Genomic DNA, 137037 nt, shown 5'->3' with positions numbered 1-137037 from the left:
TCCCCCGTGGGGTGGATCGGGATCGGTACCGGGATCGGTACCGGGATCGCCGCGGGAGGGCGGTTCCGGCTGCGGGAGCGCTGCGGGTCCCGGTGCGGACGCGGCGCCCCGGCCTGGGCAGGGCCGGTCCCGCAGCCCCGGAGCGCTCCCGGCCCGTCCCCCCCCGCTCCGCCAGCCCCGAGGCCGCGGCGGGGCCCGAGCCGCGCTGGGCGCCCTCGTCTCTGTCCTTCCCTGCCCCGGCCCAGCAGCTCCGTGGGGCTCCGGCCCGCCGCACCCCAGGGGAATGAGGGGGACCGGCGGGGCGGCGCAAGAAGGGACACCCCGATCACAGCGGGTGATTTTAGCTTTACTCTCTTCCGGAGGACAGGAAGAGGAACCCGGCTGCTCCTCGGCTGGCTCAGAGCTCCCACATGCCAGCGGTGGGAGCTGGCTTCCCCACCCTGCCCACTTAAGCCCGGGAGAGCTGGAGCAGCACGGAGGGAGGGCAGCGGTGCAGCCGCTAAGACGGGAGCAGGGGGAATTGACAGCTGCCCCTCCTCACCAGACTAAAAAAAATACCCAGGTGGCTTTTCAGTTTTGGATTATCTTTATTTTACAGTTTATAAAAAGCTTTTCCCAATGCGTGTGCTCCATGAAACTTCCGTGCCGTCGTGCAAATTGCCGTGGACTTTGACTTCCATGTGCACCTGCTTCACTTTCCTGCCCTGGCCCTGGCAGAGGCCGCCGCGTCCCTCGGTGGATGAAGGTTCCTGACGGTGCAGCAGCGGCCGCCCGCCGCCTTCGGGGCGCCCCGGGGCAGCTCCACCTCGGGTGTTCAAGGGGAGCTCCTCGGGAGCACGGACCACCCCGTGAGGTATCCTGCCTTTGCGATGGCATTAATTCCTTCAGGAACACGAATAATGTGTTTTTAAAGAGCTTTCTCATGAGTGCCTCAGGGAAAAAAAAAAATGAAATTACGGGACTAACATCCTAATCTTCATTTCTTGTATCAGAGGTGAATTCTGAAGGCCCAGAGTCTACAATTCACCAAGTGTTTGGGAGGTCCTGGACAGAGAAGTCCATTTTGGGCTACCAAAAGCACTGGGTACTACATACCTTGTAGAGAGCGTCCACCTTGAGAGTAAATCCATCAACTCCGGGCATGCTGCTCACCGAGTGGAACTCGGACAGCTGGGAAGCAAAGTGGGCGTCAAAAGGCACATCGTGGAAATACTTATCCCTCACTTCTGGCTGGTTTTGGTCCTGGAAAGTCAGAGAAGTGGCGTGAGGGATGCTGTCTGCTTTCCCAAGGGAGGCTGGAAGCCAGAGCCCCACCAAACACCTGTGTCAGGGATCTAGTCCGAATGCCCCATCTCCACACCTACACGTGGGCACCGATTCAGGAACACACTCCAAGGGTGGGGAAAAACTGATCTGGTGTTCACAGCTTGCAGCAGCAGCAGCAGCAGCAGCACAAAACATCCCCCACGGGCTCCCTTATCCCTTTGCAGCCACCACCTGCGGGTTGCCAGAGCAAATCCCAAACGGGAAGAAGCAGGAGCAGAGCACTCACCAGGAGGAGGAATCGGTGTTTCAGGTACTTGTTGGGCTGGATGCAGCCGTACCGGGGCCCCTCGTTGTAGACGGTACCCGTGGGGTCGAGGAAGGGCACGTAGCCATCCCTGCCTGTGCACAGGTTGACCTTCTCCAGCTGCAGCTTGTAAGCAGCGTTGAGGTTTTGTTCCGGGTGCCAGAGCACGTGCCCGTACAGGATCTGCCCTGGGGAGGTCGGGACAAAGAGGGGCAGGTGAAATTTCCCAAGCAGGAAAACGCTGCTAGAGCCAAGTGTCCGTGTTCAGAAGGGTTTGGGTTGTTTGGGAAGGGCTCGGTGGGTGGGAGTGACAAAACGCGGTGCCAGAGCACGCTGCTCTTTCACAGGGCTGTAAGATATCAATGATTGCTGTAGAAGAGGCAAAGCTACCTGTGGGTTTTGCCCTTTCCTCTCCAGGGAATGGAAGCTGTGAAAGCAGAAACGCTGGGCACAAGCAGAAGAGGAGAGGTAAATCCTACCCTTGGAAAAAGCCCCCCTTGTAATCCATTTCTGCCAGAGACCTTTCCGATTTGGTGGGGTCCATTAGAAAAACCTTCTCGTCGTTACAGATCTGAAACTCTTGCGTTCTGGGAGTAAACAACTGGAACTGGGCGGCTTGTCTGCTGGAAGGTGATCAGGATCAAAAACCTGCAATTGGGACAAGGAAGGAAACAAAGGGGAGATGAGGTCTGGACAGGTGTGCACCCCAAAGGGGCCGAGCCTGCCCTCCTGCCCTCTTACCGCTCGGGAGCGTGAGCCATGCAGGGCAGGGGCTTGGCTCCAGGCTCTGCCCACGGCTGCGTGGGCTGCACCGTGCAGGGGATCGGGAACATGGTGTATTCTCCAGAGTAATCCTTCCTGGGAACAGACAGGAGACCCTGCAGCCACCAAGCAGAGCTCAAAGCTCTTCACCCAGGGCAGCACCTCTCCCTTGCCCCAGCAATGTCATCCGGCAGTCCCCGAGGGCCAAGTGTGACTCTGGGATCAGTCTATCCACAGGCTTCACCGCTGGAAAAATTCCTTTCCAAGAGGCTGAGCTGATTTTTCTCTCAGTACAGCAGTGCTCCAGCTCTAACCAAGCTCCTGAGCATTCCGTGCTATTGCTGGCGTGGCTGCTGGAGGGGTGCCAGGGAGAACGTGGTGCTGTGGGGGAAGCTGCTGGAGGGGACTGCACCCCCAGCCCTCACCTGTTGTAGGAGCTGGTTGCTCTCCAGAGCTGGTAGGGAGAATCAAAAGTCTGAGCACTCCACAGCAGCTGCAGGTCAAATTCGATGCCTCCCAGGTGCTCTGGAGTTCTCAAAGAGGACCTGACCTCTGGCAGGCTGTGGTGCTCCGTGACAAACAGCGCTGGGGGAGGACAAGGAGGTGACGGGAGGCAGAGCGCGGAGAGGCCCCACCTCGCAGGGCCAGAGGGGCTCCCGGCAGGGACAGGGACTCGTTCCGCTGCCTGTGCCGTCAGAGCAGAGCTCTGTGTGACCCTGCTCTGTGTCCCTGCCAGGATCACTGCCCTCACCTCTGAACTTGGCCTGCGTCCTGAACTCGCTGACCAGCCGTCCGTCCTCGCGGATGTAGATGGGGATTATCTGCAGGCGGGCCGAGAGCACGCTGTCCGTCTGGATCCCTGCAAGGACAGCGCCACTGGGAGCCCACACAGCACCTTCGCTCTCCTCTGCTGGGCTCTGCCAGCCCCAGAAGCGTTTGGGACACCTCCACAAGGCAGGGTTCAGTTGGGATCACCCTCCAGTGAGCCAGCTGCACGCTCCCTCTGCCAGCCATCGGCTGCCTAAGCCCCCCGCAAGCACAGAGGAAGGCAATATTCCGAGTTCCCCGCTCCCTCAGGACTCTGGGGGCAGTGCAGGAACTAAGGGGAAAACATGAAGGAAGCACTTCTTCCATAGCCCTTGGAGTGCCTCAGGCTCACCTGTCCTCCAGAGAACGGTGTCGTAGAAGAAGGAGAACTCCATCTCGGTGCGGTGCTCCAGGGAAGCCCAGCCCCTCGGTGCCGTCACACAGATGTAGGACACGGAGAGAGGGACGTGGACTGTCAGGAAGGACTGGGCAGAGTCCCTTACCTGGCAATAAAACCCCAAAAAGGGGGTTATGCACCTTCCAGTGAAGTCAGAGGTGACTCTGGACGTTCTTTACGTGCAGGCACCTCAGACAAACCTGCATTGTAATCCAGGGGCAGCGCTAAGGCTCCCTGGGACCACCGGACAAAGGAACTCTGGGCACAATTTCACCTCAAAACCCCCCTGATTTCCAAGGCTGTGAATTAAAAATGAGCAATTCTGCTTGCTCAGGCCTCCCAGAGCTCTCCATTCATTATCTGCAGAGTGCAGCTGTACTTTGTACGCCCTGGAGAATTCGGGGAGATGTTCCAGCCTGGCTGGGGCCAGGCTCCACATGCTCCACTGGGCAGTTTCTCCGGCCAAGCGGCTCCTCTGGGTTTGTGCAAACAATTGGAGCTATAAAAGGAAACTTCATGAACAAGTTCCAGGCTGGCAGGAATTAAGAGAGATGATGCTGGTCCAAGCAATGTGGGCTGGGAATTTAATGGAAGAGCCTGGGGGAGACGGAGTGGTCTGCAGATGGATAATGCAGCCAGGAGAGGACAGTGAGATACCCCAAACAGGGAAAGCCATTCGTTTCTAGAGGAACATTTTTGGCTTTTGGTCTCTTAATTACGGAATGAGCTAAAATATCCCATGTTGTGGAGCATGGACTGAGCTGCCTCTGCTCTGTCCTCTGCTCATTTCTATTGGCCGAGAACACAGCCAAAATTATAAAAGAGAGCCCAGCTGAGAACGTTTTGTATTTCCAGTATGGCCCTACATTAAAAAAACCCGGTATTTTCCTGGCACTCTGAAGATTTAGAGAATAAAATAAATGGAAAACGAATGAAATGGAAAATAAATGAAAGAAATGCACACAGCGCTGTTTTCTTCCAGGTTAGAGGGGGGGAAAAGCCACGCTCCACCTGTGCAGGGCAGAGCAGCAGCTCCACGCAACGCAGAGCTGTGCCTGAGAACTGAGAGAGATCTGGGATACCTGGAGAGCTCTGGATGGGCCTCTCACCTGGAAGTCAGCGGTGACAGAGCCCCCACAGACATCAATTAACTCGGTCATGTCGTAATAAGCGTCGAAGGTCCAGATGCAGCTCTTGAGGCTGAGGTGCTGGTACAGCTGGATGCTCTTGGGCTCCCTCACCGCGGGCTCCAGCTGCTAGGGGCGGTCGTAGCCCGGGCCCAGCACGAAGCTGTCCTGGGTCACCTCGTCCAGGAACCCTGCCTCTGAGAGAGAGAAGTCAGGACACTGATCCCTCCCCATTTGAAACAGCCCCAGGCCAAGAATGGGGGCCTTGCTTCACTCTTGAATCAACGGGAGCTCCTCTCCCTTCATTATCCTGGAGGTCAAACTGGACATACTCAGGTCTTCACAGGGGAAAATCTAACAGGAATGGCATCCTAAAAAACCAAACCTAGGGACCTGCTGATTCAAGGCTGAAGTGAACCTTTAAGAGATGAGGAACAGGTTGAGTATGGAATTATCAGAGCGCAGCACAACTTGCTGCCTGTTGGGGAGGGTGAAACAGGGAAACCTTATGAATGTGATGGTTTGGCAGAAGATTCTGAAAAAAGAAGGCTAGAATCGAAGTAGAAACGAAAGCCTGCTTTGAGTCATAAGATACAGAGTACTGGTTACTGTATGACCAAAGAACAATAGCCTAGCCAGCTAAAGGAGAATCCTGCTGATAAAACAATGTCCTTCTGCTGACAGAAAGCCCAAAGGTCAAGAAGCAAGGGAAGAACTCGTAAAGCTTGTAGAACCTCAAATGCAACACTGTATGTAAAATCTTTAGTGGGTGTATCTCGTAGTGATTGGTTACTGGGAATTAGAATATTCACTATAGAAAAAGATAGATTGGATTGTAACAAGAACTTCGCTCTCTTAGCTTTTCTATCTTAAACCTCTCTTAACCTCTCTCTTAGCTTTTCTCTCTTACCTCTTAACCTCTCTCGTACCTCTCGGCTCTTCTCTCGTACCCCTTTACTCCTCTCTCAGCTCCCCTCTCCCCCTCTCCTACCTCTTCCACTCTTTCCCTCTCTTACTCTTACCTTCTTGGGTTTTCCCCTCTTACCCCTCTCTTGTCTCCCCCCTCTTATCCCTCCCTGGTTTCCCCCGCTCTCCCTCTGTTGCTCTTACTCCCTCCTTCCCCTTTTCCATCCTCTCCTCTCCTGCTCTCCCCGTTCTCTCCCTCCTCCCCCGGACCACGCGGACGCCGAGGCTGGTGGCGGACACAGCTCTCCCCTCTCTTTACCCATATAATAAACTGCACATACCTGAACAGCTTGACCCTGGAGAATTCTCCCACCGCGAGCGAGCGTTTTACACAGCAATATCAAAGCAATGATTTCTAAACATTTATCCAAGCTTAAACAGCTTATTCCTAATTATCACCACCTTTATAACCAGCACTCGACTGCCCCTGCAATACACAGGCACAGGGAGGACACTGCAGTTATTGACACAACAGAACAAGTAACACACCAAATGAAACACCCAGCGCTACACCTCACTTCTGGAAACAAAACCTGGGCGCACACTTTAGTGTGCAAAACCCCTGTAAGAATAAAACCTGCTTTAAATATCTTAGGCATCGAGCCACACACACGCCTATGAAATTCAGCGCAGCAGTGACAAAAAAGGGAATTATTTCCTTAACCTGCGAATAATCACCTCTAAGATTCTGTGATGCAGTTGCCACTGCACACAGCCACAAGCGGCCTTTTTATGAACAGGCAAAAGAACAAAGGCAATCCCAATTTCTCCCTTCTTGTCTGCAAAGAAACAGAGAAGGGAGAGATGCTTCTCAGAGGAGCATGGTAAAAAGACACGTGGTGTAGAATATGGAACAGCTGATGGTTCAGCATCTCCTCCACTGCAAGATCTAGGGGATATCTGATGATACCCTGGAGGCAGGAGTAGGAATATAAAGGAGCTCAAGGCTATCTGCTCTTAGGTTTTAGCACTGTGACCTTTACCTTAACTTACATTTAAGTGTTTCTTACAGTGTAAATCCCTTTTGTTTTGATTTTAACAGAGTACAAGAATTCAGTGAAGTAACAGTGGCATACAGCCTTTAATTTCCCCTGGTCTTCTCACCCAGCAATGAGGTCTCACAACAACAATACAACCATAAATAGTTATAGAAGGTAACTCACTGTGCTGAAGAGTTCTTCAGAAGGATGGGAGCCACAATTGAGGCAGATCCTTGGACAGACAAGCCAGAGGTGTTTAGGCCTTGTGTTTCCTTGTTACCCCAGAACCAGCCCCTAAAAGGGAACACAAAGTTCACACGCTTGTATTTGAAATGAACACCATATAAAGAACAAAACATCCTAAAAAAGCTACATATCATACAAATAATCCAGCTAGCTTCTTTATGCTGCTTTTCTGTGGAGCAACAACTTTACAGAAGTAGATCTTGCTCTATCAATACAATGTTTTATTATTGATGGGCTTGTTAAAATCAGAGTGAACTCCAAGCACCCAGATATTCACAGCAGGCAAACATCTCTCTGAATACAACTGAAAAGGCCAGAAGGGCTGCTCCATGTTACCTGTAATAGCCATGTTTGTCTCTGGAGTACATCAGGTGATCAATGCATGGCCTTTCATCTATTTTTTTTTCCCCCTGTGTTCCTCCTTTCCATCCTTCTGCGTAGCCTTGTAGCAGATAAATCTGTTCAATAAAGGGCCCACCTGACTCTGAGCAGAAGGCAAAGCAGAGGATTTGTCAGCATGAAAACCCACACTGCAAAGATGAACGGGCATCAGTGGCAGTTAAAAATCTGCTAGAAATGCTAATATACTAATATACACTACCCTCTTCCCTGATTTCCATATAAAAAAGGAAAGGAAGTTGTGTGTGAGCCAGAAAAGCTAAAAGGCTCGGGCAATGTGCTCACCTGCCATCCCACACAGCTGGGTGTGACTTAATGCACCAAACACCAGGGAATCGTTGCCAGCTGGGCGATGGACACCACGAAGCACACAGGTTTTCAGTGCTGGCAGCAGCTGCAACGGGAGGATTGCCTCTGAGAAACTTACCAAAACAATGAAAATAATAAAAAAGAAAAAATTAACATCTATTTCCACAACATGTGTTTAAATTTATATACTATATTCATTTATATATAACACACAATATATAAAGTATCAAAATATATTATTTTAACATGTATACATATATTATTATATATTAAATATATTATATACATTTTAATTATATATATATTTATTATATATATAATACATCTATTAAATAAATATAATGTAGATATATAGATTAAACATAAACCTGTTTGTATATATTTGCATTACTTCTATTTCTTTACTTTTCTGGTTGCACATATCTCTATATCTTGATATATTTAATATACATTTCTATGTTTTTATTTTTGTAGTATTTATTTAAAAGCCCCGAAGCAAACCTAATAAAAACCAAACAGTCCCTTTATCTTAAACGGTATTTAAAAATCTTTTAATATATATTTTTTATCATATTTATATACCTTGTTGATATACATAACACATAACATATCCTAAAATATATCATATTACCATCTATACGTACAGAAATCATATTATAGATTATAAATCAATATATATGCATATATTTCTATTACTTATTTTTACTTATTTTTATGCCTACATATATATATATATATATATATATTTCTCTATACCTTTACATATTCATTCTTGAAATATTTTATTTATTTTTTTCTTATTTATTTAAAAACCCTGCCTCTAACTAAATAAAAACCAAGCAGCCCGTTTATCTTCAATATTTTTTAGTATCTATTTTGATCATCATTATACTTCCAGGTATATACTCGGTGGATAAACTCCCCCCGACCCGCCCGCACCTCTCACTGTTCCGGCACACAGAGCATCCCCTCCTCGGGCCGCTCTGGACCCAGCGCCGGGGAGCGACCGTTGGGAGCCGAAGCCATCGGGGGACACGGTGGGAACATGGCAGTGACACTGTGGGGACACAGCAGTGACACAGTGGTGACACGGCGGGGACACAGCGGTGAAACGGCGGGAACACGGGGGGAACATGGCGGTGACACTGTGGGGACACACTGGGAACATGGCAGTGACACTGTGGGGACACGGGGGGAACATGGCGGTGACACTGTGGGGACACGGGGGGAACACGAGGGGAACACAGTGAGAACATGGCAGTGACACGGCGGTGACACGGTGGGAACATGGCGGTGACACTGTGGGGACACACTGGGAACATGGCGGTGACACTGTGGGGACACACTGGGAACATGGCAGTGACACCGCGGGGACACACGTCAGGCACTGACCAGCATCATGCGGTGCCGATCCGACAGCTCGGGCACGGCTCCCTTGCAGAGGATGATGACGGTGCCGGTGGTGTCCAGCCCGCGGCGGCCGGCGCGCCCTGACATCTGCGTGTACTCGCCTGTGGGGACGCAGAGCCGCCGGCGTCTTCTCCTCACGGATCCTCCCGCTCTTCCCCTCACGGCTCCTGCCCTTCCTCCCCTCACCTTTCCCGTCGCTTTTCCCGCTGCTTTCCCCTCGTGTTTGCTGCTCTTTCTCCCTCAGATTTTCCACCTTTTTGCTCTCTCATTTCCCACCATTTTTCCCCTCACGTTTTCCCGCTCTTTTCTCCCCTCAGGATTCCCGCTCTTTTCTCCCCTCACGTTTTCCCGCTCTTTTCTCCCCTCACGTTTTCCCTCTCTTTTCTCCCCTCATGTTTTCCCGCTCTTTTCTCCCCTCAGGATTCCCGCTCTTTTCTCCCCTCAGGATTCCCGCTCTTTTCTCCCCTCACGTTTTCCCGCTCTTTTCTCCCCTCACGTTTTCCCGCTCTTTTCTCCCCTCACGTTTTCCCACTCTTTTCTCCCCTCACGTTTTCCCTCTCTTTTCTCCCCTCACGTTTTCCCGCTCTTTTCTCCCCTCAGGATTCCCGCTCTTTTCTCCCCTCAGGATTCCCGCTCTTTTCTCCCCTCACGTTTTCCCCCATTTTCTCCCCGTTTCCCCATTTTCTCTCCTCGCATTTTCCCCCATTTTCCCCTCATGTTTCCCACTGTTTCCACCCTCACATTTCCTGCCCTTTTCCTCTCACGTTTCTGCCCTTTTTCCCTCATGTTTCCGCTCTTTTTTCCCCTCACGATTCCCGTCGCTTTTCCCGATGCTTTCCCCTCATGTTTGCTGCTCTTTCTCCCTCAGATTTTCTGCCTTTTTGCTCTCTCATTTCCCACCATTTTTCCCCTCACGTTTTCCCGCTCTTTTCTCCCCTCACATTTTCCCCCATTTTCTCCCCGTTTCCCCATTTTCTCCCCTCACGTTTTCCCCCATTTTCCCCTCACGTTTCCCACTCTTTCCACCCTCACATTTCCTGCCCTCTCCTGCTCGTGTTTCTTTTTCCCTCACGTTTCTGCTCTTTTTTCCCCACACCTTTCCCGTCGCTTTTCCCGATGCTTTCCCCTCATGTTTGCTGCTCTTTCTCCCTCAGATTTTCTGCCTTTTTACCCTCTCGTTTTCCCTCTCTTTTCCTCTCACGTTTCTCACTCTTTTCTCCCCTCACGTTTTCCCGCTCTTTTCTCCCCTCACGTTTTCCCTCACGATTGCAACTCTCCTCCCTCCATTTCTCCTCTTTCCTCCCATTTCTCCTCACTCTTTCCTCCCCTATTTCTACATTTTCCCAATTGCCTTTTCCCCCATTTTCCCTCTCAGCTTTCTCCCATTTTCCCTCTCCACTTTCTCCCATTTTCCCTCTCAGCTTTCTCCCATTTTCCCTCTCCGCTTTCTCCCATTTTCCCCTCAGCTTTCTCCCATTTTCCCCTCAGCTTTCCCCCATTTCCCCTCAGCTTTCTCCCATTTTCCCCTCTCAGCTTTCTCCCATTTTCCCTCTCCACTTTCTCCCATTTTCCCTCTCAGCTTTCTCCCATTTTCCCCTCAGCTTTCTCCCACTTTCCCCTCAGCTTTCTCCCATTTTCCCTCAGCTTTCCCCCATTTTCCCCTCAGCTTTCTCCCATTTTCCCTCTCCGCTTTCTCCCATTTTCCCCTCAGCTTTCTCCCATTTTCTCCCTCCGCTTTCTCCCATTTTCCCCTCAGCTTTCTCCCATTTTCCCTCAGCTTTCTCCCATTTTCCCTCTCCGCTTTCTCCCATTTTCCCTCTCCGCTTTCTCCCATTTCCCCTCTCAGCTTTCTCCCATTTTCCCCTCAGCTTTCTCCCATTTCCCCTCTCAGCTTTCTCCCATTTTCCCTCTCCGCTTTCTCCCATTTTCCCCTCAGCTTTCTCCCATTTCCCCTCAGCTTTCTCCCATTTTCCCTCTCAGCTTTCTCCCGTTTTCCCCTCAGCTTTCTCCCATTTTCCCCTCAGCTTTCTCCCATTTCCCCTCTCAGCTTTCCCCCATTTTCCCCTCAGCTTTCCCCCATTTTCCCCTCAGCTTTCTCCCATTTTCCCCTCAGCTTTCCCCCATTTTCCCCTCAGCTTTCTCCCATTTCCCCTCTCAGCTTTCCCCCATTTTCCCCTCAGCTTTCTCCCATTTTCCCCTCAGCTTTCCCCCATTTCCCCTCTCAGCTTTCCCCCATTTTCCCCTCAGCTTTCTCCCATTTTCCCCTCAGCTTTCTCCCATTTTCCCTCTCCGCTTCCTGCCCGTTTCCCCTCACGTTTCTGCTCTTTTCTCCCCTCAGGATTCCCGCTCTGTTCTCCCCTCACATTTTCCCCCCATTTTCTCCCCGTTTCCCCCTTTTCTCCCCTCACATTTTCCCCCATTTTCCCCTCACATTTTCCCGCTCTTTTTCTCCCCTCACGTTTTCCCGCTCTTTTCTCCCCTCACGTTTTCCCGCCCATTTTCTCCCCTCACGTTTCCCCTCACGACTGCACCTCTCCTCCCTCCATTTCTCCCCATCTTTTCTCCCATTTCTCCTCACTCTTTCCTTCCCTATTTCTACATTTTCTCAACCCGCTTTCTCCCATTTTCCCTCTCCGCTTTCTCCCATTTTCCCCTCACATTTCCCCTCAGCTTTCTCCCATTTTCCCCTCAGCTTTCTCCCATTTTCCCTCTCCGCTTTCTCCCATTTTCCCCTCACATTTCCCCTCAGCTTTCTCCCATTTTCCCCTCAGCTTTCTCCCATTTTCCCCTCAGCTTTCTCCCATTTTCCCTCTCCGCTTTCTCCCATTTTCCCCTCACATTTCCCCTCAGCTTTCTCCCATTTTTCCTCTCAGCTTTCTCCCATTTCCCCTCTCAGCTTTCTCCCATTTTCGCCTCAGCTTTCTCCCATTTTCCCTCTCCGCTTTCCCCCATTTCCCCCTCACGTTCCCACCCGCTCTCCCCCCAGCCCCACATCCAGCCCCTCACCGGGCAGGAGATCCCGGAAGCCATTCCCGTCGTGTTTGCGGATGGAGTCGAAGACGACGGTCCTCGCCGGCATGTTCACCCCCATGGCGAAGGTCTCGGTGGCAAACAGCACCTGGGCCAGGCGTGGGGCAGCCATGGGGTGGGATCCCCGTGCCCCACAGCCGGCTGTGCCGTTTTTCCCCGCTCACCTTCACCAGCCCCTGGCTGAAGAGCATCTCCACCACCTCCTTGAGCAGCGGCAGGACCCCGCCGTGGTGGACGCCGATGCCGCGCTGCAGCAGCTCCGACAGCTGCAGCACCTGCGGGGAGGAACGCGCTGGATCCCCTCCTCGAGGTACAAACCCTTCCCTCTTTACACCTCACACCCCAAAATCGCCCTCCCCGTCCCTGTGGGACCCCAAAATCACCCAAAATCGCCCTCCCCATCCCCTCACACCCCAAAATCCCCGTCCCTCACGCCCCAAAATCCCCGTCCCTCACACCCCAAAATCCCCGTCCCTCACACCCCAAAATCCCCGTCCCTCACGCCCCAAAATCCCCGTCCCTCACACCCCAAAATTGCCCTCCCCATCCCCTCACACCCCAAAATCCCCGTCCCTCACGCCCCAAAATCCCCGTCCCTCACAACCCAAAATCACCCTCCCCGTCCCCTCACACCCCAAAATTGCCCTCTCACACCTCAAAATCGCCCTCCCACACCCCAAAATCGCCCTCCCACACCCCAAAATCACCTTCCCACACCTCAAAATCGCCCTCCTTGTTCCCCTCACACCCCAAAATCACTGTCCCACACCCCAAAATCACCGTTCCCACACCCCAAAATCGCCGTTCCCACACCCCAAAATCGCCGTTCCCACACCCCAAAATCACCCTCCCACGCCCCAGAATCTCCCTCCTCATCCTCATGGGGACCCCACCTGTGGCAGGCGCCGGTCGGAGCCGCGCAGCCGGGCCAGGCAGCGCGTCAGGAAGTGCCGGACCTGGGCGCGCTCGGCGCCGCTCAGCAGCTCCAGGGAGCCCAGGGCGGCCGCCTGCTCCTCGCAGCGGCCACGGGAGAAGGTGAAGGTGACGGCCAGGAGCAGCTCCCGCTCACGGAGGGTCTGCAGCAGGGACGGCCAGACACCACGCTCCTGGGGGGAGAGAAGGGTCAGGGGGACCCCCAAACTGACCCATGGGACCCCCAAACTGCCCCATGGGACCCACAAACAGCCCCCAGCCCCATGGAGGGTCTGCAGGAGGGACAGCCACACCCCACACTCCTGGGGGGAGAGAACAGGGTCAGTGGGACCCCCAAACTGCCCCTTGGGACCCCCAAACTGCCCCCAGCCCCATGGGACCCCCAGTACCCATCCAGGGTTGGGGGTTTGGGGTCACTGGGACCCCCTGGGACCCCCAGTACCTGCCCAGGGTTGGGGGCTCCCATGGTGGGCTGCCGTGCCCCGAAGCTCTGCGCGTGTTTGCTCCTCTGCTCCTTCTTGGCCTCCACCGCCGCGTAGTACCTGGGACAGGGGAGGGGCAGAGTTGGGGCAGGTTTGGGGCAGAATTGGGGCAGAATTGGGGCAGAATTGGGGCAGAATTGGGGCAGAATTGGGTCAGGTTTGGGTCAGATTTGGGTCAGATTTGGGTCAGGTTTTGGGTCAGGTTTGGGTCAGGTTTGGGTCAGGTTTGGGTCAGGTTTTGGGTCAGGTTTGGGTCAGGTTTGGGTCAGGTTTTGGGTCTGATTTGGGTCAGGTTTGGGTCAGGTTTGGGTCAGGTTTGGGTCAGGTTTGGGTCAGGTTTTGGGTCTGATTTGGGTCAGGTTTGGGTCTGATTTGGGTCAGGTTTGGGTCAGGTTTGGGTCAGGTTTTGGGTCAGGTTTGGGTCAGGTTTGGGTCAGGTTTTGGGTCAGGTTTGGGTCAGGTTTTGGGTCTGATTTGGGTCAGGTTTGGGGTCAGGTTTGGGTCAGAGTTTGGAGCAGGTTTTGGGGCAGGTTTTTGGGGCAGGTTTTGGGGCAGGTTCAGGGCAGGTTTTGGGTCAGATTTTGAGTTAGATTTGGGTCAGGTTTTGGGTCAGGTTTGGATCAGATTTGGGTCAGAATTGGGCAGGTTTTGGGTCAGGTTTGGGTCAGGTTTGGGTCAGAATTGGGCAGGTTTTGGGTCAGGTTTTGGGTCTGATTTGGGTCAGGTTTGGGGTCAGGTTTGGGGTCAGGTTTGTGTCAGGTTTGGGTCAGATTTAGGCAGAGATTTTGGGGCAGATTTGGGTCAGGTTTTGGGGCAGGATTTGGGGTCAGTTCAGGGTCAGGTTTGGGTCAGATTTGGGTCAGAATTGGGCAGGTTTTGGGTCAGATTTTGGGTCAGATTTAGGGTCAGATTTAGGCAGTTTCAGGTCAGGTTTGTGTCAGGTTTCAGGTCAGATTTTGGGTCAGATTTAGGCAGTTTCAGGTCAGGTTTGTGTCAGGTTTCAGGTCAGATTTTGGGTCAGATTTAGGCAGTTTCAGCTCAGATTTGGGTCAGGTTTTGGGGTCAGGTTTTGGGGTCAGATTTTGGGTCAGTTTCAGGTCAGGTTTGTGTCAGGTTTCAGGTCAGATTTTGGGTCAGTTTCAGGTCAGGTTTGTGTCAGGTTTTGGGTCACATTTAGGCAGGATTTGGGTCAGATTCAGGCAGTTTCAGGTCAGATTTGGGTCAGGTTTTGGGGGTCTCACCCCTGGGTGCTGAAGGCCCCCCCTGGGCCCAGCAGCTGGAACAGCTGGTGCCGGTTCCGGGCGCTGTTCCCGGTGAACAGGAAATGCTCCAGCGGCACCGGGCGGCGCGGGGTGCTCAGAACACGGACACAGCGACGCTTGGTGCGACTGACGGGGTGAGAGACACCCTGAGAGACCCCCAGGGACCCCCAAACCACCCCTGGGACCCCCCAAAACCTCCCCAGGGACCCCCAGAGACCCCAGGGACCCCCAAAACCCCCCAGGACCCCCCAAACCCCCCTGAGAACCCCCATAAACCCCTCAGAGATCACTAAAGCCCCTCCAAGATCCCCCAAAGCCCCCAGATCCCCCCCATGTCCCTCTCAGAGACCCCCGAAGATCCTCAGGACCCCCCCCAAACCCCCCCAGGATCCCCAAACCCCCCTGAGAAGCCCCCAAACCCCCTGAGGACCCCCCAAAATCCCCCGAGAACCCCCCAAAGCCCTCTCAGGACACCCCAAACTCCTCCAAGACCCCCTCAAACCCCCTGAGGACCCCCCAAACCCCCCAGGGATTCCCCAAAGCCCCCCCAGGACCCCTCAGGACCCCCCAAAGCCCCCCCAGGACCCCCCAAAAGCCCCCCCAGGCCGTACCTGACCCACTGGGCGAACTCGAGGGCGTTGGGGACGGTGGCGCTGAGCAGCACCAGCTTCACGTGCTCGGGCAGCAGGATCAGCACCTCCTCCCACACCACACCCCTCTGGGGGGCACGGGGGGGTCAGGGGGACCCCAAAACACCCCAAAACCCCCAAAACACCCCAAAACACCCCCAGGAACCCCCAAAACCCCCAAAAACCCACCCAGGAACCCCTCAGGAACCCCCCAGCACCTCCTCCCACACCGCACCTCCTCCCACACCACACCCCTCTGGGGGGCACGGGGGGGTGAGGGGGACCCCAAAACACCCCAAAACACCCCCAGGAACCCCCAGAGATCCCCTAAACCACTCCAGAACCCCCCAAAACCCCCCAGACCACCCCAAAACCCCCCCAGGACCCTCCAGAACTCCCCAAAACCCCCCCAGGACCCCCCAGAACTCCCCTAAACCCCCCCAGGACCCCCCAAACCCCCCCAGGACCCCCCCAGAGCCCCTCAGGACCCCTCAAAACCCCCCAGAGCCCCCCAGGACCCCCCAGACCACCCCTAAACCCTCCCAGGACCCCTCAGATCTCCCCTAAACCACCCCAGACCCCTCCTAAATTACTTCAGGACCCCCCCAGAGCCCCCCAAAGCCCCCCCAGAGCCCCCCCAGAGCCCCCCAGAGCCCCCCAGAGCCCCCCCCAGAGCCCCCCAGAGCCCCCAGCCCCACCTCATCGTCGTTGACGCAGTGAACCTCGTCGAAGATCACCCACTCCAGGTCCCGGATGGCGTCGGAGCCGTTGGACAGCATCGACCTGGGGGGGAGGAAATGGGGCTGGGGGGGGTCCTGGGGGTCCTGAACCCCTCCCCAGGACCCCCCAGGACACCCCAAAGCCCCCCCAGGACCCCCCAGGACCCCTCCCCAGCTGAGGATCTCGGTGCTCATCACCAGCCACGCGGCCTCGGGGCGCAGCCGCACGTCCCCGAAGGTGTCGTGGAAATCCCCAAACTTCTGCTTGGACAAAGCCTTGATGGGGGAGGTGTAGATGGACCTGGAGGGACACGGGGGGGTCACCCCAAAAAAACTGCGGGGGTTTTGGGGTCCCCTCAACGGTTTTGGGGTCCCTGGGGCAGTTTTAGGGACCCCCAGCTCCATTTTGGGACCCCCAGCCCCATTTTGGGGTCCCCAGCCCCATTTTGGGGTCCCCCAGCCCCATTTTGGGGTCTCACCGTGTCATGTGGCGCCGGGCCAGCCCCATGGCGTACTCGGCCACCGCGGTTTTGCCGGCCGAGGTGTGAGCGGCCACCAGCAGCAGTGACCGCGCTCCAGGCACAGCCGCGCGCTGCTGGAACGGATCCGGCTTCAACGGCCACTGGGGAGGGGGAAACAGGTCTGGGGGTCACTCTGAGCACCCCAAAAACCCCAAAAACCACCCCAAAAACCCCCAAACCAACCCCAAGAACCCCCGAAATCCCCCCCAAGACCCCCGAAATCCCCCCCAAGACCCCCCAGGACCCCCCAAATCCCCCCCAGGACCCCCCAGATTCCCCCCAAATCCCACCCTGTGGGCGGGGTCCAGCAGCAGCTCCTCAAACCCCTCCACGGGGGTGGCGGCGTCGATGAGCTCGGCCCAAACCCCCAGACCCAAAAGACACCCCCAAAAGACCCCCAGACCCCAAATCTCCCCTAAAAGCCCCCCCAAACCCCCCCAAAACTCCCCCAGACCCCAAATCCCCCCCAAACTCCCCCCAAAGACCCCCAAGACCCCAAAGACCCCTCCCCAAAACCCCCCAGATCCCAAAGACCCCTCCCCAAAACCCCCCAGATCCCAAAGACCCCTCCCCAAAACCCCCCAGATCCCAAAACCCCCCCAAAACCCACTCAAAGCCCCCCAAGACCCCTCCCCAAAACCCCCCAGACCCCCTCAAAGTCCCCCCAGACCCCAAAACCCCCCCAAAAAAACCCCCAGACCCCAAAGCCCCCTCAAAAAGACCCCCAAAACCCCCTCAAAGCCCCCCCAGACCCCAAAGCCCCCTCCCCAAAACTCCCCAGACCCCAAATCTCCCCCCCAACCCCCCCAGACCCCGAAGCCCCCAAAAAAATCCCCCCAAAGCCCCCCCAGACCCCAAAGCCCCCTCCCCAAAACCCCCCAAACTTGAAAACCCCCCCAAATCCCAAAAGCCCCCCAAAAACCCCCCCAAATCACCCTCAAAGCCCCCCCAAAACCCCCTCAGGCCCCAAAGCCCCCCCAAAACTCCCTCAAAGACCCCCCAGACCCCTCCAGACCCCAAATCCTCCTCCCCAAAGCCCCCCCAGACCCCAAAACCCACCCAAAAAAACCCCCAGACCCCAAAGCCCCCTCCCAAAAAGCCCCCCCAAAAATCCCCCAAACCCCAACCAAAACCCCCCAAAACTCCCCCAGACCCCAAAAGCCCCTCAAAGCCCCCCCAGAGCCCAAAGCCCCCTCCCCAAATCCCCCCAGACCCCTCCCCTACCTCGGGGCTGGAACTGCACCCCCCGTTTCATCCCGGGGGGGGTCGTCAGCAGCTCTGGGGGGGGGAGGGGAGCGGGTGAGACCCCCCCCAGAACCCCAAAAATGAGGGGGAGGGGCTCCCCAGGTTGGGGGAGGGGCTCCCCGGAATTTGGGGAGGGGTCTCTGGAATTTGGGGAGGGGCTCCCCGGAATTTGGGGAGGGGTCTCAGGAATTTGGGGAGGGTCTCAGGAATTTGGGGAGAGTCTCAGGAATTTGGGGAGGGGTCTCTGGAATTTGGGGAGGGGTCTCAGGAATTTGGGGAGGGGTCTCTGGAATTTGGGGAGGGGTCTCAAGAATTTGGGGGGTCTCAGGAATTTGGGGAGGGGTCGGTGGAATTTGGGGAGGGGTCTCAAGAATTTGGGGGGGTCTCAGGAATTTGGGGAGGGGTCTCTAGAATTTGGGGAGGGGTCTCAGGAATTTGGGGAGGGGTCTCAGGAATTTGGGGAGGGGTCTCAGGAATTTGGGAGGTTCAGAAATTTGGGGAGGGGTCTGTGGAATTTGGGGAGGGGTCACAGAAATATGGGGAGGGGTCTCAGGAATTTGGGGAGGGGTCTCTTGAATTTGGGGAGGGGTCACAGGAATTTGGGAAGGGGTCTCAGGAATTTGAAGGGTCTCAGGAATTTGGGGAGGGGTCTCAGGAATTTGGGGAGGGGTCTTTGGAATTTGGGGAGGGGTCTCAGGAATTTGGGGAGGGGTCTCTGGAATTTGGGGAGGGGTCTCTGGAGTTTGGGGAGGGGTCTCAGGAATTTGGGGAGGGGTCTGTGGAAGTTGGGGAGAGGTCTCAAAAATTTGGGGAGGGGTCTCAGGAATTTGGGGAGGGGTCTCTGGAATTTGGGGAGGGGTCTCAGGAATTTGGGGGGGTCTCAGGAATTTGGGGAGGGGTCTCTGGAATTTGGGGAGGGGCCTCAGGAATTTGGGGAGGGGTCTCTGGAATTTGGGGAGGGGTCTATGGAATTTGGGGAGGGGTCTGTGGAATTTGGGGAGGGTCTCAGGAATTTGGGGAGGGGTCTGTGGAATTTGGGGAGGGGTCTCTGGAATTTGGGGAGGGGTCTTTGGAAATTGGGGAGAGGACTCTGGAATTTGGGGAGGGGTCTGTAAAATTCGGGGAGGGGTCTCAGGAATTTGGGGGGTCTCAGGAATTTGGGGAGGGGTCTCAAGAATTTGGGGAGGGGTCTGTGGAATTTGGGGGTGTTTCAGGAATTTGGGGAGGGGTCTCTGGAATTTGGGGAGGGGTCTCTGGAATTTGGGGAGGATCTCAGGAATTTGGGGAGGGGTCTCAGGAATTTGGGGAGGGGTCTCTGGAATTTGGGGAGGGGTCTCTGGAATTTGGGGAGGGGTCTCAGGAATTTGGGGAGGGGTCTCTGGAATTTGGGGAGGGGTCTGTGGAATTTGGGGAGGGGTCTCTGGAATTTGAGGGTCTCTGGAATTTGGGGAGGGGTCTCAAGAATTTGGGGAGGGGTCTCTGGAGTTTGGGGAAGGGTCCCCAGGAATTTGGGGAGGGGTCTCAGGAATTTGGGGAGGGGTCTCTGGAATATGGGGAGGGGTCTCTGGAATTTGGGGAGGGGCCTCAGGAATTTGGGGAGAGGTCTCTGGAATTTGGGGAGGGGTCTCAGGAATTTGGGGAGGGGTCTGTAAAATTTGGGGAGGGGTCTCAGGAATTTGGGGAGGGGTCTCTGGAATTTGGGGAGAAGCCTCAGGAATTTGGGGAGGGGTCTGTAAAATTTGGGGAGGGGTCGCAGGAATTTGGGGAGGGGTCTCCAGGAATTTGAGGGATTTTAGGAATTTGGGGAGGGGTCTCCAGGAATTTGGGGAGGGGTCTCTGGAATTTGGGGAGGGGTCTCTGGAATTTGGGGAGGGGTCTCAGGAATTTGAGGAGGGGTCTCTGGAATTTGGGGAGGGGACTCTGGAATTTGGGGAGGGGTCTCAAGAATTTGGGGAGGGGTCTCTGGAATTTGGGGAGGGGTCTCTGGAATTTGGGGAGGGGTCTCAGGAATTTGGGGAGGGGTCTCGGGAATTTGGGGAGGGGTCTCTGGAATTTGGGGAGGGCTCTGTAGAATTTGGGGAGGGATCTCTGGAATTTGGGGAAGGGTCCCCAGGAATTTGGGGAGGGGTCTCTGGAATATGGGGAGGGGTCTCTGGAATTTGGGGAGGGGTCTCTGGAATTTGGGGAGGGGTCTCAGGAATTTGGGGAGGGGTCTCAGGAATTTGGGGAGGGGTCTCCAGGAATTTGGGGAGGGTCTCAAGAATTTGGGGAGGGGTCTCAGGAATTTGGGGAGGGGTCTGTGGAATTTGGGGAGGGGTCTCAGGAATTTGGGGAGGGGTCTCAGGAATTTGGGGAGGGGTCTCCAAGAATTTGGGGAGGGGTCTGTGGAATTTGGGGAGGTGTCTCTGGAATTTGGGGAGGGGTCTCCAGGAATTTGGGGGGGTCTCAGGGATTTGGGGAGGGGTCTCAGGAATTTGGGGAGGGGTCTCCAGGAATTTGGGGAGGGGTCTCAGAAATTTGGGGAGGGGTCCCAGGAATTTGGGGGGGTCTCAGGAATTTGGGGAGGGGTCTCTGGAATTTGGGGAGGGGTCTCTGGAATTTGGGGAGGGGACTCAGGAATTTGGGGAGGGGTCTGTGGAATTTGGGGAGGGGTCTCTGGAATTTGGGGAGGGTCTTAGGAATTTGGGGAGGGGTCTCTGGAATTTGGGGAGGGGTCTGTGGAATTTGTGGAGGGGTCTCCAGGCATTTGGGGAGGGTCTCAGGAATTTGGGGAGGGTCTCAAAAATTTGGGGAGGGGTCTCAGGAATTTGGGGAGGGGTCTGTTGAATTTGGGGAGGGGTCTCTGGAATTTGGGGAGGGGTCTGTGGAAGTTGGGGAGGGATCTCAGGAATTTGGGGAGGGGTCTCCAAGAATTTGGGGAGGGGTCTGTGGAATTTGGGGAGGGTCTCAGGAATTTGGGGAGGGGTCTGTTGAATTTGGGGAGGGGTCTCTGGAATTTGGGGAGGGGTCTGTGGAATTTGGGGAGGGGTCTCTGGAATTTGGCGAGGGGTCTCTGGAATTTGGGGAGGGGTCTCCAAGAATTTGGGGAGGGGTCTCCAAGAATTTGGGGAGGGGTCTGTGGAAGTTGGGGAGGGATCTCAGGAATTTGGGGAGGGGTCTCAGAAATTTGGGGAGGGGTCTGTGGAGTTTGGGGAGGGGTCTCCGGAATTTGGGGAGGGGTCTCTGGAATTTGGGGAGGGGTCTCAGGAATTTGGGGAGGGGTCTCAGGAATTTGGGGAGGGGTCTCCAGGAATTTGGGGAGGGGTCTCCAAGAATTTAAGGAGGGGTCTCAGGAATTTGGGGAGGGTCTCAGGAATTTGGGGAGGGGTCTGTGGAATTTGGGGGGGTCTCAGGAATTTGGGGAGGGGTCTCAGGAGTTTGGGGAGGGGTCTCCGGAATTTGGGGGGGTCTCAGGAATTTGGGGAGGGGTCTCAGGAATTTGGGGAGGGGTCTCCAGGAATTTGGGGAGGGGTGTGTGGAATTTGGGGAGTGTCTCAGGAATTTGGGGAGGGGTCTGTGGAATTTGGGGAGGGGTCTGTGGAATTTGGGGAAGGGTCTCTGGAATTTGGGGAGGGGTCTCTGGAATTTGGGGAGGGGTCTCAGGAATTTGGGGAGGGGTCTGTGGAATTTGGGGAGGGGTCTCTGGAATTTGGGGAGGGGTTTGGGGAATTTGGGGAGGGGTCTCCAAGAATTTGGGGAGGGGTCTGTGGAATTTGGGGAGGGGTCTCTGGAATTTGGGGAGGGGTCTCTGGAATTTGGGGAGGGGTCTCAGGAATTTGGGGAGGGGTCTCTGGAATTTGGGGAGGGGTATCTGGAATTTGGGGAGGGGTCTGTGGAAGTTGGGGAGGGATCTCAGGAATTTGGGGAGGGGTCTCAGGAATTTGGGGAGGGGTCTCAGGAATTTGGGGGGGGCTCAGAAATTTGGGGGGGGTCTCAGGAATTTGGGGAGGGGTCTCTGGAATTTGGGGGGGTCTCAGGAATTTGGGGAGGGGTCTCAGGAATTTGGGGAGGGGTCTCCGGAATTTGGGGGGGTCTCAGGAATTTGGGGAGGGGTCTCAGGAATTTGGGGAGGGGTCTGTGGAGTTTGGGGAGGGGTCTCCAAAATTTTGGGAGGGGTCTCCGGAATTTGGGGGGTCTCAGGAATTTGGGGAGGGGTCTCTGGAATTTGGGGAGGGGTCTGTGGAATTTGGGGAGGGGTCTCAGGAATTTGGGGAGGGTCTCAGGAATTTGGGGAGGGGTCTCTGCAATTTGGGGAGGGGTCTCAGGAATTTGGGGAGGGGTCTGTGGAATTTGGGGAGGGGTCTCAGGAATTTGGGGAGGGGTCTCTGGAATTTGGGGAAGGGTCTGTGGAATTTGGGGAGGGGTCTCAGGAATTTGGGGAGGGGTCTCAGGAATTTGGGGAGGGGTCTGTGGAATTTGGGGAAACTCTGGAATTTGTGGAGGGGTCTCTGGAATTTGGGGAGGGGACTCTGGAATTTGGGGAGGGGTCTGTGGAATTTGGGGAGGGGTCTCAGGAATTTGGGGAGGGGTCTCTGGAATTTGGGGAGGGGTCTCCAGGAATTTGGGGAGGGGTCTGTGGAATTTGGGGAGGGGTCTCCAAGCATTTGGGGAGGGTCTCAGGAATTTGGGGAGGGGTCTGTGGAATTTGGGGAGGGGTCTCAGGAATTTGGGGAGGGGTCTCAGGAATTTGGGGACAGGTCTCCAGAAATTTGGGGAGGGGTCTGTGGAATTTGGGGAGGGGTCTCCAAGCATTTGGGGAGGGTCTCAGGAATTTGGGGAGGGTCTCAGGAATTTGGGGGGGTCTCAGGAATTTGGGGAGGGGTCTCAGGAATTTGGGGAGGGGTCTCCGGAATTTGGGGGGGTCTCAGGAATTTGGGGAGGGGTCTCAGGAATTTGGGGAGGGGTCTCCAGGAATTTGGGGAGGGGTCTGTGGAATTTGGGGAAGGGTCTCTGGAATTTGGGGAAGGGTCTCTGGAATTTGGGGAGGGGTCTCTGGAATTTGGGGAGGAGTCTCAGGAATTTGGGGGAATCTCTGGAATTTGGGGAGGGGCCTGTGGAAGTTGGGGAGGGTCTCAGGAATTTGGGGAGGATCTCAAGAATTTGGGGAGGGGTCTCAGGAATTTGGGGAGGGGTCTCCAGGAATTTGGGGAGGGGTCTCAGGAATTTGGGGAGGGGCTCCCCGGAATTTGGGGAGGGGTCTCAGGAATTTGGGGAGGGTCTCAGGAATTTGGGGAGGGTCTCAGGAATTTGGGGAGAGTCTCAGGAATTTGGGGAGGGGTCTCTGGAATTTGGGGAGGGGTCTCAGGAATTTGGGGAGGGGTCTCTGGAATTTGGGGAGGGGTCTCAAGAATTTGGGGGGGTCTCAGGAATTTGGGGAGGGGTCTCAGGAATTTGGGGAGGGGTCTCAGGAATTTGGGGAGGGGTCTCAGGAATTTGGGAGGTTCAGAAATTTGGGGAGGGGTCTGTGGAATTTGGGGAGGGGTCACAGAAATATGGGGAGGGGTCTCAGGAATTTGGGGAGGGGTCTCTGGAATTTGGGGAGGGGTCACAGGAATTTGGGAAGGGGTCTCAGGAATTTGAAGGGTCTCACGAATTTGGGGAGGGGTCTCAGGAATTTGGGGAGGGGTCTCTGGAATTTGGGGAGGGGTCTCAGGAATTTGGGGAGGGGTCTCTGGAATTTGGGGAGGGGTCTCTGGAGTTTGGGGAGGGGTCTCAGGAATTTGGGGAGGGGTCTGTGGAAGTTGGGGAGAGGTCTCAAAAATTTGGGGAGGGGTCTCAGGAATTTGGGGAGGGGTCTCTGGAATTTGGGGAGGGGTCTCAGGAATTTGGGGGGGTCTCAGGAATTTGGGGAGGGGTCTCTGGAATTTGGGGAGGGGCCTCAGGAATTTGGGGAGGGGTCTCTGGAATTTGGGGAGGGGTCTCTGGAATCTGGGGGGGTCTCAGGAATTTGGGGAGGGGTCTCTGGAATTTGGGGAGGGGTCTGTGGAATTTGGGGAGGGTCTCAGGAATTTGGGGAGGGGTCTCAGGAATTTGGGGAGGGGTCTTTGGAAATTGGGGAGAGGACTCTGGAATTTGGGGAGGGGTCTGTAAAATTCGGGGAGGGGTCTCAGGAATTTGGGGGGTCTCAGGAATTTGGGGAGGGGTCTCAAGAATTTGGGGAGGGGTCTCTGGAATTTGGGGAGGATCTCAGGAATTTGGGGAGGGGTCTCAGGAATTCGGGGAGGGGTCTCTGGAATTTGGGGAGGGGTCTGTGGAATTTGGGAAGGGGTCTTTGGAATTCGGGGAGGGGTCTGTGGAATTTGGGGAGGGGTCTCCAGGAATTTGGGGAGGGGTCTGTGGAATTTGGGGAGGGGTCTCCAGGAATTTGGGGAGGGGTCTGTGGAATTTGGGGAGGGGTCTCAGGAATTTGGGGAGGGGTCTATGGAATTTGGGGAGGGGTCTCTGGAATTTGGGGAGGGGTCTGTGGAATTTGAGGGTCTCTGGAATTTGAGGGTCTCTGGAATTTGGGGAGGGGTCTCAAGAATTTGGGGAGGGGACTCTGGAGTTTGGGGAAGGGTCCCCAGGAATTTGGGGAGGGGTCTCAGGAATTTGGGGAGGGGTCTCTGGAATATGGGGAGGGGTCTCTGGAATTTGGGGAGGGGCCTCAGGAATTTGGGGAGGGGTCTCTGGAATTTGGGGAGGGGTCTCAGGAATTTGGGGAGGGGTCTGTAAAATTTGGGGAGGGGTCTCAGGAATTTGGGGAGGGGTCTCTGGAATTTGGGGAGAAGCCTCAGGAATTTGGGGAGGGGTCTGTAAAATTTGGGGAGGGGTCGCAGGAATTTGGGGAGGGGTCTCCAGGAATTTGAGGGATTTTAGGAATTTGGGGAGGGGTCTCAGGAATTTGGGGAGGGGTCTGTGGAATTTGGGGAGGGGTCTCTGGAATTTGGGGAGGGGTCTCAAGAATTTGGGGAGGGGTCTCTGGAATTTGGGGAGGGGTCTCTGGAATTTGGGGAGGGGTCTCAGGAATTTGGGGAGGGGTCTCGGGAATTTGGGGAGGGGTCTCTGGAATTTGGGGAGGGCTCTGTAGAATTTGGGGAGGGATCTCTGGAATTTGGGGAAGGGTCCCCAGGAATTTGGGGAGGGGTCTCAGGAATTTGGGGAGGGGTCTCTGGAATATGGGGAGGGGTCTCTGGAATTTGGGGAGGGGTCTCTGGAATTTGGGGAGGGGTCTCAGGAATTCGGGAAGGGGTCTGTGGAATTTGGGGAGGGGTCTCAGGAATTTGGGGAGGGGTCTCTGGAATTTGGGGAGGGGTCTCTGGAATTTGGGGAGGGGTCTCAGGAATTTGGGGAAACTCTGGAATTTGGGGAGGGGTCTCAGGAATTTGGGGAGGGGTCTCAGGAATTTGGGGAGGGGTCTCCAAGAATTTGGGGAGGGGTCTGTGGAATTTGGGGAGGTGTCTCTGGAATTTGGGGAGGGGTCTCCAGGAATTTGGGGGGGTCTCAGGGATTTGGGGAGGGGTCTCAGGAATTTGGGGAGGGGTCTCCAGGAATTTGGGGAGGGGTCTCAGAAATTTGGGGAGGGGTCCCAGGAATTTGGGGGGGTCTCAGGAATTTGGGGAGGGGTCTCTGGAATTTGGGGAGGGGTCTCTGGAATTTGGGGAGGGTCTCAGGAATTTGGGGAGGGGTCTCTGGAATTTGGGGAGGGGTCTGTGGAATTTGGGGAGGGGTCTCCAGGCATTTGGGGAGGGTCTCAGGAATTTGGGGAGGGGTCTGTGGAATTTGGGGAGGGGTCTGTGGAATTTGGGGAGGGTCTCAGGAATTTGGGGAGGGGTCTCCAAGAATTTGGGGAGGGGTCTGTGGAATTTGGGGAGGGTCTCAGGAATTTGGGGAGGGGTCTGTTGAATTTGGGGAGGGGTCTCTGGAATTTGGGGAGGGGTCTGTGGAATTTGGGGAGGGGTCTCTGGAATTTGGCGAGGGGTCTCTGGAATTTGGGGAGGGGTCTCCAAGAATTTGGGGAGGGGTCTCCAAGAATTTGGGGAGGGGTCTGTGGAAGTTGGGGAGGGATCTCAGGAATTTGGGGAGGGGTCTCAGAAATTTGGGGAGGGGTCTGTGGAGTTTGGGGAGGGGTCTCCGGAATTTGGGGAGGGGTCTCTGGAATTTGGGGAGGGGTCTGTGGAGTTTGGGGAGGGTCTCAGGAATTTGGGGAGGGGTCTCAGGAATTTGGGGAGGGGTCTCCAGGAATTTGGGGAGGGGTCTCCAAGAATTTAAGGAGGGGTCTCAGGAATTTGGGGAGGGTCTCAGGAATTTGGGGAGGGGTCTGTGGAATTTGGGGAGGGGTCTCTGGAATTTGGGGGGGTCTCAGGAATTTGGGGAGGGGTCTCAGGAATTTGGGGAGGGGTCTCCGGAATTTGGGGGGGTCTCAGGAATTTGGGGAGGGGTCTCAGGAATTTGGGGAGGGGTCCCAGGAATTTGGGGAGGGGTCTCTGGAATTTGGGGGGGTCTCAGGAATTTGGGGAGGGGTCTCAGGAGTTTGGGGAGGGGTCTCCGGAATTTGGGGAGGGGTCTCAGGAATTTGGGGAGGGGTGTCAGGAATTTGGGGAGGGGTCTCAGGAATTTGGGGAGGGGTCTCCAGGAATTTGGGGAGGGGTGTGTGGAATTTGGGGAGTGTCTCAGGAATTTGGGGAGGGGTCTGTGGAATTTGGGGAGGGTCTCAGGAATTTGGGGAGGGGTCTCTGGAATTTGGGGAGGGGTCTCTGGAATTTGGGGAGGGGTCTCTGGAATTTGGGGAGGGGTCTCAGGAATTTGGGGAGGGGTCTCTGGAATTTCGGAAGGGGTCTCAGGAATTTGGGGAGGGGTCTCCAGGAATTTGGGGAGGGTCTCAAGAATTTGGGGGGGGTCTCTGGAATTTGGGGAGGGTCTCAGGAATTTGGGGAGGGGTCTCAGGAATTTGGGGAGGGTCTCTGGAATTTGGGGAGGGGTCTGGGGAATTTGGGGAGGGGTCTCCAAGAATTTGGGGAGGGGTCTGTGGAATTTGGGGAGGGTCTCAGGAATTTGGGGAGGGGTCTCTGGAATTTGGGGAGGGGTTTGGGGAATTTGGGGAGGGGTCTCCAAGAATTTGGGGAGGGGTCTGTGGAATTTGGGGAGGGGTCTCTGGAATTTGGGGAGGGGTCTCAGGAATTTGGGGAGGGGTCTCAGGAATTTGGGGGGGGCTCAGAAATTTGGGGGGGGTCTCAGGAATTTGGGGAGGGGTCTCTGGAATTTGGGGGGGTCTCAGGAATTTGGGGAGGGGTCTCAGGAATTTGGGGAGGGGTCTCCGGAATTTGGGGGGGTCTCAGGAATTTGGGGAGGGGTCTCAGGAATTTGGGGAGGGGTCTGTGGAATTTGGGGAGGGGTCTCAGGAATTTGGGGAGGGTCTCAGGAATTTGGGGAGGGGTCTCTGCAATTTGGGGAGGGGTCTCAGGAATTTGGGGAGGGGTCTGTTGAATTTGGGGAGGGGTCTCAGGAATTTGGGGAGGGGTCTCAGGAATTTGGGGAAGGGTCTGTGGAATTTGGGGAGGGGTCTCAGGAATTTGGGGAGGGGTCTCAGGAATTTGGGGAGGGGTCTGTGGAATTTGGCGAGGGGTCTCGAAGAATTTGGGGAGGGGTCTGTGGAATTTGGGGAGGGTCTCAGGAATTTGGGGAGGGGTCTGTGGAATTTGGGGAGGGGTCTGTGGAATTTGGGGAGGGGTCTCAGGAATTTGGGGAGGGGTCTCAGGAATTTGGGGAGGGGTCTCCAGGAATTTGGGGAGGGGTCTGTGGAATTTGGGGAGGGGTCTCCAAGCATTTGGGGAGGGTCTCAGGAATTTGGGGAGGGGTCTCCAGGAATTTGGGGAGGGGTCTGTGGAATTTGGGGAGGGTCTCAGGAATTTGGGGAGGGTCTCAGGAATTTGGGGGGGTCTCAGGAATTTGGGGAGGGGTCTCCGGAATTTGGGGGGGTCTCAGGAATTTGGGGAGGGGTCTCAGGAATTTGGGGAGGGGTCTCCAGGAATTTGGGGAGGGGTCTGTGGAATTTGGGGAGTGTCTCAGGAATTTGGGGAGGGGTCTGTGGAATTTGGGGAAGGGTCTCTGGAATTTGGGGAAGGGTCTCTGGAATTTGGGGAGTGTCTCAGGAATTTGGGGAGGAGTCTCAGGAATTTGGGGGAATCTCTGGAATTTGGGGAGGGGTCTGTGGAATTTGGGGAGGGTCTCAGGAATTTGGGGAGGGGTCTCAGGAATTTGGGGAGGATCTCAAGAATTTGGGGAGGGGTCTCAGGAATTTGGGGAGGGGTCTCCAGGAATTTGGGGGAGGGTCTCAGGAATTTGGGGAGGGGTCTCAGGAATTTGGGGAAGGGTCTCAGGAATTTGGGGAGGGGTCTGTGGAAGTCGGGGAGGGATCTCAGGAATTTGGGGAGGGGTCTCAGGAATTTGGGGAGGGGTCTCCAAGAATTTGGGGAGGGGTCTGTGGAATTTGGGGAGGGTCTCAGGAATTTGGGGAGGGGTCTGTGGAATTTGGGGAGGGTCTCAGGAATTTGGGGAGGGGTCTCTGGAATTTGGGGAGGGGTCTCTGGAATTTGGGGAGGGGTCTGTAAAGTTTGGGGAGGGGTCTCAGGAATTTGGGGAGGGGTCTGTGGAATTTGGGGAGGGGTCTCTGGAATTTGGGGAGGGGTCTGTAAAATTTGGGGAGGGGTCTCAGGAATTCGGGGAGGGGTCTCAGGAATTTGAGGAGGGGTCTCTGGAATTTGGGGAGGGGTCTCAGGAATTTGGGGAGGGGTCTCTGGAGTTTGGGGAGGGGTCTCAGGAATTCGGGGAGGGGTCTCAGGAATTTGAGGAGGGGTCTCTGGAATTTGGGGAGGGGTCTGTGGAGTTTGGGGAGGGGTCTCAGGAATTTGGGGAGGGGTCTCAGGAATTTGGGGAGGGGTCTCAGGAATTTGGGGAGGGTCTCAAGAATTTGGGGAGGGGTCTCTGGAATTTGGGGAGGGTCTCAGGAATTTGGGGAGGGGTCTCTGGAATTTGGGGAGGGGTCTCTGGAATTTGGGGAGGGGTCTCTGGAACTTGGGGAGGGTCTCAGAAATTTAGGGAGGGGTCTCAGGAATTTGGGGAGGGGTCTCTGGAATTTGGGGAGGGGTCTCTGGAGTTTGGGGAGGGGTCTCAGGAATTTGGGGAGGGGTCTTTGGAAATTGGGGAGAGGACTCTGGAATTTGGGGAGGGGTCTTTGGAATTTGGGGAGGGGTCTCTGGAATTTGGGGAGGGGTCTCAGGAATTTGGGGAGGGGTCTTTGGACTTTGGGGAGGGGTCTCTGGAGTTTGGGGAGGGGTCTTTGGAATTTGGGGAGGGGTCTGTGGAATTTGGGGAGGGGTCTTTGGAATTTGGGGAGGGGTCTCAGGAATTTGGGGAGGGGTCTGTAAAATTAGGGGAGGGGCCTCAGGAATTTGGGGAGGGGTCTGTGGAATTTGGGGAGGGGTCTGTGGAGTTTGGGGAGGGGTCTTTGGAATTTGGGGGGTCTCAGGAATTTGGGGAGGGGTCTGTGGAATTTGGGGAGGGGTCTTTGGAATTTGGGGAGGGGTCTCAGGAATTTGGGGAGGGGTCTTTGGAAATTTGGGAGAGGACTCTGGAATTTGGGGAGGGGTCTTTGGAATTTGGGGAGGGGTCTGTAAAATTTGGGGAGGGGTCTCAGGAATTTGGGGGGTCTCAGGAATTTGGGGAGGGGTCTCAAGAATTTGGGGAGGGGTCTGTGGAATTTGGGGAGGGGTCTCAGGAATTTGGGGAGGGGTCTATGGAATTTGGGGAGGGGTCTCAGGAATTTGGGGAGGGGTCTGTGGAATTTGGGGAGGGGTCTCAGGAATTTGGGGAGGGGTCTGTGGAATTTGGGGAGGGGTCTGTGGAATTTGGGGAGGGGTCTCTGGAATTTGTGGAGGGGTCTCAAGAATTTGAGGAGGGGTCTCTGGAACTTGGGGAGGGGTCTCTGGAATTTGGGGAGGGGTCTCAAGAATTTGGGGAGGGGTCTCTGGAATTTGGGGAGGGGTCTGTGGAATTTGGGGAGGGGTCTCAGGAATTTGGGGAGGGGTCTCCAGGAATTTGGGGAGGTGTCTCTGGAATTTGGGGAGGGGTCTCCGGAATTTGGGGGGGGTCTCAGGAATTTGGGGAGGGGTCTCAGGAATTTGGGGAGGGGTCTCGAAGGAATTTGGGGAGGGGTCTCAGGAATTTGGGGAGGGGTCTCAGGAATTTGGGGAGGGGTCTCCAAGAATTTGGGGAGGGGTCTCCAAGAATTTGGGGAGGGGTCTGTGGAATTTGGGGAAGGGTCTCTGGAATTTGGGGAGGGGTCTCTGGAATTTGGGGGGGTCTCTGGAATTTGGGGAGGGGTCTCTGGAATTTGGGGAGGGGTCTCAGGAATTTGGGGAAGGGTCTCCAGGAATTTGGGGAGGGGTCTCAGGAATTTGGGGAGGGGTCTCTGGAATTTGGGGAGGGGTCTCAGGAATTTGGGGAGGGGTCTCGAAGGAATTTGGGGAGGGGTCTCAGGAATTTGGGGGGGTCTCAGGAATTTGGGGAGGGGTCTCAGGAATTTGGGGAGGGGTCTGTGGAATTTGGGGAGGGGTCTGTGGAATTTGGGGAGGGTCTCAGGAATTTGGGGAGGGTCTGTGGAATTTGGGGAGGGGTCCCAGGAATTTGGGGGGGTGTCAGGAATTTGGGGAGGGGTCTCAGGAATTTGGGGAGGGGTCTCAGGAATTTGGGGAGGGGTCTCTGGAATTTGGGGAGGGGTCTCAGGAATTTGGGGGGGTCTGTGGAATTTGGGGGGGGTCTCTGGAAATTGGGGAGGGGTCTCAGGAATTTGGGGAGGGGTCTCCAGGAATTTGGGGAGGGGTCTCAGGAATTTGGGGAGGGGTCTCTGGAATTTGGGGAGGGGTCTCAGGAATTTGGGGGGGTCTGTGGAATTTGGGGAGGGGTCTGTGGAATTTGGGGAGGGTCTCAGGAATTTGGGGAGGGATCCCAGGAATTTGGGGAGGGGTCTCTGGAATTTGGGGAGGGGTCTCTGGAATTTGGGGAGGGGTCTCAGGAAATTGGGGAGGAGTCCCAGGAATTTGGGGAGGGGTCTCAGGAATTTGGGGAGGGTCTCAGGAATTTGGGGAGGGGTCTCAGGAATTTGGGGAGGGGTCTCTGGAATTTGGGGAGGGGTCTCTGGAATTTGGGGAGGGGTCTCAGGAATTTGGGGAGGGGTTTCAGGAATTTGTGGAGGGGTCTCAGGAATTTGGGGAGGGGTCTCAGGGATTTGGGGAGGGGTCCCAGGAATTTGGGGAGGGGTCTCCAGGAATTTGGGGAGGGGTCTGTGGAATTTGGGGAGGGGTCTGTGGAATTTGGGGAGGGGTCTCAGGAATTTGGGGAGGGGTCTCTGGAATTTGGGGGGGGGTCTCTGGAATTTGGGGAGGGGTCTCTGGAATTTGGGGGGGGAATCTGGAATTTGGGGAGGGGTCTCAGGAATTTGTGGAGGGGTTTCAGGAATTTGGGGAGGGGTCTCTGGAATTTGGGGAGGGGTCTCAGGAATTTGGGGAGGGGTCTCTGGAATTTGGGGAGGGGTCTCAGGAATTTGGGGAGGGGTCTCAGGAATTTGGGGAGGGGTCTGAGGAATTTGGGGAGGGGTCTCAGGGATTTGGGGAGGGGTCTCTGGAATTTGGGGAGGGGTCTCAGGAATTTGGGGGGGTCTCAGGAATTTGGGGAGGGGTCTCAGGAATTTGGGGAGGGGTCTGTGGAATTTGGGGAGGGGTCTGGGGAATTTGGGGAGAGGTCTCCAAGAATTTGGGGAGGGGTCTGTGGAATTTGGGGAGGGGTCTCTGGAATTTGGGGAGGGTCTCTGGAATTTGGGGAGGGGTCTCCGGAATTTGGGGAGGGGTCTCAGGAATTTGGGGAGGGGTCTCTGCAATTTTGGGAGGGGTCTCAGGAATTTGGGGAGGGGTCTCTGGAATTTGGGGGGGTCTCAGGAATTTGGGGAGGGGTCTGTGGAATTTGGGGAGGGGTCTCTGGAATTTGGGGAGGAATCTCTGGAATTTGGGGGGGGTCTCTGGAAATTGGGGAGGGGTCTCAGGAATTTGGGGAGGGGTCTCCAGGAATTTGGGGAGGGGTCTCTGGAATTTGGGGAGGGGTCTCAGGAATTTGGGGAGGGGTCTGTGGAATTTGGGGGGGTCTGTGGAATTTGGGGAGGGGTCTGTGGAATTTGGGGAGGGGTCTCAGCAATTTGGGGAGGGTCTCAGGAATTTGGGGAGGGATCCCAGGAATTTGGGGAGGGGTCTCTGGAATTTGGGGAGGGGTCTCTGGAATTTGGGGAGGGGTCTCAGGAAATTGGGGAGGAGTCCCAGGAATTTGGGGAGGGGTCTCAGGAATTTGGGGAGGGGTCTCAGGAATTTGGGGAGGGGTCTGTGGAATTTGGGGAGGGGTCTGTGGAATTTGGGGAGGAATCTCTGGAATTTGGGGGGGTCTCTGGAAATTGGGGAGGGGTCTCAGGAATTTGGGGAGGGGTCTCCAGGAATTTGGGGAGGGGTCTCAGGAATTTGGGGAGGGGTCTGTGGAATTTGGGGAGGGGTCTGTGGAATTTGGGGAGGGGTCTCAGGAATTTGGGGAGGGGTCTCTGGAATTTGGGGAGGGGTCTCTGGAATTTGGGGGGGGTCTCTGGAATTTGGGGAGGGGTCTCTGGAATTTGGGGGGGGAATCTGGAATTTGGGGAGGGGTCTCTGGAATTTGGGGAGGGGTCTCAGGAATTTGGGGAGGGGTCTCTGGAATTTGGGGAGGGGTCTCGAAGGAATTTGGGGAGGGGTCTCAGGAATTTGGGGGGGTCTCAGGAATTTGGGGAGGGGTCTCAGGAATTTGGGGAGGGGTCTGTGGAATTTGGGGAGGGGTCTGGGGAATTTGGGGAGAGGTCTCCAAGAATTTGGGGAGGGGTCTGTGGAATTTGGGGAGGGGTCTCCGGAATTTGGGGAGGGGTCTCAGGAATTTGGGGAGGGGTCTGTGGAATTTGGGGAGGGGTCCCAGGAATTTGGGGAGGGGTCTCAGGAATTTGGGGAGGAATCTCTGGAATTTGGGGGGGGTCTCTGGAAATTGGGGAGGGGTCTCAGGAATTTGGGGAGGGGTCTCCAGGAATTTGGGGAGGGGTCTCAGGAATTTGGGGAGGGGTCTCCAGGAATTTCGGGAGGGGTCTCCAGGAATTTGGGGAGGGGTCTCTGGAATTTGGGGAGGGGTCTCAGGAATTTGGGGAGGGGTCTGTGGAATTTGGGGGGGTCTGTGGAATTTGGGGAGGGGTCTGTGGAATTTGGGGAGGGGTCTCAGCAATTTGGGGAGGGTCTCAGGAATTTGGGGAGGGATCCCAGGAATTTGGGGAGGGGTCTCTGGAATTTGGGGAGGGTCTCAGGAATTTGGGGAGGGGTCTCAGGAATTTGGGGAGGGTCTCAGGAATTTGGGGAGGGGTCTGTGGAATTTGGGGAGGGGTCTCTGGAAATTGGGGAGGGGTCTCAGGAATTTGGGGAGGGGTCTCCAGGAATTTGGGGAGGGGTCTCAGGAATTTGGGGAGGGGTCTCTGGAATTTGGGGAGGGGTCTCAGGAATTTGGGGAGGGGTTTCAGGAATTTGGGGAGGGGTCTCTGGAATTTGGGGAGGGGACTCAGGAATTTGGGGAGGGGTCTCTGGAATTTGGGGAGGGGTCTCAGGAATTTGGGGAGGGGTCTCAGGAATTTGGGGAGGGGTCTGAGGAATTTGGGGAGGGGTCTCAGGAATTTGGGGAGGGGTCTCAGGAACTTGGGGAGGGGTCTCTGGAATTTGGGGAGGGGTCTCAGGAATTTGGGGAGGGGTCTCAGGAATTTGGGGAGGGGTCTCTGGAATTTGGGGAGGGGTCTCAGGAATTTGGAGAGGGGTCTGTGGAATTTGGGGAGGGGTCTCTGGAATTTGGGGGGGTCTCTGGAATTTGGGGGGGTGTCAGGAATTTGGGGAGGGGTCTCCAGGAATTTGGGGAGGGGTCTCAGGGATTTGGGGAGATGTCTCAGGAATTTGGGGAGGGGTCTCAGGAATTTGGGGAGGGGTCTCTGGAATTTGGGGAGGTCTCAGGAATTTGGGGAGGGGTCTCAGGAATTTGGGGAGGGGTCCCAGGAATTTGGGGGGGTGTCAGGAAATTGGGGAAGGGTCTCAGGAATTTGGGGAGAAGTCTGTGGAATTTGGGGAGGGGTCTCTGGAATTTGGGGAGGGGTCTCAGGGATTTGGGGAGGGGTCCCAGGAATTTGGGGAGGGGTCTCCAGGAATTTGGGGAGGGGTCTCAGGAATTTGGGGAGGGGTCTGAGGAATTTGGGGAGGGGTCTCAGGGATTTGGGGAGGGGTCTCAGGAACTTGGGGAGGGGTCTCTGGAATTTGGGGAGGGGTCTCTGGAATTTGGGGAGGGGTCTCAGGAATTTGGGGAGGGGTCTGTGGAATTTGGGGAGGGGTCTCTGGAATTTGGGGAGGGGTCTCAGGAATTTGGGGAGGGGTCTCTGGAATTTGGGGAGGGGTCTCGAAGGAATTTGGGGAGGGGTCTCAGGAATTTGGGGAGGGGTCTCTGGAATTTGGGGAGGGGTCTCAGGAAATTGGGGAGGAGTCCCAGGAATTTGGGGAGGGGTCTCAGGAATTTGGGGAGGGGTCTGTGGAATTTGGGGAGGGGTCTGTGGAATTTGGGGAGGGGTCTCAGGAATTTGGGGAGAGGTCTCTGGAATTTGGGGGGGGTCTCTGGAATTTGGGGAGGGGTCTCTGGAATTTGGGGGGGGAATCTGAAATTTGGGGAGGGGTCTCAGGAATTTGTGGAGGGGTTTCAGGAATTTGGGGAGGGGTCTCTGGAATTTGGGGAGGGGTCTCAGGAATTTGGGGAGGGGTCTCAGGAATTTGGGGAGGGGTCTGTGGAATTTGGGGAGGGGTCTCAAGAATTTGGGGAGGGGTCTCTGGAATTTGGGGAGGGGTCTCTGGAATTTGGGGAGGGGTCTCAGGAATTCGGGAAGGTGTCTGTGGAATTTGGGGAGGGGTCTCAGGAATTTGGGGAGGGGTCTGTGGAATTTGGGGAGGGGTCTCTGGAATTTGGGGAGGGGTCTCAGGAATTTGGGGAGGGGTTTCAGGGATTTGGGGAGGGGTCCCAGGAATTTGGGGAGGGGTCTCCAGGAATTTGGGGAGGGGTCTCAGGAATTTGGGGAGGGGTCTGTGGAATTTGGGGAGGGGTCTGTGGAATTTGGGGAGGGGTCTCAGGAATTTGGGGAGAGGTCTCTGGAATTTGGGGGGGGTCTCTGGAATTTGGGGAGGGGTCTCTGGAATTTGGGGGGGGAATCTGAAATTTGGGGAGGGGTCTCAGGAATTTGTGGAGGGGTTTCAGGAATTTGGGGAGGGGTCTCTGGAATTTGGGGAGGGGTCTCAGGAATTTGGGGAGGGGTCTCAGGAATTTGGGGAGGGGTCTGTGGAATTTGGGGAGGGGTCTCAAGAATTTGGGGAGGGGTCTCTGGAATTTGGGGAGGGGTCTCTGGAATTTGGGGAGGGGTCTCAGGAATTCGGGAAGGTGTCTGTGGAATTTGGGGAGGGGTCTCAGGAATTTGGGGAGGGGTCTCTGGAATTTGGGGAGGGGTCTCTGGAATTTGGGGAGGGGTCTCAGGAATTTGGGGAAACTCTGGAATTTGGGGAGGGGTCTCAGGAATTTGGGGAGGGGTCTCAGGAATTTGGGGAGGGGTCTCCAAGAATTTGGGGAGGGGTCTGTGGAATTTGGGGAGGTGTCTCTGGAATTTGGGGAGGGGTCTCCAGGAATTTGGGGGGGTCTCAGGGATTTGGGGAGGGGTCTCAGGAATTTGGGGAGGGGTCTCCAGGAATTTGGGGAGGGGTCTCAGAAATTTGGGGAGGGGTCCCAGGAATTTGGGGGGGTCTCAGGAATTTGGGGAGGGGTCTCTGGAATTTGGGGAGGGGTCTCTGGAATTTGGGGAGGGGACTCAGGAATTTGGGGAGGGGTCTGTGGAATTTGGGGAGGGGTCTCTGGAATTTGGGGAGGGTCTCAGGAATTTGGGGAGGGGTCTCTGGAATTTGGGGAGGGGTCTGTGGAATTTGGGGAGGGGTCTCCAGGCATTTGGGGAGGGTCTCAGGAATTTGGGGAGGGGTCTGTGGAATTTGGGGAGGGGTCTGTGGAATTTGGGGAGGGTCTCAGGAATTTGGGGAGGGGTCTCCAAGAATTTGGGGAGGGGTCTGTGGAATTTGGGGAGGGTCTCAGGAATTTGGGGAGGGGTCTGTTGAATTTGGGGAGGGGTCTCTGGAATTTGGGGAGGGGTCTGTGGAATTTGGGGAGGGGTCTCTGGAATTTGGCGAGGGGTCTCTGGAATTTGGGGAGGGGTCTCCAAGAATTTGGGGAGGGGTCTCCAAGAATTTGGGGAGGGGTCTGTGGAAGTTGGGGAGGGATCTCAGGAATTTGGGGAGGGGTCTCAGAAATTTGGGGAGGGGTCTGTGGAGTTTGGGGAGGGGTCTCCGGAATTTGGGGAGGGGTCTCTGGAATTTGGGGAGGGGTCTGTGGAGTTTGGGGAGGGTCTCAGGAATTTGGGGAGGGGTCTCAGGAATTTGGGGAGGGGTCTCCAGGAATTTGGGGAGGGGTCTCCAAGAATTTAAGGAGGGGTCTCAGGAATTTGGGGAGGGTCTCAGGAATTTGGGGAGGGGTCTGTGGAATTTGGGGAGGGGTCTCTGGAATTTGGGGGGGTCTCAGGAATTTGGGGAGGGGTCTCCGGAATTTGGGGGGGTCTCAGGAATTTGGGGAGGGGTCTCAGGAATTTGGGGAGGGGTCCCAGGAATTTGGGGAGGGGTCTCTGGAATTTGGGGGGGTCTCAGGAATTTGGGGAGGGGTCTCAGGAGTTTGGGGAGGGGTCTCCGGAATTTGGGGGGGTCTCAGGAATTTGGGGAGGGGTGTCAGGAATTTGGGGAGGGGTCTCAGGAATTTGGGGAGGGGTCTCCAGGAATTTGGGGAGGGGTCTGTGGAATTTGGGGAGTGTCTCAGGAATTTGGGGAGGGGTCTGTGGAATTTGGGGAGGGTCTCAGGAATTTGGGGAGGGGTCTCTGGAATTTGGGGAGGGGTCTCTGGAATTTGGGGAGGGGTCTCAGGAATTTGGGGAGGGGTCTCTGGAATTTCGGAAGGGGTCTCAGGAATTTGGGGAGGGGTCTCCAGGAATTTGGGGAGGGTCTCAAGAATTTGGGGGGGGTCTCTGGAATTTGGGGAGGGTCTCAGGAATTTGGGGAGGGGTCTCAGGAATTTGGGGAGGGGTCTGGGGAATTTGGGGAGGGGTCTCCAAGAATTTGGGGAGGGGTCTGTGGAATTTGGGGAGGGTCTCAGGAATTTGGGGAGGGGTCTCTGGAATTTGGGGAGGGGTTTGGGGAATTTGGGGAGGGGTCTCCAAGAATTTGGGGAGGGGTCTGTGGAATTTGGGGAGGGGTCTCTGGAATTTGGGGAGGGGTCTCAGGAATTTGGGGAGGGGTCTCAGGAATTTGGGGGGGGCTCAGAAATTTGGGGGGGTCTCAGGAATTTGGGGAGGGGTCTCTGGAATTTGGGGGGGTCTCAGGAATTTGGGGAGGGGTCTCAGGAATTTGGGGAGGGGTCTGTGGAATTTGGGGAGGGGTCTCAGGAATTTGGGGAGGGTCTCAGGAATTTGGGGAGGGGTCTCTGCAATTTGGGGAGGGGTCTCAGGAATTTGGGGAGGGGTCTGTGGAATTTGGGGAGGGGTCTCAGGAATTTGGGGAGGGGTCTCAGGAATTTGGGGAGGGGTCTCGAAGAATTTGGGGAGGGGTCTGTGGAATTTGGGGAGGGTCTCAGGAATTTGGGGAGGGGTCTCAAGAATTTGGGGAGGGGTCTCTGGAATTTGGGGAGGGGACTCTGGAATTTGGGGAGGGGTCTGTGGAATTTGGGGAGGGGTCTCAGGAATTTGGGGAGGGGTCTCAGGAATTTGGGGAGGGGTCTCCAGGAATTTGGGGAGGGGTCTGTGGAATTTGGGGAGGGGTCTCCAAGCATTTGGGGAGGGTCTCAGGAATTTGGGGAGGGGTCTCCAGGAATTTGGGGAGGGGTCTGTGGAATTTGGGGAGGGTCTCAGGAATTTGGGGGGGTCTCAGGAAATTGGGGAGGGGTCTCAGGAATTTGGGGAGGGGTCTCCGGAATTTGGGGGGGTCTCAGGAATTTGGGGAGGGGTCTCAGGAATTTGGGGAGGGGTCTCCAGGAATTTGGGGAGGGGTCTGTGGAATTTGGGGGAATCTCTGGAATTTGGGGAGGGGTCTGTGGAATTTGGGGAGGGTCTCAGGAATTTGGGGAGGGTCTCAGGAATTTGGGGAGGATCTCAAGAATTTGGGGAGGGGTCTCAGGAATTTGGGGAGGGGTCTCCAGGAATTTGGGGGAGGGTCTCAGGAATTTGGGGAGGGGTCTCAGGAATTTGGGGAAGGGTCTCAGGAATTTGGGGAGGGGTCTGTGGAAGTCGGGGAGGGATCTCAGGAATTTGGGGAGGGGTCTCAGGAATTTGGGGAGGGGTCTCCAAGAATTTGGGGAGGGGTCTGTGGAATTTGGGGAGGGTCTCAGGAATTTGGGGAGGGGTCTGTGGAATTTGGGGAGGGTCTCAGGAATTTGGGGAGGGGTCTGTGGAATTTGGGGAGGGGTCTCTGGAATTTGGGGAGGGGTCTGTAAAGTTTGGGGAGGGGTCTCAGGAATTTGGGGAGGGGTCTGTGGAATTTGGGGAGGGGTCTCTGGAATTTGGGGAGGGGTCTGTAAAATTTGGGGAGGGGTCTCAGGAATTCGGGGAGGGGTCTCAGGAATTTGAGGAGGGGTCTCTGGAATTTGGGGAGGGGTCTCAGGAATTTGGGGAGGGGTCTCTGGAGTTTGGGGAGGGGTCTCAGGAATTCGGGGAGGGGTCTCAGGAATTTGAGGAGGGGTCTCTGGAATTTGGGGAGGGGTCTGTGGAGTTTGGGGAGGGGTCTCAGGAATTTGGGGAGGGGTCTCAGGAATTTGGGGAGGGGTCTCAGGAATTTGGGGAGGGGCCTCAGGAATTTGGGGAGGGGTCTCTGGAATTTGGGGAGGGTCTCAAGAATTTGGGGAGGGGTCTCTGGAATTTGGGGAGGGTCTCAGGAATTTGGGGAGGGGTCTCTGGAATTTGGGGAGGGGTCTCTGGAGTTTGGGGAGGGGTCTCTGGAACTTGGGGAGGGTCTCAGAAATTTAGGGAGGGGTCTCAGGAATTTGGGGAGGGGTCTCTGGAATTTGGGGAGGGGTCTCTGGAGTTTGGGGAGGGGTCTCAGGAATTTGGGGAGGGGTCTTTGGAATTTGGGGAGGGGTCTCTGGAATTTGGGGAGGGGTCTCAGGAATTTGGGGAGGGGTCTTTGGACTTTGGGGAGGGGTCTCTGGAGTTTGGGGAGGGGTCTTTGGAATTTGGGGAGGGGTCTGTGGAATTTGGGGAGGGGTCTTTGGAATTTGGGGAGGGGTCTCAGGAATTTGGGGAGGGGTCTGTAAAATTAGGGGAGGGGCCTCAGGAATTTGGGGAGGGGTCTCAGGAATTTGGGGAGGGGTCTTTGGAAATTTGGGAGAGGACTCTGGAATTTGGGGAGGGGTCTTTGGAATTTGGGGAGGGGTCTGTAAAATTTGGGGGGGGGTCTCAGGAATTTGGGGGGTCTCAGGAATTTGGGGAGGGGTCTCAAGAATTTGGGGAGGGGTCTTTGGAATTTGGGGAGGGGTCTCTGGAATTTGGGGAGGGTCTCAGGAATTTGGGGAGGGGTCTCAGGAATTTGGGGAGGGGTCTCTGGAATTTGGGGAGGGGTCTGTGGAATTTGGGGAGGGGTCTCAGGAATTTGGGGAGGGGTCTGTGGAATTTGGGGAGGGGTCTCAGGAATTTGGGGAGGGGTCTATGGAATTTGGGGAGGGGTCTCAGGAATTTGGGGAGGGGTCTGTGGAATTTGGGGAGGGGTCTCAGGAATTTGGGGAGGGGTCTGTGGAATTTGGGGAGGGGTCTGTGGAATTTGGGGAGGGGTCTCTGGAATTTGTGGAGGGGTCTCAGGAATTTGAGGAGGGGTCTCTGGAACTTGGGGAGGGGTCTCTGGAATTTGGGGAGGGGTCTCAAGAATTTGGGGAGGGGTCTCTGGAATTTGGGGAGGGGTCTGTGGAATTTGGGGAGGGGTCTCAGGAATTTGGGGAGGGGTCTCAGGAATTTGGGGAGGGGTCTCAGTAATTTGGGGAGGGGTCTCCAAGAATTTGGGGAGGGGTCTCCAAGAATTTGGGGAGGGGTCTGTGGAATTTGGGGAAGGGTCTCTGGAATTTGGGGAGGGGTCTCTGGAATTTGGGGGGGTCTCTGGAATTTGGGGAGGGGTCTCTGGAATTTGGGGAGGGGTCTCAGGAATTTGGGGAAGGGTCTCCAGGAATTTGGGGAGGGGTCTCAGGAATTTGGGGAGGGGTCTCTGGAATTTGGGGAGGGGTCTCAGGAATTTGGGGAGGGGTCTCGAAGGAATTTGGGGAGGGGTCTCAGGAATTTGGGGGGGTCTCAGGAATTTGGGGAGGGGTCTCAGGAATTTGGGGAGGGGTCTGTGGAATTTGGGGAGGGGTCTGTGGAATTTGGGGAGGGTCTCAGGAATTTGGGGAGGGTCTGTGGAATTTGGGGAGGGGTCCCAGGAATTTGGGGGGGTGTCAGGAATTTGGGGAGGGGTCTCAGGAATTTGGGGAGGGGTTTCAGGAATTTGTGGAGGGGTCTCAGGAATTTGGGGAGGGGTCTCAGGGATTTGGGGAGGGGTCCCAGGAATTTGGGGAGGGGTCTCCAGGAATTTGGGGAGGGGTCTGTGGAATTTGGGGAGGGGTCTGTGGAATTTGGGGAGGGGTCTCAGGAATTTGGGGAGGGGTCTCTGGAATTTGGGGGGGGGTCTCTGGAATTTGGGGAGGGGTCTCTGGAATTTGGGGGGGGAATCTGGAATTTGGGGAGGGGTCTCAGGAATTTGTGGAGGGGTTTCAGGAATTTGGGGAGGGGTCTCTGGAATTTGGGGAGGGGTCTCAGGAATTTGGGGAGGGGTCTCTGGAATTTGGGGAGGGGTCTCAGGAATTTGGGGAGGGGTCTCAGGAATTTGGGGAGGGGTCTGAGGAATTTGGGGAGGGGTCTCAGGGATTTGGGGAGGGGTCTCTGGAATTTGGGGAGGGGTCTCAGGAATTTGGGGAGGGGTCTGTGGAATTTAGGGAGGGGTCTCTGGAATTTGGGGAGGGGTCTCAGGAATTTGGGGAGGGGTCTCTGGAATTTGGGGAGGGGTCTCGAAGGAATTTGGGGAGGGGTCTCAGGAATTTGGGGGGGTCTCAGGAATTTGGGGAGGGGTCTCAGGAATTTGGGGAGGGGTCTGTGGAATTTGGGGAGGGGTCTGGGGAATTTGGGGAGAGGTCTCCAAGAATTTGGGGAGGGGTCTGTGGAATTTGGGGAGGGGTCTCTGGAATTTGGGGAGGGTCTCTGGAATTTGGGGAGGGGTCTCCGGAATTTGGGGAGGGGTCTCAGGAATTTGGGGAGGGGTCTCTGCAATTTTGGGAGGGGTCTCAGGAATTTGGGGAGGGGTCTCTGGAATTTGGGGGGGTCTCAGGAATTTGGGGAGGGGTCTCCAGGAATTTGGGGAGGGGTCTCAGGAATTTGGGGAGGGGTCTCCAGGAATTTGGGGAGGGGTCTCAGGAATTTGGGGAGGGGTCTGTGGAATTTGGGGGGGTCTGTGGAATTTGGGGAGGGGTCTGTGGAATTTGGGGAGGGGTCTCAGCAATTTGGGGAGGGTCTCAGGAATTTGGGGAGGGATCCCAGGAATTTGGGGAGGGGTCTCTGGAATTTGGGGAGGGGTCTCTGGAATTTGGGGAGGGGTCTCAGGAAATTGGGGAGGAGTCCCAGGAATTTGGGGAGGGGTCTCAGGAATTTGGGGAGGGGTCTCAGGAATTTGGGGAGGGGTCTGTGAAATTTGGGGAGGGGTCTGTGGAATTTGGGGAGGGGTCTCAGGAATTTGGGGAGGGGTCTCAGGAATTTGGGGAGGGGTCTGTGGAATTTGGGGAGGAATCTCTGGAATTTGGGGGGGTCTCTGGAAATTGGGGAGGGGTCTCAGGAATTTGGGGAGGGGTCTCCAGGAATTTGGGGAGGGGTCTCAGGAATTTGGGGAGGGGTCTGTGGAATTTGGGGAGGGGTCTGTGGAATTTGGGGAGGGGTCTCAGGAATTTGGGGAGGGGTCTCTGGAATTTGGGGAGGGGTCTCTGGAATTTGGGGGGGGTCTCTGGAATTTGGGGAGGGGTCTCTGGAATTTGGGGGGGGAATCTGGAATTTGGGGAGGGGTCTCAGGAATTTGTGGAGGGGTCTCTGGAATTTGGGGAGGGGTCTCAGGAATTTGGGGAGGGGTCTCTGGAATTTGGGGAGGGGTCTCGAAGGAATTTGGGGAGGGGTCTCAGGAATTTGGGGGGGTCTCAGGAATTTGGGGAGGGGTCTCAGGAATTTGGGGAGGGGTCTGTGGAATTTGGGGAGGGGTCTGGGGAATTTGGGGAGAGGTCTCCAAGAATTTGGGGAGGGGTCTGTGGAATTTGGGGAGGGGTCTCTGGAATTTGGGGAGGGTCTCTGGAATTTGGGGAGGGGTCTCCGGAATTTGGGGAGGGGTCTCAGGAATTTGGGGAGGGGTCTGTGGAATTTGGGGAGGGGTCCCAGGAATTTGGGGGGGTGTCAGGAATTTGGGGAGGGGTCTCAGGAATTTGGGGAGGAATCTCTGGAATTTGGGGGGGGTCTCTGGAAATTGGGGAGGGGTCTCAGGAATTTGGGGAGGGGTCTCCAGGAATTTGGGGAGGGGTCTCAGGAATTTGGGGAGGGGTCTCCAGGAATTTCGGGAGGGGTCTCCAGGAATTTGGGGAGGGGTCTCTGGAATTTGGGGAGGGGTCTCAGGAATTTGGGGAGGGGTCTGTGGAATTTGGGGAGGGGTCTCAGCAATTTGGGGAGGGTCTCAGGAATTTGGGGAGGGATCCCAGGAATTTGGGGAGGGGTCTCTGGAATTTGGGGAGGGGTCTCTGGAATTTGGGGAGGGGTCTCAGGAATTTGGAGAGGGGTCTGTGGAATTTGGGGAGGGGTCTCTGGAATTTGGGGGGGTCTCTGGAATTTGGGGGGGTGTCAGGAATTTGGGGAGGGGTCTCCAGGAATTTGGGGAGGGGTCTCAGGAATTTGGGAAGGGGTCTCCAGGAATTTGGGGAGGGGTCTCAGGGATTTGGGGAGATGTCTCAGGAATTTGGGGAGGGGTCTCAGGAATTTGGGGAGGGGTCTCTGGAATTTGGGGAGGTCTCAGGAATTTGGGGAGGGGTCTCAGGAATTTGGGGAAGGGTCTCAGGAATTTTGGGAGGGGTCTCAGGAATTTGGGGAGAAGTCTGTGGAATTTGGGGAGGGGTCTCTGGAATTTGGGGAGGGGTCTCAGGGATTTGGGGAGGGGTCCCAGGAATTTGGGGAGGGGTCTCCAGGAATTTGGGGAGGGGTCTCAGGAATTTGGGGAGGGGTCTGAGGAATTTGGGGAGGGGTCTCAGGGATTTGGGGAGGGGTCTCAGGAACTTGGGGAGGGGTCTCTGGAATTTGGGGAGGGGTCTCTGGAATTTGGGGAGGGGTCTCAGGAATTTGGGGAGGGGTCTCTGGAATTTGGGGAGGGGTCTCGAAGGAATTTGGGGAGGGGTCTCAGGAATTTGGGGAGGGTCTCAGGAATTTGGGGAGGGGTCTCAGGAATTTGGGGAGGGGTCTGTGGAATTTGGGGAGGGGTCTGTGGAATTTGGGGAGGGGTCTCAGCAATTTGGGGAGGGTCTCAGGAATTTGGGGAGGGATCCCAGGAATTTGGGGAGGGGTCTCTGGAATTTGGGGAGGGGTCTCAGGAAATTGGGGAGGAGTCCCAGGAATTTGGGGAGGGGTCTCAGGAATTTGGGGAGGGGTCTCAGGAATTTGGGGAGGGGTCTCTGGAATTTGGGGAGGGGTCTCAGGAATTTGGGGAGGGGTCTGTGGAATTTGGGGAGGGGTCTCTGGAATTTGGGGAGGGGTCTCAGGAATTTGGGGAGGGGTCTCAGGAATTTGGGGAGGGGTCTCGAAGGAATTTGGGGAGGGGTCTCAGGAATTTGGGGGGGTCTCAGGAATTTGGGGAGGGGTCTCAGGAATTTGGGGAGGGGTCTGTGGAATTTGGGGAGGGGTCTGGGGAATTTGGGGAGAGGTCTCCAAGAATTTGGGGAGGGGTCTGTGGAATTTGGGGAGGGGTCTCTGGAATTTGGGGAGGGTCTCTGGAATTTGGGGAGGGGTCTCCGGAATTTGGGGAGGGGTCTCAGGAATTTGGGGAGGGGTCTCTGCAATTTTGGGAGGGGTCTCAGGAATTTGGGGAGGGGTCTCTGGAATTTGGGGGGGGTCTCTGGAAATTGGGGAGGGGTCTCAGGAATTTGGGGAGGGGTCTCCAGGAATTTGGGGAGGGGTCTCAGGAATTTGGGGAGGGGTCTGTGGAATTTGGGGAGGGGTCTGTGGAATTTGGGGAGGGGTCTCTGGAATTTGGGGAGGGGTCTCAGGAATTTGGGGAGGGGTCTCAGGAATTTGGGGAGGGGTCTGTGGAATTTGGGGAGGAATCTCTGGAATTTGGGGGGGTCTCTGGAAATTGGGGAGGGGTCTCAGGAATTTGGGGAGGGGTCTCCAGGAATTTGGGGAGGGGTCTCAGGAATTTGGGGAGGGGTCTCTGGAATTTGGGGAGGGGTCTCAGGAATTTGGGGAGGGGTTTCAGGAATTTGTGGAGGGGTCTCAGGAATTTGGGGAGGGGTCTCAGGGATTTGGGGAGGGGTCCCAGGAATTTGGGGAGGGGTCTCCAGGAATTTGGGGAGGGGTCTCAGGAATTTGGGGAGGGGTCTGTGGAATTTGGGGAGGGGTCTCAGGAATTTGGGGAGGGGTCTCTGGAATTTGGGGAGGGGTCTCTGGAATTTGGGGGGGGAATCTGGAATTTGGGGAGGGGTCTCAGGAATTTGTGGAGGGGTTTCAGGAATTAGGGGAGGGGTCTCTGGAATTTGGGGAGGGGTCTCAGGAATTTGGGGAGGGGTCTCTGGAATTTGGGGAGGGGTCTCAGGAATTTGGGGAGGGGTCTCAGGAATTTGGGGAGGGGTCTGAGGAATTTGGGGAGGGGTCTCAGGGATTTGGGGAGGGGTCTCAGGAACTTGGGGAGGGGTCTCTGGAATTTGGGGAGGGGTCTCAGGAATTTGGGGAGGTGTCTCTGGAATTTGGGGAGGGGTCTCTGGAATTTGGGGGGGTCTCTGGAATTTGGGGGGGTGTCAGGAATTTGGGGAGGGGTCTCCAGGAATTTGGGGAGGGGTCTCAGGGATTTGGGGAGGGGTCTCAGGAATTTGGGGAGGGGTCTCTGGAATTTGGGGAGGTCTCAGGAATTTGGGGAGGGGTCTCAGGAATTTGGGGAGGGGTCCCAGGAATTTGGTGGGGTGTCAGGAATTTGGGGAGGGGTCTCAGGAATTTGGGGAGGGGTCTGTGGAATTTGGGGAGGGGTCTCTGAAATTTGGGGAGGGGTCTCAGGAATTTGGGGAGGGGTCTCAGGGATTTGGGGAGGGGTCTCAGGAATTTGGGGAGGAATCTCTGGAATTTGGGGAGGGGTCTCAGGAATTTGGGGAGGGGTCTCAGGGATTTGGGGAGGGGTCTCAGGAATTTGGGGAGGGGTCTGTGGAATTTGGGGAGGGGTCTCAGGAATTTGGGGAGGGGTCTGTGGAATTTGGGGAGGGGTCTCAGGAATTTGGGGAGGGGTCTCCAGGAATTTGGGGAGGGGTCTCTGGAATTTGGGGAGGGGTTACCAGGAATTTGGGGAGGGGTCTCTGGAATTTGGGGAGGGGTCTCAGGAATTTAAGGAGGGGTCTCAGGAATTTGGGGAGGGGTCTCAGGAATTTGGGGGGGTGTCAGGAATTTGGGGAGGGGTCTCTGGAATTTGGGGAGGGGTCTGTGGAATTTGGGGAGGGGTCTCCAGGAATTTGGGGAGGGTCTCAAGAATTTGGGGAGGGGTCTCAGGAATTTGGGGAGGGGTCTGTGGAATTTGGGGAGGGGTCTCAGGAATTTAGGGAGGGGTCTCCAGGAATTTGGGGAGGGTCTCAAGAATTTGGGGAGGGGTCTCCAGGAATTTAGGGAGGGTCTCAAGAATTTGGGGAGGGGTCTCTAAAATTTGGGGAGGGGTCTGTGGAATTTGGGGAAGGGTCTCTGGAATTTGGGGAGGGGTCTCTGGAATTTGGGGAGGGGTCTGTGGAATTTGGGGAGGGGTCTCAGGGATTTGGGGAGGGGTCTCAGGAATTTGGGGAGGGGTCTCTGGAATTTGGGGAGGGGTCTGTGGAATTTGAGGAGGGGTCTCTGGAATTTGGGGAGGGGTCTCAGGAATTTGGGGAGGGTCTCAGGAATTTGGGGAGGGATCCCAGGAATTTGGGGAGGGATCCCAGGAATTTGGGGAGGGGTCTCTGGAATTTGGGGAGGGGTCTCAGGAATTTGGGGAGGGTCTCAGGAATTTGGGGAGGGGTCTCAGGAATTTGGGGGGGTGTCAGGAATTTGGGGAGGGGTCTGTGGAATTTGGGGAGGGGTCTCTGGAATTTGGGGAGGGGTCTCAGGGATTTGGGGAGGGGTCTCAGGAATTTGGGGAGGGGTCTCAGGAATTTGGGGAGGGGTCTGTGGAATTTGGGGAGGGGTCTCAGGAATTTGGGGAGGGGTCTCTGGAATTTGGGGGGGGTCTCTGGAATTTGGGGGGGTCTCTGGAATTTGGGGAGGGGTCCCAGGAATTTGGGGAGGGGTCTCAGGAATTTGGGGAGGGGTCCCAGGAATTTGGGGAGGGGTCTCTGGAATTTGGGGAGGGGTCTATGGAATTTGGGGAGGGGTCTCAGGAATTTGGGGAGGGGTCTCAGGAATTTGGGAAGGGGTCTCTGGAATTTGGGGAGGGGTCTCTGGAATTTGGGGAGGGGTCTGGGGAATTTGGGGAGGGGTCTCAGGAACTTGGGGAGGGGTCTCTGGAATTTGGGGAGGGGTCTCTGGAATTTGGGGACGGGTCTGTGGAATTTGGGGAAGGGTCTCAGGAATTTGGGGAGGGGTCTCAGGGATTTGGGGATGGGTCCCAGGAATTTGGGGGGGTCTCAGGAATTTGGGGAGGGGTCTCAGGAATTTGGGGAGGGGTCTCTGGAATTTGGGGAGGGGTCTCTGGAATTTGGGGAGGGGTCTCAGGAATTTGGGGAGGGGTCTCAGGAATTAGGGGGGGTCTCAGGAATTTGGGGAGGGGTCTCTGGAATTTGGGGAGGGGTCTCTGGAATTTGGGGAGGGGTCTCAGGAATTTGGGGAGGGGTCTGTGGAAGTTGGGGAGGGATCTCAGGAATTTGGGGAAAGGTCTCAGGAATTTGGGGAGGGGTCTCTGGAATTTGGGGAGGGGTCTGTGGAATTTGGGGAAGGGTCTCTGGAATTTGGGGAGGGGTCTCTGGAATTTGGGGAGGGGTCTCAGGAATTTGGGGAGGGGTCTGTGGAATTTGGGGAGGGGTCTCAGGAATTTGGGGAGGGGTCTGTGGAATTTGGGGAGGGGTCTCTGGAATTTGGGGAGGGGTCTCTGGAATTTGGGGAGGGGTCTCAGGAATTTGGGGAGGGTCTCAGGAATTTGGGGAGGGGTCTGTGGAATTTGGGGAGGGGTCTGTGGAATTTGGGGAGGGGTCTCTGGAATTTGGGGAGGGGTCTCTGCAATTTGGGGAGGGATCCCAGGAATTTGGGGAAGGGTCTCAGGAATTTGGGGTGGGGTCTCCGGAATTTGGGGGGGTCTCAGGAATTTGGGGAGGGGTCTCCGGAATTTGGGGAGGGGTCTCAGGAATTTGGGGAGGGGTCTGTGGAAGGTGGGGAGGGGTCTCTGGAATTTGGGGAGGGGTCTCAGGAATTTGGGGAGGGGTCTGTGGAATTTGGGGGGGGTCTCAGGAATTTGGGGAGGGGTCCCAGGAATTTGGGGAAAGTCTCAGGAATTTGGGGAGGGTCTCAGGAATTTGGGGAGGGGTCCCAGGAATTTGGGGAGGGGTCTGTGGAAATTGGGGAGGGTCTCAGGAATTTGGGGAGGGGTCTGTGGAATTTGGGGAGGGGTCTCTGGAATTTGGGGAGGGGTCTCAGGAATTTGGGGGGGGTTTGTGGAATTTGGGGAGGGTCTCAGGAATTTGGGGAGGGGTCGCTGGAATTTGGGGAGGGGTCTCTGGAATTTGGCGTCTGTGGAATTTGGGGAGGGGTCTCAGGAATTTGGGGAGGGGTCTCAGGAATTTGGGGGTCTCAGGAATTTGGGGAGGGGTCTCAGGAATTTGGGGAGGGGTCTCACAAATTTGGGGAGGGGTCTCCAGGAATCTGGGGGCGTCTCAGGAATTTGGGGAGGGGTCTCTGCAATTTGCGGAGGGGTCTTAGGAATTTGGGGAGGGTCTCAGAAATTTGGGGAGGGGTCTCAGGAATTTGGGGAGGGGTCTCAGGAATTTGGGAATCTCAGGAATTTGGGGAGGGTCTCAAGAATTTGGGGAGGGGTCTCTGGAATTTGGGGAGGGGTCTCAGGAATTTGGGGAGGGGTCTCTGGAATTTGGGGGGCCTCAGGAATTTGGGGAGGGGCCTCTGGAATTTTGGGGGTCTGTGGAATTTGGGGAGGGTCTCAGGAATTTGGGGAGGGGGTCTCGGGAATTTGGGGGGGTCTCACAAATTTGGGGAGGGTCTCAGGAATTTGGGGAGGGGTCTCAGGAATTTGGGGAGGGGTCTCAAAAATTTGGGAATCTCAGGAATTTGGGGACGGGTCTCAGGAATTTGGGGAGGGTCTCACGAATTTGGGGAGGGGTCTCAGGAATTTGGGGAGGGGTCTCAGGAATTTGGGGAGGGGTCTCTGGAATTTGGGGAGGGTCTCAGGAATTTGGGGTGGGGTCTGTGGAATTTGGGGAGGGGTCTGTACCTGTCTCAAAATCCACGTCCTCCTCCTCTTCCTCCCCCTCCCTGGGCTGGGGGGTCCGGAGCTGCTCCAGGGTGGGCTCGTCCTCACCCCCTGGGGGGATTTGGGGGGTCTCAGGGGGATTTGGGGGGATTTGGGGGGTCCCAGGGGGGTTTGGGGGGGTTTTGGGGGGTCCCAGGGGGGTTTGGGGGGGATTTTGGGGGGTCCCAGAGGGGTTTGGGGGTGATTTGGGGGGGTTTTGGGGGGTCCCCAGGAGGTTTTGGGGGGTCTCAGGGGTCCCATACCTGGCCAGAAGGGGACACTGCAGCCCCCTCCCCTCAGCCCCTCGCCGGGGGGGCCAGGGGGGCGCAGCAGGGAGGGGGAGGAGGAGGCCGAGAGCCCCACGGAGGGGAGCAGCTCCTGGGGGGGAGGGGAGAGCTGAGACCCCCCCAAAACCCCCTGAGACCCCCAGAGACCCCCAGAGACCCCCCAAAACCCCTGAGACCCCCAGAGACCCCCCAAAACCCCCTGAGACCCCCAGAGACCCCCAGAGACCCCCAGAGACCCCCCAAAACCCCCAGAGACCCCCTGAGACCCCCAGAGACCCCCAGAGACCCCCCAAAACCCCCAGAGACCCCCCAAAACCCCCTGAGACTTCCAGACGCCCCCAAAACCCCCAGACCCCCCCAGACGCCCCCAGCTCCCCCCGGTGTCACCGCTGGCCGGGGGAGGGTCCCACGGGGCGCTCCAGCTCCAGCAGGGCCACGGCGAAGTCGTAGAACTCGGGGACCCCCCGGTGACGCCGAGAGCCGGGGCTGAACTCGGGGTGCAGGAACAGCCCCGAGACCCCCCGGTGGTCACGGGGACCTGGGGAGGGGACAGGGGGTGACACCGGGGACAGGGGGTGACACTGGAGACAGGGAGTGACACCAAGGTCAGGGGAGGTGACACCGAGGTCAGGGGGTGACACTGGGGACAGGGAGTGACACTGGGGATGGGGTGACCCTGGGTGCTCCCCCGGGTGTCCCCCAGGTGTCCCCAGCTGCTCCCCAGGTGTCCCTCAATGTCCCCAGCTGTCCCCAGATGTCCCCAAATGCCCCCCAGCTGTCCCCAGCTCCCCCCAGGTGTCCCCAGGGATCCCCCAGGTGTCCCCAGGTGTCCCTCAGTGTCCCCAGCTGCCTCCCAGGTGTGTCCCCATGTCCCCAGCTGTCCCCAGGTGTCCCCAGCTGCCCCCCAGGTGTGTCCCCATGTCCCCAGCTGTCCCCAGGTGTCCCCCCAGGTGTCCCCAGGTGTGTCCCCAGGTGTGTCCCCAGGTGTGTCCCCAGGTGTCCCCAGGTGTGTCCCCAGGTGTGTCCCCAGGTGTGTCCCCAGGTGTCCCCAGCTGTCCCCAGTGTCCCCAGGTGTGTCCCCAGCTGTCCCCAGTGTCCCCAGGTGTGTCCCCAGCTGTCCCCAGGTGTCCCCAGCTGTCCCCAGGTGTGTCGCCAGCTCACCTGCAGCCAGCCCCCCCCCCGGGGGACACAAGGTGCCATCGTCCCCGATGACGCAGGGCAGGGGCAGCCGATGGACCCGGGCCAGAGCCAGGTCCTGGGGGCTGTGCCCGGGGGTCACCTTCACCGCACCTGGGGACAGGGACACACCTGAGACACCTGGACTGTGTCACCTGAGACACACCTGAGACACCTGGACTGTGTCACCTGTGTCACCTGAGACATCTCTGAGACACCTGGACTGTGTCACCTGTGTCACCTGAGACACACCTGAGACACACCTGAGACACCTGGACTGTGTCACCTGTGTCACCTGCTGTCACTCCTTGCTCCCTTTTCTGTCCCAGACTGGTCCCAGTGCCCATCCCAGTCCCTCCCAGTCCCTGTTTAACCCCTCCCAGTCCCTCCCAGTCCATCCCAGTCCCTCCCAGTTCCATCCCAGTTCATCCCAGTCCATCCCAGTCCCCGTTTAGTCCCTCCCAGTCCCTCCCAGTTTCCCCAGTACCGGCTCCGCGCTGGGGCTCCACGCTGGGGTCGCTCACCACGGGCAGCAGGGCCCCGCTGAACGGGTGCCTCACCTGCCGGCCCTGCAGGTGCTGAGGGGGCGTGGTCAGCCCTGGCCCCGCCCCCTTTCCAGCTCTGGACCAATCCCAGCCAGGCCAGGCCCCCCCCAGCCCTTGGCCACACCCCCAGAGCCATTTCAGGCAGCAAAGCTCCACCCCTTTAACACAAGCCCCGCCCCTTTACCCTTATATGGTCAAAGGGGAGGGGCCAAACCTGGACAGCCAATGGCTGCCCTGCAGGGAAAGCCACGCCCACACCAATTAAAGGGTCCCAAAGCCCCGCCCCCAGGTCAGGCCCCGCCCATTCAGGCCCCACCCCAGGTGAGGCCCCACCCATTCAGGCCCCACCCAAATTCAAGCCCTGCCCCCTTTGAGGCCCCGCCCCCAGGCGAGGTCCCACCCATTCAAGCCCTGCCCCATTCAAGCCTCACCCCCAGGTGAGGCCCCGCCCCCCTTGAGGCCCCACCCATTCAAGCCCTGCCCCCAGGGGAGACCCCACCCCTTTGAGGGCCCACCCCCTTGAGTCCCCACCCACTCAGGCCACACCCATTGAGGCCCCACCCTTTTTGAGGCCCCACCCCCTTTGAGGCCTTGCCCCCTTTGAGGCCCCACCCCTTCAGGCCCTGGCCCCTGAGGCCCCACCCACTGAGGCCTTGATCCATTTGAGGCCCCGCCCCCTGAGGCCCCACCCATTGAGGCCCCACCCATTGAGGCCCCACCCATCGAGGCCCCACCCATCGAGGCCCCGCCCCTCACCAGGTAGCGCGGGTCCCGCGGGTGCACGGCCACGGCCACGTCACCAAAAATGGTCTCGGGACGAGTGGTGGCCACCGGCAACTCCAGCCCTGGGGACATCAGGGGACAGCTCGGGGACACTCGGGGACAGCTTGGGGACACCAGGGGACATCAGGGGACACTCGGGGACAGCTTGGGGACACTCGGGGACACCAAGGGACAGCTCAGGGACATCAGGGGACAGCTTGGGGACACCGGGGGACAGCTCAGGGACACTCGGGGACAGCTTGGGGACACTTGGGGACACCAGGGGACAGCTTGGGGACACTCGAGGGACATCAGGGACACTCAGGGGACACACCACAAAACCCAGGATCCCATCCCCAGAGCCACCCCAATGTCCCCAGAGCCACCCCCAATGTCCCCAGTGCCACCCCAGGTGTCCCCAGTGCCACCCCAAGTTCCATCTAGGAACACCCGCTAGACTCCAACTACACCCTACATGACAAATTTCAAATTACAGGGGCCTGGGACTCGGCCTTTTACACCTACACCCAGGCTGGGCAGCAGGACAGAGCAGCTCTGGGACAACTACACCCAGACACCCGTGACACACAAGACAACAGGCGAGGGGACACAATGGGGAGACAAAACTCTGGGCCACAAGAATGGCCACAAGGACCGAGAGAACGCAGAACGAGATGAGCCGGGTGAGAATGAAGGCGAGCTGATGAAGCTCGCAGAACCCGGGAGGAAGAAGATGCTGACGGAATGACAAACTCCAGCAGCTGCCAAGACGGATGCCCGAGAATTTTAGGGCCACAGTCCTCTACCTATCTCTGCGTTTCTTCAAGTCCTAAGCCGCAACAATGGATCCTCGCGGCGCACGGCTGTTGACACAGCTCGGAACAAGACCTCTAAAAGACATCCGATCGGATGCTTTTAAAAGAGAGACGCGATTCCAAGGCCTCTGAGAGCTCCTGAGGCAAAGCTTCGATGGTGTCGGGCTGAGGAGCCCAGAGATCAGAGATGCGAGGAGTGACACCGGGGTTTCTGGTAAGCCCCCAGAAGAGATAAGGCGAGGCACGTACAACACAAGAAGCACAAAAGACACAGAAGGCACGATGGACAAGTGATGGGACACGCCCCAGGACTGCTCTGTCCTGCGCACCTCAGCACTGTGAACAAATGTCAGGCTCTCCCTTCACGTGGCCTAAGGGGCCACAGCCTGGACCTCCCCGTCCCCAAAGCTGACTCCATAATCCCAGGTCCAGAGTCCCGACCCGGCACCCCGATTTCAGCCCCTCTGCAATTTGTAGCCTTCGACTCAGCTCTCGGATGCCCGGCGGGGAGGATCCACACGAGGACGCCCTGGAAGGCCGCTGCGCTATCCGGGAAGTTCCTGCCATCGCCAGGATGTCGTCTCCTGGTCAGCTACAATCTAGAAGACCAAATATCAATGCAGGATCTTAGCGGCACATCTGTGAAAACCCAGCACTTACCTTCTCTAGAGAACGCCCAGGTTCATGGGCTGCACACTTCACCCCACAGGGAGGCAGAGGCTTGCTTCACAGCAGTATTGGCTGACAGAGCCAAATTACCACCACCTCAAGGAGGGGAGGAAGACTCTCCAGTCAGTGAGGGACAGGGAGCCCAGGGTACCCCAAGGATGGAAACCCCAGCTTATATGACAGCAGTAGGCCCTAGCACCCACTATCTCTTCCTGGCTGGCCCTAGCACCAGGGGTGCTGCCTGCAGCTCTCGGGGGTTCTGGCACTCTGCTGCTTTAGGGTTCCTGCCTGCAGCTGTCTCAGGGAAACGGGAGCGCTGTTAGGGCTGCTGTTTAGGGTTTGAATAGTCCTGTACTCTACCTTATATCCCAACCTGTACCCCTTTTATTTTCACTGTTTGTCTCCAGCCCTCGACCTCTGAAGCCCTCCCTCAGCCTCTCTGTGTCACTGCCAAGCTCCCGCACTGAACCCTACAAACTTAGTTAGAACCCTACGCTTGCAACCGGGGATGCTCCTTATCCATAGGCCCCAAGAGATGTCCATTAGCCCGGACCAGGCAATCCACAGTTGCTCCCTACCCTACCTAAGTTTGGCCCTGAGACAGGGCAGAGGCTGACAGAGCCGAACTCTTTGCGGAGGCCAGGCACGAAGCCCTGCCAACCGCCGCCTCGAGGAGGGGTGGGAGCAATCCCCGGCTGCGGAGGGACCGAGAGCCCAGGGTGGGGCGGGGCGGGAAACCCCCTGTTTCCCCAACCCTACGGATCGTCCCCCCACTATCTCCTGGCTGGCCCTAGCACCAGGGAACTGCCTGCAGCTCTCGAGGGTTCTGGAACTCTGCTGCTTTAGGGTTCCTGCCTGCAGCTGTCTCAGGGAAATGGTGGCACTGTTAGGGCTGCTGTTTAGGGTTTGGTGTGGGGTACACCTGAACTCCACCTTACCTATACCCCTTCTTTTCACTGTTTCCTCAGCCTTTTTTTTTTTTGGAATTCTTGTGACAGATTGAGGGCACCGGGGAGGGACTGCCAAGATGAAATCAAAAGGGAAAAGGAGAAAGATCACCCCTGCAAATCCACAGTGGCTCAGCTGTTCAGGTGCTGCTTCCTGGCAAAAAGCTTTGTCCCTCACCATCTCCTTTAAGCGGTGCTCCACATCCAAGTGCATCCAGGTGCTCCCCCAGACCCTATGAGATGCTCTCACCATCACTCCATCAGATGCCACTGGGAGCCCACCAGAAACTCCTCTCCTCCGGCAGATCCCTGCCAACGTTGATTTGCCACTCGTATTTGACCCTGTAATAACGGCAAAATTGTTGCCCTCCGTCAGGTACGTGTTGTTAGACACAGGTTTTTCCATAGCCATGTTTTCAAGAACGGGGTGCCATCCCTGCTTGATTGCTAAATTATCCATAAATTCTGGAAAACCTAAATGAGAAAAAGAATCTAAAAGACTGAGGAGTTAATATGGGAACCTTTACATCATTAAAGTAGTATGTTTTGAAATAAAGTGAATTCTTTCAGTCCAACTGCAAAAATCCAATTCCTAAAAATAAAATAACCAAAAAACAAACAGCATCAAATTCCCACCAATATCATCAATAAAATCACAATACTGCCACCAGCCAAGGGAAAAAAATCTTAACCTAGAAAAAAATCCAAACCGCCTCAAAAAGTTTCAACACTGAAACAGAACTCATCTTAACACTTCAACTAACAATACTAAAATAAATTTTCAAAACAAATATTCCCTCTATGCACACCACCAATACCACATAAAACAAATAAAGTATTCTCATCACAGCACCCCCGAATCAAAAACCTAAATTGCCCTAAAATCTTTAAAATAATCACAAATTAACCCCAAAATAAAAACTTTAATCTAACAAAAAAAAGAAAACAACCCAAAACAGGTAACACCAACAAAACAAACACCATACAACCAACTACCAGCAAAAACAGATGCTATGCTCTTTCACTAACAGTTCTTATCACATCAGCAAAGTTAAACGTAAATAAAAAACAACCCTATTGAACTCCACAAAACAAATCACATCAACTATTAAAAAAAAATTAAACCAATGCACTGAACTCAAAACCATTCAATTAACCCTAAACATTAGTAAAAAAAACCCCAAAGCTCTACATTTATAGTAATACATAAATACTCACCAATACTCTATAAAAAAATTTAATAGCTAATTGAAAACATAAAAAAACAAACTACTAAAAAATTAAAAAGCATCACCCCCAAAAATACACCTATAAATATCCACCATATAAATGCCTGTGTCCCCAGAAATGAAACTAAGAAACACAGCCGAAAGAAATCCAAACTTATCATCAACACCTAAACTAAAAAGCACAACGTTAAATAAATAGAACATATACATTATTACACACCAACTACAGACAAAATAAAATTCTACCATCAACTACTAAAAATCACCTTAAAACCACTCAATAAAAAACTTTCAAAAATTGAAAACTGCATCTAACAAAAGCCACCTAATTAACACCCAAAACTCAGCTAACCAAACAAACCCTACCCAATCTGAACCCCTACATACAATAAACAAAACCCGCTAATCGATATCAAAATCTACTTTAATTGATTCTATCTAAAATATAAACAAACCCATTCATAAAAATCATCTTTATTCAAAAACCAAATTTCACTTAGTATACAACACAAAAAAATCAAACAACACACTGTGTACCACCCAAAAAGTCTAATATTGAATAAAAACCACATATAAATGCCTCTACTTACTAAACATTACTACCACTATTTATATTTACCTGTATCTGTATAAAAGCATCTCTAAAATTAAAAAACATTAATTTGACCATTAAGCCAAAGATATACACTAAAAAATAAAATGTTCTAAAATTAATTATATCCCCATCATCTGTTTTATGCCCAAACAAATTCTATAATTTCAAAATTAAAAAAGAAAAAAAATTCTTTGAACATACAATCTGTATACAGTACTAATACAGCCTCACCCAAATTCTCTCTCAACTCTATTTTTTAACACAACAAAAAATCCATTTTTTACTTTGTTAAAGTAACTTTGCATTGATTAGTGAATACAAAATGATTGCCAAAACCGTAACAAGTTCCTCTAAAACTATTCAACTTTACTCTGATCCAAAAACCCAGGCTACCACCAAAACACCCCACGGCTCAAAAAGATCCACGCCACAGCCCAACTCCAAAAACATCCAAACCGCACGTGCAGAAAAACCCTTCTAAATCTCCTGCTCTTTTCTCCACAACAAAAGAAAAAAATATCTAACGTTATTCATCCTTTTTTTCCTCTTACCTACGCCCTACTTATTAAAATAAACTTTTTTTTTCACTTTTCCTCAAAAAAAATTTCCTTTAAAATCAATTAAAAAACTGAGTGAAACCTCCCCTCTATTAAGAAACACATTCATTTTAAAACATTTCCTCCCAGTTTGTCTCAAACCTTTCCAAGGTTTGGATCCCGTTCCAGTGCACCAGAACCAAATCAACCTGCTCTGGCTCTGGAAACATCAGCGACACCAAACCCAGAGCACGAAGCACCTCGCCGCTCCTACCCCGCTGTCCCTCGGCCCTGCTCTCTCGCGTCCTACGCTGCAGAGCGCTGGGAGCCAGGTTCAGCCCCGAGAATTGTCGCATCCATTTCCTCGGACATTCCAGCTTCCACGGGGATATTGCGGGGACCCCCTGCATTCCATTCCCTAGTACAGCAGCAAGACAAAGTTCTCCCCCAGCCCGCGTCTCCAGAAAATCGTGTACAAGCCTTAAACAAGCTCCGAGGTTTGAGAAATACGGTCTGCCCAACAAGCCCAACTCTGCATCCAGGGGAAATGAACATCACAAACAGATTCATGCACACCAGATGTACGGGACGCTGTCAGCTTGGACCTGCAATTAACTCGGCAATGGAAAAACCTGAGCTCGAAGCCCTCACGTGAGGGTGCAAAAGGTATTGGACGCAGTTTCTAGAAGGCGCCACATCGTTATTTAAAGGCGCGGCTCGGCTAAAGAGCAATACCGACAAAGCCCCGAGACAAAAAGGCCGGAAGGTCGGGCTTTTCCCCCTCCCCGCCTCCCAGCGGCTTTGGCCAGGGCACTCTGCAGCTGACGAGCCACAGGTGTTCCCCCAGCGGCCCTCGCCGGGACTCGCTCCCGGGCTGGCGCCGCTCCAGGTGCGGGGGGACCGGGGGAGCCACGCGAGCCCCGGCAGCGGCGGCACTCGGCACCCGGGGGCGGCCCCGCGCTCCCGGCCCCCGGACGGAGCGCGGCTCCCGGCAGGAAAGCGGCTCCTCCGGCGGGCGGGGGCGGCCCCGGCCCCGGGAGAGCCCGGCCCGAAGGGACCCCCGCGGTGCCCAAGCCCCGCGCCCGGAGCGGGCGGGATGGACACAGCTCCGCGCCGCGGCTCCCGCCTGCCGGCCCGGCAGAGCTCGCCTCGCCTCCGCACGGCTCTGTCACTCCCCGGCAAGAGGAAATCAAAAAGGAAAAGGAGAAAAGTCCCCCCTGCGAACCCACGCTGGCTCACCTGCTCAGATGCTGCTTCCAGACACAAAGGTTTGTCCCTCGGCACCTCCTTGAAGCAATGCTCCGTGTCCAGTTGCCGCAGCGACGGAAAGCCCGGAGCACCGCGACTTCTCTAGAGGCAGCCCTGAAAAGGACTGGGCCGAAGCGCGTGTGAGCAGCTTCAGGCGGTCTCGAGTGATTTCAGCTCAGCGGTGGCGGGCAGGCGACACGGGAAGCACGGACGAGAAAGCTGGTCCAGCGTTTCGCTAAGTACAAACCTTTATTCAGGCAGAGCTTTGGTGAAGGGTGCCAGCAACAGCTAAACTACCAAAAAGGGGAAAACCCGGGATACTTATAGGAGAGGAGAGGGGCGGGGGGAAGCCCGAGATACCTGTATCGGCGTGGGACAGCAGGGGGGAACACCAATGGGGCACTGCAGTTTAACATATCTAACGCAAAGATCCCTGGCAGCGATACATTGTGTCTCTCTTACAGAGAAGTATCTTGTCTCTAGGGGAGAGCCGGGATCTCGGGCTCGCCAGGCTCCTCCGCACCCACAGCCAAGTGCATCCAGCTGCTCTCCCAGACCCTACAAGATGCTCCCGGTATCGTTCCATGAGACACCCCCGGGGAGCCCACCATAAACCCCTCTTCTCCAGCTGCTCCGTGCCCAAGCGAACTGAGGGAAACCCTCCCCCTAAAACAGCCCCGGGCAGGACCCACCCGCTCCTCATCAACCTCACACCTGGGGCTGCCTCAAAACAAATCCAGCACCTTCTGGAATGAGCTCAGCACCTTCGGGAAGGCACTCAGCACCCTCGGGACGGATCCAGCACCTTCTGGAAAAGCCTCAGAACCCTCAAAACGAATCCAGCACCTTCTAAATGGCGCTCAGCACCCTCGGAACGGATCCAGCACCTTCTGGAAGGCGCTCAGCACCCTCGGGACGGATCCAGCACCTTCTGGAAGAGCCTCAGGACCCACCGGGCGATCACGAACCTCAGCACTGCTCAGCACCTGGTGGGCGGGGCCGCATGAGGAGCGGGGCCACGGGGCACAGCCCGGGAACTGCCGGGGGTCCCGGGCGGTGCCGCCTGTCCCCCATCGGGCGGATCGAGGCGGTCTCGGGTCCGGGATCGGTCTCGGGATCGGTTCCGGGCCCGGGATGGCGGCGGCGGTTCCCGTTGCGGACTCGGCCCCCCCCCGCCCGGCCCCGGGACCGCGGCACGAAGGGGGCGAGGCCAGGGAGAGGGGGGGCCCGGCACAGGTGTGAGGGGCGGGGGCACGGAGCGCGTGCGCAGCTCGGGACAGCAGAGCGCGTGCGCGGCGCGGGGCCGCCTCAGGTGTGCGGGACGGGGCCGACACAGGTGTGAGGGGCTCCAGAGCGGCTGCGCGGGGCGGGACCGAGGGCATTTAAACCCCGGAAGGGCGGCGGCCGCCATTTGCTCCAGTACCGGGTGGAGGCGGCTGCGGCCGCTCCGGTGCGGCGCTTCTCTCTCTTCTCCGCTTTTATCTCTCTTTTCTGCTTTTATCTCTCCTATCTCTGCTTTTCTCTCCTGTTTCTCTCTCCCGTCTCCTTCTCTCCCCTCTCTGCTCTTGTCCCCCGTCTCCCCCTCACACCGCCCGCTCCCTCTCTCCCCTCACCTCCCCGCCCGCCCCCTCCTCCCCAACCTGACCCCCGCCTCTGTTCCTCCTCTGTCTCTTCCTCCCGCTCCCTCCTCACCCGGCCCAACCTGGCTCTGCCCTCCGTTCTCCTTCTGTCACCGCTTCCTTCCCCTGCTCCTTCTTTCTCCCCTCCGCCGTCCCTGCCCCGGCCGCCCCGGCCTCTCCCTGTGTGCCGTACGCCCCTGTTTGTCCGTGTCCCCCTTCTCCTCTCCTTGGCGGCGCTGTCGCCCCTCTGTCTCTGCCGCCCCTTCCTTCTCTGTCCCTTGTCCCTTTCTGTCTTCCCCCGCAGCCGCGGGGCTCGGGGCGCCGGATAATAAAGCCCAGAGGGCCGGAGCCGGCGCCCCCGGCGGGAATCCCCTCACGGGGCCGGAGCCCGCGGTGCGGGTCCCCCCACGCACAACACCGCCCCACACTGCCGGGTGTCCCCACATCACACTGGGGGCTGAGGGGGGCCGGGGCTGGGAGGGGGGCTTAGGGTGGGCCCCCTCCTCCGGAGGGGTCCTGGGGTGGGTTAGCGAGGGTTGGGGGGCCGGGGGATTTGGGATGGGGGGGTTTGGGAAGGGCCCCCTCGTTAAGAGGGGGTCCCGGGTGGGGGGGTGGGTTAGGGAGGGCCCCCTCCGGAGGGGGGGGCCCGGGGTGGGAGGGGCTGGGGGGGTCTGTCCCCCCTAAGCCCCTCCCACTCTGGGCCCTCCCCTCCGGGCGGGGCCCGGCCCGGCCCCTCCCCAGGACCCCTCCTCCGGACAGGGGCCCGCGGCGGGGGGGAAGGGGGGCGGGGTGGGTGGGGGGGAATAGGAGGGGGAGTGTGGTCGTTTGACACAAAAGTGTGATTACAGTGCAGAGTGACATCACCCCACCTGCTGCTGATTATAAACATATCCATGTGTATAAATACAGAATATCCGTATGATAGAAGTAAATATTAAAAATATTTTAAGGAAGGGACTTTTTCTTTATTATTTGGCTAGAGGCATGACATTTAAATGAATAATGTAGAAATGAAAATATACACATCTATATAAAAGAAATAAATAGAGGGAGATATATATATGTATATATATTAATATATATAGCCATAAAAAAGAAATAAATACATGTAATCAATATCTAGACAAGTAGATTAATATTCAGTATGAAAACTATATGGATAAATGGTAATATATTTTATATCTGTTATGCATTACATCTGTGTGTAGAAATATAAAAGATCAATATTATAGTAATAGATATTAAAAATATTTAAATGAGGGACTTTTTGTTTTTGTTTGGTTAAAGGCATGGCATTTAAATGAATAATATAGAAATGAAAATATACACATCTATACTAAAGAAATAAATAGAGGGAGATATATATATGTATATATATACATATACATATATAAATATAGCCATAAAAAAGAAATAAATACATGTAATCCAAATCTAGACAAGTATATTAATATTCAGTATGCAAACTATATGGATAGATGCTAATATAATATGTTTTAATATCTGTTATGTATTATATCTATGTGTATAAATATAGAAGATCAATATGATAGAAATAGATTTTAAAACTATTTAAATCAAGGGTCTTTTTATTTTTTATTTTGTTACAAGCAGGGCTTTTGAATAAATAATATAGAAAGGAAAGTATACACATCTATCCTCCAAAAATGAATATAGGGTGGTACATATATATATATTAATATATATAGCCATAAAAAAGAAATAAATACAAGTAATTTAATCTAGACAAGTAGATTAATATTCAGTATGAAAACTATATGGATAGATGTTTATATAATAAATTTTAATATCTATTATCTATTATGCTAATAGAATATATTTTAATATCTGTTATGTATTATATCTATTTGTATAAATAAAGAAGTTCAATATGACAGAAATAGATATTAAAAATATTTAAATGAAGGGCCTTTTTGCTTTTTATTTGGTTAGAGGCAGGGCTTGCTAAGTTCCGATGGGGGTTTTTTTGGGGCGTTCCTTGGAGAAGGGTTTTTGGAAGGGGGTTGCACACGTTCTTTCTTGCCGGGCTTCTTTGCACGTGGGGGGGCGATCCCCGCCCAGCCCCGGGCTGAGCTCTGCGGCAGTGCTGCCACCTTGTGGCCACAGAGCGGTACTGCAGCTGTGCCCCGGCGCGGGCGGGGCCGAGCCGAGCCGAGCCGAGCCGAGCCGAACCGAACCGAGGCGTGCCGTGTCGAGCCGGGACCCCCCCCGCAGGAGCCGGGTCGGGCTGATTGCCACACTGAAGTTTGCGGCCGGCCGGTAGGACCCCGGCAGAGGCGTCGACTCCAATGCCTGCCGCCGCAGGCGCAGCCGCCGCCCAGCTCCGGAGCCGCTGAGCCCCGCCGCCACCGTCCTCGCCCCGGGAAAGGCGGCGGAAAATCAGCCGGAGTGCTCGGAGTCGGCAGGCTTCGTCGGGTTTTTCGTTCAGGCAAGTAAGCTAGACAGACGCGCTGAGAGCAGCGGGGGCCTCGATCGTGCCACAACAAAGATGGCCGCTCGGCCGGAAGTGGCTTCAGCCACAACAAAGATGGCGGCGAGGAAGGGCGGAAGTGACGTCACACCCATCACAAGATGGCTGCCGAGTCGCGGCTGGCTTTGACCTTCCAAGCATGGCGGCCGAAAAGGCGGGAAAATGCAAGGACCCCGGGCGGTGGGTGTTTTACTCGACTGCCTGACAAACACCCCGACGCCGACGCCGCTCCGGCGCAATTTTCCGCGGCTTTTCCGGCCGTGCCGACACGGGCTGTACGCTCAGCGGCGCCGGGGCCGGACGCGAGCCAGCCGGGCGCCGACAGGCAGCGGTGAGGACGCCTCTCTCTGACGGGGTCCTTGCCGCGGCCGCATTTTTGGGTTTGGCCCTCGCGGCGACCCGTACCTTCCCGCTGCTCCTCTCGCTCCGTGCTCTCCCGCCGGCCCGGGGAAATGGAGGAACCCCCCGATGGCTTCGGCTCCCAACGGTCGCTCCCCGGCGCTGGGTCCAGAGCGGCCCGAGGAGGGGATGCTCTGTGTGCCGGAACGGTGAGAGGTGCGGGCGGGTCGGGGGGACTTTATCCACCGAGTATATACCTGGAAGTATAATGATGATCAAAATAGATATTAAAAAATATTGAAGATAAACGGGCTGCTTGGTTTTTATTTAGTTAGAGGCAGGGTTTTTAAATAAATAAGAAAAAAATAAATAAAATATTTCAAGAATGAATATGTAAAGGTATAGAAAAAAAAATATATATATATGTAGGCATAAAAATAAGTAAAAATAAGTAATAGAAATATATACATATATATTGATTTATAATCTATAATATGATTTCTGTACGTATAGATGGTAATATGATATATTTTAGGATATGTTATGTGTTATGTATATCAACAAGGTATATAAATATGATAAAAAATATATATTAAAAGATTTTTAAATACCGTTTAAGATAAAGGGACTGTTTGGTTTTTATTAGGTTTGCTTCGGGGCTTTTAAATAAATACTACAAAAATAAAAACATAGAAATGTATATTAAATATATCAAGATATAGAGATATGTGCAACCAGAAAAGTAAAGAAATAGAAGTAATGCAAATATATACAAACAGGTTTTTGTTTAATCTATATATCTACATTATATTTATTTAATAGATGTATTATATATAATATATATATATAATTAAAATGTATATAATATATTTAATATATAATAATATATGTATACATGTTAAAATAATATATTTTGATACTTTATATATTGTGTGTTATATATAAATGAATATAGTATATAAATTTAAACACATGTTGTGAAAATAGATGTTAATTTTTTTTTTTTATTATTTTCATTGTTTTGGTAAGTTTCTCAGAGGCAATCCTCCCGTTGCAGCTGCTGCCAGCACTGAAAACCTGTGTGCTTCGTGGTGTCCATCGCCCAGCTGGCAACGATTCCCTGGTGTTTGGTGCATTAAGTCACACCCAGCTGTGTGGGATGGCAGGTGAGCACATTGCCCGAGCCTTTTAGCTTTTCTGGCTCACACACAACTTCCTTTCCTTTTTTATATGGAAATCAGGGAAGAGGGTAGTGTATATTAGTATATTAGCATTTCTAGCAGATTTTTAACTGCCACTGATGCCCGTTCATCTTTGCAGTGTGGGTTTTCATGCTGACAAATCCTCTGCTTTGCCTTCTGCTCAGAGTCAGGTGGGCCCTTTATTGAACAGATTTATCTGCTACAAGGCTACGCAGAAGGATGGAAAGGAGGAACACAGGGGGGAAAAAAAATAGATGAAAGGCCATGCATTGATCACCTGATGTACTCCAGAGACAAACATGGCTATTACAGGTAACATGGAGCAGCCCTTCTGGCCTTTTCAGTTGTATTCAGAGAGATGTTTGCCTGCTGTGAATATCTGGGTGCTTGGAGTTCGCTCTGATTTTAACAAGCCCATCAATAATAAAACATTGTATTGATAGAGCAAGATCTACTTCTGTAAAGTTGTTGCTCCACAGAAAAGCAGCATAAAGAAGCTAGCTGGATTATTTGTATGATATGTAGCTTTTTTAGGATGTTTTGTTCTTTATATGGTGTTCATTTCAAATACAAGCGTGTGAACTTTGTGTTCCCTTTTAGGGGCTGGTTCTGGGGTAACAAGGAAGAACAAGGCCTAAACACCTCTGGCTTGTCTGTCCAAGGATCTGCCTCGATTGTGGCTCCCATCCTTCTGAAGAACTCTTCAGTACAGTGAGTTACCTTCTATAACTATTTATTGTTGTATTGTTGTTGTGAGACCTCATTGCTGGGTGAGAAGACCAGGGGAAATTAAAGGCTGTATGCCACTGTTACTTCACTGAATTCTTGTACTCTGTTACAATCAAAACAAAAGGGATTTACACTGTAAGAAACACTTAAATGTAAGTTAAGGTAAAGGTCACAGTGCTAAAACCTAAGAGCAGATAGCCTTGAGCTCCTTTATATTCCTACTCCTGCCTCCAGGGTATCATCAGATATCCCCTAGATCTTGCAGTGGAAGAGATGCTGAACCATCAGCTGTTCCATATTCTACACCACGTGTCTTTTTACCATGCTCCTCTGAGAAGCATCTCTCCCTTCTCTGTTTCTTTGCAGACAAGAAGGGAGAAATTGGGATTGCCTTTGTTCTTTTGCCTGTTAATAAAAAGGCCGCTTGTGGCTGTGTGCAGTGGCAACTGCATCACAGAATCTTAGAGGTGATTATTCGCAGGTTAAGGAAATAATTCCCTTTTTTGTCACTGCTGCACTGAATTTCATAGGCGTGTGTGTGGCTCGATGCCTAAGATATTTAAAGCAGGTTTTATTCTTACAGGGGTTTTGCACACTAAAGTGTGCGCCCAGGTTTTGTTTCCAGAAGTGAGGTGTAGCGCTGGGTGTTTCATTTGGTGTGTTACTTGTTCTGTTGTGTCAATAACTGCAGTGTCCTCCCTGTGCCTGTGTATTGCAGGGGCAGTCGAGTGCTGGTTATAAAGGTGGTGATAATTAGGAATAAGCTGTTTAAGCTTGGATAAATGTTTAGAAATCATTGCTTTGATATTGCTGTGTAAAACGCTCGCTCACGGTGGGAGAATTCTCCAGGGTCAAGCTGTTCAGGTATGTGCAGTTTATTATATGGGTAAAGAGAGGGGAGAGCTGTGTCCGCCACCAGCCTCGGCGTCCGCGTGGTCCGGGGGAGGAGGGAGAGAACGGGGAGAGCAGGAGAGGAGAGGATGGAAAAGGGGAAGGAGGGAGTAAGAGCAACAGAGGGAGAGCGGGGGAAACCAGGGAGGGATAAGAGGGGGGAGACAAGAGAGGGGTAAGAGGGGAAAACCCAAGAGGGTAAGAGTAAGAGAGGGAAAGAGTGGAAGAGGTAAGAGAGGGGGAGAGGGGAGCTGAGAGAGGAGTAAAGGGGTACGAGAGAAGAGCCGAGAGGTACGAGAGAGGTTAAGAGGTAAGAGAGAAAAGCTAAGAGAGAGGTTAAGAGAGGTTTAAGATAGAAAAGCTAAGAGAGCGAAGTTCTTGTTACAATCCAATCTATCTTTTTCTATAGTGAATATTCTAATTCCCAGTAACCAATCACCACGAGATACACCCACTAAAGATTTTACATACAGTGTTGCATTTGAGGTTCTACAAGCTTTACGAGTTCTTCCCTTGCTTCTTGACCTTTGGGCTTTCTGTCAGCAGAAGGACATTGTTTTATCAGCAGGATTCTCCTTTAGCTGGCTAGGCTATTGTTCTTTGGTCATACAGTAACCAGTACTCTGTATCTTATGACTCAAAGCAGGCTTTCGTTTCTACTTCGATTCTAGCCTTCTTTTTTCAGAATCTTCTGCCAAACCATCACATTCATAAGGTTTCCCTGTTTCACCCTCCCCAACAGGCAGCAAGTTGTGCTGCGCTCTGATAATTCCATACTCAACCTGTTCCTCATTTCTTAAAGGTTCACTTCAGCCTTGAATCAGCAGGTCCCTAGGTTTGGTTTTTTAGGATGCCATTCCCGTTAGATTTTCCCCTGTGAAGACCTGAGTATGTCCAGTTTGACCTCCAGGATAATGAAGGGAGAGGAGCTCCCGTTGATTCAAGAGTGAAGCAAGGCCCCCATTCTTGGCCTGGGGCTGTTTCAAATGGGGAGGGATCAGTGTCCTGACTTCTCTCTCTCAGAGGCAGGGTTCCTGGACGAGGTGACCCAGGACAGCTTCGTGCTGGGCCCGGGCTACGACCGCCCCTAGCAGCTGGAGCCCGCGGTGAGGGAGCCCAAGAGCATCCAGCTGTACCAGCACCTCAGCCTCAAGAGCTGCATCTGGACCTTCGACGCTTATTACGACATGACCGAGTTAATTGATGTCTGTGGGGGCTCTGTCACCGCTGACTTCCAGGTGAGAGGCCCATCCAGAGCTCTCCAGGTATCCCAGATCTCTCTCAGTTCTCAGGCACAGCTCTGCGTTGCGTGGAGCTGCTGCTCTGCCCTGCACAGGTGGAGCGTGGCTTTTCCCCCCCTCTAACCTGGAAGAAAACAGCGCTGTGTGCATTTATTTCATTTATTTTCCATTTCATTCGTTTTCCATTTATTTTATTCTCTAAATCTTCAGAGTGCCAGGAAAATACCGGGTTTTTTTAATGTAGGGCCATACTGGAAATACAAAACGTTCTCAGCTGGGCTCTCTTTTATAATTTTGGCTGTGTTCTCGGCCAATAGAAATGAGCAGAGGACAGAGCAGAGGCAGCTCAGTCCATGCTCCACAACATGGGATATTTTAGCTCATTCCGTAATTAAGAGACCAAAAGCCAAAAATGTTCCTCTAGAAACGAATGGCTTTCCCTGTTTGGGGTATCTCACTGTCCTCTCCTGGCTGCATTATCCATCTGCAGACCACTCCGTCTCCCCCAAGCTCTTCCATTAAATTCCCAGCCCACATTGCTTGGACCAGCATCATCTCTCTTAATTCCTGCCAGCCTGGAATTTGTTCATGAAGTTTCCTTTTATAGCTCCAATTGTTTGCACAAACCCAGAGGAGCCGCTTGGCTGGAGAAACTGCCCAGTGGAGCATGTGGAGCCTGGCCCCAGCCAGGCTGGAACATCTCCCCGAATTCTCCAGGGCGTACAAAGTACAGCTGCACTCTGCAGATAATAAATGGAGAGCTCTGGGAGGCCTGAGCAAGCAGAATTGCTCATTTTTAATTCACAGCCTTGGAAATCAGGGGGGTTTTGAGGTGAAATTGTGCCCAGAGTTCCTTTGTCCGGTGGTCCCAGGGAGCCTTAGCGCTGCCCCTGGATTACAATGCAGGTTTGTCTGAGGTGCCTGCACGTAAAGAACGTCCAGAGTCACCTCTGACTTCACTGGAAGGTGCATAACCCCCTTTTTGGGGTTTTATTGCCAGGTAAGGGACTCTGCCCAGTCCTTCCTGACAGTCCACGTCCCTCTCTCCGTGTCCTACATCTGTGTGACGGCACCGAGGGGCTGGGCTTCCCTGGAGCACCGCACCGAGATGGAGTTCTCCTTCTTCTACGACACCGTTCTCTGGAGGACAGGTGAGCCTGAGGCACTCCAAGGGCTATGGAAGAAGTGCTTCCTTCATGTTTTCCCCTTAGTTCCTGCACTGCCCCCAGAGTCCTGAGGGAGCGGGGAACTCGGAATATTGCCTTCCTCTGTGCTTGTGGGGGGCTTAGGCAGCCGATGGCTGGCAGAGGGAGCGTGCAGCTGGCTCACTGGAGGGTGATCCCAACTGAACCCTGCCTTGTGGAGGTGTCCCAAACGCTTCTGGGGCTGGCAGAGCCCAGCAGAGGAGAGCGAAGGTGCTGTGTGGGCTCCCAGTGGCGCTGTCCTTGCAGGGATCCAGACGGACAGCGTGCTCTCGGCCCGCCTGCAGATAATCCCCATCTACATCCGCGAGGACGGACGGCTGGTCAGCGAGTTCAGGACGCAGGCCAAGTTCAGAGGTGAGGGCAGTGATCCTGGCAGGGACACAGAGCAGGGTCACACAGAGCTCTGCTCTGACGGCACAGGCAGCGGAACGAGTCCCTGTCCCTGCCGGGAGCCCCTCTGCCCCTGCGAGGTGGGGCCTCTCCGCGCTCTGCCTCCCGTCACCTCCTTGTCCTCCCCCAGCGCTGTTTGTCACGGAGCACCACAGCCTGCCAGATGTCAGGTCCTCTTGGAGAACTCCAGAGCACCTGGGAGGCATCGAATTTGACCTGCAGCTGCTGTGGAGTGCTCAGACTTTTGATTCTCCCTACCAGCTCTGGAGAGCAACCAGCTCCTACAACAGGTGAGGGCTGGGGGTGCAGTCCCCTCCAGCAGCTTCCCCCACAGCACCACGTTCTCCCTGGCACCCCTCCAGCAGCCACGCCAGCAATAGCACGGAATGCTCAGGAGCTTGGTTAGAGCTGGAGCACTGCTGTACTGAGAGAAAAATCAGCTCAGCCTCTTGGAAAGGAATTTTTCCAGCGGTGAAGCCTGTGGATAGACTGATCCCAGAGTCACACTTGGCCCTCGGGGACTGCCGGATGACATTGCTGGGGCAAGGGAGAGGTGCTGCCCTGGGTGAAGAGCTTTGAGCTCTGCTTGGTGGCTGCAGGGTCTCCTGTCTGTTCCCAGGAAGGATTACTCTGGAGAATACACCATGTTCCTGATCCCCTGCACGGTGCAGCCCACGCAGCCGTGGGCAGAGCCTGGAGCCAAGCCCCTGCCCTGCACGGCTCACGCTCCCGAGCGGTAAGAGGGCAGGAGGGCAGGCTCGGCCCCTTTGGGGTGCACACCTGTCCAGACCTCATCTCCCCTTTGTTTCCTTCCTTGTCCCAATTGCAGGTTTTTGATCCTGATCACCTTCCAGCAGACAAGCCGCCCAGTTCCAGTTGTTTACTCCCAGAACGCAAGAGTTTCAGATCTGTAACGACGAGAAGGTTTTTCTAATGGACCCCACCAAATCGGAAAGGTCTCTGGCAGAAATGGATTACAAGGGGGGCTTTTTCCAAGGGTAGGATTTACCTCTCCTCTTCTGCTTGTGCCCAGCGTTTCTGCTTTCACAGCTTCCATTCCCTGGAGAGGAAAGGGCAAAACCCACAGGTAGCTTTGCCTCTTCTACAGCAATCATTGACATCTTACAGGCCTGTGAAAGAGCAGCGTGCTCTGGCACCGCGTTTTGTCACTCCCACCCACCGAGCCCTTCCCAAACAACCCAAACCCTTCTGAACACGGACACTTGGCTCTAGCAGCGTTTTCCTGCTTGGGAAATTTCACCTGCCCCTCTTTGTCCCGACCTCCCCAGGGCAGATCCTGTACGGGCACGTGCTCTGGCACCCGGAACAAAACCTCAACGCTGCTTACAAGCTGCAGCTGGAGAAGGTCAACCTGTGCACAGGCAGGGATGGCTACGTGCCCTTCCTCGACCCCACGGGTACCGTCTACAACGAGGGGCCCCGGTACGGCTGCATCCAGCCCAACAAGTACCTGAAACACCGATTCCTCCTCCTGGTGAGTGCTCTGCTCCTGCTTCTTCCCGTTTGGGATTTGCTCTGGCAACCCGCAGGTGGTGGCTGCAAAGGGATAAGGGAGCCCGTGGGGGATGTTTTGTGTGCTGCTGCTGCTGCTGCTGCTGCTGCTGCTGCTGCTGCTGCTGCTGCTGCTGCTGCAAGCTGTGAACACCAGATCAGTTTTTCCCCACCCTTGGAGTGTGTTCCTGAATCGGTGCCCACGTGTAGGTGTGGAGATGGGGCATTTGGACTAGATCCCTGACACAGGTGTTTGGTGGGGCTCTGGCTTCCAGCCTCCCTTGGGAAAGCAGACAGCATCCCTCACGCCACTTCTCTGACTTTCCAGGACCAAAACCAGCCAGAAGTGAGGGATAAGTATTTCCACGATGTGCCTTTTGACGCCCACTTTGCTTCCCAGCTGTCCGAGTTCCACTCGGTGAGCAGCATGCCCGGAGTTGATGGATTTACTCTCAAGGTGGACGCTCTCTACAAGGTATGTAGTACCCAGTGCTTTTGGTAGCCCAAAATGGACTTCTCTGTCCAGGACCTCCCAAACACTTGGTGAATTGTAGACTCTGGGCCTTCAGAATTCACCTCTGATACAAGAAATGAAGATTAGGATGTTAGTCCCGTAATTTCATTTGTTTTTTTCCCTGAGGCACTCATGAGAAGGCTCTTTAAAAACACATTATTCGTGTTCCTGAAGGAATTAATGCCATCGCAAAGGCAGGACACCTCACGGGGTGGTCCGTGCTCCCGAGGAGCTCCCCTTGAACACCCGAGGTGGAGCTGCCCCGGGGCTGCCCCGAAGGCGGCGGGCGGCCGCTGCTGCACCGTCAGGAACCTTCATCCACCGAGGGACACGGCGGCCTCTGCCAGGGCCAGGGCAGGAAAGTGAAGCAGGTGCACATGGAAGTCAAAGTCCACGGCAATTTGCACGACGGCACGGAAGTTTCATGGAGCACACGCATTGGGAAAAGCTTTTTATAAACTGTAAAATAAAGATAATCCAAAACTGAAAAGCCACCTGGGTATTTTTTTTAGTCTGGTGAGGAGGGGCAGCTGTCAATTCCCCCTGCTCCCGTCTTAGCGGCTGCACCGCTGCTCTCCCTCCGTGCTGCTCCAGCTCTCCCGGGCTTAAGTGGGCAGGGTGGGGAAGCCAGCTCCCACCGCTGGCATGTGGGAGCTCTGAGCCAGCCGAGGAGCAGCCGGGTTCCTCTTCCTGTCCTCCGGAAGAGAGTAAAGCTAAAATCACCCGCTGTGATCGGGGTGTCCCTTCTTGCGCCGCCCCGCCGGTCCCCCTCATTCCCCTGGGGTGCGGCGGGCCGGAGCCCCACGGAGCTGCTGGGCCGGGGCAGGGAAGGACGGAGACGAGGGCGCCCAGCGCGGCTCGGGCCCCGCCGCGGCCTCGGGGCTGGCGGAGCGGGGGGGGGCCGGGCCGGGAGCGCTCCGGGGCTGCGGGACCGGCCCTGCCCAGGCCGGGGCGCCGCGTCCGCACCGGGACCCGCAGCGCTCCCGCAGCCGGAACCGCCCTCCCGCGGCGATCCCGGTACCGATCCCGATCCACCCCACGGGGGAGAGGCGGCACCGCCCGGGACCCCAGGGCGGACACCGGCAGGACCCGAACCCCCCATCCCAGCTCCGGTTGCGGGCTCCGTCACCCGCTTTCGGTCAGCCCCGTCCCGGCATCGCGGCAGGAGGGGGAGTCGAGTCCCGGCGAGGGAGTGCCCCGTCCCCAGCCTTGTCTCAGCCCCAATCCGGCCATGCTCCGCCACCCCCGAGACCCGCCACCCGGGGCCGGCCGGGGGAGAGGCGGCACCGCTCCGCCGGCGGACACCGGCAGGACTCTGCCCCGCTGCAGACCCCGTCCCGAGCCGCGGCCCCGCCGCAGCGCGCAGGGCTCGGAGCGGAGCCCGCCGGGAGCAGCCCCCGGGCCGGGGCTCGACCAGCGCCGAGCGAGAGTCGCGGGCCAGCGGCACGGGGGGCGGGGCCGCATGAGGAGCGGGGCCACGGGGCACAGCCCGACCGCACCTGGGAACTGCCGGGGGTCCCGGGCGGCGTCGCCTCTCCCCCATCGGGCGGATCGAGGCGGCACCGGGCCCGGGATCGGGATCGGGATCGGGTCCGGGATGGGTCTCGGGTCCGGGATGGGTCTCGGGTCCGGGATCTGTCTCGGGATCGGTTCCGGGCCCGGGATGGCGGCGGCGGTTCCCGTTGCGGACTCGGCCCCCCCCCCGCCCGGCCCCGGGACCGCGGTACGAAGGGGGCGAGGCCAGGGAGAGGGGGGCCCGGCACAGGTGTGAGGGGCGGGGGCACGGAGCGCGTGCGCAGCTCGGGACAGCAGAGCGCGTGCGCGGCGCGGGGCCGCCTCAGGTGTGCGGGACGGGGCCGACACAGGTGTGAGGGGCTCCAGAGCGGCTGCGCGGGGCGGGACCGAGGGCATTTAAACCCCGGAAGGGCGGCGGCCGCCATTTTCTCCAGTACCGGGTGGAGGCGGCTGCGGCCGCTCCGGTGCGGCGCTTCTCTCTCTTCTCCGCTTTTATCTCTCTTTTCTGCTTTTATCTCTCCTTTCTCTGCTTTTCTCTCCTGTTTCTCTCTCCCGTCTCCTTCTCTCCCCTCTCTGCTCTTGTCCCCCGTCTCCCCCTCACACCGCCCGCTCCCTCTCTCCCTTCACCTCCCCGCCCGCCCCCTCCTCCCCAACCTGAGCCCCGCCTCTGTTCCTCCTCTGTCTCTTCCTCCCGCTCCCTCCTCACCCGGCCCAACCTGGCTCTGCCCTCCGTTCTCCTTCTGTCACCGCTCCCTTCCCCTGCTCCTTCTTTCTCCCCTCCGCCGTCCCTGCCCCGGCCGCCCCGGCCTCTGTTCTCCCTGTGTGCCGTACGCCCCTGTTTGTCCGTGTCCCCCTTCTCCTCTCCTTGGCGGCGCTGTCGCCCCTCTGTCTCTGCCGCCCCTTCCTTCTCTGTCCCTTGTCCCTTTCTGTCTTCCCCCGCAGCCGCGGGGCTCGGGGCGCCGGATAATAAAGCCCAGAGGGCCGGAGCCGGCGCCCCCGGCGGGAATCCCCTCACGGGGCCGGAGCCCGCGGTGCGGGTCCCCCCACGCACAACACCGCCCCACACTGCCGGGTGTCCCCACATCACACTGGGGGCTGAGGGGGGCCGGGGCTGGGAGGGGGGCTTAGGGTGGGCCCCCTCCTCCGGAGGGGTCCTGGGGTGGGTTAGCGAGGGTTGGGGGGCCGGGGGGGGGGATTTGGGATGGGGGGGTTTGGGAAGGGCCCCCTCGTTAGGAGGGGGTCCCGGGTGGGGGGTGGGTTAGGGAGGGCCCCCTCCGGAGGAGGGGGTCCCGGGGAGGGGCGGGGGCCGGGGCCCCCTCCGGAGGGGGGGGCCCGGGGTGGGAGGGGCTGGGGGGGTCTGTCCCCCCTAAACCCCTCCCACTCTGGGCCCTCCCCTCCGGGCGGGGCCCGGCCCGGCCCCTCCCCAGGACCCCTCGTCCGGACAGGGGCCCGCGGGGGAGGGGGGGGGGAGGGCGGGCGGGCGGGGTGGGTGGGTGGGGGGGGCAGAAGGCGGGGTCACGTCACTCTGCACCGTAATCACACTTTTGTGTCAAACGACCGCACTCCCCCTCCTATTCCCCCCCCACCCACCCCGCCCCCCTTCCCCCCCGCGGGCCCCTGTCCGGAGGAGGGGTCCTGGGGAGGGGCCGGGCCGGGCCCCGCCCGGAGGGGAGGGCCCAGAGTGGGAGGGGTTTAGGGGGGACAGACCCCCCCAGCCCCTCCCACCCCGGGCCCCCCTCTCCGGAGGGGGCCCCGGCCCCCGCCCCTCCCCGGGTCCCCCTCCTCCGGAGGGGGCCCTCCCTAACCCACCCCCCACCCGGGACCCCCTCCTAACGAGGGGGCCCTTCCCAACCCCCCCCATCCCAACCCCCCCCCCCCGGCCCCCCAACCCTCGCTAACCCACCCCAGGACCCCTCCGGAGGAGGGGGCCCACCCTAAGCCCCCCTCCCAGCCCCGGCCCCCCTCAGCCCCCAGTGTGATGTGGGGACACCCGGCAGTGTGGGGCGGTGTTGTGCGTGGGGGGACCCGCACCGCGGGCTCCGGCCCCGTGAGGGGATTCCCGCCGGGGGCGCCGGCTCCGGCCCTCTGGGCTTTATTATCCGGCGCCCCGAGCCCCGCGGCTGCGGGGGAAGACAGAAAGGGACAAGGGACAGAGAAGGAAGGGGCGGCAGAGACAGAGGGGCGACAGCGCCGCCAAGGAGAGGAGAAGGGGGACACGGACAAACAGGGGCGTACGGCACACAGGGAGAAGCCGGGGCGGCCGGGGCAGGGACGGCGGAGGGGAGAAAGAAGGAGCAGGGGAAGGGAGCGGTGACAGAAGGAGAACGGAGGGCAGAGCCAGGTTGGGCCGGGTGAGGAGGGAGCGGGAGGAAGAGACAGAGAAGGAACAGAGGCGGGGCTCAGGTTGGGGAGGAGGGGGCGGGCGGGGAGGTGAAGGGAGAGAGGGAGCGGGCGGTGTGAGGGGGAGACGGGGGACAAGAGCAGAGAGGGGAGAGAAGGAGACGGGAGAGAGAAACAGGAGAGAAAAGCAGAGAAAGGAGAGATAAAAGCAGAAAAGAGAGATAAAAGCGGAGAAGAGAGAGAAGCGCCTCACCGGAGCGGCCGCAGCCGCCTCCACCCGGTACTGGAGAAAATGGCGGCCGCCGCCCTTCCGGGGTTTAAATGCCCTCGGTCCCGCCCCGCGCAGCCGCTCTGGAGCCCCTCACACCTGTGTCGGCCCCGTCCCGCACACCTGAGGCGGCCCCGCGCCGCGCACGCGCTCTGCTGTCCCGAGCTGCGCACGCGCTCTGTGCCCCCGCCCCTCACACCTGTGCCGGGCCCCCCTCTCTCTGGCCTCGCCCCCTTCGTGCCGCGGTCCCGGGGCCGGGCGGGGGGCGCCGAGTCCGCAACGGGAACCGCCGCCGCCATCCCGGGCCCGGAACCGATCCCGATCCCGGGCCCGGTGCCGGCTCGATCCGCCCGATGGGGGACAGGCGGCGCCGCCCGGGACCCCCGGCAGTTCCCAGGTGCGGTCGGGCTGTGCCCCGTGGCCCCGCTCCTCATGCGGCCCCGCCCCCCGTGCCGCTGGCCCGCGACTCTCGCTCGGCGCTGGTCGAGCCCCGGCCCGGGGGCTGCTCCCGGCGGGCTCCGCTCCGAGCCCTGCGCGCTGCGGCGGGGCCGCGGCTCGGGACGGGGTCTGCAGCGGGGCAGAGTCCTGCCGGTGTCCGCCGGCGGAGCGGTGCCGCCTCTCCCCCGGCCGGCCCCGGGTGGCGGGTCTCGGGGGTGGCGGAGCATGGCCGGATTGGGGCTGAGACAAGGCTGGGGACGGGGCACTCCCTCGCCGGGACTCGACTCCCCCTCCTGCCGCGATGCCGGGACGGGGCTGACCGAAAGCGGGTGACGGAGCCCGCAACCGGAGCTGGGATGGGGTGTTCGGGTCCTGCCGGTGTCCGCCCTGGGGTCCCGGGCGGTGCCGCCTCTCCCCCGTGGGGTGGATCGGGATCGGTACCGGCAGCGCCGCGGGAGGGCGGTTCCGGCTGCGGGAGCGCTGCGGGTCCCGGTGCGGACGCGGCGCCCCGGCCTGGGCAGGGCCGGTCCCGCAGCCCCGGAGCGCTCCCGGCCCGTCCCCCCCCGCTCCGCCAGCCCCGAGGCCGCGGCGGGGCCCGAGCCGCGCTGGGCGCCCTCGTCTCCGTCCTTCCCTGCCCCGGCCCAGCAGCTCCGTGGGGCTCCGGCCCGCCGCGCCCCAGGGGAATGAGGGGGACCGGCGGGGCGGCGCAAGAAGGGACACCCCGATCACAGCGGGTGATTTTAGCTTTACTCTCTTCCGGAGGACAGGAAGAGGAACCCGGCTGCTCCTCGGCTGGCTCAGAGCTCCCACATGCCAGCGGTGGGAGCTGGCTTCCCCACCCTGCCCACTTAAGCCCGGGAGAGCTGGAGCAGCACGGAGGGAGGGCAGCGGTGCAGCCGCTAAGACGGGAGCAGGGGCAATTGACAGCTGCCCCTCCTCACCAGACTAAAAAAATACCCAGGTGGCTTTTCAGTTTTGGATTATCTTTATTTTACAGTTTATAAAAAGCTTTTCCCAATGCGTGTGCTCCATGAAACTTCCGTGCCGTCGTGCAAATTGCCGTGGACTTTGACTTCCATGTGCACCTGCTTCACTTTCCTGCCCTGGCCCTGGCAGAGGCCGCCGCGTCCCTCGGTGGATGAAGGTTCCTGACGGTGCAGCAGCGGCCGCCCGCCGCCTTCGGGGCAGCCCCGGGGCAGCTCCACCTTGGGTGTTCAAGGGGAGCTCCTCGGGAGCACGGACCACCCCGTGAGGTGTCCTGCCTTTGCGATGGCATTAATTCCTTCAGGAACACGAATAATGTGTTTTTAAAGAGCCTTCTCATGAGTGCCTCAGGGAAAAAAACAAATGAAATTACGGGACTAACATCCTAATCTTCATTTCTTGTATCAGAGGTGAATTCTGAAGGCCCAGAGTCTACAATTCACCAAGTGTTTGGGAGGTCCTGGACAGAGAAGTCCATTTTGGGCTACCAAAAGCACTGGGTACTACATACCTTGTAGAGAGCGTCCACCTTGAGAGTAAATCCATCAACTCCGGGCATGCTGCTCACCGAGTGGAACTCGGACAGCTGGGAAGCAAAGTGGGCGTCAAAAGGCACATCGTGGAAATACTTATCCCTCACTTCTGGCTGGTTTTGGTCCTGGAAAGTCAGAGAAGTGGCGTGAGGGATGCTGTCTGCTTTCCCAAGGGAGGCTGGAAGCCAGAGCCCCACCAAACACCTGTGTCAGGGATCTAGTCCAAATGCCCCATCTCCACACCTACACGTGGGCACCGATTCAGGAACACACTCCAAGGGTGGGGAAAAACTGATCTGGTGTTCACAGCTTGCAGCAGCAGCAGCAGCAGCAGCAGCAGCAGCAGCAGCAGCAGCAGCAGCACAAAACATCCCCCACGGGCTCCCTTATCCCTTTGCAGCCACCACCTGCGGGTTGCCAGAGCAAATCCCAAACGGGAAGAAGCAGGAGCAGAGCACTCACCAGGAGGAGGAATCGGTGTTTCAGGTACTTGTTGGGCTGGATGCAGCCGTACCGGGGCCCCTCGTTGTAGACGGTACCCGTGGGGTCGAGGAAGGGCACGTAGCCATCCCTGCCTGTGCACAGGTTGACCTTCTCCAGCTGCAGCTTGTAAGCAGCGTTGAGGTTTTGTTCCGGGTGCCAGAGCACGTGCCCCTACAGGATCTGCCCTGGGGAGGTCGGGACAAAGAGGGGCAGGTGAAATTTCCCAAGCAGGAAAACGCTGCTAGAGCCAAGTGTCCGTGTTCAGAAGGGTTTGGGTTGTTTGGGAAGGGCTCGGTGGGTGGGAGTGACAAAACGCGGTGCCAGAGCACGCTGCTCTTTCACAGGGCTGTAAGATGTCAATGATTGCTGTAGAAGAGGCAAAGCTACCTGTGGGTTTTGCCCTTTCCTCTCCAGGGAATGGAAGCTGTGAAAGCAGAAACGCTGGGCACAAGCAGAAGAGGAGAGGTAAATCCTACCCTTGGAAAAAGCCCCCCTTGTAATCCATTTCTGCCAGAGACCTTTCCGATTTGGTGGGGTCCATTAGAAAAACCTTCTCGTCGTTACAGATCTGAAACTCTTGCGTTCTGGGAGTAAACAACTGGAACTGGGCGGCTTGTCTGCTGGAAGGTGATCAGGATCAAAAACCTGCAATTGGGACAAGGAAGGAAACAAAGGGGAGATGAGGTCTGGACAGGTGTGCACCCCAAAGGGGCCGAGCCTGCCCTCCTGCCCTCTTACCGCTCGGGAGCGTGAGCCGTGCAGGGCAGGGGCTTGGCTCCAGGCTCTGCCCACGGCTGCGTGGGCTGCACCGTGCAGGGGATCAGGAACATGGTGTATTCTCCAGAGTAATCCTTCCTGGGAACAGACAGGAGACCCTGCAGCCACCAAGCAGAGCTCAAAGCTCTTCACCCAGGGCAGCACCTCTCCCTTGCCCCAGCAATGTCATCCGGCAGTCCCCGAGGGCCAAGTGTGACTCTGGGATCAGTCTATCCACAGGCTTCACCGCTGGAAAAATTCCTTTCCAAGAGGCTGAGCTGATTTTTCTCTCAGTACAGCAGTGCTCCAGCTCTAACCAAGCTCCTGAGCATTCCGTGCTATTGCTGGCGTGGCTGCTGGAGGGGTGCCAGGGAGAACGTGGTGCTGTGGGGGAAGCTGCTGGAGGGGACTGCACCCCCAGCCCTCACCTGTTGTAGGAGCTGGTTGCTCTCCAGAGCTGGTAGGGAGAATCAAAAGTCTGAGCACTCCACAGCAGCTGCAGGTCAAATTCGATGCCTCCCAGGTGCTCTGGAGTTCTCAAAGAGGACCTGACATCTGGCAGGCTGTGGTGCTCCGTGACAAACAGCGCTGGGGGAGGACAAGGAGGTGACGGGAGGCAGAGCGCGGAGAGGCCCCACCTCGCAGGGCCAGAGGGGCTCCCGGCAGGGACAGGGACTCGTTCCGCTCCCTGTGCCGTCAGAGCAGAGCTCTGTGTGACCCTGCTCTGTGTCCCTGCCAGGATCACTGCCCTCACCTCTGAACTTGGCCTGCGTCCTGAACTCGCTGACCAGCCGTCCGTCCTCGCGGATGTAGATGGGGATTATCTGCAGGCGGGCCGAGAGCACGCTGTCCGTCTGGATCCCTGCAAGGACAGCGCCACTGGGAGCCCACACAGCACCTTCGCTCTCCTCTGCTGGGCTCTGCCAGCCCCAGAAGCGTTTGGGACACCTCCACAAGGCAGGGTTCAGTTGGGATCACCCTCCAGTGAGCCAGCTGCACGCTCCCTCTGCCAGCCATCGGCTGCCTAAGCCCCCCGCAAGCACAGAGGAAGGCAATATTCCGAGTTCCCCGCTCCCTCAGGACTCTGGGGGCAGTGCAGGTGTTGGAGTCTGAGATACAGACTGTGTGCCCTTGCTTTTAATATTTAGTTCCAGGATTCAAAGAAACACTGAATTTCATATAATATGAAATTCATGTGCATGTTTTCATGGTGATACATGAAAACAAATGTTAAAGTTAGATAGGAAATGTGTAAATGTGTAGATTAGAAAGTTTCTTAAATCACTGGGTGAAAAAGTAGGTTAGAGAACAGGAGACAAGATGGAGGATTTAGGGTGTTGTCTCTTGTCCTTCTTCTTTCTTCTTCATCTTCTCCTCCTAGGGGTTTTTGGGTAGTAGTAAGTGATTGGGTAGAGAATGTCACAGTGCAGCACACAGGTGTTGGGTCATTGGGTCACTAAGAAAAATAGCTTAGTTGGCATCTGTTAATTGGGTAAATGGACATATAAAAGACCTTGAAGAAGATCTTTGTTAGCCATTTTACCCCTTTTCTATCATAGTGCACATAGCTCCTTGTACCTTGTAATGCTGATAAGAAAAAATAAACAACTGAGACCGAACGAGAGAAAAAACCGCCTCCCTCTCATCAATCTTCAGTTCAAAGGGAAAAAGAACCCAAATCAAAAAATCCCTAAACAGACATGCAGGAACTAAGGGGAAAACATGAAGGAAGCACTTCTTCCATAGCCCTTGGAGTGCCTCAGGCTCACCTGTCCTCCAGAGAACGGTGTCGTAGAAGAAGGAGAACTCCATCTTGGTGCGGTGCTCCAGGGAAGCCCAGCCCCTCGGTGCCGTCACACAGATGTAGGACACGGAGAGAGGGACGTGGACTGTCAGGAAGGACTGGGCAGAGTCCCTTACCTGGCAATAAAACCCCAAAAAGGGGGTTATGCACCTTCCAGTGAAGTCAGAGGTGACTCTGGACGTTCTTTACGTGCAGGCACCTCAGACAAACCTGCATTGTAATCCAGGGGCAGCGCTAAGGCTCCCCGGGACCACCGGACAAAGGAACTCTGGGCACAATTTCACCTCAAAACCCCCCTGATTTCCAAGGCTGTGAATTAAAAATGAGCAATTCTGCTTGCTCAGGCCTCCCAGAGCTCTCCATTTATTATCTGCAGAGTGCAGCTGTACTTTGTACGCCCTGGAGAATTCGGGGAGATGTTCCAGCCTGGCTGGGGCCAGGCTCCACATGCTCCACTGGGCAGTTTCTCCGGCCAAGCGGCTCCTCTGGGTTTGTGCAAACAATTGGAGCTATAAAAGGAAACTTCATGAACAAGTTCCAGGCTGGCAGGAATTAAGAGAGATGATGCTGGTCCAAGCAATGTGGGCTGGGAATTTAATGGAAGAGCTTGGGGGAGACGGAGTGGTCTGCAGATGGATAATGCAGCCAGGAGAGGACAGTGAGATACCCCAAACAGGGAAAGCCATTTGTTTCTAGAGGAACATTTTTGGCTTTTGGTCTCTTAATTACGGAATGAGCTAAAATATCCCATGTTGTGGAGCATGGACTGAGCTGCCTCTGCTCTGTCCTCTGCTCATTTCTATTGGCCGAGAACACAGCCAAAATTATAAAAGAGAGCCCAGCTGAGAACGTTTTGTATTTCCAGTATGGCCCTACATTAAAAAAACCCGGTATTTTCCTGGCACTCTGAAGATTTAGAGAATAAAATAAATGGAAAACGAATGAAACGTCCACGTGGACGCCGAGGCTGGTGGCGGACACAGCTCTCCCCTCTCTTTACCCATATAATAAACTGCACATACCTGAACAGCTTGACCCTGGAGAATTCTCCCACCGTGAGCGAGCGTTTTACACAGCAATATCTAAGCAATGATTTCTAAACATTTATCCAAGCTTAAACAGCTTATTCCTAATTATCACCACCTTTATAACCAGCACTCAACTGCCCCTGCAATACACAGGCACAGGGAGGACACTGCAGTTATTGACACAACAGAACAAGTAACACACCAAATGAAACACCCAGCGCTACACCTCACTTCTGGAAACAAAACCTGGGCGCACACTTTAGTGTGCAAAACCCCTGTAAGAATAAAACCTGCTTTAAATATCTTAGGCATCGAGCCACACACACGCCTATGAAATTCAGCGCAGCAGTGACAAAAAAGGGAATTATTTCCTTAACCTGCGAATAATCACCTCTAAGATTCTGTGATGCAGTTGCCACTGCACACAGCCACAAGCGGCCTTTTTATTAACAGGCAAAAGAACAAAGGCAATCCCAATTTCTCCCTTCTTGTCTGCAAAGAAACAGAGAAGGGAGAGATGCTTCTCAGAGGAGCATGGTAAAAAGACATGTGGTGTAGAATATGGAACAGCTGATGGTTCAGCATCTCTTCCACTGCAAGATCTAGGGGATAGCTGATGATACCCTGGAGGCAGGAGTAGGAATATAAAGGAGCTCAAGGCTATCTGCTCTTAGGTTTTAGCACTGTGACCTTTACCTTAACTTACATTTAAGTGTTTCTTACAGTGTAAATCCCTTTTGTTTTGATTTTAACAGAGTACAAGAATTCAGGGAAGTAACAGTGGCATACAGCCTTTAATTTCCCCTGGTCTTCTCACCCAGCAATGAGGTCTCACAACAACAATACAACAATAAATAGTTATAGAAGGTAACTCACTGTACTGAAGAGTTCTTCAGAAGGATGGGAGCCACAATTGAGGCAGATCCTTGGACAGACAAGCCAGAGGTGTTTAGGCCTTGTTCTTCCTTGTTACCCCAGAACCAGCCCCTAAAAGGGAACACAAAGTTCACACGCTTGTATTTGAAATGAACACCATATAAAGAACAAAACATCCTAAAAAAGCTACATATCATACAAATAATCCAGCTAGCTTCTTTATGCTGCTTTTCTGTGGAGCAACAACTTTACAGAACGAGATCTTGCTCTATCAATACAATGTTTTATTATTGATGGGCTTGTTAAAATCAGAGTGAACTCCAAGCACCCAGATATTCACAGCAGGCAAACATCTCTCTGAATACAACTGAAAAGGCCAGAAGGGCTGCTCCATGTTACCTGTAATAGCCATGTTTGTCTCTGGAGTACATCAGGTGATCAATGCATGGCCTTTCATCTATTTTTTTTTCCCCCTGTGTTCCTCCTTTCCATCCTTCTGCGTAGCCTTGTAGCAGATAAATCTGTTCAATAAAGGGCCCACCTGACTCTGAGCAGAAGGCAAAGCAGAGGATTTGTCAGCATGAAAACCCACACTGCAAAGATGAACGGGCATCAGTGGCAGTTAAAAATCTGCTAGAAATGCTAATATACTAATATACACTACCCTCTTCCCTGATTTCCATATAAAAAAGGAAAGGAAGTTGTGTGTGAGCCAGAAAAGCTAAAAGGCTCGGGCAATGTGCTCACCTGCCATCCCACACAGCTGGGTGTGACTTAATGCACCAAACACCAGGGAATCGTTGCCAGCTGGGCGATGGACACCACGAAGCACACAGGTTTTCAGTGCTGGCAGCAGCTGCAACGGGAGGATTGCCTCTGAGAAACTTACCAAAACAATGAAAATAATAAAAAAAAAAAAAAATTAACATCTATTTCCACAACATGTGTTTAAATTTATATACTATATTCATTTATATATAACACACAATATATAAAGTATCAAAATATATTATTTTAACATGTATACATATATTATTATATATTAAATATATTATATACATTTTAATTATATATATATTTATTATATATATAATACATCTATTAAATAAATATAATGTATATATATAGATTAAACATAAACCTGTTTGTATATATTTGCATTACTTCTATTTCTTTACTTTTCTGGTTGCACATATCTCTATATCTTGATATATTTAATATACATTTCTATGTTTTTATTTTTGTAGTATTTATTTAAAAGCCCCGAAGCAAACCTAATAAAAACCAAACAGTCCCTTTATCTTAAACGGTATTTAAAAATCTTTTAATATATATTTTTTATCAGATTTATATACCTTGTTGATATACATAACACATAACATATCCTAAAATATATCATATTACCATCTATACGTACAGAAATCATATTATAGATTATAAATCAATATATATGCATATATTTCTATTACTTATTTTTACTTATTTTTATGCCTACATATATATATATATATATATATATTTCTCTATACCTTTACATATTCATTCTTGAAATATTTTATTTATTTTTTTCTTATTTATTTAAAAACCCTGCCTCTAACTAAATAAAAACCAAGCAGCCCGTTTATCTTCAATATTTTTTAATATCTATTTTGATCATCATTATACTTCCAGGTATATACTCGGTGGATAAACTCCCCCCGACCCGCCCGCACCTCTCACCGTTTCGGCACACAGAGCATCCCCTCCTCGGGCCGCTCTGGACCCAGCGCCGGGGAGCGACCGTTGGGAGCCGAAGCCATCGGGGGACACGGTGGGAACATGGCAGTGACACTGTGGGGACACAGCAGTGACACAGTGGTGACACGGCGGGGACACAGCGGTGAAACGGCGGGAACACGGGGGGAACATGGCGGTGACACTGTGGGGACACACTGGAAACATGGCAGTGACACTGTGGGGACACGGGGGGAACATGGCGGTGACACTGTGGGGACACAGTGAGAACATGGCAGTGACACGGCGGTGACACGGTGGGAACATGGCGGTGACACTGTGGGGACACACTGGGAACATGGCAGTGACACCGCGGGGACACACGTCAGGCACTGACCAGCATCATGCGGTGCAGATCCGACAGCTCGGGCACGGCTCCCTTGCAGAGGATGATGACGGTGCCGGTGGTGTCCAGCCCGCGGCGGCCGGCGCGCCCCGACATCTGCGTGTACTTGCCTGTGGGGACGCAGAGCCGCCGGCGTCTTCTCCTCACGGATCCTCCCGCTCTTCCCCTCACGGCTCCTGCCCTTCCTCCCCTCACCTTTCCCGTCGCTTTTCCCCCTGCTTTCCCCTCGTGTTTGCTGCTCTTTCTCCCTCAGATTTTCCGCCTTTTTGCTCTCTCATTTCCCACCATTTTTCCCCTCACGTTTTCCCGCTCTTTTCTCCCCTCAGGATTCCCGCTCTTTTCTCCCCTCACGTTTTCCCGCTCTTTTCTCCCCTCACGTTTTCCCTCTCTTTTCTCCCCTCACGTTTTCCCGCTCTTTTCTCCCCTCAGGATTCCCGCTCTTTTCTCCCCTCACGTTTTCCCCCATTTTCTCCCCGTTTCCCCATTTTCTCCCCTCACGTTTTCCCCCATTTTCCCCTCACGTTTCCCACTCTTTCCACCCTCACATTTCCTGCCCTCTCCTGCTCGTGTTTCTTTTTCCCTCACGTTTCTGCTCTTTTTTCCCCACACCTTTCCCGTCGCTTTTCCCGATGCTTTCCCCTCATGTTTGCTGCTCTTTCTCCCTCAGATTTTCTGCCTTTTTACCCTCTCGTTTTCCCTCTCTTTTCCTCTCACGTTTCTCACTCTTTTCTCCCCTCACGTTTTCCCGCTCTTTTCTCCCCTCACGTTTTCCCTCACGATTGCAACTCTCCTCCCTCCATTTCTCCTCTTTCCTCCCATTTCTCCTCACTCTTTCCTCCCCTATTTCTACATTTTCCCAATTGCCTTTTCCCGCATTTTCCCTCTCAGCTTTCTCCCATTTTCCCTCTCCGCTTTCTCCCATTTCCCCTCCCCGCTTTCTCCCATTTTCCCCTCAGCTTTCTCCCATTTTCCCCTCAGCTTTCCCCCATTTTCCCCTCAGCTTTCTCCCATTTTCCCCTCAGCTTTCTCCCATTTTCCCTCTCCGCTTTCTCCCATTTTCCCTCTCCACTTTCTCCCATTTTCCCTCTCAGCTTTCTCCCATTTTCCCCTCAGCTTTCTCCCACTTTCCCCTCAGCTTTCTCCCATTTTCCCTCAGCTTTCCCCCATTTTCCCCTCAGCTTTCTCCCATTTTCCCTCTCCGCTTTCTCCCATTTTCCCCTCAGCTTTCTCCCATTTTCTCCCTCCGCTTTCTCCCATTTTCCCCTCAGCTTTCTCCCATTTTCCCTCAGCTTTCTCCCATTTTCCCTCTCCGCTTTCTCCCATTTTCCCTCTCCGCTTTCTCCCATTTTCCCTCTCCGCTTTCTCCCATTTCCCCTCTCAGCTTTCTCCCATTTTCCCCTCAGCTTTCTCCCATTTCCCCTCTCAGCATTCTCCCATTTTCCCTCTCCGCTTTCTCCCATTTTCCCCTCAGCTTTCTCCCATTTTCCCCTCAGCTTTCTCCCATTTCCCCTCAGCTTTCTCCCATTTTCCCTCTCCGCTTTCTCCCATTTTCCCCTCAGCTTTCTCCCATTTTCCCTCTCAGCTTTCCCCCATTTCCCCCCTCAGCTTTCTCCCATTTCCCTCTCAGCTTTCTCCCATTTTCCCCTCAGCTTTCTCCCATTTTCCCCTCAGCTTTCCCCCATTTTCCCCTCTGCTTTCTCCCATTTCCCCTCTCAGCTTTCCCCCATTTCCCCTCAGCTTTCTCCCATTTTCCCTCTCCGCTTTCTCCCATTTTCCCCTCAGCTTTCTCCCATTTCCCCTCTCAGCTTTCCCCCATTTTCCCCTCAGCTTTCCCCCATTTTCCCCTCAGCTTTCTCCCATTTTCCCTCTCCGCTTTCTCCCATTTTCCCCTCAGCTTTCTCCCATTTTCCCTCTCCGCTTCCTGCCCGTTTCCCCTCACGTTTCTGCTCTTTTCTCCCCTCAGGATTCCCGCTCTGTTCTCCCCTCACATTTTCCCCCCATTTTCTCCCCGTTTCCCCCTTTTCTCCCCTCACATTTTCCCCCATTTTCCCCTCACATTTTCCCGCTCTTTTTCTCCCCTCACGTTTTCCCGCTCTTTTCTCCCCTCACGTTTTCCCGCCCATTTTCTCCCCTCACGTTTCCCCTCACGACTGCACCTCTCCTCCCTCCATTTCTCCCCATCTTTTCTCCCATTTCTCCTCACTCTTTCCTTCCCTATTTCTACATTTTCTCAACCCGCTTTCTCCCATTTTCCCTCTCCACTTTCTCCCATTTTCCCCTCACATTTCCCCTCAGCTTTCTCCCATTTTCCCCTCAGCTTTCTCCCATTTTCCCCTCAGCTTTCTCCCATTTTCCCTCTCCGCTTTCTCCCATTTTCCCCTCACATTTCCCCTCAGCTTTCTCCCATTTTTCCTCTCAGCTTTCTCCCATTTCCCCTCTCAGCTTTCTCCCATTTCCCCTCTCAGCATTCTCCCATTTTCCCTCTCCGCTTTCTCCCATTTTCCCCTCAGCTTTCTCCCATTTCCCCTCAGCTTTCTCCCATTTTCCCTCTCCGCTTTCTCCCATTTTCCCCTCAGCTTTCTCCCATTTTCCCTCTCAGCTTTCCCCCATTTCCCCCCTCAGCTTTCTCCCATTTCCCTCTCAGCTTTCTCCCATTTTCCCCTCAGCTTTCTCCCATTTTCCCCTCAGCTTTCCCCCATTTTCCCCTCTGCTTTCTCCCATTTCCCCTCTCAGCTTTCCCCCATTTCCCCTCAGCTTTCTCCCATTTTCCCTCTCAGCTTTCTCCCATTTTCCCTCTCAGCTTTCTCCCATTTTCCCCTCAGCTTTCCCCCATTTCCCCTCTCAGCTTTCCCCCATTTTCCCCTCAGCTTTCTCCCATTTCCCCTCTCAGCTTTCCCCCATTTTCCCCTCAGCTTTCTCCCATTTTCCCCTCAGCTTTCTCCCATTTTCCCTCTCCGCTTCCTGCCCGTTTCCCCTCACGTTTCTGCTCTTTTCTCCCCTCAGGATTCCCGCTCTGTTCTCCCCTCACATTTTCCCCCCATTTTCTCCCCGTTTCCCCCTTTTCTCCCCTCACATTTTCCCCCATTTTCCCCTCACATTTTCCCGCTCTTTTTCTCCCCTCACGTTTTCCCGCTCTTTTCTCCCCTCACGTTTTCCCGCCCATTTTCTCCCCTCACGTTTCCCCTCACGACTGCACCTCTCCTCCCTCCATTTCTCCCCATCTTTTCTCCCATTTCTCCTCACTCTTTCCTTCCCTATTTCTACATTTTCTCAACCCGCTTTCTCCCATTTTCCCTCTCCGCTTTCTCCCATTTTCCCCTCACATTTCCCCTCAGCTTTCTCCCATTTTCCCCTCAGCTTTCTCCCATTTTCCCCTCAGCTTTCTCCCATTTTCCCTCTCCGCTTTCTCCCATTTTCCCCTCACATTTCCCCTCAGCTTTCTCCCATTTTTCCTCTCAGCTTTCTCCCATTTCCCCTCTCAGCTTTCTCCCATTTTCCCCTCAGCTTTCTCCCATTTTCCCTCTCCGCTTTCCCCCATTTCCCCCTCACGTTCCCACCCGCTCTCCCCCCAGCCCCACATCCAGCCCCTCACCGGGCAGGAGATCCCGGAAGCCATTCCCGTCGTGTTTGCGGATGGAGTCGAAGACGACGGTCCTCGCCGGCATGTTCACCCCCATGGCGAAGGTCTCGGTGGCAAACAGCACCTGGGACAGGCGTGGGGCAGCCATGGGGTGGGATCCCCGTGCCCCACAGCCGGCTGTGCCGTTTTTCCCCGCTCACCTTCACCAGCCCCTGGCTGAAGAGCATCTCCACCACCTCCTTGAGCAGCGGCAGGACCCCGCCGTGGTGGATGCCGATGCCGCGCTGCAGCAGCTCCGACAGCTGCAGCACCTGCGGGGAGGAACGCGCTGGATCCCCTCCTCCAGGTACAAACCCTTCCCTCTTTACACCTCACACCCCAAAATCGCCCTCCCCGTCCCCGTGGGACCCTAAAATCACCCAAAATCGCCCTCCCCATCCCCTCACGCCCCAAAATCCCCGTCCCTCACGCCCCAAAATCCCTGTCCCTCACACCCCAAAATCCCCGTCCCTCACACCCCAAAATCCCCGTCCCTCACACCCCAAAATTGCCCTCCCCATCCCCTCACACCCCAAAATCCCCGTCCCTCACGCCCCAAAATTGCCCTCCCCGTCCCTGTGGGACCCCAAAATCGCCCTCCCTGTCCCCGTGGGACCCTAAAATCACCCAAAATCACCCTCCCCATCCCCTCACACCCCAAAATCCCCGTCCCTCACGCCCCAAAATCCCCGTCCCTCACAACCCAAAATCACCCTCCCCGTCCCCTCACACCCCAAAATTGCCCTCTCACACCCCAAAATCGCCCTCCCACACCCCAAAATCACCTTCCCACACCTCAAAATCGCCCTCCTTGTTCCCCTCACACCCCAAAATCACTGTCCCACACCCCAAAATCACCGTTCCCACACCCCAAAATCGCCCTCCCACACCCCAAAATCGCCGTTCCCACACCCCAAAATCGCCGTTCCCACACCCCAAAATCACCCTCCCCACACCCCAAAATTGCTGTCCCACACCCCAAAATCGCCCTCCCACACCCCAAAATCGCCGTTCCCACACCCCAAAATCGCCGTTCCCACACCCCAAAATCACCCTCCCCACACCCCAAAATTGCTGTCCCACACCCCAAAATCGCCCTCCCACACCCCAAAATCGCCCTCCTTGTTCCCCTCACACCCCAAAATTGCCCTCCCACACCCCAAAATCACCCTCCCACGCCCCAGAATCTCCCTCCTCATCCTCACGGGGACCCCACCTGTGGCAGGCGCCGGTCGGAGCCGCGCAGCCGGGCCAGGCAGTGCGTCAGGAAGTGCCGGACCTGGGCGCGCTCGGCGCCGCTCAGCAGCTCCAGGGAGCCCAGGGCGGCCGCCTGCTCCTCGCAGCGGCCACGGGAGAAGGTGAAGGTGACGGCCAGGAGCAGCTCCCGCTCACGGAGGGTCTGCAGCAGGGACGGCCAGACACCACGCTCCTGGGGGGAGAGAAGGGTCAGGGGGACCCCCAAACTGCCCCATGGGACCCCCAAACTGCCCCATGGGACCCACAAACAGCCCCCAGCCCCATGGAGGGTCTGCAGGAGGGACAGCCACACCCCACACTCCTGGGGGGAGAGAACAGGGTCAGTGGGACCCCCAAACTGCCCCTTGGGACCCCCAAACTGCCCCCAGCCCCATGGGACCCCCAGTACCCATCCAGGGTTGGGGGTTTGGGGTCACTGGGACCCCCTGGGACCCCCAGTACCTGCCCAGGGTTGGGGGCTCCCATGGTGGGCTGCCGTGCCCCGAAGCTCTGCGCGTGTTTGCTGCTCTGCTCCTTCTTGGCCTCCACCGCCGCGTAGTACCTGGGACAGGGGAGGGGCAGAGTTGGGGCAGGTTTGGGGCAGAATTGGGTCAGAATTGGGTCAGAATTGGGGCAGAATTGGGGCAGAATTGGGGCAGAATTGGGGCAGAATTGGGGCAGAATTGGGGCAGAATTGGGTCAGAATTGGGGCAGAATTGGGGCAGAATTGGGTCAGGTTTGGGTCTGATTTGGGTCAGGTTTGGGTCAGATTTGGGTCAGATTTGAGTCAGATTTGGGTCAGGTTTTGGGTCAGGTTTGGGTCAGGTTTGGGGTCAGGTTTGGGTCAGGTTTTGGGTCAGGTTTGGGTCAGGTTTTGGGTCTGATTTGGGTCAGGTTTGGGTCAGCTTTGGGTCAGGTTTGGGTCAGGTTTGGGTCAGGTTTTGGGTCTGATTTGGGTCAGGTTTGGGTCTGATTTGGGTCAGGTTTGGGTCAGGTTTGGGTCAGGTTTGGGTCTGATTTGGGTCAGGTTTGGGTCTGATTTGGGTCAGGTTTTGGGTCAGGTTTGGGTCAGGTTTGGGTCAGGTTTGGGTCAGGTTTGGGTCAGATTTTGGGTCTGATTTGGGTCAGGTTTTGGGTCAGGTTTGGGTCAGGTTTGGGGTCAGGTTTGGGGTCAGGTTTGGGGTCAGGTTTGGGTCAGAGTTTGGAGCAGGTTTTGGGGCAGGTTTTTGGGGCAGGTTTTGGGTCAGATTTTGAGTTAGATTTGGGTCAGGTTTTGGGTCAGGTTTGGATCAGATTTGGGTCAGAATTGGGCAGGTTTTGGGTCAGGTTTGGGTCAGGTTTGGGTCAGAATTGGGCAGGTTTTGGGTCAGGTTTTGGGTCTGATTTGGGTCAGGTTTGGGGTCAGGTTTGGGGTCAGGTTTGGGGTCAGGTTTGGGTCAGGTTTGGGTCAGATTTAGGCAGAGATTTTGGGGCAGATTTGGGTCAGGTTTTGGGGCAGGATTTGGGGTCAGTTCAGGGTCAGGTTTGGGTCAGATTTGGGTCAGAATTGGGCAGGTTTTGGGTCAGATTTGGGTCAGATTTAGGCAGTTTCAGATCAGATCTGCATCAGGTTTTGGGGTCAGATTTTGGGTCAGTTTCAGGTCAGGTTTGTGTCAGGTTTCAGGTCAGATTTTGGGTCAGATTTAGGCAGTTTCAGCTCAGATTTGGGTCAGGTTTTGGGGTCAGATTTTGGGTCAGTTTCAGGTCAGGTTTGTGTCAGGTTTCAGGTCAGATTTTGGGTCAGATTCAGGTCAGGTTTGTGTCAGGTTTTGGGTCACATTTAGGCAGGATTTGGGTCAGATTCAGGCAGTTTCAGGTCAGATTTGGGTCAGGTTTTGGGGGTCTCACCCCTGGGTGCTGAAGGCCCCCCCTGGGCCCAGCAGCTGGAACAGCTGGTGCCGGTTCCGGGCGCTGTTCCCGGTGAACAGGAAATGCTCCAGCGGCACCGGGCGGCGCGGGGTGCTCAGAACACGGACACAGCGACGCTTGGTGCGACTGACGGGGTGAGAGACACCCTGAGAGACCCCCAGGGACCCCCAAACCACCCCTGGGACCCCCCAAAACCTCCCCAGGGACCCCCAGAGACCCCAGGGACCCCCAAAACCCCCCAGGACCCCCCAAACCCCCCTGAGAACCCCCATAAACCCCTCAGAGATCACTAAAGCCCCTCCAAGATCCCCCAAAGCCCCCAGATCCCCCCCATGTCCCTCTCAGAGACCCCCGAAGATCCTCAGGACCCCCCCCAAACCCCCCCAGGATCCCCAAACCCCCCTGAGAAGCCCCCAAACCCCCTGAGGACCCCCCAAAATCCCCCGAGAACCCCCCAAAGCCCTCTCAGGACACCCCAAACTCCTCCAAGACCCCCTCAAACCCCCTGAGGACCCCCCAAACCCCCCAGGGATTCCCCAAAGCCCCCCCAGGACCCCTCAGGACCCCCCAAAGCCCCCCCAGGACCCCCCAAAAGCCCCCCCAGGCCGTACCCGACCCACTGGGCGAACTCGAGGGCGTTGGGGACGGTGGCGCTGAGCAGCACCAGCTTCACGTGCTCGGGCAGCAGGATCAGCACCTCCTCCCACACCACACCCCTCTGGGGGGCACGGGGGGGTCAGGGGGACCCCAAAACACCCAAAAAACACCCCCAGGAACCCTCAAAACCCCCCAGAACCCCCTCAGGAACCCCCAAAACCCCCCAAAACCCACCCAGGAACCCCCAAAACCCCCCAGAACCCCCTCAGGAACCCCCAAAACACCCCAAAACACCCCCAGGAACCCCCAAAACCCCCAAAAACCCACCCAGGAACCCCTCAGGAACCCCCCAGCACCTCCTCCCACACCACACCCCTCTGGGGGGCACGGGGGGGTCAGGGGGACCCCAAAACACCCCAAAACACCCCCAGGAACCCCCAGAGATCCCCTAAACCACTCCAGAACCCCCCAAAACCCCCCAGACCACCCCAAAACCCCCCCAGGACCCTCCAGAACTCCCCAAAACCCCCCCAGGACCCCCCAGAACTCCCCTAAACCCCCCCAGGACCCCCCAAACCCCCCCAGGACCCCCCCAGAGCCCCCCAGGACCCCCCAGACCACCCCTAAACCCTCCCAGGACCCCTCAGAGCTCCCCTAAACCACCCCAGACCCCTCCTAAATTACTTCAGGACCCCCCCAGGGCTCCCCAAAGCTCCCCCAGAGCCCCCCAGAGCCCCCCAGAGCCCCCCAAAGCCCCCCAGAGCCCCCCAGAGCCCCCAGCCCCACCTCATCGTCATTGACGTAGTGAACCTCGTCGAAGATCACCCACTCCAGGTCCCGGATGGCGTCGGAGCCGTTGGACAGCATCGACCTGGGGGGGAGGAAATGGGGCTGGGGGGGGGTCCTGGGGGTCCTGAACCCCTCCCCAGGACCCCTCAGGACCCCCCAAAGCCCCCCCAGGACCCCCCAGGACCCCTCCCCAGCTGAGGATCTCGGTGCTCATCACCAGCCACGCGGCCTCGGGGCGCAGCCGCACGTCCCCCGTCAGCAGCCCCACGTCCCCGAAGGTGTCGCGGAAATCCCCAAACTTCTGCTTGGACAAAGCCTTGATGGGGGAGGTGTAGATGGACCTGGGGGGACACGGGGGGGTCACCCCAAAAAAACTGCGGGGGTTTTGGGGTCCCCTCAACGGTTTTGGGGTCCCTGGGGCAGTTTTAGGGACCCCCAGCCCAATTTTGGGACCCTCAGCCCAATTTTGGGACCCCCAGCCCCATTTTGGGACCCCCAGCCCCATTTTGGGGTCCCCAGCCCCATTTTGGGGTCCCCCAGCCCCATTTTGGGGTCTCACCGTGTCATGTGGCGCCGGGCCAGCCCCATGGCGTACTCGGCCAGCGCGGTTTTGCCGGCCGAGGTGTGAGCGGCCACCAGCAGCAGTGACGGCGCTCCAGGCACAGCCGCGCGCTGCTGGAACGGATCCGGCTTCAACGGCCACTGGGGAGGGGGAAACGGGTCTGGGGGTCACTCTGAGCACCCCAAAAACCCCAAAAACCACCCCAAAAACCCCCAAACCAACCCCAAGAACCCCCAAAACCACCCCAAGACCCCCCAAATCTCCCCCAAGCCCCCTCAAGACCCCCCAGGGCCCCCCCAGGACCCCCCAAATCCCCCCAGGACCCCCCAAATCCCCCCCAAGACCCCCCAAATCCCCCCCAGGACCCCCCAAATCCCACCCTGTGGGCGGGGTCCGGCAGCAGCTCCTCAAACCCCTCCACGGGGGTGGCGGCGTCGGGGGAGGAAAAAACCTCAAAACCTCCTCGGGGGGCTCTGGGGGGGGCACTGGGGGAGGAGACCCCTCCCCATTCTGCTGCTGAGGGGGGTGGGAATGTGGGGAGGGGTCTCTGAACCCCCCCCAAGCCCCCTCCCCACATTTCCCACCTGCCCCAGCAGCTCCTCCAGGCTGTCCGAGCGCCGCGGGGGGGTCGGGGGGGGCGCAGACCCCTCCCCAATTCCTCCCGGGGGGGGTGGGGGAGACCCCCGGGCTGGGCCGGGACCCCCCCCCAGCTCCAGGGGCTCGAGGGTCTCCAGGAGCCCCGACAGGGACAGAGACCCCCCCGAGGCTGGAAATGGGGAGGGGGCGTTTGTGGGGGGGTGTGGGGGGGTGAAACGACCCCGAGACCCCCAAATCTGCCCCCCCAGAGGGGATAAAAACCCCCAGGGACCCCCCCAGACCCAAAAGACACCCCCAAAAGACCCCCAGACCCCAAATCTCCCCTAAAAGCCCCCCCAAACCCACCCCAAAACTCCCCCAGACCCCAAATCCCCCCCAAACTCCCCCCAAAGACCCCCAAGACCCCAAAGACCCCTCCCCAAAACCCCCCAGATCCCAAAGACCCCTCCCCAAAACCCCCCAGATCCCAAAACCCCCCCAACACCCACTCAAAGCCCCCCAAGACCCCTCCCCAAAATCCCCGAGACCCCCTCAAAGTCCCCCCAGACACCAAAATCCCTCCAAAAAAACCCCCAGACCACAAAGCCCCCTCAAAAAGACCCCCCAAAAATCCCCCAAACCCCAACCCAAAACCCCCCAAAACTCCCCCAGACCCCAAATACCCCTCAAAGCCCCCCCAGAGCCCAAAGCCCCCTCCCAAAAAGCCCCCCAGACCCCTCCCCTACCTCGGGGCTGGAACTGCACCCCCCGTTTCATCCCGGGGGGGGTCGTCAGCAGCTCTGGGGGGGGAGGGGAGCGGGTGAGACCCCCCCCAGAACCCCAAAAATAAGGGGGAGGGGCTCCCCAGGGTGCGGGAGGGGCTCCCCGGAATTTGGGGAGGGGTCTCAGGAATTTGGGGAGGGGTCTCTGGAATTTGGGGAGGGGTCTCAGGAATTTGGGGAGAGGTCTCAGGAATTTCGGGAGGGGACTCTGGAATTTGGGGAGGGGACTCAGGAATTTGGGGAAGATCTCAGGAATTTGGGGAGGGGTCTGTGGAAGTTGGGGGGGGTCTCAGGAATTTGGGGAGGGGTCTCTGGAATTTGGGGAGGGGTCTCAGGAATTTGGGGAGGGTCTCAGGAATTTTGGGAGGGGTCTCTGGAATTTGGGGAGGGGTCTGTGGAATTTGGGGAGGGGTCTGTGGAAGTTGGGGGGGGTCTCAGGAATTTGGGGAGGGGTCTCTGGAATTTGGGGAGGGGTCTCAGGAATTTGGGGAGGGTCTCAAGAATTTTGGGAGGGGTCTCTGGAATTTGGGGAGGGGTCTGTGGAATTTGGGGAGAGGTCTCCAGGAATTTGGGGAGGGGTCTCAGGAATTTGGGGAGGGGTCTCCAGGAATTTGGGGAGGGTCTCAAGAATTTGGGGAGGGGTGTCTGGAATTTGGGGAGGGGTCTCTGGAATTTGGGGAGGGGTCTCTGGAATTTGGGGAGGGGTCTCAGGAATTTGGGGAAAGTCTCAGGAATTTGGGGAGGGGTCTCAAAAATTTGGGGGGGTCTCTGGAATTTGGGGAGGGGTCTCTGGAATTTGGGGAGGGTCTCTGGAATTTGGGGAGGGGTCTCTGGAATTTGGGGGGTCTCAGGAATTTGGGGAGGGGTCTCAGGAATATGGGGAGGGGTCTGTGGAAGTTGGGGAGGGATCTCAGGAATTTGGGGAGGGGTCTCAGGAATTTGGGGAGGGGTCTCTGGAATTTGGGGAGGGGTCTCAGGAACTTGGGGAAAGTCTATGGAATTTGGGGAGGGGTCTCTGGAATTTGGGGGGGTCTCAGGAATTTGGGGAGGGGTCTCAGGAATTTGGGGAGGGGTCTCTGGAATTTGGGGAGGGGTCTCCAAGAATTTGGGGAGGGGTCTGTGGAAGTTGGGGAGGGTCTCAGGAATTTGGGGAGGGGTCTGTGGAATTTGGGGAGGGGTCTCAGGAATTTGGGGAGGGGTCTGTGGAATTTGGGGAAGGGTCTCAAGAAATAGGGAGGGGTCTCTGGAATTTGGGGAGGGGTCTCAGGAATTTGGGGAGGGGTCTCAGGAATTTGGGGGGGTCTTAGAAATTTGGGGAGGGGTCTCAGGAATTTGGGGTGGGGTCTCCGGAATTTGGGGGGGTCTCCGGAATTTGGGGAGGGGTCTGTGGAATTTGGGGAGGGGTCTCAGGAATTTGGGGAGGGGTCTCTGGAATTCGGGGAGGGGTCTCCAGGAATTTGGGGAGGGTTTCAGGAATTTGGGGAGGGGTCTGTGGAATTTGGGGAAAATCTCAGGAATTTGGGGAGGGGTCTCAGGAATTTGGTGGGGTCTCAGGAATTTGGGGAGGGGTCTGTGGAATTGGGGAGGGGTCTCAGGAATTTGGGGAGGGGTCTCTGGAATTTGGGGAGGGGTCTCAGGAATTTGAGAGGGGTCTCTGGAATTTGGGGAGGGGTCTCAGGAATATGGGGAGGGGTCTGTGGAATTTGGGGAGGGGTCTCAGGAATATGGGGAGGGGTCTGTGGAATTTGGGGAGGGGTCTCAGGAATTTGAGGGTCTCAGGAATTTGGAGAGGAGTCTGGAATTTGGGGAGGGGTCTCAGGAATTTGGGGAGGGGTCTGTGGAATTTGGGGAGGGGTCTGTGGAATTTGGGGAGGGGTCTCTGGAATTTGGGGAAGGGTCTCTGAAATTTGGGGAGGGATCTCAGGAATTTGGGGAGGGGTCTCTGGAAGTTGGGGAGGGGTTTCAGGAATTTGGGGAGGGGTCTGTGGAATTTGGGGAGGGGTCTCTGGAATTTGGGGAGGGGTCTGTGGAATTAGGGGAAAATCTCAGGAATTTGGGGAGGGGTCTCTGGAATTTGGGGAGGGGTCTGTCGAATTTGGGGAGGGGTCTCAGAAATTTGGGGAGGGGTCTGTGGAATTTGCGGGGGTCTCAGGAATTTGGGGAGGGGTCTCTGGAATTTGGGGAGGGGTCTCTGGAATTTTGGGAGGGTCTCAAGAATTAGGGGAGGGGTCTCTGGAATTTGGGGAGGGGTCTCAGGAATTTGGGGAGGGGTTTGTGGAATTTGGGGAGGGGTCTCAGGAATTTGGGGGGGTCTCAGGAATTTGGGGAGGGGTCTGTGGAATTTGGGGGGGGTCTCAGGAATTTGGGGAGGGGTCTGTGGAATTTGGGGAGGGGTCTCAGGAATTTGGGGAGGGGTCTGTGGAATTTGGGGAGGGGTCTCTGGAATTTGGGGAGGGGTCTGTGGAATTTGGGGAGGGTCTCAGGAATTTGGGGAGGGGTCTCAGGAATTTGGGGAGGGGTCTCTGGAATTCGGGGAGGGGTCTCCAGGAATTTGGGGAGGGTTTCAGGAATTTGGGGAGGGGTCTCAGGAATTTGGGGAGGGGTCTCTGGAATTTGGGGAGGGGTCTGTGGAATTTGGGGAAAATCTCAGGAATTTGGGGAGGGGTCTCAGGAATTTGGTGGGGTCTCAGGAATTTGGGGAGGGGTCTGTGGAATTGGGGAGGGGTCTCAGGAATTTGGGGAAAGGTCTCAGGAATTTGGGGAGGGGTCTCAGGAATTTGAGAGGGGTCTCTGGAATTTGGGGAGGGGTCTCAGGAATATGGGGAGGGGTCTGTGGAATTTGGGGAGGGGTCTCAGGAATATGGGGAGGGGTCTGTGGAATTTGGGGAGGGGTCTCAGGAATTTGAGGGTCTCAGGAATTTGGGGAGGAGTCTGGAATTTGGGGAGGGGTCTCAGGAATTTGGGGAGGGGTCTGTGGAATTTGGGGAGGGGTCTGTGGAATTTGGGGAGGGGTCTCTGGAATTTGGGGAAGGGTCTCTGAAATTTGGGGAGGGATCTCAGGAATTTGGGGAGGGGTCTCAGGAATTTGGGGAGGGGTCTCAGGAATTTGGGGAGGGGTCTGTGGAATTTGGGGAGGGTCTCAGGAATTTGGGGAGGGGTCTGTGGAGTTTGGGGAGGGGTCTCCGGAATTTGGGGAGGGGTCTGTGGAATTTGGGGGGGGTCTCAGGAATTTGGGGAGGGGTCTGTGGAATTTGGGGAGGGGTCTCAGGAATTTGGGGAGGGGTCTCAGGAATTTGGGGAGGGGTCTGTGGAATTTGGGGAGGGTCTCAGGAATTTGGGGAGGGGTCTCAGGAATTTGGGGAGGGGTCTCTGGAATTCGGGGAGGGGTCTCCAGGAATTTGGGGAGGGTTTCAGGAATTTGGGGAGGGGTCTCAGGAATTTGGGGAGGGGTCTGTGGAATTTGGGGAGGGGTCTCAGGAATATGGGGAGGGGTCTGTGGAATTTGGGGAGGGGTCTCAGGAATTTGAGGGTCTCAGGAATTTGGGGAGGAGTCTGGAATTTGGGGAGGGGTCTCAGGAATTTGGGGAGGGGTCTCCAGGAATTTGGGGAGGGATCTGTGGAATTTGGGGAGGGGTCTCTGGAATTTTGGGAGGGTCTCAAGAATTTGGGGAGGGATCTCTGGAATTTGGGGAGGGGTCTCTGGAATTTGGGGAGGGGTCTCAGGAATTTGGGGGGGGTTGTGGAATTTGGGGAGGGGTCTCAGGAATTTGCGGGGGTCTCAGGAATTTGGGGAGGGGTCTCTGGAATTTGGGGAGGGGTCTGTGAAATTTGGGGAGGGGTCTCAGGAATTTGGGGAGGGGTCTCAGGAATTCGGGGAGGGTCTCAAGAATTTCGGGAGGGGTCTCTGGAATTTGGGGAGGGGTCTCAGGAATTTGGGGAGGGGTCTCAAGAATTCGGGGAGGGTCTCAAGAATTTCGGGAGGGGTCTCTGGAATTTGGGGAGGGGTCTCTGGAATTTGGGGAGGGGTCTCAGGAATTTGGGGAGGGGTCTCTGGAATTTGGGGAGGGGTCTCTGGAATTTGGGGAGGGGTCTCTGGAATTTTGGGAGGGTCTCAAGAATTAGGGGAGGGGTCTCTGGAATTTGGGGAGGGGTCTCAGGAATTTGGGGAGGGGTTTGTGGAATTTGGGGAGGGGTCTCAGGAATTTGGGGGGGTCTCAGGAATTTGGGGAGGGGTCTGTGGAATTAGGGGAAAATCTCAGGAATTTGGGGAGGGGTCTCTGGAATTTGGGGAGGGGTCTGTGGAATTTGGGGAGGGGTCTCAGAAATTTGGGGAGGGGTCTGTGGAATTTGGGGGGGTCTCAGGAATTTGGGGAGGGGTCTCTGGAATTTGGGGAGGGGTCTGTGGAATTTGGGTAGGGGTCTCAGGAATTTGGGGAGGGGTCTGTGGAATTTGGGGAGGGGTCTCAGGAATTTGGGGAGGGGTCTCAGGAATTTGGGGAGGGGTCTGTGGAATTTGGGGAGGGGTCTCAAGAATTTGGGGAGGGTCTCAGGAATTTGGGGAGGGGTCTGTGGAATTTGGGGACGGGTCTCCAGGAATTTGGGGAGGGGTCTCATGAATTTGGGGAGGGGTCTGTGGAATTTGGGGAGGGGTCTCAGGAATTTGAAGAGGGGTCTGTGGAATTTGGGGAGGGGTCTCTGGAATTTGGGGAGGGGTCTGTGGAATTTGGGGAGGGGTCTCAGGAATTTGGGGAGGGGTCTCTGGAATTCGGGGAGGGGTCTCCAGGAATTTGGGGAGGGTTTCAGGAATTTGAAGAGGGGTCTCAGGAATTTGGGGAGGGGTCTCTGGAATTTGGGGAGGGGTCTCTGCAATTTGGGGAGGGGTCTCAGCAATTTAGTGAGGGGTCTGTGGAATTTGGGGAAAATCTCAGGAATTTGGGGGAGTCTCAGGAATTTGGGGAGGGGTCTCTGGAATTTGGGGAGGGGTCTCAGGAATTTGGGGAGGGGTCTCAGGAATTTGGGGAGGGGTCTGTGGAATTTGGGGAGGGGTCTCAGGAATTTGGGGAGGGGTCTCAGGAATTTGGGGAGGGTCTCAAGAATTTGGGGAGGGGTCTCAGGAATTTGGGGAGGGGTGTCCAGGAATTTGGGGAGGGGTCTGTGGAATTTGGGGAGGGGTCTCAGGAATTTGGGGAGGGGTCTGTGGAATTTGGGGAGGGGTCTCAGGAATTTGGGGAGGAATCTCTGGAATTTGGGGAGGGGTCTCACGAATTTGTGGAGGGGTCTCTGGAAGTTGGGGAGGGGTCTCTGGAATTTGGGGGCGTCTGTGGAATTTGGGGAGGGGTCTCAGGAATTTGGGGAGGGGTCTGTGGAATTTGGGGAGGGGTCTCAGGAATATGGGGAGGGGTCTGTGGAATTTGGGGAGGGGTCTCAGGAATTTGAGGGTCTCAGGAATTTGGGGAGGAGTCTGGAATTTGGGGAGGGGTCTCAGGAATTTGGGGAGGGGTCTCCAGGAATTTGGGGAGGGATCTGTGGAATTTGGGGAGGGGTCTCTGGAATTTTGGGAGGGTCTCAAGAATTTGGGGAGGGATCTCTGGAATTTGGGGAGGGGTCTCTGGAATTTGGGGAGGGGTCTCAGGAATTTGGGGGGGGTTGTGGAATTTGGGGAGGGGTCTCAGGAATTTGCGGGGGTCTCAGGAATTTGGGGAGGGGTCTCTGGAATTTGGGGAGGGGTCTGTGAAATTTGGGGAGGGGTCTCAGGAATTTGGGGAGGGGTCTCAGGAATTCGGGGAGGGTCTCAAGAATTTCGGGAGGGGTCTCTGGAATTTGGGGAGGGGTCTCAGGAATTTGGGGAGGGGTCTCAAGAATTCGGGGAGGGTCTCAAGAATTTCGGGAGGGGTCTCTGGAATTTGGGGAGGGGTCTCTGGAATTTGGGGAGGGGTCTCAGGAATTTGGGGAGGGGTCTCTGGAATTTGGGGAGGGGTCTCTGGAATTTGGGGAGGGGTCTCTGGAATTTTGGGAGGGTCTCAAGAATTAGGGGAGGGGTCTCTGGAATTTGGGGAGGGGTCTCAGGAATTTGGGGAGGGGTTTGTGGAATTTGGGGAGGGGTCTCAGGAATTTGGGGGGGTCTCAGGAATTTGGGGAGGGGTCTGTGGAATTAGGGGAAAATCTCAGGAATTTGGGGAGGGGTCTCAGGAATTTGAGGGTCTCAGGAATTTGGGGAGGAGTCTGGAATTTGGGGAGGGGTCTCAGGAATTTGGGGAGGGGTCTCCAGGAATTTGGGGAGGGATCTGTGGAATTTGGGGAGGGGTCTCTGGAATTTTGGGAGGGTCTCAAGAATTTGGGGAGGGATCTCTGGAATTTGGGGAGGGGTCTCTGGAATTTGGGGAGGGGTCTCAGGAATTTGGGGGGGGTTGTGGAATTTGGGGAGGGGTCTCAGGAATTTGCGGGGGTCTCAGGAATTTGGGGAGGGGTCTCTGGAATTTGGGGAGGGGTCTGTGAAATTTGGGGAGGGGTCTCAGGAATTTGGGGAGGGGTCTCAGGAATTCGGGGAGGGTCTCAAGAATTTCGGGAGGGGTCTCTGGAATTTGGGGAGGGGTCTCAGGAATTTGGGGAGGGGTCTCAAGAATTCGGGGAGGGTCTCAAGAATTTCGGGAGGGGTCTCTGGAATTTGGGGAGGGGTCTCTGGAATTTGGGGAGGGGTCTGTGGAATTTGGGGAGGGGTCTCTGGAATTTGGGGAGGGGTCTCTGGAATTTGGGGAGGGGTCTCTGGAATTTTGGGAGGGTCTCAAGAATTAGGGGAGGGGTCTCTGGAATTTGGGGAGGGGTCTCAGGAATTTGGGGAGGGGTTTGTGGAATTTGGGGAGGGGTCTCAGGAATTTGGGGGGGTCTCAGGAATTTGGGGAGGGGTCTGTGGAATTAGGGGAAAATCTCAGGAATTTGGGGAGGGGTCTCTGGAATTTGGGGAGGGGTCTGTGGAATTTGGGGAGGGGTCTCAGAAATTTGGGGAGGGGTCTGTGGAATTTGGGGGGGTCTCAGGAATTTGGGGAGGGGTCTCTGGAATTTGGGGAGGGGTCTGTGGAATTTGGGTAGGGGTCTCAGGAATTTGGGGAGGGGTCTGTGGAATTTGGGGAGGGGTCTCAGGAATTTGGGGAGGGGTCTCAGGAATTTGGGGAGGGTCTCAAGAATTTGGGGAGGGTCTCAGGAATTTGGGGAGGGGTCTGTGGAATTTGGGGACGGGTCTCCAGGAATTTGGGGAGGGGTCTCATGAATTTGGGGAGGGGTCTGTGGAATTTGGGGAGGGGTCTCAGGAATTTGAAGAGGGGTCTGTGGAATTTGGGGAGGGGTCTCTGGAATTTGGGGAGGGGTCTCTGCAATTTGGGGAGGGGTCTCAGCAATTTAGTGAGGGGTCTGTGGAATTTGGGGAAAATCTCAGGAATTTGGGGGAGTCTCAGGAATTTGGGGAGGGGTCTCTGGAATTTGGGGAGGGGTCTCAGGAATTTGGGGAGGGGTCTCAGGAATTTGGGGAGGGGTCTGTGGAATTTGGGGAGGGGTCTCAGGAATTTGGGGAGGGGTCTCAGGAATTTGGGGAGGGTCTCAAGAATTTGGGGAGGGGTCTCAGGAATTTGGGGAGGGGTGTCCAGGAATTTGGGGAGGGGTCTGTGGAATTTGGGGAGGGGTCTCAGGAATTTGGGGAGGGGTCTGTGGAATTTGGGGAGGGGTCTCAGGAATTTGGGGAGGAATCTCTGGAATTTGGGGAGGGGTCTCACGAATTTGTGGAGGGGTCTCTGGAAGTTGGGGAGGGGTCTCTGGAATTTGGGGGCGTCTGTGGAATTTGGGGAGGGGTCTCAGGAATTTGGGGAGGGGTCTCTGGAATTTGGGGAGGGGTCAGTGGAATTTGGGGAGGGGTCTCTGGAATATGGGGGCGTCTGTGGAATTTGGGGAGGGGTCTCAGGAATTTGGGGAGGGGTCTCTAGAATTTGGGGAGGGGTCTGTGGAATTTGGGGAAAATCTCAGGAATTTGGGGAGGGGTCTCAGGAATTTGGGGAGGGGTCTCAGGAATTTGGGGAGGGGTCTCCAGGAATTTGGGGGGGTCTCAGGAATTTGGGGAGGGGTCTCAGGGATTTGGGGAGGGGTCTGTGGAATTTTGGGAGGGGTCTGTGGAATTTGGGGAGGGGTCTCTGGAATTTGGGGAGGGGTCCCAGGAATTTGGGGAGGGGTCTCTGGAATTTGGGGAGGGGTCTCTGGAATTTGGGGAGGGGTCTCCAGGAATTTGGGGAGGGGTCTCTGGAATTGGGGAGGGCTCTCAGGAATTTGGGGAGGGGTCTCAGGAAATTGGGGAGGGGCCTCAGGAATTTGGGGGGGTCTCAGGAATTTGGGGAGGGGTCTCTGGAATTTGGGGAGGGGTCTCTGGAATTTGGGGAAGGGTCTCAGGAATTTGGGGAGGGGTCTCTGGAATTTGGGGGGGTCTCAGGAATTTAGGGAGGGGTCTCAGGAATTTGGGGAGGGGTCTGTGGAATTTGGGGAGGGGTCTCTGGAATTTGGGGAGGGGTCTCAGGAATTTGGGGAGGGGTCTCCAGGAATTTGGGGAGGGGTCTGTGGAATTTGGGGAGGGTCTCAGGAATTTGGGGAGGGGTCTCTGGAATTTGGGGAGGGGTCACAGGAATTTGGGGAGGGGTCTCTGGAATTTGGGGAGGGGTCTGTGGAATTTGGGGAGGGGTCTCTGGAATTTGGGGGAATCTCTGGAATTTGAGGAGGGGTCTGTGGAATTTGGGGAGGGGTCTCTGGAATTTGGGGGAATCTCTGGAATTTGGGGAGGGGTCTCAGGAATTTGGGGAGGGGTCTCTGGAATTTGGGGAGGGGTCTGTGGAAGTTGGGGAAGGATCTCAGGAATTTGGGGAGGGGTCTCAGGAATTTGGGGAGGGGTCTCTGGAATTTGGGGGGGTCTCAGGAATTTGGGGAGGGGTCTGTGGAATTTGGGGAGGGGTCTCTGGAATTTGGGGAGGGGTCTCTGGAATTTGGGGAGGGGTCTCAGGAATTCGGGGGAATCTCTGGAATTTGGGGAGGGGTCTCAGGAATTTGGGGAGGGGTCTCAGGAATTTGGGGGGGTCTCAGGAATTTGGGGAGGGTCTCTGGAATTTGGGGAGGGGTCTGTGGAATTTGGGGAGGGGTCTCTGGAATTTGGGGAGGGTCTCAGGAATTTGGGGAGGGGTCTCAGGAATTTGGGGAGGGGTCTCCAGGAATTTGGGGAGGGTCTCAAGAATTTGGGGAGGGGTCTCAGGAATTTGGGGAGGGGTCTCAGGAATTTGGGGAGGGTCTCAGGAATTTGGGGGGTCTCAGGAATTTGGGGAGGGGTCTCAGGAATTTGGGGAGGGGTCTCCAGGAATTTGGGGAGGGGTCTCTGGAATTTGGGGAGGGGTCTTTGGAATTTGGGGAGGGGTCTCAGGAATTTGGGGAGGGGTCTCAGGAATTTGGAGAGGGGTCTCAGGAATTTGGGGAGGGGTCTCTGGAATTTGGGGAGGGGTCTCTGGAATTTGGGGAGGGGTCCCAGGAATTTGGGGAGGGGTCTCTGGAATTTGGGGAGGGGTCTGTGGAAGTTGGGGAGGGATCTCAGGAATTTGGGGAGGGGTCTCAGGAATTTGGGGAGGGGTCTCCAGGAATTTGGGGGGGACTCAGAAATTTTGGGGGGGTCTCAGGAATTTGGGGAGGGGTCTGTGGAATTTGGGGAGAGGTCTCAGGAATTTGGGGAGGAGTCTGTGGAATTTGGGGAGGGGTCTCCAGGAATTTAGGGAGGGGTCTCAGGAATTTGGGGAGGGGTCTCTGGAATTTGGGGAGGGGTCTCAGGAATTTGGGGAGGGGTCACTGGAATTTGGGGAGGGGTCTCTGGAATTTGGGGAGCGTCGCTGGCATTTGGGGGGATCTCAGGAATTTGGGGAGGGGTCTCAGGAATTTGGGGAGGGGTCTCCAAGAATTTGGGGAGGGGTCTCAGGAATTTGGGGAAGGGTCTCAGGAATTTGGGGGGGGTCTCAGGAATTTGGGGAGGGGTCTCCAAGAATTAGGGGAGGGGTCTGTGGAATTTGGGGAGGGTCTCAGGAATTTGGGGAGGGTCTCAGGAATTTGGGGAGGGGTCTCAGGGATTTGGGGAGGGTCTCTGGAATTTGGGGAGGGGTCTGTGGAATTTGGGGAGGATCTCTGGAATTTGGGGGGGTCTGTGGAATTTGGGGAAGGGTCTCAGGAATTTGGGGAGGGGTCTCTGGAATTTGGGGAGCGTCACTGGCATTTGGGGGGATCTCAGGAATTTGGGGAGGGGTCTCAGGAATTTGGGGAGGGGTCTGTGGAATTTGGGGGGGGTCTCAGGAATTTGGGGAGGGTCTCAAGAATTTGGGGAGGGGTCTCAGGAATTTGGGGAGGGGTCTCTGGAATTTGGGGAGGGGTCTGTGGAATTTGGGGAGGGGTCTCAGGAATTTGTGGAGGGGTTTCAGGAATTTGGGGAGGGGTCTCAGGAATTTGGGGAGGGGTCTCTGGAATTTGGGGAGGGGTCTCAGGAATTTGGGGAGGGGTCTCAGGAATTTGGGGAGGGGTCTCCAAGAATTTGGGGAGGGGTCTGTGGAATTTGGGGAGGGGTCTGTGGAATTTGGGGAGGGGTCTCAGCAATTTGGGGAGGGGTCTCAGGAATTTGGGGAAGGGTCTCAGGAATTTGGGGGGGGTCTCAGGAATTTGGGGAGGGGTCTCAGGGATTTGGGGAGGGGTCTCTGGAATTTGGGGAGGGGTCTCAGGAATTTGGGGAGGGGTCTCTGGAATTTGGGGAGGGGTCTCAGGAATTTGGGGAGGGGTCTCAGGGATTTGGGGAGGGGTCTCAGGAACTTGGGGAGGGGTCTCCAAGAATTTGGGGAGGGGTCTGTGGAATTTGGGGAGGGGTCTGTGGAATTTGGGGAGGGGTCTCAGGAATTTGGGGAGGGGTCTCTGGAATTTGGGGAGGGGTCTGTGGAATTTGGGGAGGGGTCTCAGGAATTTGGGGAGGGGTCTCAGGAATTTGGGGAGGGGTCTCCAAGAATTTGGGGAGGGGTCTGTGGAATTTGGGGAGGGGTCTCTGGAATTTGGGGAGGGGTCTGTAGAATTTGGGGAGGGGTCTGTGGAATTTGGGGAAGGGTCTCAGGAATTTGGGGAGGGGTCTCTGGAATTTGGGGAGGGGTCTCAGGAATTTGGGGAGGGGTCTCTGGAATTTGGGGAGGGGTCTCAGGAATTTGGGGAGGGGTCTGTGGAATTTGGGGAGGGATCTCTGGAATTTGGGGAGGGGTCTCTGGAATTTGGGGAGGGGTCTCAGGAATTTGGGGAGGGGTCTGTGGAATTTGGGGAGGGGTCTCAGGAATTTTGGGAGGGGTCTCCAAGAATTTGGGGAGGGGTCTGTGGAATTTGGGGAGGGGTCTGTGGAATTTGGGGAGGGGTCTCTGGAATTTGGGGAGGGGTCTCTGGAATTTGGGGAGGGGACTCTGGAATTTGGGGAGGGGTCTCAGGGATTTGGTGAGGGGTCTCAGGAATTTGGGGAGGGGTCTCAGGAATTTGGGGAGGGGTCTGTGGAATTTGGGGAGGGGTCTCTGGAATTTGGGGAGGGTCTCAGGAATTTGGGGAGGGATCCCAGGAATTTGGGGAGGGGTCTCAGGAATTTGGGGTGGGGTCTCAGGGATTTGGGGAGGGGTCTGTGGAATTTGGGGAAGGGTCTCTGGAATTTGGGGAGGGGTCTCTGGAATTTGGGGAGGGGTCTCTGGAATTTGGGGAGGGGTCTCAGGAATTTGGGGAGGGGTCTGTGGAATTTGGGGAGGGGTCTCCAAGAATTTGGGGAGGGGCTTTTGGAATTTGGGGAGGGGTCTGTGGAATTTGGGGAGGGGTCTCAGGAATTTGGGGAGGGAACCCAGGAATTTGGGGAGGGGTCTCTGGAATTTGGGGAGGGGTCTCAGGAATTTGGGGAGGGGTCTGTGGAATTTGGGGGGGGTCTCAGGAATTTGGGGGGGGTCTCAAGAATTTGGGGAGGGGTCTCAGGAATTTGGGGAGGGGTCTCTGGAATTTGGGGAGGGGTCTCAGGAATTTGGGGAGGGGTCTCAGGAATTTGGGGAGGGGTCTCTGGAATTTGGGGAGGGGTCTCAGGAATTTGGGGAGGGGTCTCAGGGATTTGGGCAGGGTCTCAGGAATTTGGGGAGGGGTCTCTGGAATTTGGGGAGGGGTCTCAGGAATTTTGGGAGGGGTCTGTGGAATTTGGGGAAGGGTCTCTGGAATTTGGGGAAGGGTCTGTGGAATTTGGGGAGGGGTCTCAGGAATTTGGGGAGGGGTCTCTGGAATTTGGGGGGGGGTCTCAGGAATTTGGGGAGGGGTCTCCAAGAATTTGGGGAGGGGTCTGTGGAATTTGGGGAGGGGTCTCAGGAATTTGGGGAGGGGTCTCTGGAATTTGGGGAGGGGTCTGTGGAATTTGGGGAGGGGTCTCTGGAATTTGGGGAGGGGTCTCAGGAATTTGGGGAGGGGTCTGTGGAATTTGGGGAAGGGTCTCTGGAATTTGGGGAGGGGTCTGTGGAATTTGGGGAGGGGTCTCAGGAATTTGGGGAGGGGTCTCTGGAATTTGGGGAGGGGTCTCTGGAATTTGGGGAGGGGTCTCTGGAATTTGGGGAGGGGTCTCAGGAATTTGGGGAGGGGTCTGTGGAATTTGGGGAGGGGTCTGTGGAATTTGGGGAGGGGTCTCAGGAATTTGGGGAGGGGTCTCTGGAATTTGGGGGGGTCTCAGGAATTTGGGGAGGGGTCTCTGGAATTTGGGGAGGGGTCTCAGGAATTTTGGGAGGGGTCTCCAAGAATTTGGGGAGGGGTCTGTGGAATTTGGGGAGGGTCTCAGGAATTTGGGGAGGGGTCTCTGGAATTTGGGGAGGGGTCTCTGGAATTTGGGGGGGTCTCTGGAATTTGGGGAGGGGTCTGTGGAAGTTGGGGAGGGATCTCAGGAATTTGGGGAGGGGTCTGTGGAATTTGGGGAAGGGTCTCTGGAATTTGGGGAGGGGTCTCTGGAATTTGGGGGAGTCTCAGGAATTTGGGGAGGGGTCTCAGGAATTTGGGGAGGGTCTCTGGAATTTGGGGAGGGGTCTCTGGAATTTGGGGAGGGGTCTCAGGAATTTGGGGGGGTCTCAGGAATTTCGGGAGCGTCGCTGGCATTTCGGGGGATCTCAGGAATTTGGGGAGGGGTCTCCAAGGATTTGGGGAGGGGTCTGTGGAATTTAGGGAAGGGTCTCTGGAATTTGGGGAGGGGTCTCTGGAATTTGGGGAGGGGACTCTGGAATTTGGGGAGGGGTCTCAGGGGTTTGGTGAGGGGTCTCAGGAATTTGGGGAGGGGTCTGTGGAATTTGGGGGGTCTCTGGAATTTGGGGAGGGATCCCAGGAATTTGGGGAGGGGTCTCAGGAATTTGGGGAGGGGTGAGTGGAATTTGGGGAGGGGTCTCAGGAATTTGGGGAGGGGTCTCAGGGATTTGGGGAGGGGTCTCAGGAATTTGGGGAGGGGTCTCTGGAATTTGGGGAGGGGTCTCAGGAATTTGGGGAGGGTCTCAAGAATTTGGGGAGGGGTCTCTGGAATTTGGGGAGGGGACTCAGGAATTTGGGGAAGATCTCAGGAATTTGGGGAGGGGTGTCTGGAATTTGGGGAGGGGTCTCCAGGAATTTGGGGAGGGTCTCAAGAATTTGGGGAGGGGTCTCTGGAATTTGGGGAGGGGACTCAGGAATTTGGGGAAGATCTCAGGAATTTGGGGAGGGGTCTCTGGAATTTGGGGAGGGGTCTCTGGAATGTGGGGAGGGGTCTCAGGAATTTGGGGAGGGGTCTCAGGGATTTGGGGAGGGGTCTGTGGAATTTGGGGGGTCTCAGGAATTTGGGGAGGGGTGACTGGAATTTGGGGAGGGGTCTGTGGAATTTGGGGAGGGGTCTGTACCTGTCTCAAAATCCACGTCCTCCTCCTCTTCCTCCCCCTCCCCGGGCTGGGGGGTCCGGAGCTGCTCCAGGGTGGGCTCGTCCTCACCCCATGGGGGGATTTTGGGGGTCTCAGGGGGATTTGGGGGGGTTTTGGGAGGTCCCAGAGGAGGTTTTGGGGGTCCTGGGGGGTTTTGGGGGCCCTGGGGAGGTTTTGGGGGGTCCTGGGGAGGTTTTGGGGGGTCTCAGGGGTCCCGTACCTGGCCAGAAGGGGACACTGCAGCCCCCTCCCCTCAGCCCCTCGCCGGGGGGGCCGGGGGGGCGCAGCAGGGAGGGGGAGGAGGAGGCCGAGAGCCCCACGGAGGGGAGCAGCTCCTGGGGGGGAGGGGAGAGCTGAGACCCCCCCAAAACCCCCTGAGACCCCCCCAAAACCCCCTGAGACCCCCTGGGAACCCCCAAATCCCCCTGAGACCCCCAGAGACCCCCTGAGACCCCCCCAAAACCCCCTGAGACCCCCTGAGACCCCCAGAGACCCCCCAAAACCCCCAGAGACCCCCTGAGACCCCCAGAGACCCCCCAAAACCCCCAGAGACCCCCAGAGACCCCCCAAAACCCCCAGAGTTCCCCAGAGACCCCCCAAAACCCCCAGAGACCCCCCAAAACCCCCAGACCCCCCCAGACGCCCCCAGCTCCCCCCGGTGTCACCGGTGGCCGGGGGAGGGTCCCACGGGGCGCTCCAGCTCCAGCAGGGCCACGGCGAAGTCGTAGAACTCGGGGACCCCCCGGTGACGCCGAGAGCCGGGGCTGAACTCGGGGTGCAGGAACAGCCCCGAGACCCCCCGGTGGTCACGGGGACCTGGGAGGGGACAGGGGGTGACACCGGGGACAGGGGGTGACACTGGGGACAGGGGGTGACACCAAGGTCAGGGGAGGTGACACCAAGGTCAGGGGGTGACACCGAGGTCAGGGGAGGTGACACCGAGGTCAGGGGAGGTGACACCGAGGTCAGGGGGTGACACCAGGGTCAGGGGGTGACACTGGGGATGGGGTGACCCTGGGTGCTCCCCCGGGTGTCCCCCAGGTGTCCCCAGCTGCTCCCCAAGTGTCCCTCAATGTCCCCAGCTGTCCCCAGATGTCCCCAAATGTCCCCAAATGCCCCCCAGCTGTCCCCAGCTCCCCCCAGCTGCCCCCCAGGTGTCCCCAGGGATCCCCCAGGTGTCCCCAGGTGTCCCTCAGTGTCCCCAGCTGCCTCCCAGGTGTGTCCCCATGTCCCCAGCTGTCCCCAGGTGTCCCCAGCTGCCCCCCAGGTGTCCCCCCAGGTGTGTCCCCAGGTGTCCCTCAGTGTCCCCAGCTGTCCCCAGGTGTGTCCCCATGTCCCCAGCTGTCCCCAGGTGTCCCCCCAGGTGTCCCCAGGTGTGTCCCCAGGTGTGTCCCCAGGTGTCCCCAGCTGTCCCCAGGTGTGTCCCCAGGTGTGTCCCCATGTCCCCAGGTGTCCCCAGCTGTCCCCAGTGTCCCCAGGTGTGTCCCCAGCTGTCCCCAGTGTCCCCAGCTGTCCCCCGCTGTCCCCAGTGTCCCCAGCTGTCCCCAGTGTCCCCAGGTGTGTCGCCAGCTCACCTGCAGCCAGCCCCCCCCCCGGGGGACACAAGGTGCCATCGTCCCCGATGACGCAGGGCAGGGGCAGCCAATGGGCCCGGGTCAGAGCCAGGTCCTGGGGGCTGTGCCCGGGGGTCACCTTCACCGCACCTGGGGACACAGACACACCTGAGACACCTGAGACATCCCTGTGTCACCTGGACTGTGTCACCTGAGACACCTGAGACACACCTGAGACACACCTGAGACACCTGGACTGTGTCACCTGTGTCACCTGCTGTCACTCCTTGCTCCCTTTTCTGTCCCAGACTGGTCCCAGTGCCCATCCCAGTCCCTCCCAGTCCCTGTTTAACCCCTCCCAGTCCCTCCCAGTCCATCCCAGTCCCATCCCAGTTCATCCCAGTCCATCCCAGTCCCCGTTTAGTCCCTCCCAGTCCCTCCCAGTTTCCCCAGTACCGGTTCCGCGCTGGGGCTCCATGCTGGGGTCGCTCACCACGGGCAGCAGGGCCCCGCTGAACGGGTGCCTCACCTGCCGGCCCTGCAGGTGCTGAGGGGGCGTGGTCAGCCCTGGCCCCGCCCCCTTTCCAGCTCTGGACCAATCCCAGCCAGGCCAGGCCCCCCCCAGCCCTTGGCCACACCCCCAGAGCCATTTCAGGCAGTGAAGCTCCGCCCCTTTACCCTTATATGGTCAAAGGGGAGGGGCCAAACCTGGACAGCCAATGGCTGCCCTGCAGGGAAAGCCACGCCCACACCAATTAAAGGGTCCCAAAGCCCTGCCCCCAGGTCAGGCCCCGCCCATTCAGGCCCCACCCCAGGTGAGTCCCCACCCATTCAGGCCCCACCCAAATTCAAGCCCTGCCCCCTTTGAGGCCCCGCCCCCAGGCGAGGTCCCACCCATTCAAGCCCTGCCCCATTCAAGCCTCACCCCCAGGTGAGGCCCCACCCCCCTTGAGGCCCCACCCATTCAAGCCCTGCCCCCAGGGGAGACCCCACCCCTTTGAGGCCCCACCCCCTTGAGGCCACACCCACTCAGGCCCCGGCCCCTGAGGCCCCACCCACTGAGGCCTTGAGCCATTTGAGGCCCCGCCCCCTGAGGCCCCACCCATTGAGGCCCCACCCATTGAGGCCCCACCCATCGAGGCCCCACCCATCGAGGCCCCGCCCCTCACCAGGTAGCGCGGGTCCCGCGGGTGCACGGCCACGGCCACGTCACCAAAAATGGTCTCGGGACGAGTGGTGGCCACCGGCAACTCCAGCCCTGGGGACATCAGGGGACAGCTCGGGGACACTCGGGGACAGCTTGGGGACACCAGGGGACATCAGGGGACACTCGGGGACAGCTTGGGGACACTCGGGGACACCAGGGGACAGCTCAGGGACATCAGGGGACAGCTTGGGGACACCGGGGGACAGCTCAGGGACACTCGGGGACAGCTTGGGGACACTTGGGGACACCAGGGGACAGCTTGGGGACACTCGAGGGACATCAGGGACACTCAGGGGACACTTGGGGACATCAGGGACACTTGGGGACACACCACAAAACCCAGGATCCCATCCCCAGAGCCACCCCAATGTCCCCAGAGCCACCCCCAATGTCCCCAGTGCCACCCCAGGTGTCCCCAGTGCCACCCCAAGTTCCATCTAGGAACACCCGCTAGACTCCAACTACACCCTACATGACAAACTTCAAATTACAGGGGCCTGGGACTCGGCCTTTTACACCTACACCCAGGCTGGGCAGCAGGACAGAGCAGCTCCGGGACAACTACACCCAGACACCCGTGACACACCAGACAACAGACGAGGGGACACAACGGGGAGACAAAACTCTGGGCCACAAGAATGGCCACAAGGACCGAGAGAACGTGGAACGAGATGAGCCGGGTGAGAATGAAGGCGAGCTGATGAAGCTCGCAGAACCCGGGAGGAAGAAGATGCTGACGGAATGACGAACTCCAGCAACTGCCAAGACGGATGCCCGAGAATCTGAGGGCCACAGCCCCCTACCTATCTCTGCGTTTCTTCAAGACCTAAGCCGCAGCAATGGATCCTCGCGGCGCACGGCTGTTGACACAGCACGGAACAAGACCTCTAAAAGACATCCGATCGGATGCTTTTAAAAGAGAGACGCGATTCCGAGGCCTCTGAGAGCTCCAGACGCAAAGCTTCGATGGTGTCGGGCTGAGGAGCCCAGAGAACAGAGATGTGAGGAATGATGCCGGGGTTTCTGGTAAGCCCCCAGAAGAGATAAGGCGAGGCACAAAAGACACAGAAGGCACGACGGACAAGTGATGGGACACGCCCCGGGACTGCTCTGTCCTGCACACCTCAGCACTGTGAACAAAAGTGAGGCTCTCCCTTCACGTGGCCTAAGGGGCCACAGTCTGGACCTCCCCGTCCCCAAAGCTGACTCCATAATCCCAGGTCCAGAGTCCCGACCCGGCACCCCGCTTTCAGCCCCTCTGCAATTTGTAGCCTTGGACTCAGCTCTCGGATGCCCAGCGGGGAGGATCCACACGAGGACGCCCTGGAAGGCCGTTGCGCTATCCGGGAAGTTCCTGCCATCGCCAGGATGTCGTCTCCTGGTCAGCTACAATCTAGAAGACCAAATATCAATGCAGGATCTTAGCAGCACATCTGTGAAAACCCAGCACTTACCTTCTCTAGAGAATGCCCAGGTTCATGGGCTGCACACTTCACCTCACAGGGAGGCAGAGGCTTGCTTCACAGCAGTATTGGCTGACACAGCCAAATTACCACCACCTCAAGGAGGGGAGGAAGACTCTCCAGTCAGTGAGGGACAGGGAGCCCAGGGTACCCCAAGGATGGAAACCCCAGCTTATATGACAGCAGTAGGCCCTAGCACCCACTATCTCTTCCTGGCTGGCCCTAGCACCAGGGGTACTGCCTGCAGCTCTCGAGGGTTCTGGCACTCTGCTGCTTTAGGGTTCCTGCCTGCAGCTGTCTCAGGGAAACGGGAGTGTTGTTAGGGCTGCTGTTTAGGGTTTGAATAGTCCTGTACTCTACCTTATATCCCAACCTGTGCCCTTTTCATTTTCACTGTTTGTCTCCAGCCCTCGACCTCTGAAGCCCTCCCTCAGCCTCTCTGTGTCACTGCCAAGCTCCCACGCTGAACCCTACAAACTTAGTTAGAACCCTACGCTTGCAACCGGGGATGCTCCTTATCCATAGGCCCCAAGAGATGTCCATTAGCCCGGACCAGGCAATCCACAGTTGCTCCCTACCCTACCTAAGTTTGGCCCTGAGACAGGGCAGAGGCTGACAGAGCCGAACTCTTTGCGGAGGCCAGGCACGAAGCCCTGCCAACCGCCGCCTCGAGGAGGGGTGGGAGCAATCCCCGGCTGCGGAGGGACCGAGAGCCCAGGGTGGGGCGGGGCGGGAAACCCCCTGTTTCCCCAACCCTACGGATCGTCCCCCCACTATCTCCTGGCTGGCCCTAGCACCAGGGAACTGCCTGCAGCTCTCGAGGGTTCTGGAACTCTGCTGCTTTAGGGTTCCTGCCTGCAGCTGTCTCAGGGAAATGGTGGCACTGTTAGGGCTGCTGTTTAGGGTTTGGGGTGGGGTACACCTGAACTCCACCTTACCTATACCCCTTCTTTTCACTGTTGGCTCAGCCTTTTTTTTTCTTGGAATTCTTGTGACAGATTGAGGGCACCGGGGAGGGACTGCCAAGATGAAATCAAAAGGGAAATGGAGAAAGATCACCCCTGCAAATCCACACTGGCTCAGCTGTTCAGGTGCTGCTTCCTGGCAAAAAGCTTTGTCCCTCACCATCTCCTTTAAGCGGTGCTCCACATCCAAGTGCATCCAGGTGCTCCCCCAGACCCTATGAGATGCTCTCACCATCACTCCATCAGATGCCACTGGGAGCCCACCAGAAACTCCTCTCCTCCGGCAGATCCATGCCAACGTTGATTTGCCACTCGTATTTGACCCTGTAATAACGGCAAAATTGTTGCCCTCCGTCAGGTACGTGTTGTTAGACACAGGTCTTTCCATAGCCATCTTTTCAAGAACGGGGTGCCATCCCTGCTTGATTGCTAAATTATCCATAAATTCTGGAAAACCTAAATGAGAAAAAGAATCTAAAAGACTGAGGAGTTAATATGGGAACCTTTACATCATTAAAGTAGTATGTTTTGAAATAAAGTGAATTCTTTCAGTCCAACTGCAAAAATCCAATTCCTAAAAATAAAATAACCAAAAAACAAACAGCATCAAATTCCCACCAATATCATCAATAAAATCACAATACCTCCACCAGCCAAGGGAAAAAAATCTTAACCTAGAAAAAAATCCAAACCACCTCAAAAAGTTTCAACACTGAAACAGAACTCATCCTAACACTTCAACTAACAATACTAAAATAAATTTTCAAAACAAATATTCCCTCTATGCACACCACCGATACCACATAAAACAAATAAAGTACTCTCATCACAGCACCCCCGAATCAAAAACCTAAATTACCCTAAAATCTTTAAAACAATCACAAATTAACCCCAAAATAAAAACTTTAATCTAACAAAAAAAACAACCCAAAACAGGTAACACCAACAAAACAAACACCATACAACCAACTACCAGCAAAAACAGATGCTATGCTCTTTCACTAACAGTTCTTATCACATCAGCAAAGTTAAACGTAAATAAAAAACAACCCTATTGAACTCCACAAAACAAATCACATCAACTATTAAAAAAAAAATTAAACCAATGCACTGAACTCAAAACCATTCAATTAACCCTAAACATTAGTAAAAAAAACCCCAAAGCTCTACATTTATAGTAATACATAAATACTCACCAATACTCTATAAAAAAATTTAATAGCTAATTGAAAACATAAGAAACCAAACTACTAAAAAATTAAAAAGCATCACCCCCAAAAATACACCTATAAATATCCACCATATAAATGCCTGTGTCCCCAGAAATGAAACTAAGAAACACCACAACCGAAAGAAATCCAAACTTATCATCAACACCTAAACTAAAAAGCACAACGTTAAATAAATAGAACAAATACATTATTACACACCAACTACAAACAAAATAAAATTCTACCATCAACTACTAAAAATCACCTTAAAACCACTCAATAAAAAACTTTCAAAAATTGAAAACTGCATCTAACAAAAGCCACCTAATTAACACCCAAAACTCAGCTAACCAAACAAACCCTACCCAATCTGAACCCCTACATACAATAAACAAAACCCACTAATCGATATCAAAATCTATTTTAATTGATTCTATCTAAAATATAAACAAACCCATTCATAAAAATCATCTTTATTCAAAAACCAAATTTCACTTAGTATACAACACAAAAAAATCAAACAACACACTGTGTACCACCAAAAAAGTCTAATATTGAATAAAAACCACATATAAATGCCTCTACTTACTAAACATTACTACCACTATTTATATTTACCTGTATCTGTATAAAAGCATCTCTAAAATTAAAAAACATTAATTTGACCATTAAGCCAAAGATATACACTAAAAAATAAAATGTTCTAAAATTAATTATATCCCCATCATCTGTTTTATGCCCAAACAAATTCTATAATTTCAAAACTAAAAAAGAAAAAAAATTCTTTGAACATACAATCTGTATACAGTACTAATACAGCCTCACCCAAATTCTCTCTCAACTCTATTGTTTAACACAACAAAAAATCCATTTTTTACTTTGTTAAAGTAACTTCGCATTGATTAGTGAATACAAAATGATTGCCAAAACCATAACAAGTTCCTCTAAAACTATTCAACTTTACTCTGATCCAAAAACCCAGGCTACCACCAAAACACCCCACGGCTCAAAAAGATCCACGCCACAGCCAACTCCAAAAACATCCAAACCGCACGTGCAGAAAAACCCTTCTAAATCTCCTGCTCTTTTCTCCACAACAAAAGAAAAAAATATCTAACGTTATTCATCCTTTTTTTCCTCTTACCTACGCCCTACTTATTAAAATAAACTTTTTTTTTCACTTTTCCTCAAAAAAAATTTCCTTTAAAATCAATTAAAAAACTGAGTGAAACCTCCCCTCTATTAAGAAACACATTCATTTTAAAACATTTCCTCCCAATTGGTCTCAGACCTTTCCAAGGTTTGGATCCCGTTCCAGTGCACCAGAACCAAATCAACCTGCTCTGGCTCTGGAAACATCAGCGACACCAAACCCAGAGCACGAAGCACCTCGCCGCTCCTACCCCGCTGTCCCTCGGCCCTGCTCTCTCGCGTCCTACGCTGCAGAGCGCTGGGAGCCAGGTTCAGCCCCGAGAATTGTCACATCCATTTCCTCGGACATTCCAGCTTCCACGGGGATATTGCGGGGACCCCCTGCATTCCATTCCCTAGTACAGCAGCAAGACAAAGTTCTCCCCCAGCCCGCGTCTCCAGAAAATCGTGTACAAGCCTTAAACAAGCTCCGAGGTTTGAGAAATACGGTCTGCCCAACAAGCCCAACTCTGCATCCAGAGGAAATGAACATCACAAACAGATTCATGCACACCAGATGCACGGGACGCTGTCAGCTTGGACCTGCAATTACCTCGGCAATGGAAAAACCTGAGCTCGAAGCCCTCACGTGAGGGTGCAAAAGGTATTGGACGCAGTTTCCAGAAGGCGCCACATCGTTATTTAAAGGCGCGGCTCGGCTAAAGAGCAATACCGACAAAGCCCCGAGACAAAAAGGCGGGAATGTCGGGCTTTTCCCCCTCCCCGCCTCCCAGCGGCTTTGGCCAGGGCACTCTGCAGCTGACGAGCCACAGGTGTCCCCCAGCGGCCCTCGCCGGGACTCGCTCCCGGGCTGGCGCCGCTCCAGGTGCGGGGGGACCGGGGGAGCCACGCGAGCCCCGGCAGCGGCGGCACTCGGCACCCGGGGGCGGCCCCGCGCTCCCGGCCCCCGGACGGAGCGCGGCTCCCGGCAGGAAAGCGGCTCCTCCGGCAGGCGGGGGCGGCCCCGGCCCCGGGAGAGCCCGGCCCGAAGGGACCCCGGCGGTGCCCGAGCCCCGCGCCCGGAGCGGGCGGGATGGACACAGCTCCGCGCCGCGGCTCCCGCCTGCCGGCCCGGCAGAGCTCGCCTCGCCTCCGCACGGCTCTGTCACTCCCCGGCAAGAGGAAATCAAAAAGGAAAAGGAGAAAAGTCCCCCCTGCGAACCCACGCTGGCTCACCTGCTCAGATGCTGCTTCCAGACACAAAGCTTTGTCCCTCGGCACCTCCTTGAAGCAATGCTCCGTGTCCAGTTGCCGCAGCGACGGAAAGCCCGGAGCACCGCGACTTCTCTAGAGGCAGCCCTGAAAAGGACTGGGCCGAAGCGCGTGTGAGCAGCTTCAGACGGTCTCGAGTGATTTCAGCTCAGCGGTGGCGGGCAGGCGACACGGGAAGCACGGACGAGAAAGCTGGTCCAGCGTTTCGCTAAGTACAAACCTTTATTCAGGCAGAGCTTTGGTGAAGGGTGCCAGCAACAGCTAAACTACCGAAAAGGGGAAAACCCGGGGTATTTATAGGAGAGGAGAGGGGCGGGGGGGAAGCCTGAGTTACCTGTATCGGGGTGGGACAGCAGGGGGGAACACCAATGGGGCACTGCAGTTTAACATATCTAACGCAAAGATCCCTGGCAGCGATACATTGTGTCTCTCTTACAGAGAAGTATCTTGTCTCTAGGGGAGAGCCGGGATCTCGGGCTCGCCAGGCTCCTCCGCACCCACAGCCAAGTGCATCCAGCTGCTCTCCCAGACCCTACAAGATGCTCCCGGTATCGTTCCATGAGACACCCCCGGGGAGCCCACCATAAACCCCTCTTCTCCAGCTGCTCCGTGCCCAAGCGAACTGAGGGAAACCCTCCCCCTAAAACAGCCCCGGGCAGGACCCACCCGCTCCTCATCAACCTCACACCTGGGGCTGCCTCAAAACAAATCCAGCACCTTCTGGAATGAGCTCAGCACCTTCGGAAAGGCACTCAGCACCCTCGGGACGGATCCGGCACCTTCTGGAAAAGCCTCAGAACCCTCAAAACGAATCCAGCACCTTCTAAATGGCGCTCAGCACCCTCGGAACGGATCCAGCACCTTCGGGAAGGCGCTCAGCACCCTCGGGACAGATCCAGCACCTCCTAAAAGGTGCTCAGCACCCTCGGGATGGATCCAGCACCTTCTGGAAGGCGCTCAGCACCCTCGGGACAGATCCAGCACCTCCTAAAAGGCACTCAGCACCCTCGGGACGGATCCAGCACCTTCTGGAAAAGCCTCAGAACCCTCAAAACGAATCCAGCACCTTCTGGAAAAGCCTCAGAACCCTCAAAACGAATCCAGCACCTTCTAAATGGCGCTCAGCACCCTCGGAACGGATCCAGCACCTTCTGGAAGGGGCTCAGCACCCTCGGGACGGATCCAGCATCTTCTGGAAGAGCCTCAGGACCCACCGGGCGATCACGAACCTCAGCACTGCTCAGCACCTGGTGGGCGGGGCCGCATGAGGAGCGGGGCCACGGGGCACAGCCCGAGAGCGCCCGGGAACTGCCGGGGGTCCCGGGCGGTGCCGCCTGTCCCCCATCGGGCGGATCGAGGCGGTCTCGGGTCCGGGATGGGTCTCGGGTCCGGGATGGGTCTCGGGTCCGGGATCGGTCTCGGGATCGGTTCCGGGCCCGGGATGGCGGCGGCGGTTCCCGTTGCGGACTCGGCCCCCCCCCGCCCGGCCCCGGGACCGCGGCACGAAGGGGGCGAGGCCAGGGAGGGGGGGGCCCGGCACAGGTGTGAGGGGCTCCAGAGCGGCTGCGCGGGGCGGGACCGAGGGCATTTAAACCCCGGAAGGGCGGCGGCCGCCATTTTCTCCAGTACCGGGTGGAGGCGGCTGCGGCCGCTCCGGTGCGGCGCTTCTCTCTCTTCTCCGCTTTTATCTCTCTTTTCTGCTTTTATCTCTCCTTTCTCTGCTTTTCTCTCCTGTTTCTCTCTCCCGTCTCCTTCTCTCCCCTCTCTGCTCTTGTCCCCCGTCTCCCCCTCACACCGCCCGCTCCCTCTCTCCCCTCACCTCCCCGCCTGCCCCCTCCTCCCCAACCTGACCCCCGCCTCTGTTCCTCCTCTGTCTCTTCCTCCCGCTCCCTCCTCACCCGGCCCAACCTGGCTCTGCCCTCCGTTCTCCTTCTGTCACCGCTCCCTTCCCCTGCTCCTTCTTTCTCCCCTCCGCCGTCCCTGCCCCGGCCGCCCCGGCCTCTCTTCTCCCTGTGTGCCGTACGCCCCTGTTTGTCCGTGTCCCCCTTCTCCTCTCCTTGGCGGCGCTGTCGCCCCTCTGTCTCTGCCGCCCTTTCCTTCTCTGTCCCTTGTCCCTTTCTGTCTTCCCCCGCAGCCGCGGGGCTCGGGGCGCCGGATAATAAAGCCCAGAGGGCCGGAGCCGGCGCCCCCGGCGGGAATCCCCTCACGGGGCCGGAGCCCGCGGTGCGGGTCCCCCCACGCACAACACCGCCCCACACTGCCGGGTGTCCCCACATCACACTGGGGGCTGAGGGGGGCCGGGGCTGGGAGGGGGGCTTAGGGTGGGCCCCCTCCTCCGGAGGGGTCCTGGGCTGGGTTAGCGAGGGTTGGGGGGCCGGGGGGGGGGATTTGGGATGGGGGGGTTTGGGAAGGGCCCCCTCGTTAGGAGGGGGTCCCGGGTGGGGGGGTGGGTTAGGGGGGGTTTAGGGTGGGCCCCCTCCTCTGGAGGGGGTCCTGGGGGGGAGGGTTTGGGAAGGGCCCCCTCGTTAGGAGGGGGTCCCGGGTGGGGGGTGGGTTAGGGAGGGCCCCCTCCGGAGGAGGGGGTCCCGGGGAGGGGCGGGGGCCGGGGCCGCCTCCGGAGGGGGGGGCCCGGGGTGGGAGGGGCTGGGGGGGGTCTGCCCCCCCTAAGCCCCTCCCACTCTGGGCCCTCCCCTCCGGGCGGGGCCCGGCCCGGCCCCTCCCCAGGACCCCTCCTCCGGACAGGGGCCCGCGGGGGGGGGAATAGGAGGGGGAGTGCGGTCGTTTGACACAAAAGTGTGATTACGGTGCAGAGTGACGTAACCCCACCTGTTGCTGGTTATAAACATATCCATGTGTATAAATATAGAATATCAGTATGATAGAAGTAGATATTAAAAATATTTTAAGGAAGGGACTTTTTCTTTATTATTTGGATAGAGGCATGACATTTAAATGAATAATATAGAAATGAAAATATACCCATCTATAATAAAGAAATGTATATAGGGAGATAGATAGATAGATAGATAGATAGACAGATAGATAGATAGATATAGATATATACATAGCCATAAGAAAGAAATAAATACAAGTTATCTAAATCTAGAAAAGCAGGTTAATATTCAATATGAAAAATATACGGATAGATGGTAATGTATTTTAATACATGTTATGCATTGTATCCATATGTATAAATAAAGAAATCAGTATGATAGAAATGGATATTAAAAATATTTAACTGAAGGGACTTCTTGTTTATTATTTGGTTAGAGGCATGGCATTTAAATGAATAATATAGAAATGAAAATATACCCATCTATACTAAAAAAATAAATAGAGGGAGATATATATATATGTATATATATTAATATATATAGCCATAAAAAAGAAATAAATACAAGTAATCAATATCTAGACAAGTAGATTAATATTCAGTATGAAAACTATATGGATAGATGCTAATATAATAAATTTTAATATCTGTTATGCAACATATCTATGTCTATAAATATAGAAGATCAGTATGATAGAAATAAATATTAAAAATATTTTAAGGAAGGGACTTTTTGTTTATTATTTGGTTAGAGGCATGGCATTTAAATGAATAATATAGAAATGAAAATATACACATCTATAATAAAGAAATGTATATAGGGAGATAGATAGATAGATAGATAGATAGATAGATAGATAGATAGATAGATAGAGAGATAGATATAGATATATACATAGCCATAAGAAAGAAATAAATACGAGTTATCTAAATCTAGAAAAGCAGGTTAATATTCAATATGAAAAATATACGGATAGATGGTAATGTATTTTAATACATGTTATGCATTGTATCTATATGTATAAATAAAGAAATCAGTATGATAGAAATGGATATTAAAAATATTTAAATCAAGGGACTTTTTGTTTATTATTTGGCTAGAGGCATGGCATTTAAATGAATAATATAGAAATGAAAATATACTCATCTATACTAAAGAAATAAATAGAGGGAGATATATATATATGTATATATATTGATATATATAGCCATAAAAAAGAAATAAATACATGTAATCAATATCTAGACAAGTAGATTAATATTCAGTATGAAAACTATATGGATAAATGGTAATATATTTTATATCTGTTATGCATTACATCTGTGTGTATAAATATAGAAGATCAATATTACAGTAATAGATATTAAAAATATTTAAATGAGGGACTTTTTGTTTTTGTTTGGTTAAAGGCATGGCATTTAAATGAATAATATAGAAATGAAAATATACAGATCTATACTAAAGAAATAAATAGAGGGAGATATATATATGTATATATATACATATACATATATAAATATAGCCATAAAAAAGAAATAAATACATGTAATCCAAATCTAGACAAGTATATTAATATTTAGTATGCAAACTATATGGATAGATGCTAATATAATATGTTTTAATATCTGTTATGTATTATATCTATGTGTATAAATATAGAAGATCAATATGATAGAAATAGATATTAAAACTATTTAAATCAAGGGTCTTTTTTTTTTTATTTTGTTACAAGCAGGGCTTTTGAATAAATAATATAGAAAGGAAAGTATACACATCTATACTCCAAAAATGAATATAGGGTGGTACATATATATATATTAATATATATAGCCATAAAAAAGAAATAAATACAAGTAATTTAATCTAGACAAGTAGATTAATATTCAGTATGAAAACTATATGGATAGATGTTTATATAATAAATTTTAATATCTATTATCTATTATGCTAATAGAATATATTTTAATATCTGTTATGTATTATATCTATTTGTATAAATAAAGAAGTTCAATATGACAGAAATAGATATTAAAAATATTTAAATGAAGGGCCTTTTTGCTTTTTATTTGGTTAGAGGCAGGGCTTGCTAAGTTCCGATGGGGGGTTTTTTGGGGCGTTCCTTGGAGAAGGGTTTTTGGAAGGGGGTTGCACACGTTCTTTCTTGCCGGGCTTCTTTGCACGTGCGGGGGCGACCCCCGCCCAGCCCCGGGCTGAGCTCTGCGGCAGTGCTGCCACCTTGTGGCCACAGAGCGGTACTGCAGCTGTGCCGCGGCGCGGGCGGGGCCGAGCCGAGCGGAGCCGAACCGAGCCGAGCCGAGCCGAGCCGAGTCGAGCCGAACCGAACCGAGGCGTGCCGAGCCGAGCCGGGACCCCCCCCCGCAGGAGCCGGGTCGGGCTGATTGCCACACTGAAGTTTGCGGCCGGCCGGTAGGACCCCGGCAGAGGCGTCGACTCCAATGCCTGCCGCCGCAGGCGCAGCCGCCGCCCAGCTCCGGAGCCGCTGAGCCCCGCCGCCACCGTCCTCGCCCCGGGAAAGGCGGCGGAAAATCAGCCGGAGTGCTCGGAGTCGGCCGGCTTCGTCGGGTTTTTCGTTCAGGCAAGTAAGCTAGACAGACGCGCTGAGAGCAGCGGGGGCCTCGATCGTGCCACAACAAAGATGGCCGCTCGGCCGGAAGTGGCTTCAGCCACAACAAAGATGGCGGCGAGGAAGGGCGGAAGTGACGTCACGCCCCTCACAAGATGGCTGCCGAGTCGCGGCTGGCTTTGACCTTCCAAGCATGGCGGCCGAAAAGGCGGGAAAATGCAAGGACCCCGGGCGGTGGGTGTCTACTCGACTGCCTGACAAACACCCCGACGCCGACGCCGCTCCGGCGCAATTTTCCGCGGCTTTTCCGGCCGTGCCGACACGGGCTGTACGCTCAGCGGCGCCGGGGCCGGACGCGAGCCAGCCGGGCGCCGACAGGCAGCGGTGAGGACGCCTCTCTCTGACGGGGTCCTTGCCGCGGCCCGCTTCGGCTCGGCTCCGCTCGGCTCCGCTCGGCTCGACTCGTCTCCGCTCGGCTCCGCTCGGCTCGGCTCCGCTCGGCTCCGCTCGGCACGGTTCGGCTCGGCTCGACACGGCTCGGCTCGGCTCGGCACGCCTCGGTTCGGCTCCGCTCGGCTCCGCTCGGCACGCTTCGGTTCGGCTCCGCTCGGCTCGGCTCGGTTCCGCTCGGCTCGGCTCGGTTCGGCTCGGCTCGGCCCCGCCCGCGCCGGGGCACAGGTGCAGTACCGCTCTGTGGCCACAAGGTGGCAGCACTGCCGCAGAGCTCAGCCCGGGGCTGGGCGGGGATCGCCCCCCCACGTGCAAAGAAGCCCGGCAAGAAACAAGGTGTGCAACCCCCTTCCAAAAACCCTTCTCCAAGGAACGCCCCAAAAAAACCCCCATCGGAACTTAGCAAGCCCTGCCTCTAACCAAATAAAAAGCAAAAAGGCCCTTCATTTAAATATTTTTAATATCTATATCTATCATATTGATTTTTTATATTTATACACATAGATATAATGCATAATAGATATTAAAATATATTAACGTCCATCCATATATTTTTCATATTTATTATTAATCTACTAGTATATATTTGTTACTAGTATTTATTTCTTTTTCATCTCTCTCTCTCTCTCTCTCTCTCTCTCTCTCTCTCTCTATATCTCCCTATATTTATACCTTTGTTATAGATTTCTATATTTTCATTTCTATATTATTTATTTAAAAGCCCTGCCTGTAACCGAATTTAAAAAAACATCCCCTTCACCTTAAATGATTATTTAAATATTTCTAATGCTTATTTTTATCAAATTTATATACTATTTTGAACTAGCCCAGGGGCACTGGGACCGGCCCAAAGGGACCCCGGCCGTGCCCGAGACCCGCGCCCGGAGCGGACGGATCTGCTGCTCCTGCTCCAGCTGCTCCTGCTGCTCCTGCTGGCAGCCTCAGTGCTGGCAGCACAGGGCAATTTCTATGGGGTTGGGAGGAAATGTGCTGTTTCAAGCTGGGATCACTGGCTTCTGTGGGTGGGGAAATCTTGAAGACTCAGCCGAGTCCTTCCTGAGAATTGCAAGGCTCGTGTCCCTGTGATTCTTGAGACAGGGTTTAAGTAGCTGCCATCGACTTGAGACAGCATCGAGTGGGTTTGTTCGAGTGGCAGAAATGATTTCTGTGCCTGGAATAAGGTGTCTTGGGATAAGCAACTCTCTTTGGTGGCAGAATGAACCGGTCTTTTTCCTTTTTCCTTCTTTTTCCTTCTAGATTGCGGAGCATTGGAGACCGGCGGCTCTGTGCTGCTCTTTGTTCACCTGTTGTGCTTGGAAGAGACGTGAAACTGCGGGGAAGCTGCGCTCGCCGTAGTGGCCAGAGGGAGAAGCACCTTGTCCATCTCGTCCATCTTGCCGGCCCCTGGCGTGGTCCTTTCCCCTCTGGCTCCTTGTTTCCCTCTTGTCCAATCAAGGACAGAATCCCTCTGTCCTTGCTGTGTGTTCTGCGCTCGGCCTTTTTCTGTGTCCTTCTCCGTGGCTCACTCACGTGCCTTTTTTAATTCCGTCTGTCTCTCTGCTCTTCCCCGTGCCCTTGTTTCCCAGTGGCTCCTTGTGTCCCCTTCCTTGGCTCTGTTCTTTTTCAATCCCTCTCTGTCTTGCTGCCCATGCCAGGTTTTGGGTTTGGGTGGAAGTTTTGGTTTTTTGGTGGTTTGGTTTTGTTTTTGGTGGTTTTTTGGTGATTTGGTTTGGTTTGGTTTTTTTTCAGTTTTGTTTTGTTTTTCTATTTCATCCTACAGCCCATTCTTTTGTTCTTTCTTTTCTTCCTGTGTCCTCTCTGCCACCACTCCCTCTTTCTGCCTCTGGCCTGTGCCTGGGGTTTTTGGGGAGGGATTTCTGGCACCTGCCCCCCTTTTCTTGTTGCAGCAGAGCTCCTTTTTGGGAGGGGGTCTAGTCCTAGAAGGGCTTCCAATAAAGCAGGGTGCTGCTGTCCAGGGCAGTTGGAGTTGTTCTGTGCCTTCTTTGGGGGTGAGGAGCAAAGGCTGAGGGGGACGGGGTGGGCACTGGGGGGCTCCCCTGTCCCTTGGGGCACGCCGAGGTCCCCGGCAGAGGGAGGCAGGCGCTGCGCTGGAGGAGCAAGGTGAGCGGGGAATGGGGAGGGCTCGTGCCGGGTACCCTTGCCCAGAGGGGACCCCGAGCTGCCAGGAAATTCCCTGGGAGGGCTGGATGCAGAATCCAAAAACCTGTGGAGCTGTTCTGGTTTTTACGGTAGGCATTGGCAAGGAACAGGAATGGATCTCTCTAAATTCCCTTGGAAAGAAACCCCCTCTCTGTGCACGCCGTCTTTAGGGTTTTGTTATGTCAGGAACGGCTTAGGGTGAAGAAAGTGGCTTTTGTTTTTCCACCTCTTACTTCCCTGTAAAAAGTGAGTGTATAAAACACATCTGTGCATCCATGAGGTACTAAAATGCACCGAGACAAATTTCTGTGCCTAAGTTCCATAGTGACGAGCGCGTTCTGCACTCGGGGTTCACCAGGGCTTTATATTTTTGTCATTCTGACCTGTCAGCTGAATGAATGGGTAGAGTTTCAAAGAGAACGAAATGCAAATTTCAAAAAGCAGAACATTAGAAAGAGAAATATATACCTGTAAAAATAAATATAGGGGAGCTAGGTAGATATATATACAGAGAGAGAGAGAGAGAGATAAAAAAAAATAAATACAAGAAATCCATATCTAGACAAGTAGATTAATATTCAGTATGAAAACTATATGGATAGATGCTAATATAATAAATTTTAATATCTGTTATGCAACATATCTATGTCTATAAATATAGAAGATCAGTATGATAGAAATAAATATTAAAAATATTTTAAGGAAGGGACTTTTTGTTTATTATTTGGTTAGAGGCATGGCATTTAAATGAATAATATAGAAATGAAAATATACACATCTATAATAAAGAAATGTATATAGGGAGATAGATAGATAGATAGATAGATAGATAGATAGAGAGATATAGATATATACATAGCCATAAGAAAGAAATAAATACAAGTTATCTAAATCTAGAAAAGCAGGTTAATATTCAATATGAAAAATATACGGATAGATGGTAATGTATTTTAATACATGTTATGCATTGTATCTATATGTATAAATAAAGAAATCAGTATGATAAAAATAGATATTAAAAATATTTAACTGAAGGGACTTCTTGTTTATTATTTGGTTAGAGGCATGACATTTAAATGAATAATATAGAAATGAAAATATACCCATCTATAATAAAGAAATAAATAGAGGGAGATATATATATGTATATATATTTATATATGTATAGCCATAAAAAAGAAATAAATACATGTAATCCATATCTAGACAAGTAGATTAATATTCAGTATGAAAACTATATGGATAAATGGTAATATATTTTATATCTGTTATGCATTACATCTGTGTGTATAAATATAGAAGATCAATATTACAGTAATAGATATTAAAAATATTTAAATGTGGTACTTTCTGTTTTTATTTCGTTAAAGGCATGGCACTTGAATAATATAGAAATGAAAATATACACATCTATAATAAAGAAATGTATATAGGGAGATAGATAGATAGATAGATAGATAGATAGATAGATAGATATAGATATATACATAGCCATAAGAAAGAAATAAATACAAGTTATCTAAATCTAGAAAAGCAGGTTAATATTCAATATGAAAAATATACGGATAGATGGTAATGTATTTTAATACATGTTATGCATTGTATCCATATGTATAAATAAAGAAATCAGTATGATAGAAATAGATATTAAAAATATTTAAATCAAGGGACTTTTTGTTTATTATTTGGCTAGAGGCATGGCATTTAAATGAATAATATAGAAATGAAAATATACACATCTATAATAAAGAAATGTATATAGGGAGATAGATAGATAGATAGATAGATAGATAGATAGATAGATAGATAGCCATAAAATAGAAATTAATACAAGAAATCCATATCTAGACAAGTAGATTAATATTCAGTATGAAAACTGTATGGATAAATGGTAATATATTTTATATCTGTTATGCATTACATCTGTGTGTATAAATATAGAAGATCAATATTACAGTAATAGATATTAAAAATATTTAAATGAGGGACTTTTTGTTTTTATTTGGTTAAAGGCATGGCATTTAAATGAATAATATAGAAATGAAAATATACACATCTATAATAAAGAAATGTATATAGGGAGATAGATAGATAGATAGATAGATAGATAGATAGATAGATAGATAGATAGACATATATACATAGCCATAAGAAAGAAATAAATACAAGTTATCTAAATCTAGAAAAGCAGATTAATATTCAATATGAAAAATATACGGATAGATGGTAATGTATTTTAATACATGTTATGCATTGTATCCATATGTATAAATAAAGAAATCAGTATGATAGAAATAGATATTAAAAATATTTAAATCAAGGGACTTTTTGTTTATTATTTGGCTAGAGGCATGGCATTTAAATGAATAATATACAAATGAAAATATACCCATCTATACTAAAGAAATAAATAGAGGGAGATATATATATGTATATATATTTATATATGTATAGCCATAAAAAAGAAATAAATACATGTAATCCATATCTAGACAAGTAGATTAATATTCAGTATGAAAACTATATGGATAAATGGTAATATATTTTATATCTGTTATGCATTACATCTGTGTGTATAAATATAGAAGATCAATATTACAGTAATAGATATTAAAAATATTTAAATGTGGTACTTTTTGTTTTTATTTCGTTAAAGGCATGGCATTTAAATGAATAATATAGAAATGAAAATATACACATCTATAATAAAGAAATGTATATAGGGAGATAGATAGATAGATAGATAGATAGATAGATAGATATAGATATATACATAGCCATAAGAAAGAAATAAATACAAGTTATCTAAATCTAGAAAAGCAGGTTAATATTCAATATGAAAAATATACGGATAGATGGTAATGTATTTTAATACATGTTATGCATTGTATCCATATGTATAAATAAAGAAATCAGTATGATAGAAATAGATATTAAAAATATTTAAATCAAGGGACTTTTTGTTTATTATTTGGCTAGAGGCATGGCATTTAAATGAATAATATAGAAATGAAAATATACACATCTATAATAAAGAAATGTATATAGGGAGATAGATAGATAGATAGATAGATAGATAGATAGATAGATAGATAGATAGATAGATATAGATATATACATAGCCATAAGAAAGAAATAAATACAAGTTATCTAAATCTAGAAAAGCAGGTTAATATTCAATATGAAAAATATACGGATAGATGGTAATGTATTTTAATACATGTTATGCATTGTATCCATATGTATAAATAAAGAAATCAGTATGATAGAAATAGATATTAAAAATATTTAAATCAAGGGACTTTTTGTTTATTATTTGGCTAGAGGCATGGCATTTAAATGAATAATATAGAAATGAAAATATACCCATCTATACTAAAGAAATAAATAGAGGGAGATATATATATGTATATATATTTATATATGTATAGCCATAAAAAAGAAATAAATACATGTAATCCATATCTAGACAAGTAGATTAATATTCAGTATGAAAACTATATGGATAAATGGTAATATATTTTATATCTGTTATGCATTACATCTGTGTGTATAAATATAGAAGATCAATATTATAGTAATAGATATTAAAAATATTTAAATGAGGGACCTTTTTGTTTTTGTTTGGTTAAAGGCATGGCATTTAAATGAATAATATAGAAATGAAAATATACACATCTATAATAACGAAATGTATATAGGGAGATAGATAGATAGATAGATAGATAGATAGATAGATAGATAGATAGATAGATAGATATAGATATATACATAGCCATAAGAAAGAAATAAATACAAGTTATCTAAATCTAGAAAAGCAGGTTAATATTCAATATGAAAAATATACGGATAGATGGTAATGTATTTTAATACATGTTATGCATTGTATCCATATGTATAAATAAAGAAATCAGTATGATAGAAATAGATATTAAAAATATTTAACTGAAGGGACTTTTTGTTTATTATTTGGCTAGAGGCATGGCATTTAAATGAATAATATAGAAATGAAAATATACACATCTATAATAAAGAAATGTATATAGGGAGATAGATAGATAGATAGATAGATAGATAGATAGATAGATAGATAGATAGATAGATAGCCATAAAATAGAAATTAATACAAGAAATCCATATCTAGACAAGTAGATTAATATTCAGTATGAAAACTGTATGGATAAATGGTAATATATTTTATATCTGTTATGCATTACATCTGTGTGTATAAATATAGAAGATCAATATTACAGTAATAGATATTAAAAATATTTAAATGAGGGACTTTTTGTTTTTATTTGGCTAGAGGCATGGCATTTAAATGAATAATATAGAAATGAAAATATACACATCTATAATAAAGAAATGTATATAGGGAGATAGATAGATAGATAGATAGATAGATAGATAGATAGATAGATAGATAGATAGAGATATATACATAGCCATAAGAAAGAAATAAATACAAGTTATCTAAATCTAGAAAAGCAGATTAATATTCAATATGAAAAATATACGGATAGATGGTAATGTATTTTAATACATGTTATGCATTGTATCCATATGTATAAATAAAGAAATCAGTATGATAGAAATAGATATTAAAAATATTTCAATCAAGGGACTTTTTGTTTATTATTTGGCTAGAGGCATGGCATTTAAATGAATAATATAGAAATGAAAATATACACATCTATAATAAAGAAATGTATATAGGGAGATAGATAGATAGATAGATAGATAGATAGATAGATAGATAGATAGATAGCCATAAAATAGAAATAAATACAAGAAATCCATATCTAGACAAGTAGATTAATATTCAGTATGAAAACTGTATGGATAAATGGTAATATATTTTATATCTGTTATGCATTACATCTGTGTGTATAAATATAGAAGATCAATATTACAGTAATAGATATTAAAAATATTTAAATGTGGGACTTTTTGTTTTTATTTCGTTAAAGGCATGGCATTTAAATGAATAATATAGAAATGAAAATATACACATCTATAATAAAGAAATGTATATAGGGAGATAGATAGATAGATAGATAGATAGATAGATAGATAGATAGATAGAGAGATAGATAGATATAGATATATACATAGCCATAAGAAAGAAATAAATACAAGTTATCTAAATCTAGAAAAGCAGGTTAATATTCAATATGAAAAATATACGGATAGATGGTAATGTATTTAATACATGTTATGCATTGTATCTATATGTATAAATAAAGAAATCAGTATGATAGAAATGGATTTTAAAAATATTTAAATCAAGGGACTTTTTGTTTATTATTTGGCTAGAGGCATGGCATTTAAATGAATAATATAGAAATGAAAATATACTCATCTATACTAAAGAAATAAATAGAGGGAGATATATATATATGTATATATATTAATATATATAGCCATAAAAAAGAAATAAATACATGTAATCAATATCTAGACAAGTAGATTAATATTCAGTATGAAAACTATATGGATAAATGGTAATATATTTTATATCTGTTATGCATTACATCTGTGTGTAGAAATATAAAAGATCAATATTATAGTAATAGATATTAAAAATATTTAAATGAGGGACTTTTTGTTTTTGTTTGGTTAAAGGCATGGCATTTAAATGAATAATATAGAAATGGAAATATACACATCTATACTAAAGAAATAAATAGAGGGAGATATATATATGTATATATATACATATACATATATAAATATAGCCATAAAAAAGAAATAAATACATGTAATCCAAATCTAGACAAGTATATTAATATTTAGTATGCAAACTATATGGATAGATGCTAATATAATATGTTTTAATATCTGTTATGTATTATATCTATGTGTATAAATATAGAAGATCAATATGATAGAAATAGATATTAAAACTATTTAAATCAAGGGTCTTTTTTTTTTTATTTTGTTACAAGCAGGGCTTTTGAATAAATAATATAGAAAGGAAAGTATACACATCTATACTCCAAAAATGAATATAGGGTGGTACATATATGTATATTAATATATATAGCCATAAAAAAGAAATAAATACAAGTAATTTAATCTAGACAAGTAGATTAATATTCAGTATGAAAACTATATGGATAGATGTTTATATAATAAATTTTAATATCTATTATCTATTATGCTAATAGAATATATTTTAATATCTGTTATGTATTATATCTATTTGTATAAATAAAGAAGTTCAATATGACAGAAATAGATATTAAAAATATTTAAATGAAGGGCCTTTTTGCTTTTTATTTGGTTAGAGGCAGGGCTTGCTAAGTTCCGATGGGGGGTTTTTTGGGGCGTTCCTTGGAGAAGGGTTTTTGGAAGGGGGTTGCACACGTTCTTTCTTGCCGGGCTTCTTTGCACGTGGGGGGGCGATCCCCACCCAGCCCCGGGCTGAGCTCTGCGGCAGTGCTGCCACCTTGTGGCCACAGAGCGGTACTGCAGCTGTGCCGCGGCGCGGGCGGGGCCGAGCCGAGCGGAGCCGAACCGAGCCGAGCCGAGCCGAGCCGAGCGGAGCCGAACCGAGCCGAGCCGAGCCGAGCCGAGCCGAGTCGAGCCGAACCGAACCGAGGCGTGCCGAGCCGAGCCGGGACCCCCCCCCGCAGGAGCCGGGTCGGGCTGATTGCCACACTGAAGTTTGCGGCCGGCCGGTAGGACCCCGGCAGAGGCGTCGACTCCAATGCCTGCCGCCGCAGGCGCAGCCGCCGCCCAGCTCCGGAGCCGCTGAGCCCCGCCGCCACCGTCCTCGCCCCGAGAAAGGCGGCGGAAAATCAGCCGGAGTGCTCGGAGTCGGCCGGCTTCGTCCGGTTTTTCGTTCAGGCAAGTAAGGTAGACAGACGCGCTGAGAGCAGCGGGGGCCTCGATCGTGCCACAACAAAGATGGCCGCTCGGCCGGAAGTGGCTTCAGCCACAACAAAGATGGCGGCGAGGAAGGGCGGAAGTGACGTCACGCCCCTCACAAGATGGCTGCCGAGTCGGGGCTGGCTTTGACCTTCCAAGCATGGCGGCCGAAAAGGCGGGAAAATGCAAGGACCCCGGGCGGTGGGTGTCTACTCGACTGCCTGACAAACACCCCGACGCCGACGCCGCTCCGGCGCAATTTTCCGCGGCTTTTCCGGCCGTGCCGACACGGGCTGTACGCTCAGCGGCGCCGGGGCCGGACGCGAGCCAGCCGGGCGCCGACAGGCAGCGGTGAGGACGCCTCTCTCTGACGGGGTCCTTGCCGCGGCCCGCTTCGGCTCGGCTCCGCTCGGCTCGGCTCGTCTCCGCTCGGCTCCGCTCGGCTCGGCTCCGCTCGGCGCCGCTCGGCTCCGCTCGGCGCCGCTCGGCTCCGCTCGGCGCCGCTCGGCTCCGCTCGGCACGGCTCCGCTCGGCACGGTTCGGCTCGGCTCGACACGGCTCGGCTCGGCTCGGCGCGCCTCGGTTCGGCTCCGCTCGGCTCCGCTCGGCTCCGCTCGGCACGCTTCGGTTCGGCTCCGCTCGGCTCGGCTCGGTTCCGCTCGGCTCGGCTCGGTTCCGCTCGGCTCGGCCCCGCCCGCGCCGGGGCACAGGTGCAGTACCGCTCTGTGGCCACAAGGTGGCAGCACTGCCGCAGAGCTCAGCCCGGGGCTGGGCGGGGATCGCCCCCCCACGTGCAAAGAAGCCCGGCAAGAAACAAGGTGTGCAACCCCCTTCCAAAAACCCTTCTCCAAGGAACGCCCCAAAAAAACCCCCATCGGAACTTAGCAAGCCCTGCCTCTAACCAAATAAAAAGCAAAAAGGCCCTTCATTTAAATATTTTTAATATCTATATCTATCATATTGATTTTTTATATTTATACACATAGATATAATGCATAATAGATATTAAAATATATTAACGTCCATCCATATATTTTTCATATTTATTATTAATCTACTAGTATATATTTGTTACTAGTATTTATTTCTTTTTCATCTCTCTCTCTCTCTCTCTCTCTCTCTCTCTATATCTCCCTATATTTATACCTTTGTTATAGATTTCTATATTTTCATTTCTATATTATTTATTTAAAAGCCCTGCCTGTAACCGAATTTAAAAAAACATCCCCTTCACCTTAAATGATTATTTAAATATTTCTAATGCTTATTTTTATCAAATTTATATACTATTTTGAACTAGCCCAGGGGCACTGGGACCGGCCCAAAGGGACCCCGGCGGTGCCCGAGACCCGCGCCCGGAGCGGACGGATCTGCTGCTCCTGCTCCTGCTGCTCCTGCTCCTGCTCCTGCTGCTCCTGCTGGCAGCCTCAGTGCTGGCAGCACAGGGCAATTTCTATGGGGTTGGGAGGAAATGTGCTGTTTCAAGCTGGGATCACTGGCTTCTGTGGGTGGGGAAATCTTGAAGACTCAGCCGAGTCCTTCCTGAGAATTGCAAGGCTCGTGTCCCTGTGATTCTTGAGACAGGGTTTAAGTAGCTGCCATCGACTTGAGACAGCATCGAGTGGGTTTGTTCGAGTGGCAGAAATGATTTCTGTGCCTGGAATAAGGTGTCTTGGGATAAGCAACTCTCTTTGGTGGCAGAATGAACCGGTCTTTTTCCTTTTTCCTTCTTTTTCCTTCTAGATTGCGGAGCATTGGAGACCGGCGGCTCTGTGCTGCTCTTTGTTCACCTGTTGTGCTTGGAAGAGACGTGAAACTGCGGGGAAGCTGCGCTCGCCGTAGTGGCCAGAGGGAGAAGCACCTTGTCCATCTCGTCCATCTTGCCGGCCCCTGGCGTGGTCCTTTCCCCTCTGGCTCCTTGTTTCCCTCTTGTCCAATCAAGGACAGAATCCCTCTGTCCTTGCTGTGTGTTCTGCGCTCGGCCTTTTTCTGTGTCCTTCTCCGTGGCTCACTCACGTGCCTTTTTTAATTCCGTCTGTCTCTCTGCTCTTCCCCGTGCCCTTGTTTCCCAGTGGCTCCTTGTGTCCCCTTCCTTGGCTCTGTTCTTTTTCAATCCCTCTCTGTCTTGCTGCCCATGCCAGGTTTTGGGTTTGGGTGGAAGTTTTGGTTTTTTGGTGGTTTGGTTTTGTTTTTGGTGGTTTTTTGGTGATTTGGTTTGGTTTGGTTTTTTTTCAGTTTTGTTTTGTTTTTCTATTTCATCCTACAGCCCATTCTTTTGTTCTTTCTTTTCTTCCTGTGTCCTCTCTGCCACCACTCCCTCTTTCTGCCTCTGGCCTGTGCCTGGGGTTTTTGGGGAGGGATTTCTGGCACCTGCCCCCCTTTTCTTGTTGCAGCAGAGCTCCTTTTTGGGAGGGGGTCTAGTCCTAGAAGGGCTTCCAATAAAGCAGGGTGCTGCTGTCCAGGGCAGTTGGAGTTGTTCTGTGCCTTCTTTGGGGGTGAGGAGCAAAGGCTGAGGGGGACGGGGTGGGCACTGGGGGGCTCCCGTGTCCCTTGGGGCACGCCGAGGTCCCCGGCAGAGGGAGGCAGGCGCTGCGCTGGAGGAGCAAGGTGAGCGGGGAATGGGGAGGGCTCGTGCCGGGTACCCTTGCCCAGAGGGGACCCCGAGCTGCCAGGAAATTCCCTGGGAGGGCTGGATGCAGAATCCAAAAACCTGTGGAGCTGTTCTGCTTTTTACGGTAGGCATTGGCAAGGAACAGGAATGGATCTCTCTAAATTCCCTTGGAAAGAAACCCCCTCTCTGTGCACGCCGTCTTTAGGGTTTTGTTATGTCAGGAACGGCTTAGGGTTAAGAAAGTGGCTTTTGTTTTTCCACCTCTTACTTCCCTGTAAAAAGTGAGTGTATAAAACACATCTGTGCATCCATGAGGTACTAAAATGCACCGAGACAAATTTCTGTGCCTAAGTTCCATAGTGACGAGCGCGTTCTGCACTCGGGGTTCACCAGGGCTTTATATTTTTGTCATTCTGACCTGTCAGCTGAATGAATGGGTAGAGTTTCAAAGAGAACGAAATGCAAATTTCAAAAAGCAGAACATTAGAAAGAGAAATATATACCTGTAAAAATAAATATAGGGGAGCTAGGTAGATATATATACAGAGAGAGAGAGAGAGAGATAAAAAAAAATAAATACAAGAAATCCATATCTAGACAAGTAGATTAATATTCAGTATGAAAACTATATGGATAGATGCTAATATAATAAATTTTAATATCTGTTATGCAACATATCTATGTCTATAAATATAGAAGATCAGTATGATAGAAATAAATATTAAAAATATTTTAAGGAAGGGACTTTTTGTTTATTATTTGGTTAGAGGCATGGCATTTAAATGAATAATATAGAAATGAAAATATACACATCTATAATAAAGAAATGTATATAGGGAGATAGATAGATAGATAGATAGATAGATAGATAGATAGATAGAGAGATATAGATATATACATAGCCATAAGAAAGAAATAAATACAAGTTATCTAAATCTAGAAAAGCAGGTTAATATTCAATATGAAAAATATACGGATAGATGGTAATGTATTTTAATACATGTTATGCATTGTATCCATATGTATAAATAAAGAAATCAGTATGATAGAAATAGATATTAAAAATATTTAACTGAAGGGACTTTTTGTTTATTATTTGGCTAGAGGCATGGCATTTAAATGAATAATATAGAAATGAAAATATACACATCTATAATAAAGAAATGTATATAGGGAGATAGATAGATAGATAGATAGATAGATAGATAGATAGATAGATAGATAGATAGATAGATAGCCATAAAATAGAAATTAATACAAGAAATCCATATCTAGACAAGTAGATTAATATTCAGTATGAAAACTGTATGGATAAATGGTAATATATTTTATATCTGTTATGCATTACATCTGTGTGTATAAATATAGAAGATCAATATTACAGTAATAGATATTAAAAATATTTAAATGAGGGACTTTTTGTTTTTATTTGGTTAAAGGCATGGCATTTAAATGAATAATATAGAAATGAAAATATACACATCTATAATAAAGAAATGTATATAGGGAGATAGATAGATAGATAGATAGATAGATAGATAGATAGATAGATAGATATAGATATATACATAGCCATAAGAAAGAAATAAATACAAGTTATCTAAATCTAGAAAAGCAGATTAATATTCAATATGAAAAATATACGGATAGATGGTAATGTATTTTAATACATGTTATGCATTGTATCCATATGTATAAATAAAGAAATCAGTATGATAGAAATAGATATTAAAAATATTTAAATCAAGGGACTTTTTGTTTATTATTTGGCTAGAGGCATGGCATTTAAATGAATAATATAGAAATGAAAATATACCCATCTATACTAAAGAAATAAATAGAGGGAGATATATATATGTATATATGTTTATATATGTATAGCCATAAAAAAGAAATAAATACATGTAATCCATATCTAGACAAGTAGATTAATATTCAGTATGAAAACTATATGGATAAATGGTAATATATTTTATATCTGTTATGCATTACATCTGTGTGTATAAATATAGAAGATCAATATTATAGTAATAGATATTAAAAATATTTAAATGAGGGACCTTTTTGTTTTTGTTTGGTTAAAGGCATGGCATTTAAATGAATAATATAGAAATGAAAATATACACATCTATAATAAAGAAATGTATATAGGGAGATAGATAGATAGATAGATAGATAGATAGATAGATAGATAGATAGATAGATAGATATAGATATATACATAGCCATAAGAAAGAAATAAATACAAGTTATCTAAATCTAGAAAAGCAGGTTAATATTCAATATGAAAAATATACGGATAGATGGTAATGTATTTTAATACATGTTATGCATTGTATCCATATGTATAAATAAAGAAATCAGTATGATAGAAATAGATATTAAAAATATTTAACTGAAGGGACTTTTTGTTTATTATTTGGCTAGAGGCATGGCATTTAAATGAATAATATAGAAATGAAAATATACACATCTATAATAAAGAAATGTATATAGGGAGATAGATAGATAGATAGATAGATAGATAGATAGATAGATAGATAGCCATAAAATAGAAATAAATACAAGAAATCCATATCTAGACAAGTAGATTAATATTCAGTATGAAAACTGTATGGATAAATGGTAATATATTTTATATCTGTTATGCATTACATCTGTGTGTATAAATATAGAAGATCAATATTACAGTAATAGATATTAAAAATATTTAAATGTGGGACTTTTTGTTTTTATTTCGTTAAAGGCATGGCATTTAAATGAATAATATAGAAATGAAAATATACACATCTATAATAAAGAAATGTATATAGGGAGATAGATAGATAGATAGATAGATAGATAGATAGATAGATAGATAGATAGATAGATAGATAGAGAGATAGATAGATATAGATATATACATAGCCATAAGAAAGAAATAAATACAAGTTATCTAAATCTAGAAAAGCAGGTTAATATTCAATATGAAAAATATACGGATAGATGGTAATGTATTTAATACATGTTATGCATTGTATCCATATGTATAAATAAAGAAATCAGTATGATAGAAATGGATTTTAAAAATATTTAAATCAAGGGACTTTTTGTTTATTATTTGGCTAGAGGCATGACATTTAAATGAATAATATAGAAATGAAAATATACTCATCTATACTAAAGAAATAAATAGAGGGAGATATATATATATGTATATATATTAATATATATAGCCATAAAAAAGAAATAAATACATGTAATCAATATCTAGACAAGTAGATTAATATTCAGTATGAAAACTATATGGATAAATGGTAATATATTTTATATCTGTTATGCATTACATCTGTGTGTAGAAATATAAAAGATCAATATTATAGTAATAGATATTAAAAATATTTAAATGAGGGACTTTTTGTTTTTGTTTGGTTAAAGGCATGGCATTTAAATGAATAATATAGAAATGGAAATATACACATCTATACTAAAGAAATAAATAGAGGGAGATATATATATGTATATATATACATATACATATATAAATATAGCCATAAAAAAGAAATAAATACATGTAATCCAAATCTAGACAAGTATATTAATATTTAGTATGCAAACTATATGGATAGATGCTAATATAATATGTTTTAATATCTGTTATGTATTATATCTATGTGTATAAATATAGAAGATCAATATGATAGAAATAGATATTAAAACTATTTAAATCAAGGGTCTTTTTTTTTTTATTTTGTTACAAGCAGGGCTTTTGAATAAATAATATAGAAAGGAAAGTATACACATCTATACTCCAAAAATGAATATAGGGTGGTACATATATATATATTAATATATAT

At 53.4% G+C, this 137037-nt stretch overlaps 5 protein-coding genes and 2 long non-coding RNA genes across 24 annotated transcripts; 1 reads left to right on the top strand and 6 right to left on the bottom strand.

Moving 5' to 3' along the window:
- Nucleotides 1-936: 936 nt before the first annotated feature.
- LOC131573017 (extracellular matrix organizing protein FRAS1-like) lies at nucleotides 937-8615 on the bottom strand. 11 transcript variants are annotated; one of them, XR_009276119.1, is made up of 10 exons: nucleotides 7192-7533; nucleotides 6793-6903; nucleotides 4646-4860; nucleotides 3492-3642; nucleotides 3084-3191; nucleotides 2758-2917; nucleotides 2312-2428; nucleotides 2050-2218; nucleotides 1553-1758; nucleotides 937-1242 (listed from the first exon to the last, which is right to left on the bottom strand). XR_009276119.1 is itself a non-coding variant. In XM_058826591.1 (9 exons), the coding sequence occupies exons 5-9, from the start codon at nucleotides 4694-4696 to the stop codon at nucleotides 2211-2213; spliced, it is 708 nt and encodes a 235-aa protein (XP_058682574.1). In that variant the 5' UTR covers nucleotides 4697-4860; nucleotides 6793-6903; nucleotides 7192-7339; nucleotides 7540-7676; nucleotides 8503-8615; the 3' UTR covers nucleotides 2201-2210. The 11 variants fall into 11 exon arrangements, 7 of the variants coding, with proteins under 7 accessions (XP_058682603.1, XP_058682611.1, XP_058682574.1 ...); XR_009276114.1 differs by having other exon boundaries at nucleotides 2092-2218; XR_009276120.1 differs by having other exon boundaries at nucleotides 1553-1753; nucleotides 2092-2218.
- On the bottom strand, nucleotides 4793-52115 carry LOC131587381 (superkiller complex protein 2-like). Its single transcript, XM_058855201.1, has 19 exons — nucleotides 51852-52115; nucleotides 51536-51716; nucleotides 50722-50803; nucleotides 50220-50348; nucleotides 49469-49596; nucleotides 49035-49149; nucleotides 17763-17827; nucleotides 16508-16650; nucleotides 16207-16329; nucleotides 16008-16095; nucleotides 15292-15398; nucleotides 14660-14806; nucleotides 13379-13478; nucleotides 12897-13109; nucleotides 12168-12278; nucleotides 11980-12091; nucleotides 8956-9074; nucleotides 8503-8620; nucleotides 4793-4860 (listed from the first exon to the last, which is right to left on the bottom strand). Exons 2-19 carry the CDS (start codon nucleotides 51632-51634, stop codon nucleotides 4793-4795), a joined length of 2067 nt encoding a protein of 688 aa, XP_058711184.1. The 5' UTR covers nucleotides 51635-51716; nucleotides 51852-52115.
- Nucleotides 52116-62115: 10000 nt separating this feature from the next.
- Nucleotides 62116-70433, top strand: LOC131573135 (extracellular matrix organizing protein FRAS1-like). 8 transcript variants are annotated; one of them, XR_009276139.1, is made up of 8 exons: nucleotides 65084-66089; nucleotides 67093-67243; nucleotides 67544-67651; nucleotides 67818-67977; nucleotides 68307-68423; nucleotides 68517-69182; nucleotides 69528-69674; nucleotides 69888-70433. XR_009276139.1 is itself a non-coding variant. In XM_058826805.1 (7 exons), exons 2-7 carry the CDS (start codon nucleotides 66039-66041, stop codon nucleotides 68599-68601), a joined length of 672 nt encoding a protein of 223 aa, XP_058682788.1. In that variant the 5' UTR covers nucleotides 62116-62238; nucleotides 65881-66038; the 3' UTR covers nucleotides 68602-68703. The 8 variants fall into 8 exon arrangements, 5 of the variants coding, with proteins under 5 accessions (XP_058682788.1, XP_058682763.1, XP_058682773.1 ...); XR_009276138.1 differs by having other exon boundaries at nucleotides 69840-70433; XM_058826805.1 differs by lacking the exons at nucleotides 69528-69674; nucleotides 69888-70433 and adding an exon at nucleotides 62116-62238 and having other exon boundaries at nucleotides 65881-66089; nucleotides 68517-68703.
- A 5184-nt stretch (nucleotides 70434-75617) lies between these two features.
- On the bottom strand, nucleotides 75618-79283 carry LOC131587229 (extracellular matrix organizing protein FRAS1-like). The gene is made up of 7 exons (XM_058854833.1): nucleotides 79224-79283; nucleotides 78800-78950; nucleotides 77785-77892; nucleotides 77459-77618; nucleotides 77013-77129; nucleotides 76254-76919; nucleotides 75618-75916 (listed from the first exon to the last, which is right to left on the bottom strand). The coding sequence occupies exons 1-6, from the start codon at nucleotides 79281-79283 to the stop codon at nucleotides 76835-76837; spliced, it is 681 nt and encodes a 226-aa protein (XP_058710816.1). The 3' UTR covers nucleotides 75618-75916; nucleotides 76254-76834.
- Nucleotides 79284-80420: 1137 nt separating this feature from the next.
- On the bottom strand, nucleotides 80421-91702 carry LOC131587144 (superkiller complex protein 2-like; the record flags this gene model as incomplete). Its single annotated transcript, XM_058854702.1, has 14 exons — nucleotides 80421-80849; nucleotides 81138-81285; nucleotides 81486-81614; nucleotides 82458-82568; nucleotides 82849-82967; nucleotides 86407-86561; nucleotides 86638-86748; nucleotides 87693-87905; nucleotides 88175-88274; nucleotides 89600-89746; nucleotides 90232-90338; nucleotides 91004-91091; nucleotides 91204-91347; nucleotides 91566-91702. Coding segments are annotated over 14 exons (1824 nt in total), but the record flags the coding sequence as incomplete, so codon positions are not given.
- Nucleotides 91703-92162: 460 nt separating this feature from the next.
- LOC131573217 (uncharacterized) lies at nucleotides 92163-106959 on the bottom strand. Its single transcript, XR_009276145.1, has 3 exons — nucleotides 106870-106959; nucleotides 92891-92944; nucleotides 92163-92334 (listed from the first exon to the last, which is right to left on the bottom strand). It is a non-coding gene; the product is annotated as an uncharacterized LOC131573217 (long non-coding RNA).
- Nucleotides 106960-112077: 5118 nt separating this feature from the next.
- Nucleotides 112078-115928, bottom strand: LOC131586777 (uncharacterized). The gene is made up of 3 exons (XR_009279229.1): nucleotides 115654-115928; nucleotides 112236-112399; nucleotides 112078-112129 (listed from the first exon to the last, which is right to left on the bottom strand). It is a non-coding gene; the product is annotated as an uncharacterized LOC131586777 (long non-coding RNA).
- Nucleotides 115929-137037: the final 21109 nt, after the last annotated feature.

This window comes from Poecile atricapillus, chromosome 1 (assembly GCF_030490865.1).
Source record: "Poecile atricapillus isolate bPoeAtr1 chromosome 1, bPoeAtr1.hap1, whole genome shotgun sequence".
Classification (NCBI taxonomy): domain Eukaryota; kingdom Metazoa; phylum Chordata; class Aves; order Passeriformes; family Paridae; genus Poecile; species Poecile atricapillus.
Note: the sequence above shows the minus strand (reverse complement) of the source record. Positions and strands in the feature narration are given on the sequence as shown.

Coding starts and splice junctions, on each gene's coding strand:
- LOC131573017 (XM_058826591.1), bottom strand. CDS start 4,696: ATGACCGAGTTAATTGATGTCTGTGGGGGCTCTGTCACCGCTGACTTC. Junction 3,643..4,645: donor CTGTCACCGCTGACTTCCAG/GTGAGAGGCCCA, acceptor TTTTATTGCCAG/GTAAGGGACTCTGCCCAGTC. Junction 2,918..3,083: donor GACGCAGGCCAAGTTCAGAG/GTGAGGGCAGTG, acceptor GTCCTCCCCCAG/CGCTGTTTGTCACGGAGCAC.
- LOC131587381 (XM_058855201.1), bottom strand. CDS start 51,634: ATGTCCCCAGGGCTGGAGTTGCCGGTGGCCACCACTCGTCCCGAGACC. Junction 49,597..50,219: donor GGGGGGGGGGCTGGCTGCAG/GTGAGCTGGCGA, acceptor TCCCCTCCCCAG/GTCCCCGTGACCACCGGGGG. Junction 14,807..15,291: donor GAGTTCGCCCAGTGGGTCAG/GTACGGCCTGGG, acceptor TCACCCCGTCAG/TCGCACCAAGCGTCGCTGTG.
- LOC131573135 (XM_058826770.1), top strand. CDS start 66,039: ATGACCGAGTTAATTGATGTCTGTGGGGGCTCTGTCACCGCTGACTTC. Junction 67,652..67,817: donor GACGCAGGCCAAGTTCAGAG/GTGAGGGCAGTG, acceptor GTCCTCCCCCAG/CGCTGTTTGTCACGGAGCAC. Junction 67,978..68,306: donor GCAACCAGCTCCTACAACAG/GTGAGGGCTGGG, acceptor GTCTGTTCCCAG/GAAGGATTACTCTGGAGAAT.
- LOC131587229 (XM_058854833.1), bottom strand. CDS start 79,283: ATGTGGAGCCTGGCCCCAGCCAGGCTGGAACATCTCCCCGAATTCTCC. Junction 77,893..78,799: donor CACCGTTCTCTGGAGGACAG/GTGAGCCTGAGG, acceptor CTGTCCTTGCAG/GGATCCAGACGGACAGCGTG. Junction 77,130..77,458: donor GCAACCAGCTCCTACAACAG/GTGAGGGCTGGG, acceptor GTCTGTTCCCAG/GAAGGATTACTCTGGAGAAT.